The sequence below is a fragment of the Rana temporaria genome, chromosome 1 (genome assembly GCF_905171775.1).
Source record: "Rana temporaria chromosome 1, aRanTem1.1, whole genome shotgun sequence".
Taxonomy (NCBI): Eukaryota; Metazoa; Chordata; class Amphibia; order Anura; family Ranidae; genus Rana; species Rana temporaria.
In genome coordinates this window covers 16029265-16173443 of record NC_053489.1, presented here as the reverse complement: position 1 = coordinate 16173443, position 144179 = coordinate 16029265, and the positions used below count along the sequence as shown (strand labels likewise).

General features: G+C 43.3%; 2 protein-coding genes across 2 annotated transcripts; one reads left to right on the top strand and one right to left on the bottom strand.

Annotated features, from left to right (window-relative positions):
- The first annotated feature begins 71851 nt into the window (after positions 1-71851).
- Positions 71852-74579, top strand: LOC120918760 (vomeronasal type-2 receptor 26-like). Its single transcript, XM_040330930.1, has 4 exons — positions 71852-71914; positions 72353-72421; positions 72526-72649; positions 73616-74579. Exons 1-4 carry the CDS (start codon positions 71852-71854, stop codon positions 74521-74523), a joined length of 1164 nt encoding a protein of 387 aa, XP_040186864.1. The 3' UTR covers positions 74524-74579.
- Positions 74580-104476: 29897 nt separating this feature from the next.
- On the bottom strand, positions 104477-125568 carry LOC120917943 (vomeronasal type-2 receptor 26-like). Its single transcript, XM_040329834.1, has 6 exons — positions 125049-125568; positions 123173-123958; positions 113950-114177; positions 106856-106979; positions 105429-106002; positions 104477-104603 (listed from the first exon to the last, which is right to left on the bottom strand). Exons 1-6 carry the CDS (start codon positions 125142-125144, stop codon positions 104477-104479), a joined length of 1935 nt encoding a protein of 644 aa, XP_040185768.1. The 5' UTR covers positions 125145-125568.
- Between the last annotated feature and the right edge of the window lie 18611 nt (positions 125569-144179).

Genomic DNA, 144179 nt, shown 5'->3' with positions numbered 1-144179 from the left:
AATCCTCAATATTAGCGTGAATGCCCAGGATGTACGGAGATATAAGCAAGAGTTTCCATTTATTTGGAAAGATACCGAGATAAAATATTTGGGAGTTAATATCACATCATCCCCTGAGCTAATTTACCTACAGAATTTTATCCTGTTATTAAATGATATTAAAATAGATTTAAAGAGAATTGCATCTAGACAAAGATCTCTACTAGGGAGAATAAATTGTTTTAAAATGTTTATTCTCCCTAAGATATTATATAAAATTCAAATGTTACCAATTGTACTACCGGGTGCTTACTTTAAAATACTAAAACAGTTATTAAATAGGTTTATATGGCGGAACAAAAAAATGCACATAAGTATGGAGGTATTAATTAGAGATAAGGAACATGGTGGTTTGGGAGTACCTGATATTTACACATAATATATGGCTATTCACATGGCACGGGTGGTTGATTGGGTTACAGATAACAAAGAGAAAAGGTGGGTGAGATTAGAAAGTTGTTCAAATAAGTCACTGTTAGGAAAAGTTTGGATACCGCCACATTTTAGACAACAAAATACGCACATGCGCAAGATCACATTGGCATCCATGTCTATATGGGATACGGCACATAAAAAGCATAGATGGGGCTATAACTCCCCACTAATCCCTTTATTCGACACAAATTTTTTTGCACCAGGGAAAACAGGCCTGTTTGGTAACTGGATTAAAAAACCAGATGCACAATTAAAAGACATATTAAAAGACGGCAAAATTCTTACCTACCAGGAATTAAGTAAAAAAAAAGAATTGTTCGAGCTGAACAGGTGGCGATATATGCAGTTGACGCATTTTGTAGATTCCTTCCCCTCCCCGCCGAGGTCAGATAGATATTTGCTCCCTTTGGAGCGTTTGTGTTTAGCACCAAACGGAAGGGGCGGGATCTCCTCAATTTACAAAATATTGATGGGATTGAAAGATCCCGGTTTCCCTCCTTATATTAATAAATGGGAAGAGGAATTGGAAACGGGTAAAACCGAGTTAGAGGTCAGGAATATATTAAAAAAGACGCATACGACTTCAACTAACTGTGCATTGATCGAAATGAACTTTAAATGTTTAGCACGGTGGTATATAACCCCGGCCATAGCACACCGTTATCGAGATGATACCTCCAAATATTGTTGGAGGGGTTGTCTCGAAGTGGGTACTATGTCACATATATGGTGGACCTGCCCAGAAATTAAAACATACTGGAATAACGTATTATTAGTAATTGAGGAGATAACCGGAATTAAAATACCTCCTGATCCATGGGTCTGTTTGTTCCATGGGACAGAAATGTCAACCAAACAGTACATGAGAACTTTACTTCCCCACGTACTAGATGCAGCAAAGAGTCTGATCCCCAAACAATGGAAGGACCCTATGAGCCCAACAGAGAGGAGCTGGTTTTGCAGAATCAATGATATATATTATGCTGAACAGCTCAGGTTCATGGGAGAGGAAGGAGAAGGAGGATTTAAATTAAAATGGCAGGACTGGGTTAATTTTAAACTTTCACCAAGGTATATAGATAGGGTGATATAGTGTAGGAAGGTTAACGGGCAAAGAGTGATATAATATGAGACTGAATTTCGGAGATAGGGGAGGGTGGGAGGGTGGGGTTAAGGGACGGGGGTGGAATGAGGGTGGGATGAGGGTTTGTTCGGCTAGGGGAAATTAATGTATTTATTCACGTATTTAAGTATTTTTTTTTCTTCTTTTGTATATTTATTGACATATATTTAAATGCATTTTTGCAATAACAAAAAATGTTTCCAACCATGATGCGAACTAAGGATACTGCGAATTGAATGCAAATTGATTAAGTCTCCTGATAGTTCTCTGAGGCGGAATATAAAAAAAAAAAAAATTTGTTTACTTTCTTTGTGACAAACTTTTTTTTTTTCTCGGTTGTTGTAAGTGGTTCACTATGTTCATATATATATATATATATATATATATATATATATATATATATATATATATATATATATATATATATATATATATATATATATATATATATATATATATATATATATATATATATATATATGTGTTTTATGTCGCTAGTGATTAGCTTTAATCTGTGCATGGGGTATGTGTTGTATATATGTGTATATACGTGCGATGTATCTGTACATGTATATTTATGTGTGGGTACACGCGGGTATGTATATATATATATATATATATATATATATATATATATATTGTACAGGACGCCGTGGCTGGGTCCTGGAAGGACGTTATATTTCCCCTCTGTTTGGACTGTGGAGCCTTTAAGGGAATGGAAAGGGTTAATGCACCTGTCTAAGGAAGTAGTTTAAAGCAGACAGGAAGTGCAGGTGATAGTGAAGGAGTGTAGGAGAGTCTATGCATGGTGAATGGTGGACAAGGAAAGCTGTGGAAGCTATGAAAAGCTGTGAAAGGACTTGGCAGTGTGTTGCCTGAAAGCCTGCTACTGAAGGACTTACCTGCAAGGACTGTTTAACTGCGATAGCAGTTCTGAGCTGTACAAGTCGGTGAGACTGTTATTTCTTTTGTTTTTGCTGCTGCTAAGCCTTTTAAGTTTAATAAACCTCAGTTTTGATTTAAAAAGCCTGTGTCCTGCGATCAAGCTGGTCCCCCAAACATTACAATATATATATTTTTTCCTTTTTATATGTGTCATAATTCAGAGGGTATCATAGTAATTTCTAAAAAATCTACCCTTAGCTGCCCTGGACATAGTCATGCCGCTATTAAAAGATCCTCAACATTCCACTAGGTAAGGGCTGCAACAGCAGGTAAGCCTTTTAAAAAAAAAAAAAAAAAGAGACCCATCTCGCAGATCTTTCCAGGACAGAGGATCAAGGAGCCACAGAAGCTCTGGACACTCTCATGCCTCCGGCCATAATTACAGTAGTCACCAGAGTTCTTCCCACCACGCTTCCTCCAGACCTAAAAGGGATGATTGTTGGGTGTGCGGCAGGAAAGCCCTTCCTGGGAAACTAGCCTGTGGCCAGTACTTTCTAGAAGCCACAGCAGAAAGACAAGGTTCCTCTAGTTCCATTCAAGATCTCATCAAGGAGTCTATCAGGGAATTGGCCTCAGTGCAGAACACTCCCGCCTCCCCTCCCGCTGATCAGGAGGTCGCAGGGACATCCACCCCTCATCCTGAGGGGAGCATCTCAGAGGATGAGTCAGTCCTGAATGAGGAGGACCTTTCAACCTTTGACTTTGGCCTAGTGGAGCCCTTTGTGGTAGCAGTCAAGGACGCTATTCAATGGGAAGAGGATCCTGAACCTCCGTCCAAAACAAAAAAAATACTTCCCTCATTTGACTAAAAAAGTTTCAAACTTTCCCCTGATGGAAGAGATTAAGGGAGTTATCCTAGGAGAATGGCAAAGGGTGGATAAAAGGCCAGTCGCCTTTAACCGTCTTCAGAAATTATACCCATTAGCCGAATCGGATGCTAAACTTTTTGACTCTGTCCCGTCTGTAGACGCTTCAGTCATGAGACTAGCCAAGAACACGACCTTGCCTTTAGAAGACGCGGTCTCCTTCAAGGATGCCTTGGATTGAAGGATCGACACAGATCTCAAAAAAGTTTACCAGGCAACCGGAGGGGCCTGCAAGCCGGCAGTAGCCTTATCATCTATTTCTAGAGCTACCAAAGTATGGTCAGATAACATGGAGACAGCCCTCAGGGCTGGCATAGACACCAAAGAAATTATAAAGGCCTTGGACGAGCTGAAGCTGGCCTCAGATTTTATGGCGGAGGCGGCCATAGACGTCCTGAGATGTTCATCTAGAGCCATGCTGTATTCTATCACAGCCAGAAGGGCCCTGTGGCTGAAACCATGGGCGGCAGATGCATCGTCTAAACAATCATGGTGTCGCATCCCATACGACGGGAAGGCGCTGTTCGGGGAGAAAATGGACTCCACAATCACCAGAGTCACAGGAGGTAAGAGTGGTCTGATCCCTCAAGACAGAAGCAGAAGAAAGAGGTTTGCTCCTAAACCAGCGGCCCAGCAGAGGGGAAGGGACTCAAGATTTTACCGCCCGGGTAGAGAATACAGAAGGGGCTGGAAGGGCTCACAAGCTTCCTTCCTTAGGCTGGGAAAGCCAAAACCCGCAACTTCAGTTGGAGATAATCAGAAGTCTTTTTGACTCCCCTACCGCCCAGACCAGCTTAGTGGGAGCAAGACTAAAATCCTATGCGCAGGTCTGGGTGGAAGGCTGCACAGATCCACTATTCTCCAGGGTCATTTTTGGAGATTCAAGACACGCCCTCCACCGTTTTCCTTTCAGAACACCAAGATCCCGGCCTCCAAGGAGAAAAAGGAAGTATTGTTTCAATACATTCAGTTACTCCTGCAGCAGAAGGCAGTTCTACCAGTACCGGAGTCAGAGATAAACTCGGGAATTTTACTCTCCAGTCTTCTTAGTGCCAAGAAGATGGGAGGGTGGAGGACCCGTGTTAGATCTAAAGAGACTAAACAAGTATATTAGTTTAGAACACTTCAAGATGGAATCACTAAACACGGTGATTCTATCAGTCCAGCCGGGGGACTGGATGGCTTCCATAGATCTCCAGGATGCGTACCTCCACATCCCCATCCACAGCCAGTTCCAACGTTTCTTACATTTCAAAGTGGGCAATCTACATCTACAATTCCAATGTCTCCCATTTGGAATCTCGTCAGCACCCAGAACCTTTTCAAAAGTCTTGGGAGCCATCCTGGCCCCCCTCCGGGAAAGGGGGATACGAGTGTTGCACTATCTGGACGATATACTGGTTCTGTCACAACACAAGAGTACCTTGGAAGAGCACACTCAAACAGTGCTAAACACCTTGACCAGGTTCGGTTGGCTGATCAACTTTGCAAAAAGCCAACTAACGCCAACACAAAGGATGGTGTACTTGGGAGCCTTATTCAGCACCCCGGAGAAAGCAGTCTCTCTTCCTCCCGAGAAAATTCCAACTTTAATCCAGAAGGTGAAGAAGGCATTAGGATCCCACAACATTTCAGCATCAGACTGCCTGAGCCTCACTGGCTCCCTCGCGTCGTGCATCCCAATGATAAAATGGGCCAGATGGCACCTCCGGGACTTCCAACTGGGTTTCCTGGCACAGTGGGGGAAAGAACACCTCAGGCAGAGGATAATTGTTACCTCCTCTATGAAGTCCAGCCTCTGGTGGTGGACAAGGCCGTCCAATCTGTTAGTACCTCGGTCCCTCGGGCCGGTTGCCTGGACTGTTCTTACCTCAGATGCCAGTCAGCTCGGTTAGGGGGCTCACTCCCAAAGCAAGTTAGTTCAAGGGAAGTGGCCATTCAGTGCGAAGGGGTGATCTCCAATATCCTGGAGCTAAGGGCCGCTTGGATGGCGTTCCTGCATTTAGCCCCTCTCCTCAGAGGCAAATCGATCCTTCTCCAAATGGACAACAGAGCAGCAGTGGCTTACGTCCAGAATCAAGGGGGCACACACAGCAGATCACTATTCAGCAAAGGGGACCCGAATAATTTCCTGGGCGGAGAAGAATCTATGCGACCTAAGAGCATCCTATATTCCAGGTCCCGAAAACCAACTAGCCGATCGCCTGTCAAGGTCGTTCGTGAGCAACAACGAGTGGTCGCTAGACCAAGAAGTCTTCAATACAGTATGCCGGCAGTGGGGGACTCCCCAAATAGATCTTTTTGCCTCACCCCTCAACGCAAAAAACCCCACGATTCTTCTCGAGGGGTCCATGTCCGACTTCGGCAAGGGTGGACGCCTTGATACAGCCATTGACATTCCTTAATACTACGTTTTCTCCAACGTCTGACGAAGGAGGATGTCATCATTTTAGCGATAATTCCATACTGGCCGAAGAGACCCTGGTTTCCGCTCTTGGTCAGTCTGGCACTAGGCAATCCGCTTCCTCTACCTCACAAGAGCATCCTGCTGTCACAAGGAGCTTTCCTTCACCCACGCCCAGAAATCCTGAGTTTGAGGGCCTGGAGATTGAGCGGAGGAGGCTGGGCAACTTAGGATGTTCTCAGGAGGTGGTTCAAACTCTCCTTCAGGCAAGGAAATCATCCACAAATGCCACTTATTACAGCATTAGGAAAAGGTTTGTAGCCCCTGGCAGATTCCAACCAATTCAACCCTCTAGTTCCCGGAATCCATAATGTGCTGCTATTTCTTCAATCAGGTTTGGACCTAAGTCTGGGCCACAGCACACTAAAGGTCCAGGTGTGTGCCATCTCAGCCTTAACGGATACCAGATGGGCCCATGACCCACTGGTCGATCGTTTTCTGAAGGCGGTCCTAAGATTACGCCCCCCTAGGAAGACGCTATATCCCAAGTGGGATCTCACTGTAGTCTTAGAAGTGTTGGCACGTCCACCCTTCGCTCCTACAGAGGAATGCTCACTGGAGGACATCACTTGGAAGACGGCCTTCCTAATTGCCGTCACGTCGGGACGCAGAATATCGGAGATCCAAGCTCTTGGTGCTCAGGAACCCTATGTCACCTTCTTCCCAGACAGGGTGGTTTTGCAGCCCATTCATCAATTTATTCCCAAGGTCCCTTCGGCCTTTCATCTTAATCAGGAATGGGTCCTTCCAGCATTTGGAGAAGATCAAAACTCCTCGAACCTACACAAGCTAGATGTGGCCAGGTCCTTAAAACACTACCTAAAACTCACACATGGGTTTCTTGGAAGGACCAACGACTCTTTATCATCCCCAGAGGGGCAAGGAAAGGAGAAGCGGCTTCCAAAACAACAGTGGCTAACTGGATTGTGAAACTTATTCAAAACACCTATCGGGCTAGTGGTCTCCCTATTCCCCAAAGCGGTGAACGCCCACTCGACGAGAGGAATCGCATCATCTTGGGCAGCCTTGGCTCGGGTCTCCCCGGAAACAATCTGCAAGGCAGCAAGCTCGTCCTCCTTCAGCACCTTTATGGCTCACTATAGCCTAGATCTGGCAGCTCTCACCTCCCGTGATTTTGGGAGGAAGATGCGAATACTTACCTTTCCGTAATTTTCCTTTCCTGGTGCCTACCCATGGCAGCATACACCCTCCCTTGTTGACTTGCTCTTTGGGTCTGAGGTCTAGTTACTAAGAATGCCTAACCGGGGGGGACTACTCCTTTTATTAGAGAGTTAAGAGGTCCTGTGGGTCGGTCGGGGGCGGAGCCATGACCATTGGTATGCTGCCATGGTTAGGCACCAGGAAAGGAAAATTACGGAAAGGTAAGTATTCAATTTTCCGTTTTCTTAGGGACTGAGCAGACATATCATACTGTAAAGAAAAAAATGTGTCTTTATTCAGAGATTGGCAAGGCAAACATTTTTTAGTTTTGCACCACAGTTATTAAACCTGTATGAACAGTCTGTAATTTCTGATGGAGAGAGCAAGCACATTGCATCTGTACATTAAAAATGTATTTCTTATGAGACTGAACAATAGAAATGGTCCGAACACTCCCATGTTTGTTTCGCAGCAGAACTCTCAAACATTGAAATCTATGGGAGCCAAACAGGAAAAATCAAAAGTGTCCATTTTGAAGGCTTATATTCATCAAGTTATTGACCATGAAAGATGTATATGGGGTCTGGGTACTGCCCTGTGGGGACACCCCACCACAGCATTTCTGAGGGAGAAAGCAAGAAAATTGCATCTAGAAAGGAAAAAAAAATCAGTGCCTATTTGTTTCAAATTTAAAGGAAAACTTGTAAAGATTTGCATCACAACTTTGAAGCTTTTATTGGATAGGCCGCAATTTATGACGGAGAGAGCAAGAAAATTACATGCAGGTTTAAAAAAAAATGAGTGTCTTGCTTTGGGGACTAAAGATGGGAAAATGTTGGAGATTTGCACAATAGATATTCGGGGGAAGGGGAGGTTTCTATTTCAAAGTCACCGGAGAAATTACCGTTTTACATTTGAGTCTATGGAAGGGGTGCCTGGCTTTGAAAAAACGGTGCTCCCCAGCCCTAGGTCCCCCAGACAACAAACTTTGCACACTTGTAAAGAGAGTGGGGCTACATGTGTGCCAGCCAGTAACGGGTTCCCAAAATCCGGGAGATCAGGTGCAAAAATGTGACTTGAGTATAAGCCGAGGGGGGCATTTTCAGCACCAAAAAAATTGCTGAAAAACTCGGCTTATACTCGAGTATATACGGTATGTGAAAATGTTAGATTGACGTTAATATAAAATGATGATTGTGTTCTTGTAGGTCGACACTCTGATTTGTTCTGCAGTTGTCCCCTACATTGTACAGGTGATTATTAGTATCTAACTAATGCTATGATCAGATGAGGCTCTCCATGTTCTAGACCCAAGGTCTCCAAACTGCAGCCGGAGAGCCAGATGCGGATCAGAATGGACATCTTGGCCCAGATTCACAAAGCACTTACGCCGACGTATAACAAGTTACACCGACGTAAGTGCAAATGTGCACCGTCGTATATGTGCGCCAGACCCACAAACAGATATGCGCCTAAAACCAGGCTACACCCCGCCGACGTAGCTTGCTTACACTGGCGTAGAGTGGGCGCACATTTAGGCTGGGTGCATGGTGCCGCTCCCATTGATTAGCCATTTAAACATGAAAATGAGGGAAATACGGCGATTCACGAACCTGCGTGCGCCCGACGCAGGCTACGCAAGGTGCGCGTAAGTTGTACATCCGGCGTTTATTCCCCATAAAGGAGGTGAAACCCAGCATCAGACATGCAAAGGTCTGCACCAGGGAACACAAGCCGGCGTATTTTACGTTGGACGTGTATCTGGCTGGGCGAAGGTTACGTTCACGCCGTACACAGTGATCCGGTGTAGTTTAGGCAGTTGTTCCGATGTGGTTGTGAGCAGGCGCAGGGGGATGCGTCCACGTCACGGCGCATGCGCAGTTCGTGATACGTATCTGTCTGGCACGCGGCCCATCATTTGCATGGGGTCACGCCTCATTTGCATGGGTCACGCCCACTTCCACGTACACCGGCCAGCGCCCTCGAAACCTACGCCACACCGACGCAGCGTTGGGAGCAATAGCTTGCTGAATGCAGCGCTTGCCTCTCCGCGCTGCGTCGGCGTGGCGTACGGCGTTTGCGTTACGGCGGCGTAATGTGCGCCCACCTCTCTGTGAATCTGGGCCCTTACATCTAGAACTAAAAGTTAGGTAATTTTTGTTTTAAATTGATAGCATAAAATTTGCACCACACTTTTCGGGCCTTCATTGGATAAGTAACAAATTATGAGGGAGAGAGTAAACAGATTACATGTGCAATTAAATAAATGGCTTCCTTTTTACAAACTGAATAAAGTAAAATGTGACAGTTTTGCGCATGTAATCCTTTTTGGTCAGGGCCCCTTTTCTCAGGGAGAGAGCAAGTAGACTGCAGCTAGAACTAAGAAATTATATTTAGGGGGCGCATGCGCGGCGCGAATGGAGATGGACGCCTGTTAGACCAGCTCCTGGCGCGGCGGAACTAATTCTTCCTTTCGGGGGCTATAATCTTTCTGCCGATCCTCCAGACTACCACCCTCCGACCCCGGTTACCACGGCGACGAAGAAAAAGAACAAGGGAGCGGCCACAATCCTCTCTCACCCATTATCTTCTCCGTACGGCGGGAGCAGTGCAACATGTCCCAAAATGGCGCTGCGGCTCCGGCCTTGCCTCCTGAGCTGAGCTCCTCTTCACACCCCACCAACTGTGAGTACCCTGGAACACTCTCTAAGGCTGATCTGGACGCAAGCCTTGAGGCCATGTACACTCGACTAGCCTCGAAGTTCAAATCGGAACTTAACAAGACCTCACACACTCTATCTCAGAAGATCTCCTCCCTGGGCTCCCGTACGGACCTGCTCGAGACGAAGCACGATGAGCTCGCCTTAGCATACAGCGACCTAAGCAGGGAACATGAAAGCCTGGCTGCGGCATTTAATCAATTACAATCACAAGTCGAGGATCTCGACAATCGGAATCGCCGCCATAATTTGCGTCTGAGGGGGATCCCTGAAACGGTTATGGAACTGATCTTGGCGGTCATCAGACTCTTTAAATCCCTACTCCCTGACAGGGAGGCCGCAGCTTTTACGTGCGATAGGATCCATAGAGCACTGAGACCTAAACCCCCTGATGACAAGCCTCCTAGGGACATAGTCCTGTGCCTTAAAGACTTTCTGGTTAAAGAAGAAATCCTTAGAGCTGCCAGGAATACTCAGAGGATCACCCTGGATGAGTTCACGGTGCAAATCTTCCCCGACCTGTCCCCCGCCACTCTGGATAGACGACGGGGGATGAAAGAAGTCACGGCTGTCCTGCAAGCTGCGCGGATTCGCTACCGTTGGGGGTTCCCATTTAAATTGTCCATCCCCCACAATGGAACTACGTATGTTGCCACCACGGTATTTGAGGGAAAGGAGATCCTAGTCAAGCTGGGCCTGCTGGATGCTGAAGAGATTCGCCGTCCTCCCTTAACACCTCGCCCTTCTCAGATCTGGCAGACGCCACCTTCTAGACATGACAGGAGGAGGATTCGGTACGGTCAAGGTTCTCCTAGGAACTGATTAGCCCTTGCTCCGGCTCTCGACTCTGACTCTCCCGGCTTTGCTATTAGAGTCCCTCTCGGTTGCTGAAGTTTATGCCCTTTGCTTTGAATTTGCTAAAATGGGCTCCCTGGTAAAAGTGATTTACTGTGTTCTGCTTTTCTTCCTGGCCTATGGCACCCTGACTCAGGATTTATTTTCTCTATATTGTTCCACTCCATGGCGCCAAGGCATGTTTCCCCCCCCCCCCCCTCCGGTGATCCCAGTGACTGCATCTAGATCTGTGGTTGCAGCTCCCTGTTTTTTTTGGACTGAAGGCTGCGATTTCCTGGAGGTGAGACGTGAATGTCTCAGGAGTTCGGTTTTCTTTTGTCAGGAGTTATTCTTTTCCTGATCCATTTTTTGATGACTCTGCTCTCTTTTTTCCAATTTTTATTTTCTTTACATTTTTTTGTGCATTTTTGCTTCTACGGCTGTATAGCCTCTGGTTGTCATGTATTTTATATTATTATGTTTTTTTTATTTTCGCCTTATGTCATTGTCAATGTCAGGTTAATTTGCTCTCATGCCAACATCTTGGTGTCTCTACGTTGATCACCACGATCCTTGGCTTTTACTTTGTACCCCTAATGCAACATACTGGGCTTAGCCTTGAATTTTCGATGCGAAGAGATTTGTTTGATGGGGATGGGGTGCCTGCCTGGAGGGGTTCTAGTTTGGGGCTTCCGAGTCTGGTTGACCTCCGGACCTATCTGGTTGCCTTTCTTTTTATTTATTTTATTTGTTATATTTTTTAACCACTAATTGCTATGGCGATTAAATGTATATCACATAATGTTAAGGGATTCAATTCCCCTCTGAAACGCAAGAAGGCGTTCTCCCAATACAAACAACTCGGAGCGAAAATTATTCTATTGCAGGAGACCCACTTCTCGCAGGCATCCCATCCGAAGTTTTTTAACAGGCATTTCCCCCAGGCTTATTACTCCCTTCACACTACTAAATGCAGTGGTGCGGCTATATTTTTACATTCCTCTCTCCATTTTGATGTTCAACACACGTATAGAGATAAAGACAGTAGATTTGTTATTATTAAGGGCCTTCTCCACAATAGGGAATGTACAATTGCTAGCGTTTATGCCCCTAATGAGGCTCCTGCCTCTTTTTTTTCTTAATTTTTTACAGTCCTGGAAAAGTTTCTGTCCCCCCATATGATTGTTGGTGGGGACTTTAACTTAGTCTCTACTCCCTCCCTGGATAGGAGCCATGTCTCCCCTTTTTCTAAGGCCTTTCCCAAAACTCTTGCTCGCAAACTGACAGATTTACAACTTATTGACACCTGGCGTGCCCTTAACGTAGGGGCTAGGGAATATACATTTTTTTCTCATCCACACCGTAGTTATGCTAGGCTGGATTACATCTTTTCTACCCCAGTTATTCTTGCCAATTCTAGCTCTGCCAGTATACATAATTGTGTATGGTCAGACCATCACATCACCTCCTTCTCTACGGAATTTATTAGGCTCCCTCCCTCTGCATTCACATGGCGGTTGAACGAAGCCCTTCTCTCCGATCCAATGGTCGAATGTGAGGTCACCAAGGCCATTGAGTCCTACTTTTCCATCAATGATATTCCCGAGACTCCAATTCCCACTCTCTGGGTCGCGCATAAGGCGGTGCTCAGGGGGGTCCTAATCAAATTAGCCACGGCTCGTAACAATATGAATAAGCTCCAGATTGTACAACTCTCTTCCGAACTGGATAAATTATATAAAAACCCCACCTCCTTACTATCAGAATCTACAAGGGCCCTGATTGAACAGAAGAGGTTGGAATTGGATGCTCTACTTTCTGCCAAAACTGAAAAGTCCTTACGGTGGTCTAAAGCCAAGTTTTTGCTCCATAGTAATGCGGCGTCCACTATGTTTGCAAGAAAATTGAACCAATCTTATAGGCCCCCCCATAGTTATAAATTATCTTCCCCTTCCGGTGGGATGATTTCCCATCCTCAAGAGGTCTTGGCTATTTTTCAAGATTTTTATTCCTCTTTGCTAGGCCCTCAACACTCTCCCCCTTCAGAACCCTCCCTCTCTTGGTTCAGAGATCTCCCGTTACCCTCTCTTTCCCCTGCACAACTACAGAAGCTTAATGACCCAATATCGATCACTGAGGTCCTCACTGTGATTAGTTCTCTCAAAAATTCTTCCTCTCCAGGCCCCGATGGATTCTCTGCCCCATATTATAAGAAATTTTCAGCCCTCCTCTCCCCCAAACTGGCACGCCTCTTTAATTCAATCTTAAAGGGTGGCTCCTTTCCCGACGAAATGATTTTGGCAAACATGTCCCTGATTCCTAAGCCCAATAGAGACCATACTATGCCCCAAAACTACAGACCTATCTCGGTTATGAATAATGATGTGAAAATTTTCAGCAGAATTATGGCGGATAGATTAGGCTCTATTATTTCTTCTTTGATTTCCCCCTATCAGGCAGGTTTCATTCCCCATAGATTTATCACAAATATTTTACAAGATGCCAACCTCAATTCTAGGAAATTATTCATGCTAGGTCTAGATATAAATTAGGCCTTTGACTGTGTTTCTTGGAACCATGTCTCTCTTTTGCTACAACGTTTCGGCTTCAAAGGGGAATTTCTTAATGTGTTTAGAGCCCTATATTCCAACCCCTGCACTAGAATTAGGATTCCCGGGTGCAATTCCGAATTCTTCCAGCTTGGTAGAGGTACAAGACAGGGTTGTCCACTTTCCCCTTTAATCTTTGCCCTGGCAATTGAGCCATTAGCTGTTGCAATATTGAGTCACCCTTTGATTTCTGGTTACTCCAAGGCAGGTTCGGAATATAAACTCTGTATGTATGCAGATGATGTGCTGCTTTTTTTGACCAACCCTGAAGTAACACTGCCGAACCTTCTGGAGACCCTCTCTATTTTTGCGGGCATCTCAGGTCTTACAGTCAACGTTTCCAAGTCATTGGCCCTCCCAGTGGGTTTCTCCCAGGCAGAATTGACTCCTATTAAACAATCATTCCCTTTCTCTTGGGCCGGTCCTGCCCTCCCCTACCTCGGAATAAAGCTCTCTGGAGATTATAGTGAATTGTTTAACCTTAACTATCCCCCTCTGATTACCTCCCTCAAAAAAGTGTTGAAATCCTGGTCCCTTTATAATATCTCCTTTATGGGTAAAATTACGGCTGTCAAAATGACCATCCTCCCCAAGCTATTATACCTATTCCATGCCCTTCCCTCTCCGGTCCCTAAAAAATGTATCCTTAAGTTTCAATCCTGTATCAACAGATTTATCTGGAGTGACAAACCGGCTAGGTTCTCGAGGGAGGTCCTTTATAGATCTGGTAAACTCGGGGGTTTGGGAGTCCCACAGCTATGGCTTTACTATTTGGCAAGTAGGTTCTCCCAGCAAGCACAATGGTCCATTAGAAGACCTAGAGTCCCTTGGGTCAGGTTCGAACATGACTCTATCCATCCCTTATACTTACCAGGCCTTTTGTGGTTTTCGGGCCCTCGTCCTCCGGAGTTGGCGGATCGCAATCTTTTGGTGGCTCAGGGTTTGAATCTTTGGAGACGGTATTGCTCCTCTCTTTCTTTGGCCTCAGCTGCTCCCCCGGGATCTTCCTTTCTGGGGGACCCCAGACTGCCTTCTGCTTTTTTGAACCCTGGGTCATTTGATTGGTGGATTTCCTCCTGCCTGACAACTCTGGAGGATTTTCAACATAATGATGCATTCATCTCTTTTACTCACCTGCAAGCTACTAAGGGGGCCCCAGTTAGTGAGTTCTATAGGTTTATGCAGATTAGACACTTCTTTTTGACTCATTACTCGCTGACCCTCTCTCCCTCTTGCTCATCCTTTGAGTCGATTTGCAGGTCGGGTCCTAGACAGAGGGGCCTGATCTCCCTACTGTATAATGTTTTATCCGGTGATCGAAACCGGGACAAATTGAAGTATATGACCAAATGGGAATCTGATTTGGGCTTGGAGTATGAGCTGGAGGATTGGGAGAGGAACTGGCTGAATCTTCGTCAAAGTACAGTTTCACTATCATTTAGGGAGACAGCGCTTAAATTCTACACTCGCTGGTATTATACACCCCAACGCCTACACCAGATTTTCCCCCAGACATCCCCAAATTGTTTCAGGGGTTGCCCTACCCTCGGCTCTTTTTTCATATTTTTTGGGAATGTGGGCAAGTCTCCCAGGTCTGGAAGGGGGTCTTTGATCTCATAGACAAGTTGGGGAGCGGTCCGATAGTCTTGTCATATAGACATTGCCTGCTCTTTGAAAAAATCCCAGACATTCCTAGACCTTTTAGACGCCTGATATACACCTTCTGCACGGCAGTCATGGTGGTTGTTTCGTATTCAATCCCAAGTTGCAAATGACCTGCTTTGATTTGTAATAACAATGCTTGACAACTTTTCTTTTGTTTATTATGATTATTATTTATTTTTCTACTGTCACAGCTTATTAGGCTGTGTCTCTTTTATTCTCTCTTCTCTGTTCCTTTCCTTCTTTTCTTTACTTTTTAACCTGTATATCCTGTTCTTTGGGTTTGCATTGCAATTCTCCTCCCAAATTATTTGCTTACATGGATACGGACAGTCTTACGAGCTTGTCCCACTGCATGGTATTGGATTTGTTTTATTTTATTTTTTTTTCCTTTCTTGTTGATGGTTCTACATGTCTCAGGCCCTGTTTGGTCAATTGGTGGTTTATCGAATCTGTATGCCATGCACTATTTATGTACAAGTATGGGTAGTGCTTTGTTCTAGACACAATGTAACCCTCTGTATTTTTCACTATTTTGCAAATAAAAAATTTTGAAAGTAAAAAAAAAGAAATTATATTTAATTTTTTTCCAGCAATGAATCAGGGTGGTTCATGTTATCAGATTTTCACCGCAACTTTTAAGCCTGTTTAGGTAGGATACTATATACTGGCCATAGAATGAGCAGATTGTATCGGGTGAGTTGTCTTCTGAAACAGCAGTCCCCCACAAGTGTTCAGGAGACTATACAAAGGCTTTAGGCAAAATTATGGCATGCAATGTTGTAGCTGGTATGTCTAGAGACAGGATCCACACTGGGGAAGAGATTCTGTAAGCTCTGCAGGGGAAAGCCCGGAGGTGGCACTCCATCTTGTGCCAGGAAAAGTCATGTATGTCAACAGTGCCAGCCTGTTGTCTGCCCTTCAGCAGGGTAGGTTCCCATATGTGCCTCTCTGGACATGTCCCCAACCTGGTGGTGCAGCTATTCCTAGATAGGTACCCTGACTTATAGGATCTTTTGAAGCAGAATAGAAGAGTTTGTAGCCAACTTATGTCATCCTGCATCCTTTCTGTCAGCCAGCCGAGTTACCCAGTGGGTAATGAATGAAATATAACATCTCTATCATGACTTGCTGCACTATGTGTCTGTGGTCAGGTGGACCCTTCTGCTGACCCCATGGTGGAGTGACTTATTAATATTACATTCCACATGATGGTGGGGGCAGGGATGGTCTTACGGGAGAAGAATAGGATGAGCCAACATTTTGGTCTGAACTTAGATTGGGACTGACCTGTGGCTGGTTGGGCAATTGTCCAAATATCTGAACCTTTTCCGATTTAGCCTCCTGTATGGTGAGAGCCGAGCATCACATATAGAAGTGGTACTTCTACCACTAACATACATTTATCCCGAAGTACGGCTTTGAGTTTGGCTACTTTTCTGTCTATGGCTTGCTTCCAAAATAAAAATATTTTTGCAAGGTAATATCAGCAATAAAAGTATTTTTTTTTTTGCTCTAAGAGAAATTATATATGTATTACTTTGTTATATATTTTGTTACTGCATTATTAAGCTCATAGAGAAATGTAAACGTTGCTCTGGTCCATATGTGGGCTACAGGTGTGAGAGAGAAAGTGGTTAAAAAAAATCAAAAGGCGTGGTCCTCAATCCATCCATATAAATTATATATATTTATTCATTAATAATAATTATTATTATTATTATTATTATTATTATTATTATTATTATTATTACTAGTAGTATTTATATATTATTGAACAGTACATTTATCATTTAATAATAATATACATTTTCTTAATATTTTTCATGCTAATAACAATTACATTATATTGTAATCTTGCATCTATATTTTACATTTAATATATACTAAATATCCAGCAAAAGAAACAACTAAACTGTATAACTTTTATTTCTCCACATTGCTGATACTGGAAAGCAGTTCTTCAGTAAAGTATTATTAGAGATCTTCTTCAGGGAAGAGTCGGAGTTTCTTCTATTGGGTGAAAGTTTAGAGTCACATTTAGAATGATGTGACAATATCTCACACATGGCAGCAGATTGTAGAGAATAGTAAAGCCGGTGACTTCATTCTCCATTATTAGAGTGATTGTAAACCTTCTGTGTGCCGTTCTCCCCCGGGACTACTGACACCTGAGCTGAGCGCTCAATAGAGACACCACATGACCGGCACATGATTACAGTGGTGGGGCCGCTCCATTCACAATAGAACAAAAGTCACCAAAGAACAAACAAACCTGATAATTTATTGGATGAAAGTTTCTGCCGCATTCCCCCAGGAAACAGACGCTGAATTTACCGATCACCATCTGCTTTCCAACACAAACTGTCATCATACAAGTCTTACTACGTCTCCTTCACTTTAACTATTCATTCACCCATTTAGTTTAGGTGAATAGCAATAAAATACAAATACAAATACAAATGTTAAATAATAATAATATTAAACAAATAATACATGAAATAAATTACATTTAATATAAAGTAAATTAAATTAATTAAAGTATAGTTACATTTATATAAATTACATTAATTTTTTTTTTTTAAATACCAACATTATTATTACTATTACTATTATATTTATTTATTTTTTGTAACTAGCACTATGCAAATAATTAATAAATTCTACAGGGATGTTTAATGTGTTCATTGCAGCTCTAGTTTGTTATTAATGTTGAAATTCCAATGATGGTTTTGGACATTTTCCCCTATAATATGCAGTACATAATACAGATCAATATATTACTTAAAATTAATTCATCAATACAGAAATTAATGGATTAATAAAATAATGCGAGTGGCTTCTTGTGTAGTAAATGCAGTAAGCTAAATGATATATTAGAAAAAATCCTGTACACTATGATGTCATAGAAACAAACCAAATGTATGCATGTTTATCATACATCATCTAGTATACAGCACACATATACTGTACATGTATTAGAAGTACAACGCACTTCATGTATGGTTTACTAGAGGCATTTTTTGTTACATTTTTTTCCATTCTCCTTCACTAATAGACAGCAGTGCTGGGACAAGGTCATACAGCGCCCAGGGCAAAGATGCCAAACTGTGCCCCCCCCTTTCCCTTAGGGTTAAGGTCAGGGTGCCCCCATCCATGCAATAAACCATTGCACCAGGGGCAGCCGCCCTTCCTGACCACCCCTTGTCCCGGCCCTGATAGACAGGCTTGCATTTGAAAAACTTGTCTGGCAAAAATTACTTATGTTTAATGCACTTAAACCCAATATATAATATTTGCTAAAAATTATAAATGATAAAGGACGGGGTCGCATCGAGTAAACAGATACCAAACATGCCACGCCTTAAAACTGACCACATCTGTGAAAATATGAAGGGCCGTGGTACCCCAAATTGTGTGCACAGAGAGACAGGGTCACTTTTTAATTATTTTACATTTATTTTATTATCTTTTACATTATTTAACATCTTTATTGCTGCCACAAGGAGACTAACAATTCCAAGTGTGATAGTGTGAACAGATGACAGGTTCTCTTTATGGAGACATCAGGGGACTATTAGACCTCCAGGGCCAGATTCTCGTACATCCGCGCAATTCTGTGCGGGCGTAACGTATCTGATTTACGTTACGCCTCCGCAACTTAGACGGGCAAGTGCTGTATTCTCTTACTTGCTCCGTAAGTTGCGGCGGCGTAGCGTAAATCGGCCGGCGTGAGCCCGCCTAATTCTAATTTGGATCAGGGGGGCGTGTTTTATGTAAATCTACTGTGACCCGACGTGATTGACGTTTTTCCCGAACGGCGCATGCGCCGTCCGTGGAATTTCCGAGTGTGCATTGCTCCAAAGTACGCCGCAAGGACATCATTGGTTTCGACGTGAACGTAAATGACGTCCAGCCCCATTCACGAACGACTTACGCAAACGACGTAACTTTTTTAAATTTCGACGCGGGAACGACGGCCATACTTAACATTGGTACGCCGCACTTATGCCACCATATAGCAGGGGCAACTATACGCCGGGAAAAGACTAACGTAAACGTTGTAACTTTACTGCATCGGTCGGACCTACGTTCGTGAATTTGCGTATCTAGCTGATATACATATTTCGATGCGTAAATCAGCTTACACGCCCCTAGCGGTCAGCGGAAAAAATGCAGTTACGATCCGACAGCATAAGAGACTTACGCCTGTCGGATCTAATAGATATCTATGCGTAACTGATTCTAAGAATCAGGCGCATAAATACGACGGGTCGGATTAGGACTTACAACGGCGTACATGGCGCTACGCCGTCGTAAGTCCTTTCAGAATCTGGCCCTAATGTCTCCCCCCCCCCACTGCAGCTAATAAAACAAAGGGCATGCTTGAGTAGCCACTTTACCAGCTATAGAATCCAGGGAATGACAGCTCTGCCCCCTGTGGTGATGAAATCCTCATTTTTTCTGGGCTCACAAAGGAGATTTGGTACAACCTTCAGGAGATTTACCCCCCCTTTATGACCAGGCCATTTTTTTTCTATATGGCACTGCGATACTTTAACTGACAATTGCGTGGTCGTGCGATGTTGTACACAAATAAAATATTTGTCCTTTTCTTTCCACAAATAGAGATTTATTTTGGTGGTATTTGATCACTTTTGTGAAATAAATTTTTTGTGCTATAAACAAAAAAAAGCCGAAATGTTTTGAGAAAAAGTTTACATTCTGCTATAAAACATCCAATAATTTTTTTTAATCTAATTTATTCATGAATTTAGGCCAATTCTGCTACATTTCTTGGTAATAATAAAATCCCAATAAGTGTATATTGATTGGTTTGTGCAAAAGTTATAGAGCCAGATTCACAAAAGAGAAACGACGGTGTATCTCCTGATACGCCTTCGTATCTCTGTGATCCGACCCGTCGTAACTATGTGGCTGATTCATAGAATCAGGTTGACTTACACCGTCAGATCTTAGGATGCAATTCTAGGCTGGCCGCTAGGTGGCGATTCCATTGCGGTCGGCGTAGAATATGCAAATGACTAGTTACGGCGATTCACGAACGTACGCTTTACCCGTCGCTCTAAATTTACATTGTTTCCGTCGAGATACGCCGCGTAAAACTAAGGCTGCCCTCTAGGTGGCCTAGCCAATGTTCAGTATGGCCGTCGTTCCCGCGTTGAAATTTGAAAATTCACGTTGTTTGCGTAAGTCGTTCGTGAATGGCGCTGGACGCCATTTACGTTAACGTCGAAACCAATGAAAAAAAATATGATAAATATAAATAAATAACTAAAAATTAATTAATTGAAAGTAAATATATAATAAATATAAATGAAATGTGTATGATGTTAAGCCTTGGTGGACTAATAATTACCTTGCCAATTAGTAATCATATCTAATTGATATATGTGTATTGTATTCGCTGATCATCTTAGTTGGTGAATACATGGACCCCCCTTGTTTTATTTTGGGTGGAAACTTCACACATTTGTATCAAACTATGACCTTTTGCAAAAATAAAAATCATTTGTAAACCCCAAAAATCTTAATACAATATAAAAAATTACACTTTAAAAATTAGATATAAAACAAGTATTGTCAGTGTTCAGGCCTGAAGTGTAATACACAGAGGGCCAGATTCACGTAGAGCGGCGCATATTTAGACCGGCGTAGCGCATCTCTTACGTTACGCCGGCTCAATTTCGAGATGCAAGTACCGTGTCCACAGAGTATTTGCGCCCAAATTTGCGCCAGCGTAACGTAAATTCCGAGGCGTAAGGCGGGGTAATTGAAAGTGAAAGGAAGTGGGCGTGCTCCATTGAAATGAGCCGTGACCCCATGCAAATGAAGGGCCGGCCGGACTGCGCATGCGCGCATGATTCTGCACCTCACTGTGCATGCTCAGAACTCGGCCCGGCGCAATCAGTGAGATAGGAACTAGGCCTGGCATACTTAGGCCCTGTACACACGACCAAACATGTATGCTGAAAGTGGTCCGCGGGCCTGTTTCAGCATACATGTTCGGTCGTGTGTAGGCGCGAGCGGGCCGAATTCCAGCAAACATTTGCCCGCCGGGCCTTTTCCCAGCGGGCAAATATTCCTGGACGTGTTTTAAAACTGTCCGCTGGAATCCTGCCCGCTCGGACATGTACGGTCGTCAGTACAGACCTACCGTACATGTCCGAGCGCCCGCCGTCCCTCGCATGCGTCGAATGACGTCAAAGCCTTTAAATGGCAGGCCCGCCCACGTCGCCGCGTCATCGCCGCGTCATCGTCGTGGCGACGACGCGGACACGCCCCGCGTAGTGTTTACGCGCGGACTTCTGTACGATGGTTAGTACAACCATCGTACAGAAGCCCTCTGGCAGGCATGTACGGTGAAAACGGTCCGACGGACCGGTTTCACCGTACATGTTTGCTCGTGAGTACCCGGCCTTAGTGAGATACTCCCTGTGCATAAATAGGCCCAGACATACGCCCTTCCATTGCAAAAGTACATCCATGTGTTTCCCTTCCTGAAGCAAGGTGCTTTTGCTCTGTTGTCTGTTGGTGTTTGTTGGTTTGTGTAGGAGTGTTAGAGGAAAGTTTTAGTGGAGAATGTTATAGGAGATTGTATTTGCTGTCTGTTTTTGCTGTGTGTTTTTGTGTGTGTTTTTTGGTGTCTGTATTAGCTGTCTGTTTGTGCTGTCTGTTTTTGGTGTCTGGTTTTTGCTGTCTGTTTTTGTGTCTGTTTGTGCTGTCTTATTTTTGTGTCTGTTTGTGCTGTCTGATTTTTGTGTCTGTTTGTGCTGTCTGATTTTTGTGTCTGTTTGTGCTGAGTGTTTGGTGCTGAGTGTTTGGTGGTGATATGGCACCAAAGAAGAGGAAGCTAAACTTCTCTGTCCGTGAGAAGGAGATCCTTGCCAGGGCCATCACCCTACATGGGCGGTATCTGCATGGTCCTGAGAGCCGGGACATCACCCCGGCCAGGAAGAGGCAGATCCTTCAGGACATTGTTGATGACATCAATGTGTTGGGGGGGGGAGACGAGGACCGTCAGTGGGATCACCAAAAAGATTAATGATCTGAGGAGCGTGGTCCGTAAGAAGCTGGCAAAGCTAACAGCACATGCCATGGGCACTGGAGGGGGACCACCTTGCACCATAAGGCTGACTGCTGAGGAGCGTGCGGTGGCCCAGTGCTTCCACAGGCAGCAAGTGGGGGGCCTGCCTGGCTTTGACTCCGAGGAGGCCGTGAGGACAGGTATGTTTTTTTTCTATCTGGTGTGTAGCATGTGTGGGGGGGAGGGAATATGTGACAAGTGTGTGGATCCTCCAACCTGTGTATGTTTTGTGTCATCCACAGATGGCCAGGAGGGTACGGAGTCATCTGGCCAGTCTGCAACATCCCCCGGACATCAGGCCGCTGAAGACCCCCAGGAAAGCCAGGAGTCCTCAGGGGAGGGGAGTGGCCACAGCTCACCTCATGAGGAGGATGAGGTGGTGAAGGTTGAGGGGGAGGAGGTTGAAGAGGAGGAGGTCACCTCTGGGAATAAGGTACTACTCCATTTGGAGGACGTTCCCCCTGTGGCTGGCAACAGTCAGGCCTCCATCAGGGGTAGCCCCTCCCACTCCTCCCCCAACAGGGCTCCCCCCCAGGGGGCTCCCCTTCTCCCATGCCACAAGCCTCATCTGGAGGCAGGAAGGTCACCCAGAAGACCAGGGGGTGTCAGACTTTCTGCCGGCCAATCTTAGAAGGGACCAGGCCCTTCAGACCCACCATCTGGGTCAGGTCACCCAGACTTTGGCCCAGATGGAGGACAGCCAGGCCTCCATAAAGGACTCAGTGAATGACGTGAGCTGCAACTCCTTGGCATTCATAAACTGTTATAATGAAATGCAGACTGCCACAGCAGGCGTGGGTCAGGAGGTGCATGCCCTGACCCAGGCTGTCCAGGCCAATACGGCAGCCCTGAATGTTGGCCTCAACAGGATAGCCGTGGCCTTGGAGGGCAGGCCGGGCAGGTGGGCAGAGACCAGGGGAGGCTCCTCCTTCCCCTGATTCCCCCCCATGAGTCTCCCCTGAGGGGCCGGGGGCGTGGCCGTAGCCGGCCCAGGCATGAGTCACGCCGACGTTAATTGTTTGTGTATTTTTGTTTTCAGTGCTTTTGTTTTGTTTTGTTTTTACTGTGTTTATGATTTGTTTTATGTTTGTGAATGATGTATGATTGTGGGGGTGACATTCCTGCCGGAAAAGGGGTGTCACCCTCATTTTTGGTGGAGAAGGGATCCCCAGGACCAGGGAGAAGTGATCCCAGGTCCGTGTGAATGGTGTATGAATGTACAGTGAAATAATTGGAGCCTTGGCGTGGCGTTGCTGCTCCCTAGTACCGTGCGGTGTACTTTGGTCTAATCCAATTTGATGAGGATGTGGGGTGTGTGTGCTAGGGACCACAGTGGTGTGTAAGCATGCATTCTCATTGTGCCATGATTAATGTGTGGGTTTAATGTGCAAAGGTGCCTTCTGCGAGGCACCTCCTGACTGCTCTTCCCTCAGAAGACGGGGTAGCCTCGGTCAGGGGGGGATTGTCTGGTTCGGGGGTCAGGTCATCACGTATGTCAATCTCCAGGCCCCTTCTCACGGCGAAGTTGTGCAGCATGCAACATGCACCCATGATCTGGCACACAAAGTTTGGGGAATACAACAGGGTACCCCCAGACTTACCCAGGCATCGGAAACGGGACTTCATGAGGCCAAAGGTGCGTTTCACTACTCCACGGGTACGTGCGTGTGCAGCATTGTATCTTTGCTCTCCTGGGGTTTGGGGATTCCGGAATGGAGTCATGAGATGGGGTCCAAGTGCATATGCAGAGTCACCTGGAAGGGAAAAGACAGGAGGATGTCAGTCCTGCATGTGCCCCTCGTGATGTCTGCTGCATCATGGGGGGGGGAGTCATGCCTGACTCCCATGTCACTCACCAACCAGCCAGCTGCCCCATACACATTCTGTTCAAATTATGTTGGGATGGGGCTCTGATGGTATATGAAGCTGTCATGGCTGGATCCTGGGTGTTTGGCACGGACGTGCCATATGAGGTATTGGGCATCGACTATCACCTGTACGTTGATGGAATGCCACTGCTTAGGATTGCGGTATATGTGCTCTGTCTCACGGGGGGGCTGTAGTGCCATATGTGTGCAATCAATGGCCCCCACGGTGCGTGGGAATTGTGCAATTCTGTAGAAATCACGCAATGTCTTCATCCGCAGGTCCTCCTGGGTGGGTTTGATGATTCGGTTGGCCATGCGTCTGAGGATTGCGGGGATAACCTGGTGCACACATCTGCTAATGGAGGATTGTGACATCCCAGCCACCACTCCACTTGTGCGCTGAAAAGAGCCAGTGGCCAAGAAATGGAGTGTTGCCAGTACCTTGACCAGTGGCTCCACTGCATGTGAGCGGTGTGTTGGGCTGGTGATGTCATCTTTCAGGGTTGTGGTTATTTCCATGATGGCATCAGGGCTGAATCTGAAGATGCGATACACCTCAGAATCAGCCATGCCAAAGACGTCTATGCACGGTCGGTATATCCGCTCCCGTGCCCTCCTCCTCCTCCTCCGTTCCCTCCTCCTTCTGCATGCATCTAAAGCCACTAGTATAGCTATGACCATGGATGCCCCTGGCATGTTGGCATACAGATTGTTGTCCTGCAAGTGTGTGTGCTCAGCTCGTCCCTAACGGTGTTGCTTTAGCTGACCTGCACACGTCTGGTGCAAAGTTAAACCTGCTTTTATAAGGGGTAACTTTAGACCGGACGTACAGCTGATGCGCACAGCGCGTAGCTTGCGCCGCACAAACATACTTTTGTGGATCACCGTATCTCCCTCATTTGCATATTTAACTAGCAAAACAATGGTGCGTCTAGCGTATTTTGCGCCCCAAGATGCGCCGGTGTAATCGTTTTACGTCGGACAGAAAAAACTGACCAGTGGCTGCACTGCATGTGAGCGGTGTGTTGGGCTGGTGATGTCAGGCGTATCTCGTTTTGAGGATATGGCGCATAGATACGCACGGCACATTTTTCAATTACGCCGCACATCTCTACATACGCCGGCGTAAGTGCTTTGTGAATCTGGCCCATAGTTCTGGAATTTACATTCAAAGCTTTGTAGCATATTAGAATCTTCATAGGAAAAGGGCTTGTCTCCAGTCCAGACGGTGTGATACAAGCTTCAAAGAGAGGAGACAGGACATCTTGGCTATAGATTTTATTCTATTCTATTGTATTTGAAATTATGGATTTTAGAAGGTGGCTTTATACTTTCTGTTCCCTTATATTCAACATTTGAAATTCAAATTTCAAACTTTGAATTTCAGAAGAATGCTATATTATTTTTATTTTATTAATTTATATTATTTTCTATTCTATTGTTTTCTGTTCACAACAGGCATTTCAGAAGAGGGCTATATGCTTTCTATATTATTCTGTTCTATTCTTTTTTAAATGTTAAATTCAAATTTCGGAAGACAGCTACATTCTTTCTATTTTATTCTTTTTTCGGAAGACAGCTACATTCTTTCTATTTTATTCTATTCTATTATTTTCTTTTTAAAATACTTTTTTTTTAATTTAAATTAGAATTGTGGAAGACAGATGTTTTTTTTTTCTTCTATTTTTTTCTTCTATTTGAAATGCTAATTTTGGAAGCCATCTACATTCTTTCTATTTTATTCTATTCTATTATATTCTATTCAAAATTTGAATTTCTAAATTCAAATCGTAAAAGTCACCTATATATTTTTATATTTTATTCTATTTGAAATTTAAATTTTGGAAGAAGCTATATTCTTTTGATTCTATTCAAAATCAGATTTCTAAATTAGATTTTTAGAAGGTGGCTATATTTTTCTCTTTTACTCTATTCAATTCAGACTTTGAAATTCAAAATTCTAATTTTGAACAAAGCTATATACTTTCTATTTTATTCTGGTCAATTATTTTCTAAATTTGAAATTCAAATTTCAGAAAATAGCTATAATCTTTCTGTTTTATTCTATTCAAAATTCTAATTTGGGAAGATGGTTATATTCTTTCTATTTTATTCTATTCTGTTAAAAATTCCAATTTGGGAAGACGGTTATATTCTTTCCATCTTGTTCTACCCCATTCTATTTTAATCTATTCAAATTTAAATTTTCGGAAGACGGTTATATTCTTTCTATTTAATTAAATTCTTTTTTTTTTTTTCCATAAAGTTTTATTAAGTGAGTATGGAATCAAACATAATATCGCATATATACATCATATGAATGCATATTAAAACAATAGAAAAACATATCTGAGAATAATGATGACGTAAGTCAGAATCCTATGTTAATACATTCATCACTCAGGGAACATAAACTATGAAGAGAGGTCAACGAATGAGAGAGCATTATATAGTATATATATATGCTTTTTATTTTTTTTATTATACCTATCTCGACCAGGGAGTGTGTTGTTCAATTGTGTATTGCATCTGTGGTCGAGGTATGGGGAGAAGGCGTGGGGGAGGGAGGGGTAAGGGAGGGGACAGAGAGAAAGAGAAAAGAGAGAGGAGAGAAAAAAAAAAAAAAAAAAAAAAAATTGATTTATTTGCTAGACTTAGGATAAATTACTGGAATATTCCATTCAAACTAACGAGATATTCCATAGCCTCGCACAGGGTGATACTGAATATTACTGAATGAGAGTTTTATATGATTGTGAATCTTTGAAAACCGTCCAATCGTACCAAGTCGACGAGAAATTCGTTATCTTTTCCTGTGAAATGCTTATGAGTTCTTCTATTTTTTCTATGTAATTGATCCGCCTGAACCATTCTGTCTTAGAGGGTGTATTATTTGTGAGCCAATGGGCAGGGATGCATTGTCGCGCGGCATTTATCATAAACATTGGTAGCGACTTTAGATAGCGCTTTCTTGGGAGGGAATTGAAGTGGAGGAGGTATTGCGCTGGAGTAAAGTCAAGGTTTTCCGAAGTGACTAAAGAAATGGTGTTATGGACTAATGTCCAAAAGTTCTGTATCAGTGGGCAGGTCCACCATATGTGGAGCATCGAGCCCTCTCCCTGTTTACACCTCCAGCATCTGTCAGAGATAGATGGTGAGAATTTGTGGAGAATAGAGGGTGTCCTGTACCATCTAGTTATAATCTTAAAACTGCATTCTTGTGTGGCAACATTTAATGACCCTTTGTGTGCATACGTATATATTTTTTCCCAGTCTTCATCAATCAGGGAGGTGTTTATATCTTTTTCCCAGTTTTGACATGAGGAGCTGGAGAAATCTGTCCTATCCTCAAACATTGAGTTGTACAATGATGAAATAATATGTCTTTGGGGCGTTACTTTTGTGCAGAGGTCTTCTAACTTCGTAAGGGGTCTCGTCCAGCAGTGAGCTGTGTCGGTCTTAGTCAAATAATGTCTAATTTGGATATAATTCCAAAACGGAATTGAGAAAGGCTTGATGTCTCTGTTCAGGTCTTCTCTAGACAACAGCTTCTTATTTTTGAAGAAGTGTTTGGAAAGGATTCGGTCATGTGGCCAATGAAGGCTTAAAAAATTCCTCTCGAGCCCCGGGGGAAAATCAGGATTATTTTTCAGAGAAGTCAAAGGGCTAAGCCAGGGGGTGGTATTTGAGGATTTAAATGTGCTATGAAAGATTCTTAGAGTAGGGCTTACAAGGGGATGTGCCTTAACAATCTTCAAGTGATATTTAGGGTCTAACCATGGTAGGGTACGAAGTTCTTGGGTGAACTGCGTCTGTTCCAATGTTACCCAATCCTTAACTGATTGATGTATGTTCCAATCTACAATACGTGTCAGAAGAGCCGCCTGGTGGTATTTTTTAAGATCCGGTAGTGCTATTCCACCCCTGTTTTTAGGTAAGTATAATCTGGAAATTTTTATCCTGGGGGATTTGCCTCTCCAGACAAATTTTGAGCACGCTCTGCGAAAGGTAATAAAGAAGGATGAAGGTAGAAAAATGGGAATTGTCTGCATAATGTAAAGGAAACGGGGTAGTGTTGTCATTTTGACTAGGGAGGCTCTACCAAACCAGGAGATATTCAAAGAGTTCCATCTTTTTAGGTCTTCTTGTGTCTCTTTTAAAATAGGCAAAAAGTTTAGTTTATAGAGGTCTTCTAGATTTTTAGGGATTTCTATTCCAAGGTATGTTATGTTATGCTTGGCCCATGTGAACGGGAAATTTGTCTTACATATGTCTACAATTCTTGATGGTAACGTGATGTTTAGGGCATTTGATTTAGAGTGATTGATTTTTAGGTTAGACAATAGGTTAAAATAGTCTAAGTCCTTTAAGAGGTTTGGGATGGAAATGTGGGGTTCAGAGAGGAACAGTAGCATGTCATCAGCGAATGCCGCGATTTTATAAGTATTCTTCTGTATCTCAATCCCTTTAATATTTTGGTTGGCTCTAATTTTATTTAGAAGTGGTTCGAGGGTCAATACGAAAAGTAGAGGGGACAGGGGGCATCCCTGTCTCGTTCCGTTACGAAGCTTGAAGGCGTCCGATAGGTGACCATTGACTCGCACTCTAGCGGTTGGGTTAGTGTAGAGTGCAGTAATGTAAGCCTTCATTTGGGGTAAGATGCCTATGTGATCCAGAACTGCGTCAATGTAGTCCCAGGCCACCCTATCGAACGCCTTTTCGGCATCCAGGGAAAGAAAGAAGCCCTGTTTCTTGTTGGAAGTCAACCAATGGCTAATGTTAAGGGCTTTAATTGTGTTGTCGCGTCCCTCTCTACCTGGGATGAATCCCACCTGATCTAAAGATATAAGGGAGTTAAGTAAGGGCACTAACCTGTTAGCTAGGATTTTTGCGTAGATTTTTACATCAACATTTATTAATGATATGGGCCTGTAATTCGTGACTTGCGTTGTGTCTTTACTTTCTTTAGGAATTACTGTAATATGTGCCTCTAGCAATTTTAAAGGAGGTTGGCGATCTGATGCCAGTGATTGGAAGGTCTTTAAAAATCTTGGTTTTAAGATATCGGTGAACGTCTTATAATATTGTAGGGGCAGGCCATCTGGTCCAGGTGCTTTACCTATTCTCATCTCCTTGATAGCTCTATCGAATTCTGGGCCTGATATAGGGGCTTCTAATTCCTGTGTTTTTTCGCTAGTTAGCTTAGGTGGGCTATATTTCTCTAGGAAATCCCGAATCATTTTTGATCTTTTTTCTGAATTTAGAGGGCTTTTTGGGTTTGACGGGAGGTCATAAAGGGATTGGTAGTATGCTTCGAACTGTTTGGCGATCCCCTCGTTAGTGGAGTGTGATTTCCCTTGGGAGTCTCTAATTTGGTGTACAGTTGAAGATATTTTTTTGCTTTGAACTGCCTTGGCCAGAAGTTTCCCACTTTTATTACCCTGCTCATAATAAACCTTATGCCGCAGCACGTATTGTCTTTTCGTTTTTAAATTAAGTTCCTCTGTCAGGATTGTTCTTTTTTTAGTTAGCTCTTCGAGTGTTGAAACAGCCAAGTTTCTCTTATGCAAAATTTCTAATTTGTGGATCTGTTCTATGAGGAGTTTAATTTTCGATTGGCGCTCTCTTTTTAGCCTGGCTAGTTTTTTAATAAATTCACCTCTGATTACACATTTGTGTGCTTCCCACTGGACTAGAGAAGAAGTCTCGTCATTTTCATTCCTCTCAAAGTAATCTGAAAGCTTGTCCTGTATCTCAAGTACATCTGCTGGATCTTTCAATATCGTAAGGTTAAGTCTCCACATTTTTGTGATTGTTTTTTTTTCAGGGAAGGTCAGCGTAGTAGTTATGGGATGATGGTCAGAAAGTGTCATGGGTTCGATTGTTGAATTCTTTAATAAAGTTAGGTCAGATTGTGAAATAAAGAAGTAATCAATTCTAGAATATTTTTGATGAATGTTGGAAAAGTAAGTGAAGTCTTTGGTTTGAGGAAACAGAGTTCTCCAGGTATCATGTAATGTCAAATCTTTCAGTTGTATCTTAATTTGCCTTAGCGCTCTGTAAGGAAGGCTCGACGCTCCATTAGAGGTGTCTATAAGGGGATTTAAGGGAATATTGAAGTCGCCCCCTAGAACCAAGATGCCTGTAGCGAAAGATGTCAGTAAATCCTTGATTTTTCGGAAAAAAGCAACCTGTCCTGAGTTTGGGGCGTAAACATTAGCAATTGTCATTGGACGGCTCTCAAATCTTCCCTTAATAAATATATATCTACCACTTGGGTCTAGAAGGGTGTCTTGCACTTGGAAGGGAGTCTGATTAGAAATTAGTATAGAGACCCCTTTTGTTTTCCCCTCCGAATTTGAGGCATGATAGGCCACAGGATATCTCTTGTCATGAAATTTTGGGATTCTATCAGTCTTGAAATGAGTCTCTTGGACGCAAACAAAGTTTGCTTTTTGTTTGTGAAACTCATTAAGAAATTTGGACCGTTTCTCTGGCACATTGAGGCCTTTAGCATTTACGGATAGAAATTTAACATTTAGTGGTATGGCCTGCTGAGCGTTCAGATTCATTGTCATGTATCACGCGAGGATGTCTCTGTGCGAGTAATTTGGTAGTGACTGAAAAGTTGTCACAAAATATTAAATGAGAAAAGGAAAGAGGAAGAGACAAAAAAAAAAAAAAAGGAGAGAGGGAGATAAAGAAGAAAAGAAAAAAGAGAGAGAGAAAGAAAGAGAAAAAGAAAAGAAAAAGAGAGTGGAGGGGGGGAGGAGTGAGGGGGGAAGGAAGTGGTCTCCGGGGGTAGACTTAGACCAGCTGGTCAACCCTAATATGTAAACCGGATGGGTCAAGGGACAAAAAGTGAATCTGTCCCTTGTATGGGTTCGTGGCTATGATCAGTATCGAAATGGATTTGTAGTGTTCAAATTTAATTGTTATAGAGAGAATAGAGGAGGTATATCTAACAAAAAGTGGAATAATTTACTTATCCGTAATGTGGTTAAATCGTTCTCACTCTCTTCCAATCTCTCTACTCTGTCCTAAATATCAATAATAGAAGCACTCTGGGACAGCTATATAATGAAAAGAACAACAATATGTCACGGGAGTGTTTGTAGAAAGGCGACCTGAACCATGGACAAAATCTTGGCATCACACCCAATGTGTCAAGTTTTATGGTTAGTCGTAGTACACATATGTTAGTAATTACATATAATCTTGTGGTCAGAGAAAAGGATCTAGTGGTTTAGCAGTTGGAGGGCCTCTAATATATCAGGTTTTTTCAGACCAAAAATGACGTTCTCATTTTCAACCATTAGGTGGCATTGTCGCTTTCGTGCTAATTAGATTCCTTTTCTTACATTTAGAGTTTGAGCAGTTTCCCTTTGCTTGTTAAAACCAGTAAACATAACCCGTGGGATGAATAGTAACCAAGTAAGAAACAAATTAACTTACACAATTATTAAAGTCAAACTAACGTGCAGTAAAACTATTAGTCTTTGAGTAGTACACCGCGGTGATCATTGAATGGGGTGTGGATTAGCTTGTAATCCATGGAATGCGATGGAAATAGAACTAATTGTCTGTTATATTCGGATCCTTTTAGTCTGGGATACTTAGGAAGGCGATTAGTTTAATCGCAAAATCGCGAAATAGGGGCTCAAATGTATAGACTAAGTGGGAGTTGATCACCGCCGTGTTCCAACACTTCGCTTGGGAGCATAAATGCATATACGCTTGGGAGCATAAATGAATATACAGATGTGGCAAACAAAAAGATACAAAAGTGTGACAATTGACTTAAACCTGAATCAAAGCAACACTTTTCCGATCAGTCAATCATGAGCGGCTGGAGATCAATTAAGCATTCTAAAGCCCTTTTGACTGGAAAAACAAATATAACATTGCGCTGAAATATTTATAAGGCAGTTCCCCCCTTGTAGGTAATAGCAATCTACCAATATACCCCTCAAATGTCTCATCATATTCCGGATGGATCTCTGTGCGCCATACCGCTAGGGAGTGGCAGAGATAGTCTATTGAGAAGGCTGCCAGGCGTAGAGCAAAGCATCGGCCGCTAGGGTGACTGGGCTGTGTAGCATAAGGGATGTGCAAATGTCTCATTTCCTTTTTGAACTAGTTGAGAAAGGAGGCAATACTTACAGGCGTGCAGTTCCTTACTAGTTAAGATGTCAAACCTTTTAGCAGAAAGTCTATTCGACTCTTGCTGGCCGTTCGGGTTTCCTCGGAGGGAGGTCGCAAGGTTCTTTGAGCTGAGGGCGCAAGACATCACTGCAAAAGAAAATAAGGACAGGAAAAAGAGAAAAAAAAAAAAAAAAGGGGGGGGAGCAAACAAGAAATAAAAATAAGACGGTCATTGTAGGCTAGGGCCCATGTAGCGCGGGTTCCAGTCTCAGAAACATTTTGAAGGGAGGTGAATGTAGCGAATATGAAGGTTCGGCGATCGGTGTTAAGTGCTCAGGATCCTGAACGTGGTGAGTAGCAGGTTTAGGTCACTGTAAATTGGAGCCGGATCCTCAGGTGTCCATGTGGTCTTGGAAGTCCAGGCGGTCTCTACGTCTAGGTGGTGAGATTGCTGGCTCGCCTTGGACTTCTGCTCTTCCTCCTCTGTTGCGGACAGGAGACGGTGATCTGCGGCGTCGGTCCCTCTGTCTCTGTGCTCTAGGGGTGTGGGTATTGGAAACCGCAATCCAAGGCTCATTAAGCATAAACGAATTGTACCATTCTGGGACTTCCGTTCTGGGGATATTCATGGCATCGCAAAAAGCTCGGAGGTCATCAGGTGTTCTGAGCAACGCTGTGTGTCCCCTCGAAGTGGCTGATAGACAGAAGGGAAACTTCCATCTATACGGTATTCCTTTTGATCTCAGTTGTTCTGTGATCGGGCGTAGAGCCCTGCGTTGCTGCAGAGTAATGTTTGAGAGATCTTGAAAGAGTTTTACTTCTGTACCATTAAAGATGACCCTGTTTTTCTCTCTGGCTTTCTTCAAGATTGCCTCCTTGAGAGGGAAATTTACAAGACAACAGATTATGTCCCTGGGGGGATCATTTTCTCTTCCTCTGGGTCTTAGGGCTCTGTGTACTCTCTCGAATTCAATAGGGGAATCCGGAGGTCTTTCCAAGATGTCGTTGAATATAGTTTCTACAGTACGTTCTACTGGTATTTGGTCTGGCATTTCTGGGACCCCCCTTATCCGTATGTTATGGCGCCTCCCCCTATTCTCGAGGTCCTCTAAATGGCGGTAAAGATCGATAATGTGAGAGAGGTGTGTATCAGCATTTCTTTGTACTTGTTTGATGGCCTCTGAATGACGAGCCGAGGCCTGCTCAATGACCCCAGTCCTTGCTGCTATGCCTTGTATGTCAGCTCTGATGTCGGTTATGGCTGCTGTGAAAGAGGCTTTAATGTCCATAGCCACAGCTTGTAAATTAGCCTGCAGGTCTGCAAGGCTCAGGGACTGTGTCAGCTGAGGTGCCTGCTGTTGTGGGGGTGCCGACGCTGTCTGTGCGCCGATCGCGCCATCTGCGATGGGGCTGGAGCCGCCGAGCGGCATGAGCGGCCTACTCGAGGCCGCGGCTTTGAGGCCTGTGTTTTGCGCTGCCCGGAACATCTCCGGGATAACAGGGGGAGGTTGTGTACCTGGATCCATTGAGTCCTTGGGTGTAACGGAGCTTCGGTCGCCCTTTCCCTTGCTCATTAGAGCTTTCAGTCTCCTCGTGGGCTATGTTAGCTGTCCTCTGGTGCGGGAGGAAGGGGATCAGGCGTCCATCTCGTTCCGACGCTAGGCCACGCCCCCAATTAAATTCAATTTGAATTTTGAAAATAAAATATTGGAAGACAGTTATATTCTTTTATTTTATTCTATTCTATTCTTATCCATTGTCTATTCTACTCTTTTCTATTATAATCTGTTCTTTTTTTCTATTTTTTATTTTATTTTTTATTTTCTATTATATTCTGTTTAATACTATTATTTTGTATTCTATTTGATTCTTTAAATACTTTTTATTTTATTCCATCCTATCTTATCATATTATATTTGATTATATTATTTTCCATTCTATTTGTTTTTTTTTTCTGTTCTATTCTTTTCTATTGTGTACTATTCAATTATTTTATATTGTATTAAATGTTTTTTTATTCTCTTTATTCATTTTATTTTTGTTATATTCTATTATATTTCATTCAGCTTTACACTATTATTTTCTATTCTATAAAGCAGCTCAAGTAGTAATCATCATTGTTTTCTTCTTTTAAACCTTAATCTTATTACATTGGTCTACAAATTTGGGGAAATTATCACCCTCTGAGATAAAATGTGATAATTCTTACATATTTTGATTAGATGAATTAGAAAACAGATGATAAAGGTGCTGGTTGGCTAAAGTTTTCCAGATATTTCACAATAAATATTTATACACAGAGGAGTATATTTCCCTACAAGGGGGGAGGAGTCTGATGGTCATGATGTCTCGTAACTTCTCCACAAAGTATGGAGAACAATGAAAATGGCACCACATGGAAGTATAAATGCATCTTCACTGCGAGACTAAAGATTATTACCTGACTGTATTTTATTCTTCTTTTATTACAAGGTACATTTGTCTTGGTCAGATCTACGCCTCATACAGTTACATCTGGTGACTTGTGAAAGTGTCATTGCCGAACATTTCCAAGGGACAGTTGTGTGATATTTTCCCTCAGAAGACAATTTCGAGAAATGTGTTAATCCGGAAATATCCAAACAAATGAAAACCCATTTAAAAAAAATCAGAATATTGGTAAATATGAATGTTTGAAAAATCCTAAATTCGGAAATTGGTAAATTCGAAAATCAGAAGTTTGAAATTTGAGAATCCGAAAACCCAAAAATGTGAAAATATGAAATAATAACTAACTAATAATAACTCAACTATTACTAACTAATAAATTATAGGTATTGGAATTTCCTTTCAAATTTGGCAGCTAGTGAACGCAACAAATACAAATTTATCTGAAGTTACAAATTATCCGAAACAATGAATGCCGCATCTAAACAAAAGTGACGTGACAAATTAATAAAAATGAAAAACAATAATAATAAAACTTTTTTTTTATTATTATTATTTATTAATTATTTGTTCCGCTCCATTTGTTTAGATGCGGCATTCGTTATTTCTGATAATCCGTAACTTTGGATAAATTGGTAATTTTTAACGTTCACTAACAGCCAAATTTAAAAGGAAATTACAATACCTATAATTTAATAGTTATATATTATTAGTTAGTTAAATAGTTAGAGAGTTAGTTATTCTTTCAAATTTTCCGATTTTCTTTCTTATTTTCAGATTTTGAAATTTTGAAATTTATGAATTTTGAAATTTTTGAATTTACAAACTCTCAAACTTACAAATTATCAAATTTAAAATTCCTGAATTTACCAATTGCGATCATAACATATGATCCGATAAAAAAATTAAACAAAAAGAAAACAAAACATTTTTGGCAGTGCACATGCAATGCTGTATCCTGGCCTAGGCCAACAAGGCCCAGGCCTAGGGCAGCACTTTGCAGGGGGGAAGCATGGAAGGATTCCCACAAGCTGCTTCTAATTTTGACTGTCCTATCAGCCTGGACCACAAACCTTCCTCACTGTGCTATATGTTTGACATGGTTATATCTTCTTAGTCCTTCTATATAAAATTATCTAAAATTTGTGCTTAAAGTAGAAGTATAGGCAATATTTTTTTTTCCATTTTGGATAGAGTAAGGGGGGGTTTATATGTCAGTTTATATTTTTACCATCCCTGTCCCATTGCAGAGATTTCCCTTCACTTCCTGCACCATAACAGGAAGTGAGAGGAAATCTATGCAAATTAAGGGAATCCAATGCCCCCCAGGCTCTAAGAACTAGTATTCCCCACTCAAAAATTTCAGGGTGAACAGAAAGGGGCGTGGCCTTGACAGGAAGTGGTGGGTCATATTTAAATTAGGGGTGCACGAGTACAGTCAGTCGGGCCCCTCATTGTTGTATTATATGTGGAACTTAACATGGTACCCCAATTGTAAAAGGGATCTTAACCACTTGCTTACTGGGCACATATACCCCCTTCCTGCCCATGCAAAATTTCAGCTTTTGGCACTGCGTCATTTTAAATAAAAATTACGTGGTCATGCGACATGGCTCCCAAACAAAATTGGCATCCTTTTTTCCCCACAAATAGAACTTTCTTTTGGTGGTATTTGATCACCTATGCGGTTTTTATTTGTTGCGCTATAAACAAAAAAAGAGCGACAATTTTGAAAAAAAAACACAATATTTTTAACTTTTGCTATAATAAATATCCCATTTTTTTTTTTTAAATATGATTTTTTTCTCAGTTTAGGCCGATATGTATTCTTCTACATATTTTTAGTAAAACATTTTTTTAGCATTAATGGTGGCGATCTGCAATTTTGTCAGGACTGCGATATTATGGCGGACACATCGGACAATTTTTTTGGGACCATTCACATTTATACAGCGAACAGTGCTAAAAATATGCACTGATTACTGTATAAATGTGACTGGCTGGGAAGGGATTAACACTAGGGGGCGAGGAAGGGGTTAAATGTGTACCCTGGGAGTGATTCTTACTGTGGGGGGAGAGGACTGACTGGGGGAGGTGATCAATGCTGTGTCCCTATGTACAAGGGACACAGCATCAGTCTCCTCTCCCTGACAAGACGTGGATCTGTGTTTACACACAGAGATCCATGTCCCTGCTCTGTCACTGACAATCGCAGGTACCTGGCAGACATCGCGGCTGCCAGACACGCACATCGGCACACGTACGCCCCCCAGTGGCCGGAGGACCAGAGGCCGTTAAAAGACAGCCTCCCGGACTTATAGAGCCACCTTGAGGCCGTCTTTTTACTATGGCCCAGGTCAGAAGTAGTTAAAAAAAACATTCCCTCCTCACTGCGTCTTCTACCCCATGGGGGCAGATCCACAAAGCACTTATGCCGGCGTATCTCGAGATGCGCAGCGTAAGTGTAAATATGCACCATCGTATTTATGCGCCGTATCCACAAAACGAGATACGCCTGAAAAATAGGTTTTTCCGTCCGACGTAATTTTTCTGCGCCGGAGCATCGTGGGCGCAAATATACGCTGGACACACCATTGTTTTGCTATTCAAATATGCAAATGAGGGAGATACGGCGATCCACGAACATACGCGCACCCGACGTGGTCTACGCGCGCCGTGCATAAGACATACGTCCGGTCTAACGTTACCCCTCATAAAAGCAGCTTTAACTTTGCACCAGACGTGTGCAGGTCAGCTTCAGCAGCACCGTTAGGGACGAGCTGTGCATCCACACTTGCAGGACAACAATCTGTATGCCAACATGCCAGGGGCATCCATGGTCATAGCTATACGGCCCCGTACACATGACCAAACATGTATGCTGAAACTGGTCCGCGGGCCAGTTTCAGCATACATGTTCGGTCGTGTGTGGGCGCGAGCGGGCCGAATTCCAGCAAACATTTGCCCGCCGGGCCTTTTCCCAGCGGACAAATATTCCTGGACGTGTTTTAAAACCGTCCGCTGGAATCCTGCCCGCTCGGACATGTACGGTCGTCAGTACAGACCTACCGTACATGTCCAGGCGCCCGCCGTCCCTCGCATGCGTCGAATGACTTCGACGCATGCGTGGAAGCATTTTAAAGGCGGGCCGCCCACGTCGCTGCGTCATTGTCGCGGCGACACCGCGTCATCGTACAGAAGCCCTCTGGCAGACATGTATGGTGAAAACGGTCCGACGGACCGCTTTCACCATACATGTTTGTTCGTGTGTACCCGGCCTACTACTGGCTTTAGATGCGCGTATAAGGAGGAGGGCACGGGAGCGAATATACCGACCGCGCATAAACGTCTTTGGCATGGGGGATTCTGAGGTGTATCGCATCTTCAGATTAAGCCCTACTGCCATCCTGGAATTAACCACAACCCTGAAAGATGACATCACCAGCCCAACACACCGCTCACATGCAGTGGAGCCACTGGTCAAGGTACTGGCAACACTCCATTTCCTTGCCAGTGGCTCGTTCCAGCATACAAGTGGAGTTGTGGCTGGCATGGCACAATCCTCCATTAGCAGATGTGTAATGGAGGGCCTGGAGATTAACCTACGTGAGGACCTGACCCCCGAACCAGACATTCCCCCCCTATGCCGGGAGCATCCATGGTCATAGCTATACGGCCCCGTACACACGACCAAACATGTATGCTGAAACTGGTCCGCGGGCCAGTTTCAGCATACATGTTCGGTCGTGTGTGGGCGCGAGCGGGCCGAATTCCAGCAAACATTTGCCCGCCGGGCCTTTTCCCAGCAGACAAATATTCCTGGACGTGTTTTAAAACCGTCCGCTGGAATCCTGCCCGCTCGGACATGTACGGTCGTCAGTACAGACCTACCGTACATGTCCAGGCGCCCGCCGTCCCTCGCATGCGTCGAATGACTTCGACGCATGCGTGGAAGCATTTTAAAGGCGGGCCGCCCACGTCGCTGCGTCATTGTCGCGGCGACACCGCGTCATCGACGCGGCGACACCGCGGACACGCCCCGCGTATTGTTTACGCGCGGACTTCTGTACGATGGTGTGTACAACCATCGTACAGAAGCCCTCTGGCAGACATGTATGGTGAAAACGGTCCGACGGACCGCTTTCACCATACATGTTTGTTCGTGTGTACCCGGCCTACTACTGGCTTTAGATGCGCGTATAAGGAGGAGGGCACGGGAGCGAATATACCGACCGCGCATAAACGTCTTTGGCATGGGGGATTCTGAGGTGTATCGCATCTTCAGATTAAGCCCTACTGCCATCCTGGAATTAACCACAACCCTGAAAGATGACATCACCAGCCCAACACACCGCTCACATGCAGTGGAGCCACTGGTCAAGGTACTGGCAACACTCCATTTCCTTGCCAGTGGCTCGTTCCAGCATACAAGTGGAGTTGTGGCTGGCATGGCACAATCCTCCATTAGCAGATGTGTGCACCAGGTTGTCCCCGCAATCCTCAGACGCATGGCCAACCAAATCATCAGACCCACCCAGGAGCATCTGCGGGTGAAGGCAATGCGTGATTTTGTCAGAATTGCAGGATTCCCACGCACCGTGGGGGCCATTGATTGCACACATGTGGCACTACGGCCCCCCCATGACACATAGCACATATACCGCAATCGGAAGCATTGGCATTCCATCAACGTACAGGTGATAGCCGATGCCCAATGCCTTATATGGCACGTCCATGCCAAACACCCAGGGTCCAGCCACGACAGCTACATATACCGTCAAAGCCCCATCCCAACAGAATTTGAACAGAACATGTATGGGGACAGCTGGCTGGTTGGTGAGTGACATGGGAGTCAGGCATGACTCTCCGCCCCCACGATGCAGACATCACGAGGGGCACATGCACGACTAACATCCTCCTGTCTTTTCCCTTCCAGGTGACTCTGCATATGCACTTGGACCCCATCTCATGACTCCATTCCGGAATCCCCAAACCCCAGGAGAGCAAAGATACAATGATGTACACGCACGTACCTGTGCAGTGGTGGAACGCACCTTTGGCCTTCTGAAGTCCCGTTTCCGATGCCTGGATAAGTCTGGGGGGGCCAGATCATCGGGGCATGTTGCATGCTGCACAACTTCACCATGAGAAAGGGCCTGGAGATTAACCTACGTGAGGACCTGACCCCCGAACCAGACATTCCCCCCCTAACCGAGACTACCCCGTCTTCTGAGGGAACAGCAGTGAGGAGATGCCTCACAGTAGGCATCTTTGCATATTAAACATACACATTCATCATGGCACAAGCAAAATGCACGCATGCACACCACTGTGGTCCCTAGCACACACCCCACATCCTCATCAAATTGGATTAGCCCAAGTCCACCAATCAGGACTTGGGAGCAGCAACGCCATGACAAGGCTCCAATTATGTTGCTGTACATTCATATACCATTCACACAGACCTGGGGATCACTTCTCCCTGGTCCTGGGGATCACTTCTCCCCAACAACCGAGGGTGACACCCCTTTTCCGGCAGGAATGTCACCCCCACATTCATACATCAGTCAAAAAATATAAAACTCATAACCTGAGTATAATAGAAAAATAAACATAAAAAACTCATAACCTGAGTATAATAGAAAAATAAACATAAAAAAATCATAACCTGAGTATAATAGAAAAACAAACATAAAAAACTCATAACCTGGGTATAATTGAAAAATAAACATAAAAAACTCATAACCTGAGTCGAACTTAAAAAAAAAACGTAACGGCGATGCCGTGCCCCACGCCTGCGGCGGCCACGGCCCTGGCCCCGGCTCCTCAGGGGAGACTCATGGGAGGGTAAATCAGGAGGAGAAGCATCCCCTGGTCTCTGCACACCTGGCGGCCTGCCCTCCAATGCCAGGGCGATGCGGGTGAGGACCACATTGGTGTCCTCCTGCAGCCTCACCCCCGCCTGGATGGCTGCCGTGTTGGCCCTGACAGCCTCTGTCAGGGCGTGGACCTCCTCACCCACGCCTGATGTGCCGGTCTGCAGATCAGCCATGCAGGTGACCACAGCTGAAGAATTTCATCCGACATCCTGCACAGATTCTTTTATGGAGGCCATGCTGTCTGCCATGTGCTCCATACTCCTCACAACCTCACCCAGATGGCGGGTCTGGCGGGCCTGGTCCCTCCAGAGGTTTTCAGGCAGAACGTCTGCCACCCCCCTTGTCTTCCTGGTCACCTTCCTGTGTCCGGAAGAGGCTTGGGGCCTAGGAGAAGGGGAGACCCTTGGGGGGAAGCCCTGTTGGGGAGGAGCGGGAGGGGCTACCACTGATGGTGGGTTGACTGGTGCCAGCAACAGGGGAAGACAACTCCAAATGGAGCCTCACCTCATTGCCACTGGTGACCTCCTCCTCCTCAACCACCTCCTGAGGAGAGGTGTGGCCACTCCCTTCCACAGAGGACTCCTGGCTTGCCAGGTGGTCTGACTCAGCCTGATTTCCGGGGGATGGTGTGGACTGGCCAGATGGCCCAGCACCCTCCTGCACATCTGTGGATGACACAAAACATTCACATGTTGGAGGATCCACACACTTGTCACATGTTCCCTTCCACCCCCACACATGCTACACACCAGATAGGAAATAAAACACACTTACCTGTCCTCAAGACCTCCTCAATGGAGTCAAAGCCAGGAACTCCCTCCACTTGATGCCTGTGGAGGCACTGGGCAACCACCCGCTCCTCAGCAGTAAACGTCAAAGTAGCTGCTGGTCCCCCTCCAGTGACCCTGGCATGAGTGGTCATCCTGGCCAGCTTACCTCGGACCACGCGCCGCAGATCGTTGATCTTTTTTAAAATCTTATTGGGGTCATCATCTGCAATCAGCGCCAGGATCTCCCTCCTCCTGGCCTGGGTGGTATTGGCACTCTCTTCCCCATGGAGATACTTATCATATTGGGCCATGGCCCTGATAATGATAGCCCTCTCCTGTGGGGAGAAATTAAGCTTTCTCTTCTTCCGAGCTGCTGACATGGCTCTAAAACAAAAAGCTACAAACCACAGAACAAAAGTACCTTGCTTCAGGGGGGGAAACAAGAGGGTGTACTTTTGCACTGGACGGACGCATGTCTGGGCGTATCTCATGCCCTGGGCCTAGTTTGCATCTCACTGATTACGCCGGGCCAAGTTCTGAGCATGCGCAGAGAGGCGCTGAACATAGTCAGCGTCATTGCGCATGCGCCGTCCGTTCGGCCCTTCATTTGCATGGGGTCACGGCTCATTTCAATGGAACACGCCCACTTCCTTCCTACTTTTAATTACGCCGGCTTACGCCTCAGAATTTAGGTTGCGTTGGCGTATCGTCGGGCACAAATACTCTGAGGATACGGTTCTTGCCTCTCTAAATTGAGCCGGCATAGCGGAAATGAGATGCGCTACGTGGATCTACCCCATGGTGTATAATCGCACATCCCCCTCATAATTTTGAATTATTTCGATGCAATTTTAACCTGAAGTTGTATCTTGGAAACTGGAGCCAATGAATACTCAGGATTTTGTTTTCCTTTATTAGTGACACAATTCTGGTAACATTTTGCTACTTTCATTTCATGTCTACTCTTTGTAGTCCAGTGTTATTGTAATATGTTTCTATTTCAAATTCACATTAATTTTGTTATCATTTTTTTCAGATTAGTTGACATTTGTTACGATTGTGATTTGGAATTTCAGAGACATCCGAATCTCCAATTGATGAAAATGTTGTCTGAATTTTAAAGTGTAAATAAATGAATTGCACATGTCTAGTGTCTACATGGAAGACTCTGCTCAGTGCAAAACACATAAAGGTTCTTGGAGTTCCCAAAACAATCCCCTGAAGAAATCTCAGACTGTGAGGACTGAGATTCTCTCATCTGATGAAACCAAAATGGAAATGTTTGGCCTCAATTCTAAATGTTATGTCCGGAGGAAACAAAGCAGTGCTCATTACACATGTGTGATTTGTTTCGGTGTGAATACAAATTCGGACAAGTTTTTGGTTATTTAGAGATTCGGTTGTATCTGAATCTCTGAAAAAAATTGTAACAAATAGTAACAAATTTTGTTGAAATTCATTAAATTTTATTTTGTAATGAATTCCAAATTTTCATACAAGTCGGAACAGTTGAAAAATTATCGACTGATTTGAATCCTGTGTGAAGAATAGCTGGTTGTTAAGCAGCGGGCCAGTAACCCAGCCACCACGTCTTTAACAACTGATGACTCATCAGCTGTCCATGGGCTTCCCCACTGCCAGCTGAAATGTAAACAACAAAATGCTGAAAAAACAATAATAGCGTGGGGTCCCCAAAAAAATATACCAGGCCCTTACCTGAGCATACAGCCCAGCAGGTCAGGAAAGAGGGTGACGAGCAAGTGGCACACCTCCTGAACCACACCAAACCACATTCCCTTAACATGGGGGGGGGTGCTTTGTGGTGGGGGGCTCTGATTTGTCCCAATATAACCTAGCATCATGGAGCAATTCATTCTTAAATTCCTAATGGAAGCAATGTAGCCATTAATCAGAGCTCAGCACTCTGCTCTCCCCTCTTCCTGTGTACCTGATCTGTGTTTACATTAGAGATTAGAAGTCTGGCAGGTTGTAAAACATGGAAGTTGGATCAGAATGAAACTACTTCTGCTGATGCATTTTACCCATTGAAAATAAAAATAATATTTTTATAAAACAAATATTTTTCATTACTTGTAAGCTGTGTATAAGCCATTTTTAGTATCTTGCTTTTTGTTACAGGCATATGGGCAGAACCTTTTCTAGGATTTTAATGTCCACATGTAGTAGAGAAATTGGGCGATATGATTCGGGTTAGTGAGGTCCTTGCCCAGTTTAGGGATCACAATTTTCAAGGCCTCCCTCATGAAGTCTGGTAGTACAGCCGCTTCAAAGATATATTTGTACAGGGAAAACAATTCGGGGACTAAGACCTCCAAATTGGCAGCATAGAAGTCAAGGGGAAGGCCGTCTCATTTAGAGGCTTTAGCAGGGGCAAGGGTGGCAGTTGTAGTGGCAATTTATTCCGTGGAGAGGGGGACTCAAGGGTAAAGTGTCCAAAGTAGTATCGGTCACTTGTGAGGAGTGTAAGGATTTATAATATAAACAAAATTCTGCAGAAATCAGCGATGGACCAGTAATTTGGGTGCCCTGCATGTCCAACAAAATAACAACCTACAGTCTTGGTGTGCCAATTAATCCAGCAATTTACCAGACCTGTGGAGAAGGGTTGACAGTACAATAAATGAAAATAAAAATACCAAAAGTGGGCACTCAGGATCTCAGGAATAGGACTGGAAGCAGAGCTCAGCACATGTGTACCCTACTCCAAGCCACGCCCCTCACCCACCACCCACTGTGTTTATTGACCCATTTCAATTATTTTGTCTCTCAGTATTTAGACATGTACTGTAACTGAACATGTTTCAAAATATTTAAAAACAAAATTAGTGATGAAGTTTGACTTCACCACTACAATGAATTCTCGGCAATTCCCCGGCATTCACAAAGTTTGCACATTTTAGACATTTGGCTGATAAGTTTGCAGGTTCACCAACAGAAATAAGGGGCAACCTATAATGCAGTGCATACTTATTGCCTCTATAGAGAAATTTTCCCAGTTGGGGTTTTTGGGCAGCTCAGGTAAACAAAAAATGATTCCAATGTAGTAAAATATAGTATTTATTCACATATATAAAAATTCTTTATCAAAAAGTGGGGCAAAAAATTAGTTGCATGATAGAAAATGAGTTGCGGCATAAACAAGGAGACATGGTTTACATGTAATGTATAAACAGTACACAACATTGCATTTATACGGCTAGTGAAATATGTTGCAGTATAAACTGTTCCTAATGTGTTTCGACCCTACTGGTCTTCTTCAGAGGTTTTTGTGTTGTGACTGGAAGGGAACACACAGGGATTAAACATCTCATAATATTTAATTAGTTAAAAAAGTAACCCTTTAGAACAACCCATCATTACATTCGTATAGAAAAACCTTAAAATAAGGGAGAGAGGGGTTGAAAAGGGGGAAGAAAACAATATATACAATATATACAAATCAGAATTGTAATATACATTACTCTGTTGCAGGTCATTTTCCTTTTCTTTGTATTGCTTTCCCCTCTTCCCCCCCATTTGTCGGTCCATTCCACGTGGGTTCCACCCATAGGGGGTGACCCCCTGTTGTGTTAAACGGGGTCCCCGATGCAGACGCCTGCGTATGATATCCACAATCCGGACTACCCCTGGGAGGACTGTCGGATACCCCTGCCCAGCATAGAGCAATCACATCAAGACATTTTCCACCAACGGTAATTTACAAATTTAACTATCTTCTCATATTGTATATATTGTTTTCTTCCCCCTTTTAAACCCCTCTCTCCCTTATTTTAAGGTTTTTCTATACGAATGTAATGATGGGTTGTTCTAAAGGGTTACTTTTTTAACTAATTAAATATTATGAGATGTTTAATCCCTGTGTGTTCCCTTCCAGTCACAACACAAAAACCTCTGAGGAAGACCAGTAGGGTCGAAACGCGTTAGGAACAGTTTATACTGCAACATATTTCACTAGCCGTATAAATGCAATGTTGTGTACTGTTTATACATTACATGTAAACCGTGTCTCCTTGTTTATGCCGCAACTCATTTTCTATCATGCAACTCATTTTTTGCCCCACTTTTTGATAAAGAATTTTTATATATGTGAATAAATACTATATTTTACTACATTGGAATCATTTTGTGTTTACCTGAGCTGCCCAAAAACCCCACCTGGGAAAATTGCTCTATTGCTTTATCGGGGTGAGCAGCAACTTTCTCTCCACTTTACGTGATCTGTCCCTTCTATACTTATTGCCTCTAGCCATCTGAGTCACAAGAGCCAATAATGTAAAGGAATGGATAACCCAAACCTCTTCTTATATAAGGGTGGCCTTACAGCAGCCATATTGTCAGTGTGTGTCGGAATTGTTAGGGACATCTGACAGTTCTGTGTAGGGAGAGATTTTTTATTTTGTCATTGGTACATCTTTTGACCTCTGCATCAGAAAATGTCAGCTTGTAGACCTTGCCTTGTCTCACTACACAATGTGATATCAAATACAAAAACAGGTCTACAATACCTTCTGCTGGATCTCAGATTTATTGTCAAAGTAGAAGTCACAAAAAGTCAGATATCAATATGGCTCGCCTTGGCTCGCCACAGAAAGGTTTTTATCCTGATTTCAAATTTTCAAATTCTCATTATGATACTGAACAGCATACAGTGTAAAATTGTCCAACAGCAAGATAGTTTTAATTGGGGATAATAGGCCTAACTGGTGTATGCCTAACTTTTATCTTATCAGTTGGGATAGGGGGTTTGGTGAATGATGGGTGGTGGATTAGGTGCACACTGTTCTTGCACTTAGTCTTTCAAACAATCCAGAGGCAGTCTTCAAACAAAAGGCAGCTAAAAGAGCAGACTGGCAGTAACATGCTAATATTCTAATTTATGCACTGCCATGGGGGACATGTACCGATTGAAAAAATAAATAAAACAATAATAATAATAATCTCTCTCTACACAGAAGTGTCAGCTGTCCCTAACAACACTGATAATAAAGCTACTGTGACCCCACCCACCCATCAATATGGTACAGTAAGTCATCCATTCCTTGTGTACCGCATTAGAGGATGTTCTCTATGTTGGTGGTGAACCTGCAAACTTTTCAGCCAAAAGTTTGTGATTCACAAGCTTTATGAATCCCAGAGATTCCCCACACATCTATGGTAACTGCTGAACCTTATCCCTACACCTGTATTTATACAGAATAATAATAATAATAATAATAATAATAATAATAATAATAATAATAATAATAATAATAATAATAATAATAATATGAATATGAATATGAATATTAATATTTATAATAAACATGGCAGTCTTGGTCATCAAACTTCTCATTGTTACTGTTTCATGTACAATATATCATAATGGTAATTTTATAACCTTCACTATCTACAGTGCTGACAAAGATGGATTCTGTGTATTTTAGGTTTGGCCTTTTTTTTCCTGCTCTATAAGCAGATTCATATTCCAGTCTATAGTAATAAATAACAGAATTATTCTTTATAAACCTGACACTCTCACAGCCTTCAGCTCATCCATGAAGTCAGTGTCAGGATCCTGGGCTGCTGTCAGTGATGATGAGGTCGGGAGAAGAGGAAGAAGTCATTGGAGTCTATCAGAGACTCGGCCATGTTGTCTTCAGATATCTACTTAGAATATTGTGGTTGATGTCTTTGTGTGTGACCCCCTGCACATCTGACACCCAGAACTCTGCTCACCGCTGTGATATGACTATGAGGAATTATACATTTGAGTACAAGTATTCTCAGGATGGAGACATCATTATAGGAGGGATATTCGCTGTAAATTCTGTAGTGTCACAGTGGGATCAGAAGGGAAGTCTTATAAAAAATCTCATATGTTCAGCGTAAGTGAAATATGAAGTGTAAATCTTCCAATCTGATCTACAGAGCTGTGTCTTTAGGAGAGATGTGCGATAATGTGCAGGACTCATTTAGTCTGTTACACGGCATTTATATAAAATCAAAGTATATCCTTCAATGTGTTCATGAAAACCCACGTATGGCCCATTCTATTGCCGGTTGTTAATGCTCACATTTATTTATTATGAATAGCTGCCAATGTAACACAGTGGATCAAAAAACATGCAGGACCCCTTTTTTAATAAGGCAGAACAGCTTAGAGTTACAATGAATTGGGGGGGCAATTCACAATGAATGACACCGCATTGCACTGCCCATAGAGAAGATGCTTTTCCATGCATTGTTATGTGTTAAAGGAACACTAAAGGTTCATTTTTTATTAGATCAATTGATTGCTGTAAGCTAGAGCATTTAAATATCACTTACCTCGTTTTTCCTTTTGACCTCCAAAATACAGTAATCCAGGTTTGAAAATGCCATTTCCTGTAACTCCTCTTCTTGCTTTCCACCAGCATCTGAGCTGTTTTGCATGGTGGAAAGCAGAATGTGCTCACCCCCTCCCTATGACTACAGCCCTGCGTGAAGATGCTCTCTTATCCCTCACAGGCATGGAGGCTAAGCCTAATGGGAACTGTAGTTCCCATTAGGCCGTGATGTAGCAAGAATGAATGCGCACTGTAAACCAGGAAGTCCGTGAGAATAATGATTCAGGAGTGACAGAGGTGAATAAAACAGCTCGATTTCAACAGGTATCAAACTAGTTATAATGCAAAATATTACTTTTTACTTTATCAGCTACTGTCAGACTTTAATTTAAGAGGAAAATATTGTTGTCTTTACAACCCCTTTAAGGTGTGCATTATTACCACAATACACAAGTGTGAATGGGACCTTGAATGAGTTTGGCCCTTAATGACTCCATATTGTTTTTTTCACTTTTGAATAGCGTTGGGAAGGATAAAGAATCCCTGTCAGGTTTTTACTGCTATCTGGGGCTCCATAAATGAGATTCCCTCACAGAAATACTATATAATGTTATTGTGGTACATTAAAATGCATGCCTCATAAATTGACAACCACGGCTATAACTCATATAAATTCAGGAATGATTGAATTTCATTATATGTTTCATGCAGCAATACACATGGCCACCAATAGATAGATCTTCAGCTGAAATGTGTTATACATTTTGCCATAAAGAATTTCTGCTTAAATCCTTGTCCTGTAGACCAATGAAAAACTCAATTTTCTGCAGGGCTTTGCGGAGAGAATACAGACATCTCCTGGCTTTTATATTTGCTATTGATGAGATAAACCGCAGTCCAGATATTCTTCCCAACATAACTCTGGGATATCATGTGTATGATTCTTGTGGACATGTGAATAAAGCTATAAAAGACGTTCTACAGATATTGTCTGGACATACAAAGGAAGCTCCAAATTATTCCTGTATGGAGCGGGGTGCCCTGGCTGGTTTCATTGGAGATCTCAATTCTGACACCACTCTCCAAATGGCCCAGCTGCTGAATCTATATGGTTACACCCAGGTAAGAAAAGAAGAATTTCCTATATTATGTAATGTCAGGACAGCTAGACGTCTTATGGTGAGGTGGGTCGAAAGGGTACAAATAACCTTGGTGGTAAAGTATAAGGTTGCTCTAAAAAAAGAAGGCAGTGCTGTGTAGGGATGGGCCAATGGTTCAATCCAATCTTTGGCAGTGATGACATTTGAAAAATGCCTGAACTTTTGCCCATTCAGCCCCCTGATGATCATTTATAAAAGTAATATTCCAGGAAGCTAGAAATCACCAAAGTCACCAATATCATTGGCTTACATGACCTATAATCCCTGGCCATGGTAATACTTGGTCAATGGTGTTATTGCTATCCCCATCCCTTTCCTGTCAAGTGTACCGGGTCTGTTGGGTTTTTAGTGTTGACAATTTCTCAGGCGGCAGACATCATAAATAAGGATGCATTTACAATGAGGAGCGTTTCTTGGGTTATTTTTTTTTAAGTAAAAGACTTGTCAAACATTTGTGTGTCTTTATCTATAGGTTACTTGTTTTTGTCAACGAGTAGGAGTGTTATGTCCCTCTTACTCATTCACATATAGGGGCCCCTTTGTTTTTAAAAGCCTCCCGCCTGCAGACCCCCACAACCACCGGGCCAGGGTCGTGGAGAGAAGAACTATCTATTGGTAGATCTTGAATCTCACATATAATTGAAAGCGGACTTTTAACACAAGTTTGTTTTGTTATTGAATTATTGTTTTATTTTATATTCCATTGAACAGTCTGGGAGATTACTGAGCACATGGTGTTGTTATTGATATATTGTAAATGTAGAATCACTGCATAATTCTATCATGTATACTGTATACAGTATATAGAGTATCAAGCCTTGTAGGCCTGAATCTGATGTCGCGTACACACGATCAGTCCATCCGACTGACTGATGGTCTGTCGCGCCTACACACCATTGGTTAAAAAAACGATCGTGTCAGAACGCGGCGACGTAAAACACAACGACATGCTGAAAAAAATTAAGTTAAATGCTTCCAAGCATGCGTTGACTTGATTCTGAGCATGCATGGATTTTTAACCGATGGTTGTGCCTACTAACGATCGGTTTCTTCCCATCGGTTAGGAATCCATCGGTTAAATTTAAAACAAGTTGGCTTTTTTTTAACCGATGGTTAAATAACCGATGGCGCCCACACACGATCGATTTTGACCAATAAAAACGGTCCATCAGACCATTCTCATCGGTTTAACCGATCGCGGCATTATATGTACTGTAGTTGCTGTCAAAGTTGTTTTTGGGGATTGATACAATGTTTGTACACATTGCAAGGAAGGTATTCAGAAGACCGATCAAAGTAGATTGAAGTGTGTTTTTCTTTTTAGTTTTGTCTATAACTTTAATAAAATATTTTTTGCAAGACAGTTTAGCATTTTTAGCTAACAGTTTTTTTTTTTTATACACACACTGTATTAAAAGTATATCACAGATTTGTTATTTGAAAAAATGAGAGTTCTGGTTGAATAGACAGACCCATAGTGGAAATGTAAACATTGATCTGGTCCATAAAGGATATACAGGTTCAGGAGCTGAGCTGGTAATTGTGTTTATACTCGGTTGTTCACCTCCAGCTAAAGCCAAAATCAGTCTTGCAGTGGGAGTGTCTGTCCGGTAAACTGATGATCAGGGGACCCCTAGGTGGGATTACAGGAGGAAGAACTCTTAGAGGGGAATGTTTTTAAACTGGAGCAGCCAGAATCTGGGCAGTTGTGTATGACAACCAATCAGCTTCCATATTTCATCTTCAAAGCTTAACTAAACAAGCTGAAGATAGAGGCTGATTGGTTGCTCCAGATTCTGGCTGCTCCAGTTTTAAAAAAAATCCCCCCTTTAGCCCTGGTTCACATTGATGCTACTTTGAAATCTTGCTACTTCAGTAGCTATTTCAAAGTAGCAAGTTCAGTGTGGTTTCAGGTGCTCCTTGACAGACATCTGTGTGGCTTCATGCACAGAAGTCTATTGAAGTCACACCTGAAATCGGCAAAAGTAGTGCAGTAACTACTTTTGCAAATCGGTGCGGCACCGCAAAATCAGTGTTGCGCCAATTGGAACATTGCCATTGCCTCCAAATGGCTCCAATGTGAACCTAGGCTTAATGCCATATTATCAGCTTTCACTGCAGATTCTAATCATTTATGAAATAATACATTTTCTCTTGTATCTTTATCTGATCAGTCTGGTGAAATAAAAGTACCACTACAATCTGCTTATACATCTATTATAGACAGCTCAGACGACACGTTTGTTGCTCTCTAAAAAAAATCATTTAAACATTTTCTAAGGTTTTATTCTGTACATTTGGATATTAAGAGTCCCACATTATTTATACAGACTGTTTTCTTTCTTTCTAGATTAGTTATGGAGCCAGAGATACTTTGCTGAGTGATAGAAAGATGTATCCAAACTTTTTCCGGACAGTTCCGGATGATGAGATGCAATATGTGGACATAGCAAAGTTACTGGAAAGGTTGAAGTGGAACTGGGTCGGGATCCTTACATCTGATGATGAATACGGAGAGAGGGAGATCCGACAACTCAGCAAACATTTATCTAATCATGGAATTTGTATTGAATTCAAGATTCTGGTGTCTAAAGAGAATTGTGATAAAATTCCTCCAGAGCTGCGGACCTCAACCACGGAAGTTCCTATTATTTGTGGCTCAGCTAGTCTGACTTATTACAAGTTTTTGTATCATAATATCCCTTATCTCATGGAGAAAACATTTATTCTACCAGATTCTTGGTCAATGAGTGAAGTGTTTTTTCTTCTCAGTAACTGCAGCTTGGTGTTTACATTCCCCCATCTCTACATAAAGGGAATGCTGGAATATTTTTATAGTATTTACCCATCCAGACGCCCAAATGACCCCCTGATGGAAGATATTCTCATATCTGAATTTCAATGCTTTTCAAAAAACCAAATGAAAAATTTCCTTATTCCACTCACAACTAGACATTCTCTTAGGGACTGCAGTTTGGGAAAACGTTTACTTGATTTATATTATCCTGATGAGAAAACATCCTATAGAGTGTATATCTCAGTCTACATGTTGGCTCAAGCATTACATGACATTAATTTCTTATTTAAAATAAATAACAAACAATCTGAAATAAATCCACACACACTAAAGTATAAGGTGAGAGCGTCCAATGAAAGTTTACTTGTATCTTTTTATACTCGGTCAGTTCAGTACTGGAACACAATGGGGGTTATTTACGAAAGGCAAATCCACTTTGCACTACAAGTGCAAACTACAGGTGCAAAGTGCACATGAAATTGCAGTGAAAGTGCACTTGGAAGTGCAGTCGCTGTAAATCTGATGCCTAGTACACACGAGAGGATCGATCCGCGGAAACGGGCGCGACGCTGTAATATAAGGACTTCCACGCATGCGTCGAATGATTACGATGCATGCGAGGGATGGATTCGGACGGATTGATCCGGTGAGTCTGTACAGACCATCGGATCAATCCGCTGGACTGGATTCTAGCGGATCGATTTCTTAGCATGTCAAGAAATTTTGATCCGCTGGAAATCCATCGGGCCGAAAAATATCAGCGGAAAAATATCCGCTGGATCGTACACACCAGGGGATCTATCCGCTGAAACCGGTCCGCGAATAAATTCCAGCGGATAGATCCTCTCGTGTGTACGGGGCCTGAGGGGAAGATCTGAAATGAGGGGAAGCTCCAATGATTTTATTATCCAATCATGTGCAAGCTAAAATGCTGTTTTTTTATTATCCTTGCATGTCCCCCTCGGATCTACAGCGACTGCACTTCCAAGTGCAGTTGCAATTTCACCTTGCACTTGTAGTTTACACTTGTAGTGCAAAGTGGATTTGCCGTTAGTAAATAACCTCCAAGGTGTCCACACAAAAATTACACCCAGTTTAGGTTCATGTTTATTTATTTTTTATTATCAAAATTTGTATTTGTTTTTTACATTTCCATTTAACATTATGTCACATATCAAAACAATGAAATGGTACATCCTTATCAATATCCTACATCCCCCTCCCCCTAATAGAAGAAAAAAAAGGGTTCTCTCTATTCCCTTCATCCCCCTCCTCCCTAGAGTTCCCCGTGACTCCCCCCCCGAGAAAAAAAAAGGTTTTCCCCTTTAAAGCCTCGTACACATGACCGAGAAACTCGTTGGAAAAGACACATCGTTTTCCTCGACGAGTTCCTTGTTAGGCTTGTCGAGGAACTCGACAAGCTTGCTTTGCGTACACACTGTCAAGACAAAATCTCCTCATTCTCAAACGCGGTGACGTACAACACATACAATGGCAGGGGAAGTTTGATTCCACTGGCACACCCCTTGGGGCTGCTTTTGCTAATCTCATGTTACTGCGTGTTAAGTAAAAGTTTGGTCGGAGACGATTTGCACTTTTCAGTCTGTTACAGCGTGAAAAATGTGTTATCTCCATTACAAACGCTACTTTTACTCCCGTCTCATACTTTATTCTGAGCATGCAAGGGTTTCTTAGCATACACACGCTCGAGTTTCTCGTCGAAAACCAGCCCGACGAGGAAATTGAGACTCCCATCGAGGAAAAAGGAAACTTGTTCTCTTTTTTTCTCGTCGAGTTCCTCAACAGTTTCCTTGATGAAAAGCGTACACACGACCGTTTTCCTCGGCAAAAAAGCTCTCCCACCAAGTTTTTTGATGGATTCTGTCGAGTTTCTCGGTCGTGCGTACGAGGCTTAAGAGGCTTCTCCTATGCCTTTCCTCCACCATTCATAAAAACAAAAACAAAAAAACATTGTGTATGAGGCTTCTAAAAAGCCATATTACCCCTATATAACCTATCCCTCCCATTTACCCACCTCCCACCTTCCCTTTCCTATTTCCACTTTCCAACTCCGTTTTTAACTTCTTCAGACCCGAATGACGGCTACAGCACGGACCTGAAAATCCAAGGGCGCTCCAGAGCGCGCAACGGGGAAACTCTGTGTTGGCCGTGTCCCTTGGACACAGCCAATTACAGTTCGCCGCGAACGGCCAATCAGAGTGGCTGTTTGCGATGCGATCTGTATGGCCAATGAGAGATGATCTCATATGTAAACATATGAGATCATCTCTCGTTGCCGTTTTACACAGAGACAGCATCCTGTCTCTGGAGAGGAGACCGATCTGTGTCCCTTGTACATAGGGACATAGATCGGTCACCCCCCCCAGTCACCCCCCCTCCACCTACAGTTAGAACACAATGCAGGGAATACATTTAACCCCTTCCTCACCCCCTAGTGTTAACCCCTTCGATGCCAGTCACATTTATGCTGTAATTAGTGCATATTTATAGCACTGATCACAGTATAAATGTGAATGGCGCCAAAAATGTGTCAAAAGTGTCCGATGTGTCCGCCATAACATCGCAGTCCCAATAAAAATTGCAGATCACCGCCATTTCTAGTAAAAAAAAAAAATTATGAAAAATAATAATTCTGTCCCCTATTTTGTAGGCGCTATAACTTTTTCGCAAACCAGTCGCTTATTGCGATTTTTTTTTTACCAAAAATATGTAGAAGAATACGTATCGGCCTAAACTGAGAACAAATATGTGTTTTTTTTTTTTAAATTGGGATATTTATTATAGCAACAAGTAAAAAATATTGTATTTTTTTCAAAATTGACGCACTTTTTTGTTTATAGCGCAAAAAATAAAAACCGCACAGGCGATCAAATACCACCAAAAGAAAGCTCTACTTGTGGGGAAAAAAAGGACGTTAATTTTGTTTGGGAGCCACGTCGCACAACCGCGCAATTGTTAGTTAAAGCGACGCAGTGCCGAAAGCTGAAATTTCACCTGGGCAGGAAGGGGGTATATGTGCCCAGTAAGCAAGTGGTTAACAAGACAAAATCTGCAAAAAAAAAACAAGTGCCTCCTCCTTCACCTCCCATACCTGTATAAGTGGGGGGGGGCTAGGGGAGGAAACACGAGCAGTTGTAAAAGGGGGAAAAAAAGGGAAGTAAAGGGAGAGAGAAAAAGAAAAAAACAGAAAAAAAGGAAGCCCCCTCATTTTTTCCCTCCCCCATGGCCATTTTACCAAAAATTCATGCAGCTCTACTGTATCTATTATTCAATCTCTACTGAGCGTTGTTCCCATTCAGTCCAAATTCCTCTAAACATGTCCTTTATATTATTACCCGTATGTACCCATCCTTCAGCCTCCATTATTAACCACTTCCCGCCGGCCCGACGACTTTTTACGGCCACAATGTGGATCTTAACCTCTTTACCACCGGGCTTGTTTTTCAGATTCAGTCTTTACGAGACTAAAACATTTTTTTTTGCTAGAAAATTACTTAAAACCCCCAAACATTATATACATTTTTTTCTAACACCCTATAGAATAAAATGGCAGTCATTGCAATACTTTTTGTCACACCATATTTGTGCAGCGGTCTTACAAGAGCACTTTTTTTGGAAAAAAATCACTTTTTTTAATAAAAAAATAAGGCAACAATAAATTTTGCCCAATTTTTTATATATTGTGAAAGATAATGTTACGCCGAGTAAAATGATACCCAACATGTCACGCTTAAAAATTGCGCCCGCTCGTGGCATGACGTCAAACTTTTACCCTTAAAAATCTTGATAGGCAACGTTTAAAAAATTCTACAGGTTGCATTTTTTGAGTTACAGAGGAGGTCTAGGGCTAGAATTATTGCTCTCGCTCTAACGATCGTGGCGATGCCTCACTTGTGTGGTTTGATCACAGTTTTCATATGCAGGCGCTACTCACGTATGCGTTCGCTTCTGTGCGCGAGCTCATCGGGACGGGGCGCTTTAAAAAATGTTTTTATTATTTATTTTTATTTAGTTTATAATTTTTTACACTGAAATAAAAAAAAATGATCACTTTTATTCCTATTACAAGGAATGTAAACATCCCTTGCAATAGAAAAAAGCATGACAGGTCCTCTTAAGTATGAGATCTGGGGTCAAAAAGACCTCAGATCTCATATTTAGAATTAAATGCAAAAAAAAAAAAAAAAAAAAAATTGAAACTGTCATTTTTTCAAATGACAAAAAAAAAATGTTTCTTTAAGACGCTGGGCGGGACTGACGTTTTGACGTCACTTCCGCCCAGCAGAGCTATGGGGACGGGTGGGGGCGATTTTTCCCTCACTCGCATCCTCAGTCAGCAGCCGAACGGACACGATAGCCTCCGCCGCTACCGACGGCTCCGGTAAGTGGCGGAGGGCGCAGGAGAGCGGCGGGAGACCGCCGCTATCGTGTACAGGACCTCCCACTGAAGAGATGGATATCTCGGTTGTGGCAGCAGCTGCTGCCGCTACCGAGATATCCATCTTTAAAAAGAGGACGTCTTTTGGACATGGGGCGGTGGTCAAGAGGTTACAGCAATTGACGAGAGGCCGTCTATATACGGCCTCTGGCCTCCAGCCACTGGGGGGCGCACGGGCGCTGCCAGGGGTGCGCAAACCCACCGCATCACTCAGGTGCCGATGCGCATGCCTGGCGGCCGCGATGTCCGCCAAGCACCCACGATCGGCAGTCACAGAGACAGGGACATGGATCTCTGTGTGTAAACACAGAGATCCAAGTCCTGTCAGGGAGAGGAGACCGATGGTGTGTCCCATGTATATAGGGATAACCATCAGTCACCTCCCCCAGTCACTCCCCTCCCCCCACAGTTAGAAACACTATGCAGGGCACGCATTAACCCCTTCCTCACCCCTAGTGTTAACCCCTTCCTTGCCAGTCACATTTATACAGTAATCAGTGCATATTTATAGTACTGGTTGTTTAGGAGATATTAATTTTACCTACTGGTCAGCCTTATTATAGGCTGACCTGTAGGTAAAAATGACCAAGCGGACAATACAACTGCTTACTAGTTACCGACCGCCCACCGTCGTTATACGTCGGCACTTTAAAGATGGATATCTCGGTAACGGCAGCAGCTGCTGCCACAACCGAGATATTCATCTCTTCAGTGGGCGGTCCTGTCAACGATAACGGCGGTCTCCGCAGCGGATACGCCGCGAGATCGCCGTTATCGGTGGCGGGAGAGGGCCGCCCCTTCCGCCGCTCTCCCGCACCCTCCGCCACTTACCTGAGCCGTCGGTAGCGGCGGAGGCGATCGGGTGCGCTCAGCTGCTGACTGGGGATGCGAGTGAGGGAAAAATGTCCTTCACCCATCCCTATAGCTCTGCTGGGCGGAAGTGACGTCAAAACGTCAGTCCCGCCCAGCGTCTTAAAGAAACATTTTTTTTTTGTCATTTGAAAAAAATGACAGTTTCAATTTTTTTTTTTTTTTTGCATTTAAGCCTAAATATGAGATCTCATATTTAAGAGGTCCTGCCATGCTTTTTTCTATTTACATTCCTTGTAATAAGAATAAAAGTTATCATTTATTTTTTATTTTTTATTTCAGTGTTAAAAATTGTAAAATAAATAAAAATAAATCCGAAAGCAAAAAATGTTTTTAAAGCGCCCCGTCCCGATGAGCTCGCGCGCAGAAGCGAACGCATACGCGAGTAGCGCCCGCATATGAAAATGGTGTTCAAACCACACAAGTGAGGTATCGCCGTGATCGTTAGAGTTAGAGCAATAATTCTAGCCCAAGACCTACTCTGTAACTCAAAAAATGCAACCTGTAGAATTTTTTAAACGTCGCCTATCGAGATTTTTAAGGGTAAAAGTTTGACGCCATGCCACGAGCAGGCGCAATTTTTAAGCGTGACATGTTGGATATCATTTTACTCGGCGCAACATTATCTTTCACAATATGTAAAAAAATTGGGCCAAATTTTTTGTTGTCTTATATTTTAATTAAAAAAAGTGATTTTTTTCCAAAAAAAGTGCGCTTCTAATACGGTGTGACAAAAAGTATTGCAACGACTGCCATTTTATTCTCTAGGGTGTTAAAAAAATATATATAATGTTTGGGGGTTTTAAGTAATTTTATAGCAAAAAAAATCTTTTAGTCTCGTAAACACCGAATCTGAAAAACAGGCTCGGGGCTTAAGTGGTTAAGTGTTTCTTCTCCAGAGTAAATAACTGTAATCTATCAGTCCTCATAGCTGAGATCCTCTGTCCTCCTTGTTCATTTTGTTGCCATTTGCTGAACTCTTTCTAATTCATCGACATCTTTCCTGAGGATTGGTGACCAAAACTGAACTGTATATCCAAGATGAGGCTGAGCCAGTGTATTGTAAAGGGGAAGAATTAAGGATTTATCATCGAGAACGTTCACATTCACAAATCAAATTGTATAGAAATAGTCCCAATAAAATGTATCTGATTATAAGTGCTCAGTAAACAGGTCATCTGATCCCGATGACATTCCCTAAATGAGATATACCATATTTATCGGCGTATACCGCGCACTTATTTGCCCTGAAAATCAGGGCAAAATCGTGGGAGCGCGATATACGCCGATACCCACTTTCCCGCGCCGAGTTTGAATACTGCGCCGGCATATACCGAGCGCAGCACACTCGTGTATTTCGGGCAGTCTCGGCTCCTCTCGCGCTGACGTCCTGGACGTACAGGACGTCAGCGCGAGAGTAGCCGAGCCTGCCCGAGTGTACTGCGCTCGGTATATGCCGGCGCAGCATTCAAACTCGGCGCGGGAAAGCGGGAAACGAGCGGGGAGGACGCCGCAGAAGGACGCTGGACCCGACGAAGAGGACACCTGAAGCCGCAGACGGACGCCGGACCCGACGAGGCCGCCGATGGACGCCGCGCAAGACACCAAACTGTAAGTACACAAATCTTTTTTTCCACAGGAATTGGGGGCAACTTTAGGGGTGTGCGCTATACGCGGTAGCGCACTATACCCCAATAAATACGGTAACTAGATGAACAATTTATAGTTAAAAGATTTATAAACTTTCTATATACTTGTTACCTATAATTATTTCTGTCATTATTTAAGCTGTCCCGCTATGTAAAAGAAGTCCAGTACAAGCATCAGAATGGCGTGGTAATGATTTTTAATGATAAAGGAGAACTGCCCAGCCCAATGGAAATTGTAAATTGGATTACAATAATTAAAGATACAAATCTCACTGATTGGATGATTGTGGGTCACTTTGATGGGTTCCTTTCAGAGGGTCAGCAACTTACACTAGAACCAGAGCGAATATCATGGAAAGGAGACAAGGTGAGTTACACTGGGGAAGCTGATCCAGAACTTTAAACAAGAAACATTCTAGTTTTCACCCTAAACCCATCTCCAGGTAAATCCTAACCCCCTCCCCCCATCCTGTTCATAGACGGCCAACATCTGCCCTGACCCATTCCATGGTGATTAGATGAAGGTGTCAGGTCTAGATGTGTGGATATAAATGTTGGGATATGTTCCCATCACTCATTATAACTGAAGAAGTGGATGAACTACAAAACATCTTCTACATTACACAACAAGTCCAGCTGAATGTGACTGACTACTATTACCTCCCCCTCCTCATCACACAGACCGGGACATAGACACTCATAGAAAGAGAGCGAGAGATAGAGAGAGGGGGAGAGAGAGAGGGGGAGGGAGAGAAACAGTGCACCCATGTCCCAGTCTGCAGTCCCTGTCTATGGGGAGTTGTATGTGATGCTTGATATGGCATCTTCCATGCCAGCAGGATTTTTATGATGGCTAGCAGCAGGCAGAGTCCATTCTCGTTCTGGGTGGGGACAGTTCTCTGATCCTTCCAGAGGATATGTTTGCTGTGAGATGAAGTGGTCCATGGCTGCCTGCACCTCCTGTCAATCCACGTTTTCTGGCCCCAGTCAGCCTGTCCTCTGGTCCTGGGAGGTCTTCAGAGCTCTTCTCGCTCCAGGTACATTGGTCCTTGCCGCCCTCGCTGCTCAACTTCCCCACCACATTTCTGGAGCATTTCCTTATTGCTACATATGGTAGAGAGGCCTTCTCGCAAACTTTTGTAGTGACCATACTACCTATTCCAGAGGTGTATCCAAACAAAAACAAAAAACATAACCTTCACAGTATAAAATAGTACGAGAAGTCGTAGACAAGACAAAGCATTAGGCTTAACATCATTGAGTATTGTAAGTTGCTGACCCTAGAATGTCTATTACATGCCTGCCAAACCACCACCACAAAGAATGCCTCCACAGGTCTTTATTGCCAAGATCCTTAACTATAAAGGCTGAGATGCCATCCTTCACTTATCCAGGGAAAAAGGTATTATACCCTTTTATAACACCCAGATTCTGGCATTTTCAGACTTTTCTGCGGAGGTCCATTGACAACGCATCTGCTTCACGGAAGTCAGTCGGCGCCTACGGGTTCACCAAGTTTGCAATTCCTCTACATGGTATGTAGAGACCTTAGAAGGTCCTTTCACTACAGTGTCTTTGCCCCCCCCCCCCTGTTTGTGTTTTTTTTTTTCTCTTTCTTTTTTTTTCTTTTTTTTCTCTTTTCTTTCTCTTTTCCCTTTTTTTTTTTCTTTCTTTAGTATTAGCTAGTAGCGGGTAAATCATGGATAGTGATGTTTTCCCTTGCTTTCTTTGGATATAAGATATACAAATTGCTTATTGTCAGAGTATGTATTGACATGTTTTGATTATGTGTTACTGTGTGGTACTTAGGTACCTTGGCTGTATTTTGTACTCTGATTCTTTCTCTTTTCTTTAATAAAAAAAACAATTAATCGAAGTTTGCAATTCCTCTATGCTGTTGGAGAAGATCAAGTTCACTTTTTCGAGGAACCCGAGACAGCTACTGCATGGTTGGATCGACTAGACCCTACTTGAGCTGTGAGCACTTTGAGGACTTCTACCCCTTTCCTCTCCCTCCCATATGCAGGGAGGCTGCCTATGGTATGCAATTATTCTTCCACTCATTCTCACCTATAAAGAGACATGGTGGTTGTTTTATGTTCCTACACATTTGGATACCTAGCCATAAGGAAATGGTCCTCTTATGAGGGCCTTTGTTGTTTTCATAACCGGTTTTGAAGGTCTTTTTTAGGATGACACTGCTACTATTACTGGAATTACACCTTGTTATACTTATGCTGACGGGGCTGATGCTGTTTGATGCTCAGATTTGTGTCATCTCTACCGAACACTTGCAGCAAGCAGCCTAAGTCGTTCTATATCCACTGCCCTTCATAGGATTTTTGCTCTCCTAGTGGAGTAATAAAGACATAGGGCCAGATTCACGTAGAACGGTGCATATATAGACCGGCGTAGCTCATCTCATTTCCGTTACACCGGCTCAACTTAGAGACGCAAGTACCGTATCCACAGAGTATTTGCATCCAAATATGCGCCAGAGTAACGTAAATTACGAGGCGTAAGGCGGGGTAATTGAAAGTGAGAAGGAAGTGGGCGTGCTCCATTGAAATGAGCCGTGACCCCATGCAAATGAAGGGCCGGCCAGACTGCGCATGCGCGCATGACACTGACTATGTTCTGTGCCTCACTGCGCATGCTCAGAACTCAGCCCGGCGCAATCAGTGAGATAGGAACTAGGCGCGGCGTACTTAGTGAGATACGCCCAGGGCATAAATAAGCTCAGACATACGCCCTTCCATTGCAAAAGTACATCCATGTGTTTCCCTTCTTGAAGAAAGGTGCTTTTGTTCTGTTGTCCGTTGGTGTTTGTTGGTTTGTGTCGGAGTGTTATTGGAAGGTCTTATTGGAGAGTGTTATTGGAGATTGTATTTGCTGTATGTTTTTGGTGTCTGTTTTTGGTGTCTGTTTTTGGTGTCTTTTTGTGCTGTCTGTTTTTGGTGTCTGTTTGTGCTGAGTGTTTGTTGCTGAGATGGCAACAAGGAAGAGGAAGTTGAACTTCTCTGTGCGGGAGAAGGAGATTCTGACCAGGGCCATTACCCTACATGGGCGGTTTTTGCATGGCCCTGAGAGTCGGGACACCACCCCGGCCAGGAGGAGGCAGATCCTGCAGGACATTGTAGATGATATCAATGTGTTGGGGGGTGAGACGAGGACCCTCAGTGGGATAAAAAAAAAGATCAATGATCTGAGGCGCGTGGTCCATGGGAAGATGGCCAAGCTAACAGCACATGCCAGGGGCACTGGAGGGGGACCACCTTGCACCATTAGGCTGACTGCTGAGGAGCGTGCAGTGGCCCAGTGCTTCCACAGGCAGCAAGTGGTGGGCCTGCCTGGCTTTGACTCCGAGGAGGCCGTGAGGACAGGTACGTTTTTTTTTCTATCTGGCGAGTAGCATGTGTGGGGGGGGAAGGGAATATGTGACAAGTGTGTGGATCCTCCAACCTGTGTATGTTTTGTGTCATCCACAGATGAGCAGGAGGGTGCAGGGCCATCTGGCCAGTCCGCACCATCCCCCGGACATCAGGCTGATGAAGACCCCCAGGAAAGCCAGGAGTACTCAGGGGAGGGGAGTGGCCACAGCTCACCTCATGAGGAAGATGAGGATGAGGAGGATGAGGAGGAGGAGGAGGAGGAGGTTGAGGGGGAGGAGGTCACCAGTGCCAATGAGGTACTTCTCCATTTGGAGGACGTTCCCCCTGTGGCTGGCAGCAGTCAGGCCTCCATCAGGGCTAGCCCCTCCCACTCCTCCCACAACAGGGCTTCCCGACCAGGGGTCTCTCCTACTCCCAGGCCACAAGCCTCATCTGGAGGCAGGAAGGTGCCGCGAAAGACCAGGGGGGTGGCATCGTTTCTGCCTGCTGATCTGCGGAGGGACCAGGCCCTTAAGACCCGCCATCTGGGTCAGGTCACCCAGACTTTGGCCCGGATGGAGGAGAGCCTGGCCTTCATAAAGGACTCAGTTCAGGACATGAGCTGTAACTCCCTGGCTTTCATAAACTGCTTTAATGAAATGCAGACTGCCACAGCAGGCCTGGGTCAGGAGGTCTGTGACTCCCTGACCCAGGCAGTCCAGGCCAATACGCCAGCCCTCAATGTTGGCCTCAACAGAATTGCCATGGCCTTGGAGGGCAGGCCGAAAGGTGGGCAGAGACTCCTCCCTCCCCTAATTCCCCCCCATGAGTCTCCCCTGAGGGGCCGTGGCCGTGGCCGGCCCAGGCGTGGGTCACGCCAACGACGTTAATTTTTTGTGTATTTTTGTTTTCAGTGTTTTATTTTATTTTTATTTTTTTTACTGTGATTATGATTTGTTTTATATTTGTGAATGATGTATGAATGTGGGGGTGACATTCCTGCCGGAAAAGGGGTGTCACCCTCAGTTTTGGTGGAGAAGGGATCCCCAGGACCAGGGAGAAGTGATCCCTAGGTCCGTGTAAATGGTGTATGAATGTACAGTGACATAATTGGAGCCTTGGCATGGCATTGCTGCTCCCAAGTCCTGCATGGTGGGCTTGTGCCAATCCAATTCAATGAGGATGTGATATGTCTGTGCTAGGGACCACAGTGGTGTGCATGCATGCATTCTCATTGTGCCATGATTAATGTGTGTGTTTAACGTGCAAAGATGCCTTCTGCGAGGCATCTCCTGACTGCTGCTCCCTCAGAAGATGGGGTATCCTCGGTCAGGGGGGGATTGTGTGGTTCCGGGGTCAGGTCATCACGTATGTCAATCTCCAGGCCCCTTCTCACGGCAAAGTTGTGCAGCATGCAACATGCACCGATGACCTGCACACAAAGTTTGGGGAATACAACAGGGTACCCCCAGACTTATCCAGGCATCGGAAATGGGACTTCAGGAGGCCAAAGGTGCGTTCCACCACTCCACGGGTACATGCGTGTGCTTCATTGTATATTTCCTCTCCTGTGGTTTGGGGATTCCGGAATGGAGTCATGAGATGGGGTCCAAGTGCATATGCAGAGTCACCTGGAAGGCAAAAGACAGGAGGATGTTAGTCGTGCATGTGCCCCTCGTGATGTCTGCATCATGGGGGGGGGCAGTCATGCCTGACATCCATGTCACTCACCAACCAGCCAGCTGTCCCCATACATGTTCTGTTCAAATTTCGTTGGGATGGGGCTCTGACGGTATATGTAGCTGTCATGGCTGGATCCTGGGTGTTTGGCACGGATGTGCCATATAAGGCAGTGGGCATCGACTATCACCTGTACGTTGATGGAATGCCAGTGCTTCCGATTGCGATATATGTGCTCTGTCTCACGGGGGGGCTGTAGTGCCACATGTGTGCAATCAATGGCCCCCACTGTGCGTGGGAATTCTGTAAATTCTGTAGAAATCACGCATTGCCTTCATCCGCAGATCCTCCTGGGTGGCTTTGATGATTTGGTTGGCCATGCATCTGAGGATTGCGGGGATAACCTGGTGCACACATCTGCTAATGGAGGATTGTGACATCCCAGCCACCACTCCACTTGTGCGCTGAAACAAGCCACTGGCAAGGAAATGGAGTGTTGCCAGTACCTTGACCAGTGGCCGCACTGCATGTGAGCGGTGTGTTGGGCTGGTGATGTCATCTTTCAGGGTTGTGGTTAATTCCATGATGGCATCAGGGCTGAATCTGAAGATGCGATACACCTCAGAATCAGCCATGCTAAAGACGTCTATGCGCAGTCGGTATATCCTCTCCCGTGCCCTCCTCCTCCTCCTCTGTTCCCTCCTCCTTCTGCGCGCATCTAAAGCCACTAGTATAGCTATGACTATGGATGCCCCTAGCAAGTTGGCATACAGATTGTTGTCCTGCAAGTGTGTGTGCTCAGCTCGTCCCTAACGGTGTTGCTTTAGCTGACCTGTACACGTCTGGTGCAAAGTTAAAGCTGCTTTTATAAGGGGTAACTTTAGACCGGACATACAGCTGATGCGCACAGGGCGTAGCCTGCGCCGCACAAACGTACTTTTGTGGATCTCCGTATCTCCCTCATTTGCATATTTAACTAGTAAAACAATGGTGCGTCTAGCGTATTTTTGCGCCCCACGATGCGCCGGTGTAATCTTTTTACGTCGGTCGGAAAAAGCTGGTTTTCAGGCGTATCTGGTTTTGGGGATACGGCGCATAGATACGCACGGCGCATATTTACACTTACGCCACGCATCTCGAGATACGCCGGGGTAAGTGCTTTGTGAATCTGGCCCAAAAAGTTTTCCTCTTCTTCAAGTATAATGCCCCAGCTAGTGCTTCGTTGTCATTCCCTACTTCAGACATCATGCTGATGTATGTTTATTGCTGCTTTGACTATAACACAGTTTGGGACTTGTGCTCACAAAAGTCGGGGTGTATGTAGAGCTGGGTGGGTTAGGTTTTTTTTCTTTTTTTACTGGGGTCTTTTGCTTATGTGCAACACAGGCATTTGTGTCATAATGTAATTGCATTGATTTTTACAATCACCTTAGTTACTTATGCTGTTTTATTTTTATTACATGTCTATGTTGGTTATGCCTGGGTATTCCACCTCCACTGATCCCATATACTATTCCCTGTTTTTCCAATGGCCCCCTAATTATTTTTATTTGGAAACGTTCGTGGTCTCAGAGATGAGTAATTTCTAAAATGTCAACGTCATTGTCCTGGTAGAAACACATGTTGTAGGATCCTTGTAGAATTGAAGAAACCCTGGATTGGGTGGGCTTTTCATTCTACCCATACTACCTATTCCAGAGGTGTATCCAAACAAAAAAAACATAACCTTCACAGTTTAAAATAGTACGAGAAGTCGTAGACAAGACAAAGCATTAAGCCTCGTGCACACAACCGAGTTTCTCGGCAAAAAGGCAGAGGAAACCGGTCGTGTTCACACTTTTCGACGAGGAAACTGTCGAGGATCTCATCGAGCCAAAAGGAGAGCATGTTTTATTTTTCCTCGGCGGGAATGGAGAAAATTGGCTCGCCGAGATCCTCGACAGCCTAACAAGGAACTCGATGAGCAAAACGATGTGTTTCGCCCATCGAGTTCCTCGGTCGTGTGTACGAGGCTTAAGGCTTAACATCATTGAGTAGATGTAGAACAACTGATATCATAGTGTCAGGCTTAAGAAAGGTACCTGATGGTGGATTCTACCAAAGGAATGCCCTGATGAGTGGAAGCAGGTATACATTATAACCGGAGAGGGAGATAAAGGTTAGCAAGGTTATAATAATATGTATATTTCAAGTCAAGTAAGGTAGTGATGGAACATATAAACTAGATGGGATGCCCTGGGGGTATCATAGGACTAAGAGCCAGAAGTATCTCGGATCCCAAGTTTTCCCAGGGTGTTGGTTATTTTTGAACGCAGATACCAGTCCATAAAACAGAAGGACATCATGTGAAGGGAGATTTTTTCTGTAATTAAGATTTAAATTTTCCATAAAGCAACGTCATCTGGAAATAAAACATTTTAAGGATTTGACGTTTTGAGTAACAGTGTCCATTTTCTCCATAAAAAATAAAGTTTGAAGTGCTTGTGTCACTGAGGCAATTTGAGGTGGGGTGGGGTGGATCCAAGCCTGCATGAGGATTCTGTGAGCTGTGAGGAGACAGATGTGAATCCATTGAGGGAGAGAGACACTATGATGAGCCAGCAGAGTGTCACAGCTGAAAAGGCATAGCATAGGGTCTTTAGGCAGAGTAAAATGCTGAATCTTGTCAATATAGGTTGGTATCTGATTCTAAAAGGTAGAAGTTGATTGGCAGGTCCACAGCCTATGGAAAAGAGATGGGCAGGGGGCGTTACGTCAGGGGCATAAGTAGAGAGAGGGGTCAACTTTGCTGTGTCAAAAAATATTCATGGTGGGCAATTTTGAATTGAGTTTCCCACCACATTTCACATATTACCAGAGAGCGGTATTTTTGGTATCCTGCCAGGATCTTCTTTGCGACATTCTGGTTGTCAAGAATCAAAGCCTGGTGACTGAACGAGGCGATGCGGTATTTGGTAGCCTGCTGTGTAATAAGGTTAGATTATATTTCTGACTTGGAGTACTAACCCTGGTACACCATGATGTCAATGAACGAGTGCTGGCAGGGGTTTTGATGTGGGTTGATTTGTCCAGCGATGAGATCCATCCATTCAGAGCACAGCTCAGCGAATGACACGCCGATACTGTGACGTTTCTTACTGCTACGTCTGGGTCTGGGCTTTCCCAGTGACGTAGCAGAGTGTGCGTCAGAGCGGGACGGGGTCACATGACGCGTGGCCCGCCTCCCCTATAAAAGAAACGTCACAGCATTGGCGTGTCATTCGCTGAGCTGTGCTCTGAATGGATGGATCTCATTGCTGGACCAATCACCCGTCACTGGAGTTTACACCCGTCGCTGGATACAAGACAACGTTGGAGCGATCGTCTATTTTCACCGCTGGATTTTTATTTGGTTTAATTAATAAAGTAATTTGTTCTACGGTGTGTGTGTTTTTTTTCCTGAAAACTACTATTTACACTTCCTTCGTGAAATGGTAGGGGTACAGTGTACGCCATTACCATTTCACACAGGGGGGTCAGGATCTGGGGGTCCCCTTTGTTAAAGGGGTCTTCCAGATTCTGATAAGCCCCCTGCCCGCATACCCCTACAACCACCGGGCAAGGGTTGTGGGGATGAGACCCTTGTCCCCATCAACATGGGGACAAGGTGCTTTGGGGGGCACCCCAAAGCACCCTCCCAATGTTGAGGGCATGTGGCCTGCTGAGGTTCAGGAGAGGGGGGGGCGCACTCTGTCCCCCCCTCTTTTCTGCGGCCGGCCAGGTCAACGTGCTCAGATAAGGGGTCTGGTGTGGATATTAGGGGGAACACCACGCCATTTTTTTTTTAATTGACGACGGGGTTCCCCTTATTATCCATACCAGACCTAAAGGGTCTGGTTATTGAATTTGGGGGGACCTCCGCGCATTTTTTTCCCCGAACTCCGAACCCGAACTTTTTCCAATTATTCGGGTTCGGGTCCGGGTTTGGGAAAAACCCAAAGTCCATACTGAACCCGAACTTTACAGTTCGGGTTCGCTCAACTCTAGTCTAGACATAACATTTTTTTCAATAGGCAAAGAATTTTTAAACATGGACCTCACCCAGGTAAATTGATAGCTCATCTGGCTCATATAGATTCCAGACACACAGTGGTTATTGCATTAAGATCACCTCCACATGGTATCATTACAGACCCAGAAATGATTACAAGAGCATTTTCCATTTTTTTGGGGATGTTTGTACATTTAAAGTCGATTACCCTGCCCAAAATCGACATGACTTTTTGGATGCTCTTACCTTCTTTAAATTGACAGAGGCACAGGAAGTTATATTGGAGGCTCCTATTTCAGTAGATGATACATAGCTCACTATGGCTCACTTTGCCATGACCAAGGCTCCTGGATAAGATGGCTTGCTTGCCTATTGAGTTCTATACCCTCTTCTCTGACACATTAGTATCTAAATCATTGGCTCTTTATCACGCTATATATGAGGTTTCTACCCTTGATGATTCCATACGTGAAGCTCTTATAGTGCTAATTCCCAAGCCCGGAAAGGACCAGCATCAAGCTGAGTCATATAGGCCTAGCTCCCTATTGCAAATGATATCAAAATACTAGCCAAGATCCTAGCCCTTTGTCTAAACAAGGTGATTTTGGCTTTAATTCATCAGGATCAGACAGGTTTTATGCAGGCCAAAAACACAGCCTTTAACCCCAGATGTCTATTTAAGAATCTTAAGGCCTCTCACAATTAAATTGGCTCCATTGTGGTAGTCACACTTGATGCTGCCAAAGCTTTCGATTCAGAAGAATGGCTTTACTTACTGTATGCCAGTTGAACTCCAGACTATGTCATTTAGGTCCCACCCTGGAATTCAAGGTCTGTGTTCTGGTTCCTTAGTGGAAAAAGTGGGGCTTTATGCTGATTATATGATTTTATATATTTTTTACTCAGGTCCCTCCTTATCATCGGCACTTCATATCATTGAACAATTTTCTAGGTTCTCAGGTCTTAAAATCAACTGGGGTAAATCCCAAATCCTCCCGACTGATGTTTTCCCTCCATCAATGGATCAGGCAACCCTGCCCTCAGTGAGAGTCAATTCCTTTAAATATTTGGGTATCCGGGTCTCTAGGACCATATCAGACTTCATCTATCGAATGTGGAGACCCTAACACTATTTCTTATATGCAAATCTCAGATATGGGCAAAATTGCGATTGGGAGTTATAGGTCGAATAAGCCTTAAAAAATATATCTTACTGCCTAAAATCTTATATGTCCTCTGGCACTCTCCAGTGTATATTCCACTAATATACTTAAAAATGTTGGCTTTTTTGTTACAGTCCTTTATCTGGGGTGCCAGTAGACATAAGCTGTCATGAAAGGTCCTCAAAAACCCAATGTCTCTCGGTGGATTGGCAATCCCTGACTTTGGTTTATATTACCTGGAGGCACAACTCTTCCACTTTTGCCATTTTGATAAATCTGATAACCATAGATACCTCTCTCTGGTCTGTCAAGTCCCTGAGTCACATCTCTTGCATCCGTTCTGTGATTTGCTGAGGCATCTGGATGGCTCCCTTGTTTCTTCAAGCCACTCTGGCCTCCTTTTCCAGCAGAGATGGAACTAGGACCTGACTGTGTCTAAAACGAACTGGTCTTTGTTGCATAACAATACTCCATTGTGGTATATTAAACACCTGGATGAAATTCCACAGATTCCCTACCCAAAGGTCTGGATCTCAAAGGGCATATATATGCGTTCACATGTCTTTCATGATGGTAGACTCAAATCCTTTGACCAACTAAAATCAGTCACGTTTCTGAACCACATGCTGTTTAGGTACCTCCAGCTGCATCATGCATTGCATGTGCAGTTTGGAGGTAATTACCCAATTCTGTCTACTCTAGATGCCTTGGCCATGATAAGCAGTGATGCGCCCCGTAAGTTGATATCAGAATTCTAAGATATACTAATCACCCCATCTTCCTCCCAACTTGCTTACTCCCTCAAGCCTAGATGGGAAGCTGAGGCAGGTGAACTGGATGATGAAGATTCGAGTGAGGTGTTGGAGGATGGTAAATGAATGTCTCCTAAAATGTCAGATAGACTTACTCAAATATACATTTGTCCTAGATCATATCTTACCCCAGAACGTATGGTTAAGTCTTGTCTCTCCCCAAGCCCCAAATGTCTAATCTCCACTGGTACCTTTGATCATTTACTCTGGCATTGTCCTCATATTCTGGGATTTTGGACGCAAGTTGTCCAATTCCTTCATGGTCAGATGGACTCACCAGTGACAATGAATCCTAGACAATGCTTGTTGGGTCTATTCCCGGACTCCAATATGGATAAACACACTCCTGGATTAATGTAATATATAACAATTTACCTTACAACAAGGTTATTTATACCAATAGGGGCTGTCCGGGCAAATAAAACAAAATCTTAATGCTGTGTACACACGATCGCAATTTCCGATGAAAAAAGTTCATCGGTGTTTAGAAATAGAACATGTTTTATTTTTTTCAGATGGAAAATAAAACGATAGGAAATTCCTATCGTCTGTGTGCAACTCTGACGGAGAAAAAAACCCACGCATGCTCAGAATCAAGTCAACGCATGCTCGGAAGCATTGAACTTTTCTCGGCTCGTCATAGTGTTTTACATCATCGCGTTTTGGACGGTCGGAATTTGGTCTGACAGTGTGTATGCAAGACAGCTTGAACGGAATTCCCAAAAAAAGCTAAAACAGTGCAGCGCAAACCAAATATGAACAATACGGCCCCGTACACACGAGAGGATCCATCCGCTGGAATTGATCCACGGACCGGCTCCAGCGGATAGATCCCCTGGTGTGTACAATCTAGCGGATCTGTTTCCACAGATTTTTATCCCCTGGGATGGATTTCCAGCGGATAAAAATTTGAAGACATGCTTTCAAATCTATCCGCTTGAATCCATCCCAACGGATTGATCCGCTGGTCTGTACAGACTCACCGGATCAATCCGTCCGAATGAATCCCCCGCATGCGTCGTAATGATTCGACGCATGCGCGGAATTCCTTATATGACAGCGTCGCGCACGTCGCCGCGTCATCATCGCGGCGACGGCGCGACACGTCATCGCGATGGGATTTCGGCGCGGATTTAGATCTGATGGTGAGTACACTCCATCGCATCAAAATCCTCGCAAATCCTCGAGAGGATTTATCCGCGGAAACGGTCCGGTGGACCGTATCCGCGGATAAATCCTCTTGTGTGTACGGGCTGAGTGTGAATGAATATATATATCTGAAAAAAATATATATATAGGTATATTGAATGTCCAAAGAAAAAGAAAAAACAATATTTCAGTAATCCATTTCTTGACAATCTTCACCACGTGACTAATAGCACACCAAGAATGTGATCCCTCCACCGATTAAGTTGGGTACTCTCACCTCAGCCCACGACCACTGTTTTACCAGATGGTCAGACAAGCTTGTGTATATGTTCCAAAGAAATCAGCAAGCAGCACACTAATGATATGTCTTCCTGTGGGACAGCCAAATAGATACCAAGGGGGCACAGTGAGATTTCAAAATCCTCAGTTCACACCACATTAATGGACCAGAAACATGTAGGAGAAAGAAGGAATAATTTAGCCGATTTAAAACATGCATGGGAGAGCAATCACAGGCATCATGATGGACCGGATGTGTGGGATGAAGGAGAGCGACGTAGACTGAACTACTGACCCCCGATGTTGTTTACCTATTTTTGAACGGAATTCCGGCAAAAAATTCCATCGGATTTTAAGCCATCAGAAATTCCGATCGTGTGTACGGGGCATTAGACAGATGGCTACAGTCTCCATTGACCTGTACTTCATAGTGGTAACTTAGACTCCTACTCCCTCCATTGTATAAATTAACACTTAGGTTGTCCCCAATATATCACTGAGGCTAATTGTGATATTGCTTCTTTAATAATTTATAATGCTCATTATGGCTCTGCCTCTCGCCCGAAAGGCCCCCCTCTGTGTCAATGTTATTCTTTTCTGTTATTTTTCTTTTTGTGTCACATTGTGAATTGGTGCTGCTGCATAAATCAATGTCCTCAATTTGTTCTTTGCTATTTGGTTTTATGTTAATGTCTAGTATGCTACATATACCTATATATTGTATTTTGTGTGGAACTCAATAAAGCTTAGTTTGTTAAAAAAAAATCATGTGGTAGTGATTTAAAATACTGTGGTCCACATTCAGATCATTCCCTTTTTTGTCATATAGAATTATTATTCACAGTTAAAAGGTTTTTATTTCCTGAGTATTTTTATTAAAAGTTCCTTTAGTAACCAAAATTTCCATGGAATGGTCGGGTTGTGGGAATTGATGTCCCACATGTGCTCAGTAATCCTCTTCTTTATGTTCTTTTATTGTGTATATAAAGATTCATTCTTTTTTTGTAACAACTGTCCTGTTTCACCAATGTATGACCCATGCTTGCACGGAATGAAGTACATCCCATTACTGGAGGCCAAGCTGTATGATCCTGTAATACTGAAGGCTCCTTTTGTTTGTGTGACAATGTTTAATACATTTATGTGTCTGCATAGTTTTGCATCATTTGCAGCACTTGTTGTTGGTTTTGTTCCCTTTTTTGATTCCCGGTCCTCAGAATGAAGCTTCCTGCTGATTAATTGATGTCTGAGGTTGGGTGGTTGCCTGAAGGTCAGCACTGGGGGTTGTTGGAATATTCCTTTCAGGGTTCTGTCCTCTGTTATGATGGGTTCCATCTATTTCATTATCTCTCTCATCCCTTCTAGTGCCGGATTGTATGTGATTACTAGAGGTACGCGGCTATTTGTTTTCTTCTCTTTGTATTGTAAGAGATTTTCTCTATGGGTTTCTAAGGCAGCGTTTATACTGTACTGATAGTTTTGTTGCTGTAACTTTTCTAATGAAAGGATTATGCTAGTACTCCTAGATGTCTATTTCTGTCTTCTGGTTCAGAACATATTCTGTGGTATCCAGACTAATGAAGGGCCACCTTTCATTAATGGTCCATGTGTTTCCACCAAGGTATGCATTCTACATCATTGTATACATCAGAAGCTTGGCTTACTTATACTATTATATCTGTAGTTTTGCTCTTGAATAGATCATATCCTTCTATATTATCCCAGGTCCCAAGAGGTCAATGCTCCGAGGAATGTCTTCCAGGGTTCAGAAAATCTGTAAGAGAAGGATATCACCCATGTTGTTATAATTGTGCTCCATGTTCAGAAGGAGACATATCAAACCAATCTGGTAAGATTTATGTTAATTTAAGTAAATTTAAGTATAAATTCTGATATTAAATTAGAAAATAAAAACGTTTAACCACTAGCCGACCAACCGGGGTCATTATACGGCAGCAGGTTGGCTCTCCTGTGCTAATCTTTGTAGCTGTACATTGGCTTGTGCAGGAGCGTGCCCGCGGGTCGGGTGGACTCGATGTCTGAAAGTGACCTGCGATCGCCTAGTACAAAGGCAGATTGGGGATCTGCCTTTGTAAACAGAGCGGATCTCCATTCTGATAGGAGACATGACAGAGATCTACTGTTGACAGTGATGGGGAACAGTGATCTCTGTCATGTCCCTGGAAGTCCACCCCCTACAATTAGAACACAAGAAAAGAATGAAAAATACAGTTAACCCTTTGAGTAACCCCTACTGTTAACCCCTTCCCTGCCAGTGTAATTTTTACATTGATCAGTGCATTTTCATAGCACTGATTAATGTAATACTGTCACTGGTCTTCAAAAAGTATAATTTGGGGACAGATTTGTCCATTGCAATGTTGCAGTCCCGCTAAAAATTGCAGATCATCACCATTACCAGTAAAAACATTTAAAAAATAACGTTTTGCACAAACCAATCAATATACGCTTATTGCATTCTTTTTACCAAAACTATGTAGAAGAATATAAATTGTCCTAAACTGATGAATACATTTTTTTATATATATATATATTTGAATATGTATTATAGCAAAAAGTTTAAAAAAAAAATGTTTTCAAAATTGTCATTCTTTGTTTATAGCGCAAAAAATAAAAACCGCAGAGGTGATCAAATACCACCAAAAGAAAGCTCTATTTGTAGGAAAAAAGGACGTATGATTACTAAAGAGTAATAGTCTGGAAAATGATTACACTGAAGAGGCTAAAACGGTCAAATAGTTGCATTCTCTGTATACCGTGCCTAATGTTATTTTCACTTCTTTTTTCTCTACAGACAGTGAACTCTGCAAGAAGTGTCCTGAAAATGAATGGCCTAACAAAGCTAAAACTATTTGTAGTGACAAGGTCAATGAGTATTTATCATACGAGGAGGACATTCTAGTTTTATTTTTTTCTATAACTTCAATCATATTTGCTACAACATCTCTCCTTATACTTGGACTATTTGTTTGGTTTCGGAGCACTCCCATAGTCAGAGCCAATAACCGGAACCTCAGCTTCATTCTGCTCCTCTCCCTCATACTGGGCTTCCTTTCTGTATTCCTGTTCCTTGGCCGTCCTGTGGATATTACCTGTATGCTGCAACAAGTCACTTTTGGAGTTTCCTTCACCATCTCAGCATCTTCTATCCTCGCCAAAACCATCACGGTCTTCATTGCTTTTAAAGCCACCAGACCTGGAAGTTCTTGTAGAAAATGGGTGGGAGTCAAACTTCCCAATACAGTCATGTTATTCTGCTCATCCATTCAGGTTATGAATTGCATTCTCTGGTTGTCCATCTCTCCACCATTTCAGGAGTATGACATGGACTCCTATGCTGGGAAGATCCTCATTCAGTGTAATGAAGGGTCAGTTATCGGCTTCTACTCTATGTTGGGTTATTTGGGGTTTCTGGCAGCTGTGAGTTTTCTTCTGGCTTTCATGGTGAGGACATTACCGGACAGTTTTAATGAGGCCAAGTACATCACCTTCAGCATGCTGGTGTTCTGCAGTGTCTGGATCGCCATGATCCCGGCCTATCTGAGCACCAGAGGGAAATACATGGTGGCTGTGGAGATATTTGCCATACTGACCTCCAGTGCTGGAATATTATTGTGTATGTTTTCTCCAAAACTCTACATTTTACTTTTCAAACCTGAACTGAACACAAGAGGGACAATGCTGGGGAAGAGAATGATGTAAATGTAACACATTGATTCAATGTATAATGCTGTAGATCAGATTAAACAAATTCAGTCGTATTGTTTCCATCATCATCATTATGAATGACATTATCATCAGAATTATGATTTTTGGGGACATTGACTGCCTTCTGTCTGCCTATTGTACATAAGTGGATGGAAGGTGGATGTCACAGGATTGGATGATATTGTAGAGCTTCATTTGTTTTCTTGCTCTTACACGCCCCCCAGCATGCACAAGCAAAGTACTGTCACTGCATTGTCCATTTGACAGTGCTGATCACAAATAAAATGCTGTGACCAATCAAAGCCTCACACAATGTAACCAACACCTGAAGATAGCAGCTTGCCCCCACTTTGCCCTCACACACTGATTGGACTATAAACAAAGGAGAGAAGGATATGGGAATCCCACCTATTTATCAAATATGTAGTACTCACCGATATTGTCGGGGGGTGCAATCAAAAATGGTATGGTATGTGGATAGATCTTTTTGGATACGATATGTTTCAAATTTATAAAATATTATTTGGACATGTACTATATGGATGCATGGATGCAGTGTGTATGAATGCGTTTTTCCTATTGGGAATAGATTGTATGTGACAGCGCACACCAACATAGGTTTTTTGGCTATGGGTTTCTTTTTAATTGTATATTTACAAATTGATATGTAGAGCACCAGGTAAACCTAATGGTTAAATTAGATAATGGGTTGATTACACCTGATTGACATCTAGGATAATTATGGATAGCTCTGAATTCCCTTTTTATAGGAGGTAAAGATCAATAGCCCCCCAGTTCTGACGAAGTTCCTAGTTCTAAAGGAACGAAACATGTAAACTCTTGGGGTACAGGGACCCCCCGATGCACATTTTGAACCTCAGTGCTTTTCTTTCTTTTGGAGCTCGGTAACATGGTTACCTTGATCCACTAAGCAACTTAAGGAAAAGTATCACATGGAGACATGAACAGTGCAATCTGAACATAACTTGCACGCTCAAATTGGAGAGACTGACCCCATGGAGACCTAATACATTCTTTATTCTCAACTTTGGAGATTGGTATTTGCCCAACATCATTGAAGACACTGTATAATCGCAGTTCTATACTGGACATTACTATATTATTCACCTATCATTACTGCACTGAGGAGGAGTGCTTCAGGCTCTGTGTGCTACACATGGATGGATGGCTCGGCTGCAAATCTCTCTGGCAGCACGTGAGTACAGATTTGATGTGGTAGCTACGACTCTGAGCTACACATAACAGCCCAACAGTGAGTACAACTTCAACCGTTTAGATATAAGGTACTTGGATCTAAGGTCCCCGAACCAAAGAGCCAAGAGGGAGCAAAAAGGGCCAATTAGGACTATTGCGGTACCAATATAAAATTACACATTAGAATAAAAATATATTAAAAATATAAATCTTTATTACACAAAAAGCAAGACAGACAATTGACAAAATTAAAATGGTCACAACCAAACAACACCATGAATAGAAGTCCCCGGTGGGGGAAAACATTGCAATGAGTTGAGGGTTATGGCCAATTAGTCGGAGTTACCGTGTATCTCCGGGTAGTGCGTGATGACGTCACAAGCTAGGCCACTACCCGGAGATACACGGTAACAGAGTGTGAGCAGACGGAGGAAAACACAGAGGAGACGCCACTCCAAAAATCATTCAGTCTACACGCTGTATTTGTGCTCTACTCATTGTAAGTGCGCCTTTTTCATTTCATTAAACCCTGCATAATTTACGGATTTACACTATGTGGCCCTTTATTGTCTTTTATTACATGGGAGCTTGAAGTGATTATAATTGGAGGCATTCACTTATGAGACCTATCCCAGCATCTGAATTAGTCTATTGGGAGGACTTTTAAATATCCCTGGGCCCTATAAAGACCGCTGCAATACCGGTCTTATCATCTGGTAAGGAGACTACATCTTTATACACCGGGTGTCCTATATGGTGGAGGATTTCTACTTTCAACATCACTATTCAATTTATTTCTTTGGACTTTATTTGAACTATTGTTCTTTTTTCACTATTCATTTATTTTTTCACTAAATTTTTTATTAATTTTTTGGTGATCACATATATTTTTAGCGCTGTACTTTTTTTCATATTTTTTGTCTTTTTACTTTGGTTTTAGGTATTTAGTACTGGCAGCTACTCGCTTTTCACGTGTTTCACAATAATGTATATGTTAGCGCAGTGTTTTTTTCTCTACCACTAGTGGTTGAAAAAATCTTTTAGATGTAGGCGATTGCTTTCTTTCAACCTTTTCTGTTCCAGCATGACTGTCCCCATGGACACCAATCAATCCAGCTCCATAAAGACATGGATTGATAAGTTTGGTGTGGAGGAACTCAAATGTCATGAACAGAGTCCTGACCTCAGCCTGATTGTGAGTCAGGTCTTCTCATCCAACATCAGTACCTGACCTCACTAAGATTCTTTTGGTTGAATGGGCAAAAATCCCCACAGATACATTCCAAAATCTTGTGAACAGTCTTCCCAGAGAAGTGGAGACAGTGAGGCCTTGTACAGACGAGCGAACATGTCCGATGAAAATGGTCCGTGGACCGTTTTCATCGGACATGTCCGCTCGGAGATTTTGGTCTGATAGTTGTACACACCATCAAACCAAAATCCCTGCGGACAGACAGCGCGGTGACGTGGCGGTGACGTTGACCCCGCCACGTCCGCAAACCTGGAAGTTCAATGCTTCCACGCATGCGTCGAATCACTTTGATGCCATGCGCGGGTTCTCGGGCCAGCGGACATGTCCGATGAGTCGTACTGACCATCGGACATGACTCCCCCCAAAAAATAGAGCTTTCTTTTGGTGATATTTGATCACCTCTGTAGTTTTTATGTTTTGTGCAAAAAACGATAATTTTGAAAAAATATATATATTTTTACATTCTGCTATAAAACACATCCAATAAAAAAATTAATTATAAAATCAAATTTCTTCTTCAATTTGGGCCAACATGTATTCTGTTTTTGGTAAAAAATCCCAATAACCATATATTGATTGGTTTGCACAAACTTTATAGCATCTACAAACTATGGGATGGATTTATGCAATCTTTTTTTTTCCACTAGTAATGGTGGCAATCAGCGATTATTAGCGGGACTGCGACATTGCGGCAGAAAAAAATTGACATTAAGTGACACTTTTTGGAGACCAGTGACACCAATACAGTGATCAGGGCTAAAACAAGGGGCGATCAAAGGGTTAAATGTGTTCCCTGGTAGTGTTTTATTACTGTGTGGCGGATGGTTTAACCGTACAAAGACAGAGATCTGTGTCTCTCACAAAATCTATGTCTTCCTTACTAGCAGAACAGCAGTCTGCCTTGTTTACATAGGAAGACTGCTGTTCTGCTTCTCTGTGGAGTAATTATTCTTCAATGTTTCAAGCAGAAGTAGTTTCATTCTGATCCACCTTCCATGTATGACAGCCTGCCAGACTTCTGATCTCTAATGTAAACACAGATCAGGTACACAGGAGGAGGGGAGAGCAGAGTGCTGAGCCCTGATTAATGGCTACATTGCTTCTATTAGGAAATTAAGAATGAATTACTCCATGATGTTAAATTATACCCCAAAGCACCCCCCATATTGAGGGCATGTGGTCTGGTATGGTTCAGGAGGTGTGGCACTTGCTCTTTCCTGACCTGCTGGTCTGCATGCTCGGATAAGGGCCTGGTATGTTTTTTTGGGGACCCCACGCCATTTATTTTAAAACGTTTTTGTTTTTCTGGCATTTTGTTGTTTACATTTCAGCTGTCATGGGGCAGCCCGCTGACAGCTGATGAGTCATCGGTTGTTAAAGCGGGGGTTCACCCTTAGAGGGCACTTTTCCCCCTTAGATTTCTGCTCGTTATTACTAGGGGAATCGGCTATTTATTTTAAAATATGTGCAGTACTTACCCGTTTACGAGACGCATCCTCTCCGTCGCTTCCGGGTATGGGCTTCGGGAATGGGCGTTCCTTCTTGATTGACAGGTTTCCGAGAGGCTTCCGACGGTCGCATCCATCGCGTCACGATTTTCCGAAAGAAGCCGAACGTCGGTGCGCAGGCGCAGTATAGAGCCGCGCCGACGTTCGGCTTCTTTCGGCTACGAGTGACGCGATGGATGCGACCGTCGGAAGCCTCTCGGAAGGCTGTCACTCAAGAAGGAATGCCGGCTCCCGAAGACCCATACCCGGAAGCGACGGAAGAAGATGCAGCTCGAAAACGGGTAAGTACTGCACATATTTTAATATAAATAGCCGATTCCCCTAGACCGAACGAGCAGGAAGCTAAGGGGAGATTTTTTTTTTTTTTTTAAATGGGTGAACTCCCGTTTAAGGACGAGGTGGCCGGCTTCCCGTGCCCGCTGCTTAACAACCAGCTATTCTTCACCCAGAATTAGAATCGGTCGATCATTTTTCCACTGTTCCGACTTGTATGAAAATTTGGAATTCATTACAAAATGAAAAAACTAAATAAAATGTAATGAATTTCAACAAAATTTGTTACTATTTGTTACAATTTTATTCAGAGATTCAGATACAACCGAATCTCCGAATAACCAAAATCTTGTCAGAATTTGTATTCACACCGAAACAAATCACACATGTGTAATGAGCACGGCTTGGTTTCCTCCAGACATAACATTTAGAATTGAGGCCAAACATTTCCATTTGGGTTTCATCAGATGAGAGAATCTCGGTCCTCACAGTCTGAGATTTCTTCAGAGGATTGTTTTGTGAACTCCAAGAGAACCTTTATGTGTTTTGCACTGAGGAGAGTCTTCCATGTAGACACTAGACATGTGCAATTCATTTATTTACACATCAAGATTCAGACAACATTTTCATCAATTGGAGATTCGGATGTCTCTGAATTTCCAAATCACAATCATAACAAATGTCAACTAATAAATTATAACAAAATGAATTATACAAATTATCAAATGAATATGAATTTGAAATAGAAACATATTACAATAACACTGGACTACAAAGAGTAGAAAGGAAATGAAATGAAAGTAGCAAAATGTTACCAGATTTGTGTCACTAATAAAGGAAAACGAAGTCCTGAGTATTCATTGGCTCCAGTTTCCAAGATACAACTTCAGGTCAAAATTGCATCAAAATAATTCTAAATGATGAGGGGGATGTGCGATTATACACCATGGGGTAAAAGACGCAGTGCGGAGGGAATGTTTGGATATTATTTATTAAGATCAATTGGGGGAACCATGAAAAAATATCAGTCACTACTATGATTGGTGGGTTCCTCCACACCATTGGGACTGGGAAAGACATGGAATTGTTCTTCTTGTTTAGCCAATGACTCAGATAAGTTGTACATGTAATGCAACAGCAATGAGGGGCCCGACTCTTGTCCTGATCCCCTATTTTGCATCCAAAGAAAAGGTGTTATGTCGGGTGTATGGGCGGGGTCTAGCTGAGTGGCCATGCCGAGCTAGAGCTCCGCTCCGTGAGGGAGAAAGACCGCGGATAACCGGCGCATAACGGAGACAAAAATGAGCAGGACTGAGAGATTATAGCTCCAGAAGTTGAGGGGTACGACTCAGTACAAAAATGGTGTTGGGGGGTGCCAGAAGCAAGCCCAAATCGAACCCCTGCAGCGCAGCCCAGCAAACTAAGGGCACAGCTAAAAAGGCGCTAGTCACCTCAGCCACCTCAGAGGCTCTCCTCACAGGGAAGGAGAAGAAGCGCACATTAAAGCACATGAAACCTGTCATCTCTCAGGGGACATTAAGCTCAGATAGTGAAAATGAGGAGTTATCTGACACCTCACAAACGAATATACAGAGTGCAGCTGTCCCCTCAGAGCTATTGCACCAGTTTGAGAGAATGCTGAATAAAGCACTGAAGCGCACCTCAGACACAATCACCTCAAACCTCACTAAGGAAATAAGGGATTTGGGTAGCCGCACTGAGACCTTAGAATTAAAAGTAGAAGAGATAGAAATTACCACACAAGATTGCCAGTCTGAAATAGACACTCTTAAGGAGGAAAACCTATCTCTTCAAAACAGACTGGAAGATTTTGAAAATCGCGCCAGGAGGTCAAATTTAAGGTTCAGGGGAATACCAGAGACTGTCCTAGATCTTCCAGGAACTACACTAGCAATATGCCAGGAATTATTGCCGGGATTGCCTATAGAACGGTTAGAATTTGACAGAGTCCACAGGGCTCTTGCCCCAAAGAAAGCGGAGGGACCCCCCAGGGACATTATCGCCAAATTCCACTACTACAAGACAAAAGAACAGATTCTGGAAGCATCCAGAGAAAAAGCAGCCTATCATTCCAAGGACACAGCTACCAGATATTTGCTGACATATCGCAGCTGACTATTACCAAACGGCGAGCAATGAAGCCTCTCTTAATGGAACTTCAGCACCATCATATCAAGTACCAATGGGGATTCCCCTTTTCCCTACGGTTCACTTATCAGGGCACAAAAATTGTTTTCAGGTCGCCTGACCAGTTACATCAAGCCCTTTTGGATCTCAAGCTTATCGAGAGTTCTACAACTGCCAGCACATCTCGCAGAAGAACAGCTTCCACATCCTCCCACAACAACCCCGTTCGACCTGAGAAGAACAATGGCATACAACACACCAACAAGCGGGGCAGATTTGCACCCCAATCCCAAGATCAAGAAGACACTATGGACTGACTAATTTCCAGAAGAACCACTATTGTTCACCACATCCTATCCACAAGTGTAACCCAGGAGAATAATCCCACATCCTAAATGGACTGATAACCTTTTTTCTTCAGATTTGTATCTGTTTTTATACTTATTTTTATTTTTAATATTAACTTTTTATTATTTTACTTTTCCTCTCCCCTCTCCTTTCCCCCCCCTCTTCGCCTTCGGGCGGGGGGGGGGGGGGGGGTATCTCAAATCTGTTATCCACCCCTCTGGGTTTTCCTAATTCAATTCCCGCCCTGCAATCCATGGACTCTTCCAATACCCTGTCCCTTTCCTCTGTGTATACTCTATGCCTAAATCCAGTCTGCCCTAACCTAATGATTCTTGTATCCCCTGCACTATAGGGAACCTGGTCTATACCATCCCCTCAGGTGCAAAGTCTACCCCTATATTACACTTGCTTTAAGTAGGTTTACTTAGAACTTAGTTACATTTTCCCCCTTTTACCATCCCAAGAACGCTGGCACAATGCAGACATGTATCATTGATTTGCCAATTCGCAACCACCCTAAAAATCCAAATAAATATTAGGTATTAGACTGTATTCTACATTATATCGCAACAAAATAGGCATGCCCCCATCCAAACCCAAATTCATGTCATCAGTTGGCCTCAATATGAATCCCCGTAGTCCACATTGCTACAAAGATATTTCCTCAGATCCTAAATACTACTCAACACCCTGGCACAACATTACTGTCAGGCATGAATTAAGGCAGAGACACTCGGCAAATTTGCCAGGCTCATCATCGTAGCAATCATCCCCCCCTCCCCTTCGCATGCACTGTGTAGTGCATGGTACTAGTCACAGTATGCTCGAAATCTAGCTACAACTAGTCACAAGACAAGCACCACTCTAGGTGCTTAACGGAGTACTTAAAAAGCGGTTCTCCAGCGCACGGAAACAACATGCGCCTCTCTAAGATCTCCTCGGGTCCCCACGCTATTATGTGGAGACCTGACGGGATCCCTCTTTCCCCTGGCGGGAGATATTCTCCCCCGTCACGGGCAAACCGAATGTATCTTTTTTGCTCACTGTTGATTGCATATACACTAACATGTTCTGTTTTTCACTTCCCTTTTAAGGTTGTTTTTTCCGGACCCCCACTCCCCTATTTTTCCCTAGATCTGCAGGGAGCGGGCTGACCAGTCACCTCAAAGAACATTATGGTAAGACTGGTGGGGAGGCTAAGCTGCCATGGCACCACTGAACTTATTGTCTCTAAATGTGCAGGGCCTCAATGTACCGCAGAAAAGAACTAAAGCTTTCAGAGCATTTCAGGCCAAGAAAGCCCATATTGTCTGCCTTCAGGAGACCCATTTTACCAGTAGCACAACCCCTAAATTTTACAACCCCTCATACCCACAAGTTTTCACAGCTTCTGCCAATGTTAAAAAAAGGGGAACCCTAATAGCATTTCACCGCACTACACCCTTTACACTGACATCTGAAATCAAGGATCCAGAGGGCAGATATCTTATCTTAACTGGCCAAATTCTAGACTCTGCGATCACTGTAGTGTCCTATTATGCCCCCAACGTCAATCCTTTACCCTTTCTATCACACCTCTTCCAAACGGTTATGGCCCACAAAATAGGCACTCTTCTCATATGCGGAGACTCCAACCAGGTACTCCTTCCATTTTTGGACAAAACCCCATACGCCCCACCTAAGCATTTAGCTAAATGGACCCTTCCCAACCTTTTATCTAAACATAACCTGATAGACTCCTGGAGAGAATCCAATCCTACAAAACGAAATTACACATATTTTTCAAACGCACACCAATTGTTTAGCCGAATCGACCATATATTTGTGACTATCGGTATGGCACCGGAAATACTAAATTCAAGCATTATACCCATCCCCTGGTCAGACCACAATGCGGTTTGTACCATGATAGCATCTGCAATTCCTAAAAAGCACGATCCTACTTGGTACCTTCCTGAGATTTTACTTAAGCACCCAGCTCACAGCCTGATAATTGAACAAGCCCTAAAGGAATACCTAGATCATAACATAAGCCCAGAAATATCTTCCCTCACGTTATGGGAGGCACACAAACCAGTTCTCAGAGGAACATTTCAACGGCAACTTGGGATCCTCAAAAGGGAGAGATTACAGATGGCAAGGAAACTAGAAGCAGAATACAATTTAGCCTTTTTGGCCCTACAAGACATTCAAACGCCCACTAACAGAAAACGTTTAGATAAAGCACGCCTAGAATATGATTTGTTCTTAACAGACTCAGCTAATAGGATATGTAATAGAACTAGACATGCTTTTTATAAACAGGCGAATAAACCGGGGTCATACATGGCTAGAGCACTAAACTCACTCAACAAGACCTTTAAACCCATAAAACTAAAATTAGCCAATAATGTTCTCTCCAGCAATCCACTCAAAATAGTTCAGAAATTTAGTTCACATCTAAAATCACTTTACTCAGAAAATAGCACATTCGATGAGATGGAAGCAAACTCCTTCTTTTCGCAAATTAATCTCCCACATTTGAGTCAGTCACAAAAAACACAACTAGAAGAGCTCATTACTCAGGAAGATGTAGCCTTTGCCATTCAGGAACTTAAACTTAATAAAAGGCCGGGACCAGATGGGTTCTCTGCACGATATTTCAAAAAATTCAACGAATTACTCTCTCCAAGATTGGCAGACGCATTTAACAATCTATTAGAACATAAGACTTTTAGGACAGAATCACTATTAGCAACGATATGTATGATCCCCAAACCACGAACAGATGATACACTCAGCACCAACTGCCGGCCCATATCTATGTTAAATACTGGCATAAAATTATTAGGCAAAATATTAGCCACCCGTCTCAATAAAATCATAGGCAGTCTGATCCACCGAGACCAAGTAGGCTTTATGCCCTCCCGACAAGCAGGCGATAATGTACGAAGAGCTTGCCTTTTAGCTCACATTGCAAGAAAGAGGGGCATTCCAGCGTGTTTCCTCTCTATGTATATTAAACAGGCTTTCGACTCTGTCTCCTGGTCGTATCTAAATTTCACCCTCCAGAAATGGGGTTTTGGCCCAAATTTCACTAAATGGGTCATGGAACTTTATAATAATCCGAAGGCTTACGTGAAATACGCAGGTTATAAGTCAGAGACTTTTGATATCAGGAGAGGAACACGTCAGGGATGCCCATTGTCCCCACTATTATTCGCCCTACTAATTGAACCGCTTGCCCAAAAAATTAGATCAGACCCCACTATTTTAGGCATTGAACTAGGTGGATATAAGCACAAGCTATGTTTATTTGCGGACGACATTCTTTTATTTCTTTCTTCCCCACAAGTTACAGGCCCAAATCTCATCCCAATCCTAAATCGATTCGCATCATTTTCAGGTCTAGTCATCAACCCTAAAAAATGCTTAGCTTTAAATATATCCCTCTCCAAGATAGAACTAAGTGCGGCCAAAATAGGTCTTCCATTTGTATGGCCGGAAAAAAGCATTCCATACTTAGGAACACATCTCACAGCGGACACTTCTGACTTATTCTCACATAATTATCCACACCTCTTAAAACAAATAACAAACCTCTTAAAATCCTGGACCCAACTCCCATTGTCGTGGATAGGAAGAATTAATGCAATAAAGATGACCGTACTCCCAAAATTATTATACCTTTTCAGAGTACTGCCTATCCTGGTACCTACTTATTTCTTAAGAGTAGTACAGAAGAGGGCATCGGAGTTTGTCTGGGGTTCATCCAGACCTAGAATTAAGGCGCAAACACTACATCTCCCCAAAACACATGGAGGGCTAGGATACCCAAACTTCGCAAACTACTATAGAGCAGCACAAATATCAACCCTAGCCAAATATCACGCGAGTAAGGAATCACCTCTATGGGTAGTGATAGAAGCATCTGAGTGCGACTCCATCCCACCCGCTAATTTGATTTGGATCCCCCCTAAGCTACGAAGAAACATAAATAACCCCATTATTAAGCACACGCTCTCTCTGTGGGACAGATTCAAAACTAAATATTTCTTGATATCCTCTCATAATCCTATGCTCTCATTCTACAAAAACCCAGCATTCTACCCAGCTGGGGTCTTCCCTAACACGTTTAAGGAATGGGTAAAAAAGGATTGTCTATATGTCTATAAATTTTTAGAACCAACTGGTATCATGTCTTTCTCATCAATATGCAAAAAATATGGTATCCCACAAACAGAACTTTTTAGATATTTCCAAATAAAAAACTTCATAGACTCACAGGTGACCTCTACATTCCCACAATCACAAATGTCCCCTTTTGAATATATATGTAAAGACAATCCACATGCAAGAGGTACGATATCTGTTCTCTACTCCCATTCACTTACTAAAACCTGTATGTCAAAGTTATCGTATGTACAGAAATGGGAAGAAGATTTCAATCTTGAACTTAACACCTCTGACTGGAACCAAATTTGGCAAAATACTAAAGCAGCCTCCTCCAACGTTACGGCTTCGGAAACAAACTATAAAGTGCTATCGAGATGGTATCTTGTGCCTGGTAAGATTGCCAAATACGTTCCAAACTACTCTGGACATTGTTATAGGGGATGTCTAACCATGGGTACATTTTTTCACACTTGGTGGTCGTGTCCTATAGCTCAGGTATTCTGGGAAAAGATCTTTGATGTAGCAAACATTCTGACCAAAACAAAAATCCCCCTGGATCCTAAAATAGCCCTATTGAATCAAAATCCCATTAATTTACCGCGCACGCAATTCAAACTGCTATTGCAACTCTTCACGGCGGCCAAGCAGGCCCTTGCAAAGGCTTGGAAAACCCCGAACCTTTCAGTGGAAGAAGTAAAAAATAGAATGAATAGCGCAATGACGCATGCCAAAATGGAGGCGTTGGAATCCGACACGATCACTAATTTTGAAAAATTATGGAACCCGTGGATATTGTACACTGTACCTGTAAACTTTAATGATGGGGTGTTGATGCCATGGTAGCTTGCCCAATGTGCACGATCATTGTACATTCTATTTAATGACAATGGACCTGGTCCCATCCCTGCAGACCTTATGATTTACCCCTCTTAACCTCTTCCCACCCAATATTTCCCCTCCCCATACCAGTTTATGTGCACGATTTTTTCCTTATACTTTTTGCAATTAGCACAGAAAAGGTAGCATATCTTAGTATCCTTTATCTTAAATCTGAAAATAAGAAAGGAAATCTCAAAATTTGAAAGAATAACTGTGGGGCAGATTCACGTAGAATCGCCTTACTCTGCGGCGGCGTAACGTAATACACCGCCGAAAGTTTTACAGGCAAGTGCTTGATTCACAAAGCACTTGCCTGTAAAGTTGCGGCGGCGTAGCGTAAATCCGCCCGGTGCAAGCCAGCCTAATTAAAATGGGGCGGGGACCATTTAAATTAGGTGCGTTCCTGCGCCGAACGTACTGCGCATGCTCCGTCCCTCAAATTTCCCGACGTGCATTGCGCTAAATGACATCACAAGGACGTCATTGGTTTCGACGTTAACGTAAATAGTTTCCAGCGCCATTCACGGACGACTTATGCAAATTGAGTGAAATTTCAAATTTCGACCTGGGAACGACGGCCATACTTAACATTGGCTAGACCACCTAGAGGGCAGGTTTAGTTTTACACCGCGTATATCTCTACGGAAACAACGTAAATTTACAGCGACGGGCAAAGCGTACGTTCGTGAATTGGCGTAACTAGTCATTTGCATATTCTACGCGACCGCAATGGAATCGCCACCTACCGGCATGCCTAGATTTGCATTCTAAGATCCGATGGTGTAAGTCACTTACACCTGTTGGATCTTAGGGAGATCTATGCGTAACTGATTCTATGAATCAGGCGCATAGATACGACAATCGTATCTCAGAGATACGACGGCGTATCAGGAGATACGCCGTCGTATCTCTTTTGTGAATCTGCCCCTAACTATCTAACTAATAATATCTAACTATTAAATTACAGGTATTGGAATTTCCTTTCAAATTTGTCTGTTAGTCAACGCAACGAATACGAATTTATCCGAAGTTATGAATTAACCAACCGAAATCTAAACAAATGGAACGGAACAAATAATTAATAAATAATAATAATAATATTATTATCATTGTTATTTATTATTATTTATTTGTCACATTACTTTTGTTTAGATGCTGCATTCATTGTTTCGGATAATTTGTAACTTCAGATAAATTAGTATTTGTTACATTCACTAACAGCCAAATTTGAAAGGAAATTCCAATACCTATAATTTAATAGTAAGTAATAGTTAAGTTATTATTAATTTGTTATTATTTTTTCATTTAATATTTTCGGGTTTTCTGATTTTTAAATTTCAAACTTCCGAACTCTTTAAATTGACCCATTTATGAATTTTCGAAATATAGTAATTTAGGAATTTTCAAACATTCAAATTTATGAATATTCCGAAAAAAATGTAAATGTGTTTTCATTCTTTTGAATATTTCCGGATTAACAAATTTCAAAAAATTTGTTGAAAAACAAATTTTGATCAAAACGAATTGCACATGTCTAATTTTGTCTTCTGAGGGAAAATATCACACAACTGTCCCTTGGAAATGTTCGGCAATGACACTTTCACAAGTCACCAGATGTAACTGTATGAGGCGTAGATCTGACCAAGACAATTATTAATATTACCTTGTAATAAAAGAAGAATAAATTACAGTCAGGTAATAATCTTTAGTGTCACAGTGAAGATACATTTATACTTCCATGTGGTGCCATTTTCATTGTTCTCCGTACTTTGTGGAGAAGTTACGAGACATCATGACCATCAGACTCCTCCCCCCCTTGTAGGGAAATATACTCCTCTGTGTATAAATATTTATTGTGAAATATCTGGAAAACTTTATCCAACCAGCACCTTTATCATCTGTTTTCTAATTCATCTAATCACAATATGTAAGAATTATCACATTTAATCTCAGAGGGTGATAATTTCCCAAAATTTGTAGACCAATGTAATAAAATTAAGGTTTGAAAGAATCGAATAGAATAGAATAGAAAATAATAGGGTAAATCTAAATAAAATATAATATATTATGATAGAATAGAATAAAATAAAACTGGATAAAATAGAATAGAATAGAAAAGAACAGAATAGAACAGAATAAAAAAGAATAAAGCTGAATAGAATGGAAAATAACACAATAGAATAGTATAGAATAAAATAGTATGGAATAGAATAAAAAGTATTTAAAGAATCAAATAGAATATAAAAGAATAGCATAAAATAGAATATAATAGAAAATAAAAGAATAAAACATAATAGAAAAAAGAACAGATTAGAATAGAAAATAATAGAGTAGATCAGCCCTCAAAATTTACACTCGCAGCTTGTATTTTGCGAGTAAATTTTGAGGGCTGGCGAGTGTCTGGCTGGCTGCTTGGGAGCAGGGGGGCAAGCGAGGAGAGGAGAGCATAGCAGAGCCGCAGCATTCAAACCACGGGGAACATTACAGCTTTCAATTCAATAGCTGTGTTCCCCGCAGCGCACTTCTTATACAGCCCTTCCCCTCCGGGAAACTTTGATAGGCAGATCACCCATCCCAGGATTGGATGGGTGATCTGTCTATCAAAGTTTCCTGGACAAGAGGGGAGGGGCTGTATAAGACGCGCGCTGCGGGGAACACAGCTATTGAATTGAAAGCTGTAATGTTCCCCGCGGTTTGAACCATTCGGCGGCGGCTCCTCCTCTCCTACCCAGCACAGGTAGGATGTGGGGGGGGACTCTGGCTAATATGTGTGTGGGGGGAGAACTCTGGCTAATATGTGTGTGGGGGGGGAGAACCCTGTCTAATATGTGTGTGGGGGAGAACCCTGTCTAATATGTGTGAGGGGGGGAGAACCCTGTCTAATATGTGTGTGGGGGAGAACTCTGGCTAATATGTGTGTGGGGGAGAACTCTGGCTAATATGTGTGTGGGGCGGGGAGAACCCTGTCTAATATGTGTGTGTGGGGGAGAACCCTGTCTAATATGTGTGTGTGGGGGGAGAACCCTGTCTAATATGTGTGTGTGGGGGGAGAACCCTGTCTAATATGTGTGTGGGGGAGAACTCTGGCTAATATGTGTGTGGGGGGAGAACTCTGGCTAATATGTGTGTGGGGCGGGGAGAACCCTGTCTAATATGTGTGTGGGGAGAACCCTGTCTAATATGTGTGGGGGGCAGAACTCTGGCTAATATGTGTGGGGGGGGGGGGGAGAACTCTGGCTAATATGTGTGGGGGGGAGAAATCTGGCTAATATGTGTGGGGGGAGAACTCTTGCTAATATGTGTGGGGGGGAAGAACTCTGGCTAATATGTGTGGGGGGACTCTGGCTAATATGTGGGGGGGCTCTGGCTAATATGTGTGGGGGGAGAACTCTGGCTAATAAGTGTTGGGGGAGAACTCTGGCTAATATGTATGTGTGGGGGGGAACTCTGGCTAATATGTGTGTGTGGGGGGAGAACTCTGGCTAATATGTGTGTGTGGGGGGAGAACTCTGGCTAATATGTGTGTGTGGGGGGATAACTCTGGCTAATATGTGTGTGGGGGGAGAGCTCTGGCTAATATGTGTGTGTGGGGGGATAACTCTGGCTAATATGTGTGTGTGGGGGGATAACTCTGGCTAATATGTGTGTGGGGGGGAGAACTCTGGCTAATATGTGTGTGTGGGGGAGAACTCTGGCTAATATGTGTGGGGGGGAGAACTCTGGCTAATATGTGTGTGTGGGGGGAGAACTCTGGCTAATATGTGGGGGGGAACTCTGGCTAATATGTGTGTGTGGGGAGAGAACTCTGGCTAATATGTGTGTGTGGGGGGGGAGAACTATGGCTAATATGTGTGGGGGGGAGAACTCTGGCTAATATGTGTGTGTGGGGGGAGAACTCTGGCTAATATGTGTGTGTGGGGGGAGAACTCTGGCTAATATGTGTGTGTGGGGGAGAACTCTGGCTAATATGTGTGGGGGGAGAACTCTGGCTAATATGTGTGGGGGGGGAGAACTCTGGCTAATATGTGTGTGTGGGGGGGAGAACTCTGGCTAATATATGTGTGGGGGGAGAACTCTGGCTAATATGTGTGGGGGGGGAACTCGGGCTAATATGTGTGTGTGGGGGGAGATCTCTTGCTAATATGTGTGTGTGGGGGGAGAACTCTGGCTAATATGTGTGGGGGGGACTCTGGCTAATATGTGGGGGGGGACTCTGGCTAATATGTGTGGGGGGACTCTGGCTAATATGTGTGGGGGGGACTCTGGCTAATATGTGGGGGGGACTCTGGCTAATATGTGTGGGGGGGACTCTGGCTAATATGTGTGGGTGAGGGGACTCTGGCTAATATGTGTGGGGGGGGAAGAACTATGGCTAATATGTGTGGGGGGGACTCTGGCTAATATGTGGGGGGGACTCTGGATAATATGTGTGGAGGGGACTCTGGCTAATATGTGTGGGTGAGGGGACTCTGGCTAATATGTGTGGGGGGACTCTGGCTGCAATATGTGTGGGTGAGGGACTCTGGCTGCAATGTGGGTGAGGGGACTCTGGCTGCAATATGTGTGGGTGAGGGACTCTGGCTGCAATTGTGGGTGCACTCTGGTTGGAAAATGGGGACATTTTGCTGCATTGGTAGACATGGGCAGGCTGCATTTTTGGGCACGGATTAAGTTGTTAATATTTATTACTTAATTCTACATAAAACATTTAAGTGTAATTTCATGAGATTTATGAGGGCGTGTCTAGGGGCGGGATTAGTGGCGGGACATGGTAGGGGTTGGGCGGGGCAACTGGTGGGGAGTATGCCTTGAGGCCTGGCTAGTAGCTCAGGACTTGAAATTTTGAGCCCTGGAATAGACAATAGATAAGAATAGAATAAAATAAAATAATATAACTGTCTTCCAAAATTTGAATTTCAATTTAATTATATAGAAAGAATATAGACATATTTCGAAAATCTAAATTTGATTAGATTAAAATGTAATGGAGTAGAACAAAATAGAAAGAATATAGCCGTCTTCCCAAAGTAGAATTTTGAATAAGATAGAAAGAACATTTTCTGAAATTTATATTTCAATTATAAAATAAACAATACAAACTGTCTTCAAAAATTCACATTTTGAAATAGGAATTTTGAATAGAAAATAATATAATTGAATAAAATAGAAAAAAATATAACCATCTTCCGAATTTTGAATTTCAAATGTAAAAAATAATTGACCAGAAGAAAATATAAATAATATAGCTTTCGTTCAAAAATTTTATTTTGAATTTTAAAGTTTGGATTTTGAATTGAATAGAATAGAGTAAAAAAGAAAAAATTGAGCCACCTTACAAAAATCTAATTTATAAAAACAGATTTCGAATAGAATCAAAAGAATACAGCATTCTTCCAAAATTCAAATTTCAAATAGAATAGAATAAAATATAAAAATATATAGGTGACTTTAATGATTTGAATTTAGAAATTCAAATTTTGAATTTTGAATACAATAGAAAAAATAGAAAGAATGTAGAAGGTAATTTAAATTAGCATTTCAAATAGAATAAGAAAAAAATAGAAAAAAACATCTGTCTTCCAAAATTTAAATTTCAAATTTTTTAAAAAGAAAATAATAAAAATGGAATAAAATAGAAGGAATGTAGCTGCCTTCTGAAATATGAATTAAAAATTTTAAATAAAATAGAACAGAATAAAATAGAAAGCATATAACTATTTTCTGAAATAATTTTGAACAGAAACAAAAATAATAGAAAAGAATACCATTTAATAAAATAAAAAGAATATAGCATTCTTCTGAAATTCAAAGCTTGAGACATTAATTTCAAATGTTGAATACAATGGAATAGAAAGTCACCTTCTAAAATCCATAATTTCAAATACAATAGAATAGAATAAGATCTTTAGCCAAATTCTAAAATTTGAATTTCAAAATTTGTATTTTACATTTTGAATAGAATAGAATAGAAAGAATATAGCTGTCATTCAAAATCCTATTTGAAATATTAAAATTCAAATTTTGAAAAATGTACTAAAATAGAAAGAATATGGCTGTCTTCTAAAAATCAATAGTTGACTAGATTAAAACAGAATAGAGTTGAATAAAACAGAAATGATATAGCCATCTTCCCAAATTTGAAATTTGAAAACAATAGAATAAAATAAGATATAAAGAATATAGCCAAAATTTGTATTTCAAATACAATAAAATAAAATATAAAAATATATATCTATGTTTGGATTTTTTTTAAATATGTATTTTGAATAGAAACAAATAGAATAATATAGAAATAATGTAGCCATCTTCCAAAAATTTTAATTTAAAACTTAGGATAGAATAGAATAAAATATAGCTTTCATTCAAAATTTTTATTTTGAATTTCAAAATTTGAATTAAATAGAACAAAGTAAAATAGAAAGAAAATAGCCATCATCTTAAATCCAAATTTTAAATTGAATACAATAAAACAGAAAAATACATAACTAACTTTCAAAATTTGAATTTGGAATTTAACATTTTGAATAGAAAAGAAAAAAGTAGAAATAATGTAGCCGGTTTCCAAAATTTGTATTTCAAATAGAATAAAAAAAGGAAAAAATATATCTGTCTTTTAACATTCAAAATTTAAATTTCAGAATTAGAATTTTGAATACAAAAGAATGGAATAGAATATATGTTGTCTATATGTTTTTTCTATTCTATTCATGTGAAATTATAATTTTGGAAAACTGCTCTATTTGTTCTCTTTTATTCTATTCTATTATAATAAAATTCAAAAATCTTATTTCAAAATTACATTTTGGAAGTCAGCTGTATATGTTTTCTGTTTTATTCTATTCTACTTGAAATCTGAATTTCGGAAGATGTCTATATTCTTTCCATTCTATTCCATTCTCTTACGTTTTGAATTTAAAATGTAAATTTCTAACTTTTAATTTTAATTTTGAAGGACAGATATATGATTTCTTTTTAGTCTATTTTATTCAAATTAGAAATTTCTATTTTATTATTTTTTAAACTTTTTTATGCAAAATAAAAAATTGAAGTTTTGAAATTTCTATTCTATTCTATCTTGTTTGAAATTATGGATTTTAGAAGATGACTGTATAGTTTTTATTCTATTGTATTGAAAATTTGAAAATCAATTTTCAACATTTTAATTTCAAATGGTTGCTATAGTCTTTTTTTATTCTATTATATTCTATTATTTTCTATCCCAAATTAAAAATGTTAAAAGATGGCTGTATTTCTTTCAAAATTTTAATTTCTGAAGACAGCTATATTCTATCTATTTAACTTTGTTTTATTATATTCAAAATGTGACGATTACATTTCAAAAGATGTCTTTCTATTATATCATATTCCATTCTTTTGTATTCAAAATGCAAATTCTGAAATTAAGATTGTGGTGTTTAGCAGCTATTGTTATTTTCTTGTATTTGGCGCAATTTTTTCTATATATTACTAACTAATAAATTATAGGAATTGGAATTTCCTTTCAAATTTGGCTGTTAGTGAACGCAACAAATACAAATTTATCTGAAGTTACAAATGATCCAAAACAATGAATGCCGCATCTAAACAAAAGTGACAGGCCAAATTAACCACTTCCAGACCTTAGGTGTTTTTCAGATTCGGTGTTTACGAGACTAAAACATTTTTTTCTGCTAGAACATTACTTAAAACCCCCAAACATTATATATATTTTTTTCTAACACCCTAGAGAATAAAATAGTGGTCATTGCAATACTTTTTGTCACACCATATTTGCGCAGCGGTCTTACAAGCGCACTTTTTTTGGAAAAAATTTACTTTTTTTAATTAAAAAATAAGACAACAATAAATTTGGCCCAATTTTTTTATATATTGTGAAAGATAATGTTACGCCGAGTAAAATGATACCCAACATGTCACGCTTAAAAATTGCGCCCGCTCGTGGCATGACGTCAAACTTTTACCTTTAAAAATCTCGATAGGCGACGTTTAAAAAATTCTATAGGTTGCATTTTTTGAGCTACAGAGTAGGTCTAGGGCTAGAATTATTGCTCTCACTCCAACGATCGCGGTGATACCTCACTTGTGTGATTTGAACACCGTTTTCATATGCGGGCGCTACTCGCGTATGCGTTCGCTTCTGCGCGTGAGCTAGTCGGGACGGGGCGCTTTAATTTTTTTTTTTGTTTTCTTATTTATTTTTATTTATTTTATTACTTTTTACACTGAAAAAAAATATATAAATTTGATCACTTTTATTCCTATTTTAAGGAATGTAAACATCCCTTGTAATAGAAAAAAGCATGACAGGTCCTCTTAAATATGAGATCTGGGGTCAAAAAGACCTCAGATCTCATAATTAGACTAAAATGCAAGAAAAAAAAATGTAAACTGTAATTTTTTCAAATGACAAAAAAAAATGTTTCTTTAAGAGGCTGGGCAGGACTGACGTTTTGACGTCACTTCCGCCCAGCAGAGCTATGGGGACGGGCAAAGGAGATTTTTCCTTTAGTCTCATTCCCAGTCAGCAGCCGAACGCACCCGATCTCCTCCGCCGCTACCGACGGCTCCGGTAAGCGGCGGAGGGCGCGGGAGAGCGGCGGAGGGCGCGGGAGAGCGGCGGGAGGGGGGGCCCTCTCCCGCCACTGATAACGGCGATCTTGCGATGAATCCGCCGCAAAGACCGCCGTTATCATGTACAGGACCGCGCACACTAAAGATGGATACCTTGGTTGTGGCAGCAGCTGCTGCCGTTACCGAGATATCCATCGTTAAAAAGAGGACGTACATCGTCGTGCGCAGGTCTGGAAGTGGTTAGTAATAATAAATAACAATGATAATAATATAATTCTTATTTATTAATTATTTGTTCCATTTGTTTAGATTTTGGTTGGTTAATTCATAACTTCGGATAAATTTGTATTCGCCCCGTTCACTAACAGCCAAATTTGAAAGGAAATTCCAATACCTATAATTTAATAGTTAGATATTATGGGCCAGATCCAGAAAGAAATACATTGGCGCAGTGTATCAGAGATACGCTACGCCACCGTACATTACCTGGCGCATTTTCTAATCCTCAGCGAGTTTGCACCGTAAGTTACGGCGGCGTAGTGTATTTCTGGCGGTGTATTTCAAATTGGGTGGGTTGGGGGCGGGTTTCATTTCAATGAAGCGTGTCCCCGCGCCGAATGAAATGCACATGCATCGTTCCTAAATTTCCTGCCGCGCATTGCGCTAAATGACGTCGCAATGACGTAATTTTTTGAACTTAGACGTGAGTTACGTCCATCCCTATTCACGGACGACTTACGCAAAAGAAAAAAAAATTCTAATTTCGACGCGGGAACGACGGCCATACTTAACATGGCAATTCTATGTATACGCCGAAAAACACCAGCTTTAACTATACGCCGGAAAAAGCCAACTACAGACGACGTTAGAAAATGCAACGGCCACGTGTACGTTCGTGGATCGTCGTAAATCGCTAATTTGCATACCCAACGCAGAAAACGCCACCCAGCGGACGCCGAAGTATTGCATCTTAGATCCGAAGGTGTACGAAGACGTACACCTGTCGGATCTAACCCAGAAGCCATCGTATCTTGTTTTGAGGATTCAAAACAACGATACGACGTGGGAAATTTGAAAGTACGCCGGCGTTTTAGTAGATACGCCGGCGTACTTCGTCTGTCGATCTGATTCTATTACTTAGTTAGATGTTATTAGTTAGTTAGGCCCAGATTCACAGCGGAGATACTCCGTCGTATCTCTCAGAGTATCTATGCGACTGATTCATAGAATCAGTTACGCATAGATATCCCTAAGATCCGACAGGTGTAATTGTTTTACACTGTCGGATCTTAGGATGCAGTACCGCGGCCGCCGCTGGGGGGAGTTTGCGACGTAAACCAGCGTCGGGTATGCAAATTAGGATTTACGGCGATCCACGACGGATTTTCGCCTTCGCTACGTCGACGCTAGTCTAGTTTCCCGTCGCAAAGTTAGTCATCGTTTTTGGTGCCTTAACTTTACACAGCAATCGTATTGCTGTATAAAGTATGGCCATCGTTCCCGCGTCGAAATGTAAAAATTCACGTCGTTTGCATAAGCCGTCTGGGAATACGGAATTACGCTACGCGCGTTGCCGCTCGAAAAAATTACGTCACTGCGTGCAAAGCACGGCGGGAATTCCGAAACGGAGCATGTGCATTAGGTCCGGCGCGGGAGGGCGCCTAATTTAAATGGCACACGCCCATTTAAATTACGCGGGCTTACGCCGGAGGTCGCCGGCGTAGTTTTCATTGCAAGTGCTTTGTGAATCAGGCACTTGCGATGAAAACTTGCGGCGGTGTAACGTATCTACGATACGTTACGCCGCCGCACTTCTACCTGAATCTGGCCCTTAGTTATTCTTTCAAATTTTTGGATTTCCTTTCTTATTTTCAGCTTATCAAATTTTTTAATGTATGAATTTTCAAACTTACAAATGTTCGAACTTACAAATTTATGAATTTTCAAATAACGATTGACCCAGAAATAAAAATGTTTAAAATGATTTTTTTTTTTTTGCCAGTGCACATGTCTAGACAAGATGCCTCCAAACAGTGTAAACAACACAGATAACTTCTGATACATTTGTGACAATGTTACATTTGCACCCCAAAAGTGACAGGACAAGAGTCGGGCCCCTCATTGTTGTTGCATTACATGTGCAACTTATCTGAGTCATTGGCTAAAAGTAAAAAAGGAAAAAATTCCATGTCTTTCCCAGTCCCAATGGTGTGGAGGAACCCACCAATCATAGTAGTGGTAGGGCAGCACAGTGGTGTAGTAGTTATCACTTTCACCTAGCAGCAAAAGGGTCGCTGGTTCGACTCCCAACCACGACACCATCTGCTTGGAGTTTGCATGTTCTCCCTGTGTCTTCGTGGGTTTCCTCCGGGTACTCCGGTTTCCTCCCACACTCCAAAGACATGCTGGAAGGTTAATTGGATCCTGGCCAAATTGGCCCAGTATATATGTGTGTACGACTGTGTGTCCCAAGCGTGTTCATTCAGTAGTGACTGATATTTTTTCATGGTCCCCCCAATTGTAAAAGGGATCTAAAAAAGAATATCCAAACATTCCCTCCGCACTGCGGGCCAGATTCACGTAGATCGGCGCATATATAGACTGGCGTAGTGTATCTCATTTCCGTTACGCCGGCTCAACTTAGAGACGCAAGTACCGTATCCACAGAGTATTTGCGTCCAAATATGCGCCAGCGTAACGTAAATTACGAGGTGTAAGGCGGGGTAATTGAAAGTGGGAAGGAAGTGGGCGTGCTCCATTGAAATGAGCCGTGACCCCATGCAAATGAAGGGCCGACCGGACTGCGCATGCGCGCATGATGCTGACTATGTTCTGCGCCTCACTGCGCATGCTCAGAACTCGGCCCGGCGCAATCAGTGAGATAGGAACTAGGCCCGGCGTACTTAGTGAGATACGCCCAGGGCATAAATAGGCCCAGACATACGCCCTTCCATTGCAAAAGTACATCCATGTGTTTCCCTTCCTGAAGCAAGGTGCTTTTGCTCTGTTGTCCGTTGGTGTTTGTTGGTTTGTGTCGGAGTGTTATTGTAAAGTCTTATTGGAGAGTGTTATTGGAGATTGTATTTGCTGTTTGTTTTTGGTGTCTGTTTTTGCTGTCTGTTTTTGCTGTCTGTTTTTGGTGTCTGTTTGTGCTGTCTGTTTTTGGTGTCTGTTTGTGCTGAGTGTTTGTTGCAGAGATGGCAACAAGGAAGAGGAAGTTGAACTTCTCTCTGCGGGAGAAGGGGATTCTTACCAGGGCCATCACCCTATATGGGTGGTTTTTGCATGGCCCTGAGAGTCGGGACACCACCTCGGCCAGGAGGAAGCAGATCCTGCAGGACATTGTAGATGATATCAATGCGTTGGGGGGGGAGACGAGGAGCCTCAGTGGGATAAAAAAAAGATCAACGATCTGAGGCGCATGGTCCGTGGGAAGATGGCCAAGCTAACAGCACATGCCAGGGGCACTGGAGGGGGACCACCTTGCAATATTAGGCTGACTGCTGAGGAGCGTGCAGTGGCCCAATGCTTCCACAGGCAGCAAGTGGTGGGCCTGCCTGGCTTTGACTCCGAGGAGGCCGTGAGGACAGGTACGTTTTTTTTTCTATCTGGCGAGTAGCATGTGTGGGGGGAAGGGAATATGTGACAAGTGTGTGGATCCTCCAACCTGTGTATGTTTTGTGTCATCCACATATGTGCAGGAGGGTGTGGGGCCATCTGGCCAGTCTGCACCATCCCCCAGACATCAGGCTGGTGAAGACCCCCAGGAAAGCCAGGAGTCCTCAGGGGAGGGGAGTGGCCACAGCTCACCTCATGAGGAAGATGAGAAGGACGAGGAGGATGAGGAGGAGGAGGTTGAGGGGGAGGAGGTCACCAATGCCAATGAGGTACTTCTCCATTTGGAGGAGGCTCCCCCTGTGGCTGGCAGCAGTCAGGCCTCCATCAGGGCTAGCCCCTCCCACTCCTCCCCCAACAGGGCTTCCCCCCCAGGGGTCTCTCCTACTCCCAGGCCACAAGCCTCATCTGGAGGCAGGAAGGCGACCCACAAGACCAGGGGAGTGGCAGACTTTCTGCCTGCAAATCTGCGGAGGGACCAGGCCCTTCAGACCCACCATCTGGGTCAGGTCACCCAGACTTTGGCCCGGGTGGAGGAGAGCCCGGCCTCCATAAAGGACTCTGTTCAGGAAATGAGCTGTAACTCCCTGGCTCTCATAAACTGCTTTAATGAAATGCAGACTGCCACAGCAGGCGTGGGTCAGGAGGTGTGTGCCCTGACCCAGGCAGTCCAGGCCAATACGGCAGCCCTCAATGTGGGCCTCAACAGAATTGCCATGGCCTTGGAGGGCAGGCCGGCAGGTGGGCAGAGACCAGGGGAGGCTCCTACTTCCCCTGATTCCCCCCCATGAGTATCCTCTGAGGGGCCGGGGCCGTGGCCGGCCCAGGCATGGGTAACGCCAACGACGTTAATTTTTTGTGTATTTTTGTTTTCAGTGTTTTATTATTATTATTATTTGTTTACTGTGATTATGATTTGTTTTAGGTTTGTGAATGATGTATGAATGTGGGGGGGTGACATTCCTGCCGGAAAATAAGTGATCTCCAGGTCCGTGTGAATGGTGTATGAATGTACAGTGACATAATTGGAGCCTTGGCTTGGTGTTTCTGCTCCCTAGTACCGTGCGGTGTACTTTGGTCTAATCCAATTAGATGAGGATGTGATGTGTCTGTGCTAGGGACCACAGTGGTGTGCATGCGTGCATTCTCATTGTGCCATGATTAATGTGTGGGTTTAACGTGCAAAGATGCGTTCTGCAAGGCATCTCCTGACTGCTGCTCCCTCAGAAGATGGGGTACCCTCGGTCAGGGGGGGATTGTCTGGTTCGGGGGTCAGGTCATCACGTATGTCAATCTGCAGGCCCTTTCTCATGGCGAAGTTGTGCAGCATGCAACATGCACCGATGATCTGGCACACAAAGTTTGGGGAATACAACAGGGTACCCCCAGACTTATCCAGGCATCGGAAACGGGACTTCAGGAGGCCAAAGGTGCGTTCCACAACTCCACGGGTACGTGCGTGTGCTTCATTGTATCTTTCCTCTACTGGGGTTTGGGGGTTCCGAAATGGAGTCATGAGATGGGGTCCAAGTGCATATGCAGAGTCACCTGGAAGGGAAAAGACAGGAGGATGTTAGTCATGCATGTTCCCCTCGTGATGTCTGCATCATGGGTGGGGACAGTCATGCCTGACTCCCATGTCACTCACCGACCAGTCAGCTGTCCCCATACACGTTCTGTTCAAATTCTGTTGGGATGTGGCTCTGACTGTATATGTAGCTGTCGTGGCGGGATCCTGGGTGTTTGGCACGGATGTGCCATATGAGGCATTGGGCATCGACTATCACCTGTACGTTGATGGAATGCCAATGCTTCCGATTGCAGTATATGTGCTCTGTGTCACGGGGGGCTGTAGTGCCACATGTGTTCAATCAATGGCCCCCACGGTGCGTGGGAATTCTGCAATTCTGTAGAAATCACGCATTGCCTTCATCCGCAGGTCCTCCTGGGTGGGTTTGATGATTTGGTTGGCCATGCATCTGAGGATTGCGGGGACAACCTGCTGCACACATCTGCTAATGGAGGATTGTGACATCCCAGTCACAACTCCACTTGTGCGCTGAAAAGAGCCACTGGCGAGGAAATGGAGTGTTGCCAGTACCTTGACCAGTGGCTGCACTGCATGTGAGCGGTGTGTTGGGCTGGTGATGTCATCTTTCAGGGTTGTGGTTAATTCCATGATGGCATCAGGGCTGAATCTGAAGATGCGAACCACCTCAGAATCACCCATGCCAAAGACGTCTATGCGCAGTCGGTAGATCCTCTCCCGTGCCCTCCTCCTCCTCCGTTCCCTCCTCCTTCTGCGCGCATCTAAAGCCACTAGTATAGCTATGACCATGGATGCCCCTGGCATGTTGGCATACAGATTGTTGTCCTGCAAGTGTGTGTGCTCAGCTCGTCCCTAACGGTGTTGCTTTAGCTGACCTGCACACGTCTGGTGCAAAGTTAAACCTGCTTTTATAAGGGGTAACTTTAGATCGGACGTACAGCTGATGCGCACAGGGCGTAGCCTGCGCCGCACAAACGTGCTTTTGTGGATCGCCATATCTCCCTCATTTGCATATTTGACTAGCAAAACAATGGTGTGTCTAGCGTATTTTTGCGCCCACGATGCGCCGGTGTAATCTTTTTACGTCGGTCGGAAAAAGCTGGTTTTCAGGCGTATCTGGTTTTGGGGATACGGCGCATAGATCTGCAGCGCATATTTACACTTACGCCGCGCATCTCGAGATACGCCAGCGTAAGTGCTCTGTGAATCTGGCCCTGCGTCTTTTACCCCATGGTGTAGAATCGCACATCCCCCTCATAATTTTGAATTATTTTGATGCAATTTTGACCTGAAGTTGTATCTTGGAAACAACTTTGTTTTCCTTTATTAGTGACACAATTCTGGTAACATTTTGCTACTTTCATTTCATTTCTACTCTTTGTAGTCCAGTGTTATTGTAATATGTTTATATTTTTAATTCAAATTAATTTGCAAATTTGTATAATTCATTTTGTTATAATTTATTAGCTGACATTTGTTATGATTGTGATCTGGAAATTCAGAGACATCCGAATCTCCAACTAATGAAAATGTTGTCTGAATTTTAAAGTGTAAATAAATGAATTGCACATGTCTAGTGTCTACATGGAAGACTCTCCTCAGTGCAAAACACATATAGGTTCTCTTGGAGTTCACAAAACAATCCTCTGAAGAAATCTCAGACTGTGAGGACCGAGATTCTCTCATCTGATGAAACCAAAATGGAAATGTTTGGCCTCAATTCTAAATGTTATATCCGGAGGAAACCAAGCCGTGCTCATTACACATGTGAGATTTGTTTCGGTGTGAATACAAATTCTGACAAGTTTTTGGTTATTTGGAGATTCGGTGGTATCTGAATCTCTGAATAAAATTGTAACAAATAGTAACAAATTTAGTTGAAATTCACAAAATGTAATTGTGTTTATTCATTTTGTAATGAATTTCAAATTTTCAAAACAATTACAATTCTGAACAGTGGAAAAATGATCGACCGATTCAAATTCTGTGTGAAGAATAGCTGGTTGTTAAGCAGTGGGCACGGAAAGCCGGCCACCATCTTTAACAACCGATGACTCATCAGCTGTCAGCAGGCTTCCCCACCGACAGCTGAAATGTAAACAACAAAATGCCGGAAAAACAAAAACGTTTTAAAATCAATGGCGTGGGGTCCCCCAAAAAAAACATACCAGGCCCTTATCCGAGCATGCAGCCCAGCAGGTCAGGAAAGAGCAAGTGCCACACCTCCTGAACCATACCAGACCACATGCCCTCAATATGGGTGGTGCTTTGGGGTGGGGGGCTCTGTTTTTGTCCCAATATAATCTAACATCATGGAGCAATTCATCCTTAATTTCCTAATAGAAGCAATGTAGCCATTAATCAGGGCTCAGCACTCTGCTCTCCCCTCCTCCTGTGTGCCTGATCTGTGTTTACATTAGAGGTTAGAAGTCTGGCAGGCTGTCAAGCATGGAAGGTGGGTCAGAATGAAACTACTTCTGCTGGAAACATTGAAGATTAATTACTCAACAGTGTCTGCACCTACAGAGATGACTAGGAACTTATCTGAACATCCTGAGCCCATTCACTAGAATTAAGTGGGTATGGGCCACCCGACATACTGATCAACACTGAAAAAATATGAATGTTACTTTGTGAAAGAGACAAGGAAGGAATCCAGCAGCACAATGAGATATAACTAGACATTTTTACAGAAATAATATTCAGAAATGCAAATTCATCAGGAAATTACATTCAGTGGGAGCCAATCAGCGGGTCCGGCATTAATTCCAAGAGAGGCAGAACAGCAGTCTGCCTATGTAAACAGGGGAGACTGTCGTTCTGCTAGTAAGGAAGACATAGATTTTGTGAGAGACACAGATCTCTGTCTTTCTAAAGTCAAACCATCCTCCACACAGTAAAAAAACACTCCCAGGGAACACATTTAACCCTTTGATCGCCCCTGATGTTAACTCCTTCCCTGCCAGTGTTATTAGTACAGTGACCGTGCATTTTTTTTAGCCCTGATCACTGTACTGGTGTCACTGGTCTCCAAAAAGTGTCAATTAATGCCAGATTTTTTCTGCCGCAATGTCACAGTCCCGCTAATAATCGCTGATTGCCACCATTACTAGTGAAAAAAAAAAAAAAAGATTGCATAAATCTATCCCATAGTTTGTAGATGCTATAAAGATTGTGCTAACCAATCAATATATGGTTATTGGGATTTTTTACCAAAAACAGAATACATGTTGGCCTAAATTGATGAAGAAATTAGATTTTATAATTTATTGTTTATTGGATGTGTTTTATAGCAGAATGTAAAAATATATATTTTTTAAAAAATTATGATTTTTTTTGCGCAAAAAAACTAGAGAGATGATCGAATATCACCAAAAGAAAGCTTTATTTGTGGGGGGGAGGGAAAATAATGTTATTTGGGTACAGTGTCGCACGACCGCGCAAATGTCAGCTAAAGCAACACAGTGCAGTATTGCAAAAAATGGCCTGGTCAGGAAGGGGGGGTGAATCTTTTGCAGTTGAAGGGGTTAATGGCCAAATATGTGTAGTCACCTGACCTTCACACCTATATGGGCTGATTGGGCATCCCATTTCAAAATGGTGGTCATTAATATGGAGTCACCCCCCCACCTCTGTCTCCACTTCTCTGGGAAGACTGTTCACAGGATTTTGGAATGCATCTGTGGGGATTTTTGGCCATTCAACCAAGAGAACCATAGAGAGGTCAGGTACTGATGTTGGATAAGAAGACCTGACTCACAATCAGGCTGAGGTCAGGACAGTGTTCATGACATTTGAGTTCCTCCACACCAAACTTATCAATCCATGTCTTTATGGAGCTGGATTGATTGGTGCCCAGGGGGACAGTCATGCTGGAAGAGAAAAGTTTGAAAGAAAACAATCACCTACATATACTGTAGAGCAGGGATGTCAAACTCAATTTCATTGTGGGCCGCATCAGCAGTATGGTTGCCTTTAGAGGACCAGTTGTATCTGGGGTGTGCTATGTACAGAGTTCAGGGGTAAAGAGTGTGTTATATAGGGAATGCAGAGTTCAGGATTACACTATGTACAGAGTGTAGAATTCAGGAGTGCACTATGTACAGAGCGCAGGGTTCAAGAGTGCACTATGTACAGAGCGTAGAATTCAGGAGTGCACTATGTACAGAGCGCAGGGTTCAGGGGAACACTATGCACAGTGTGCAACCTCACCCCCTCTCCAAAGCTTCCTCACATCTCTCTCTCCTACCTGGCCTGACTCTAGTACCTCCCTGTGTAGGTGGCTCTGCCTCACCTGCAGGGAGATTGTTTTCTCTCTCAGATTCTGGAGATCTGTCCCCGCTGGGCCACGCTGTGACTGTGTACAGGGATCTGTTATTTCCAGGAACCACTGAGAGCAAAGATGTCCCTTGTAAACATAGAAGGCTTCTGTGTTTACAAGTGACAGTGAGGAGTGGAGGGTGAGAACTCCACATTCCGGCTACAAAACTGGGTTGGAGGATCACTTCTCAAGGCCCGGTGAGCCGCATTCAGCCCGTGGGCCTTGTGTTTGATATCTGTGCTGTAGAGGGATGAATGATAATAGAAGGAAGACTGAAGCTGTTTCTGGTACTGCTGGTACTGGATTGCACTTGTACTGGCTGGTGATCTGGAATCTTTATTTTCTATCACTCTCCAATCAGTGTGTGAGGGCAAAGTGGGGGCAAGCTGCTATCTTCAGGTGTTGGTTACATTTTGTGAGGCTTTGATTGGTCACATGATTTTATTTGTGATCAGCACTGTCCAATGGACAATGCAGTGACAATAGTTTGCTTGTGCATGCTGGGCGGGGGTGTAAGAGCAAGAAAACAAATGAAGCTCTAAAATATCATCCAATCCTGTGACATCCACCTTCCATCCACTTATGTACACTAGGCAGACAGAAGGCAGTCAATGTCCCCAAAAATCATAAATCTGATGATAATGTCATTCATAATGATGATGATGGAAACAATACGACTGAATAAGTTTAATCTGATCTACAGCATTATACATTGAATCAATGTGTTACATTTACATCATTCTCTTCCCCAGCATTGTCCCTCTTGTGTTCAGTTCAGGTTTGAAAAGTAAAATGTAGAGTTTTGGAGAAAACATACACAATAATATTCCAGCACTGGAGGTCAGTATGGCGAATATCTCCACAGCCACCATGTATTTCCCTCTGGTGCTCAGATAGGCCGGGATCATGGCAATCCAGACACTGCAGAACACCAGCATGCTGAAGGTGATGTACTTGGCCTCATTAAAACTGTCCGGTAATGTCCTCACCATGAAAGCCAGAAGAAAACTCACAGCTGCCAGAAACCCCATATAACCCAACATAGAGTAGAAGCCGATAACTGACCCTTCATTACACTGAATGATGATCTTCCCAGGATAGGAGTCCATGTCATACTCCTGAAATGGTGGTGAGATGGACAACCAGAGAATGCAATTCATAACCTGAATGGATGAGCAGAATAACATGACTGTATTGGGAAGTTTGACTCCCACCCATTTTCTACAAGAGCTTCCAGGTCTGGTGGCTTTAAAAGCAATGAAGACCATGATGGTTTTGGCGAGGATAGAAGATGCTGAGATGGTGAAGGGAACTCCAAAAGTGACTTGTTGCAGCATACAGGTAATATCCACAGGACGGCCAAGGAACAGGAATACAGAAAGGAAGCTCAGTATGAGGGAGAGGAGCAGAATGAAGCTGAGGTTCCGGTTATTGGCTCTGACTATGGGAGTGCTCCGAAACCAAACAAATAGTCCAAGTATAAGGAGAGATGTTGTAGCAAATATGACTGAAGTTATAGAAAAAAATAAAACTAGAATGTCCTCCTTGTATGATAAATACTCATTGACCTTGTCACTACAAATAGTTTTAGCTTTGTTAGGCCATTCATTATCAGGACACTTCTTGCAGAGTTCACTGTCTGTAGAGTAAAAATAAGTGAACATAACATTAGGCATGGTAGCTATTTGACAGTATTAAATATGTTTTTCTGTATTTTCCTTAACCACTTGACCTCCAGAAGATTTATCCCCCTTCATGACCAGGCCATTTTTTGATTACCTCTGCGTTTTGTGTGCTATAAACAAAAAGACCAACACTCTTGAAAATATAAAATAATAATGTACTTTCTGCTATAAAACACATTCAATAAAAAAAAATTGCATCCCTTCATAAATTGTATTCTGCTTCATGTCTTTGGTAAAAAAAAAAAATATATATATATATATATATATATATATATATATATATATATATATATATATATATATATATATATATATATATATATATATATATATATATCCCAATAAGAGTATATTGATTGGTTTATGTAAACTGTGGTATATATGTATGACTTTTTTTTTTATACTAGTCATGGCGGGACTGTGATTGTGGTGGACAATCTCACACTATCTGACACTTTCGACACTTTGCGAGAACCAGTGACACTAATACAGTAATCTGTACTAAAAATATGCACTGTCACTGTACTAATGACACTGGCTAGGAAGGGGTTAAACATCAGAGACATTAAAAGCGTTATCTGTGTGCCTAGCCAGTATTTTTGTGTACTGTGTGTGTTGGTTTTACTAAGGTCAGAGGTAGAAGAAAAGTGCAGAAAGGCCTCATCAGTAATCATTAATTTCATACAATTTAGGGAGATGTTCGGCCTGCAAAGTGTAAAGTGTGTACAGAATCACTTTAAAGGACTTTAAATGTTTTATTTTCTAATTCAATATCAGAATTTATACTTATAGAAACATAAAACTTACCAGATTGGTTTGATATTTCTCCTTCTGAACACGGAGCACAATTATAACAACATGGGTGATATCCTTCTCTTACAGATTTTCTGAACCCTGGAAGACATTCCTCGGAGCATTGACCTCTTGGGACCTGAGATAATATAGAGCTATATGATCTATTCAAGAGTAAAAGTACAGATATAATAGTGTAGGGAAGCCGAGCTTCTGATGTTTACAATGATGCAGCATGTACAGTATAACTTGGTGGAAACACATGGACCATTCCAGAAGGTGGCCCTTCATTAGTCTGGATACCACAGAATATGTTCTGATCCAGAAGACAGAAATAGACATCTAGGAGTACTAGCAGAATCCTTTCATTAGAAAAGTTACAGCAACAAAACTATCAGTACGAACATAAACACTCAAAAATGTGTATATGTGCTAAACATATAGGGCCAGATCCACAAAGCACGTACGCCGGCGTATCTCAAGATGCGCGGCGTAAGTGTAAATATGCGCCGGCCTATCTATGCGCCGTATCCCCAAAACGAGATACGCCTGAAAACCAGATTTTTCCGACCGACGTAATCTTTATACACCGGCGCATCGTGGGCGCAAAAATACGCTAGACGCACCATTGTTTTGCTATGCAAATATGCAAATGAGGGAGATACGGCGATCCACAAAAGTACGTTTGTCCGGCGCAGGCTACGTGCTTTGCGCATCAGCTGTACGTCCGGTCTAAAGTTACCCCTCATAAAAGCAGCTTTAACTTTGCACCAGACGTGTGCAGGTCAGCTAAAGCTACACCGTTAGGGACGAGCTGAGCACACACACTTGCAGGACAACAATCTGTATGCCAACATGCCAGGGGCATCCATGGTCAAAGCTATACTACTGGCTTTAGATGTGCGCAGAAGGAGGAGGGAACGGAGGAGGAGGAGGGCACTGGAGAGGATATACCGACCGCGCATAAACGTCTTTGGCATGTGTGATTCTGAGGTTTATCGCATCTTCAGATTCACCCCTACTGCCATCATGGAATTAACCACAACCCTCAAAGATGACATCACCAGCCAGACACACCGCTCACATGCAGTGGAGCCACTGGTCAAGATACTGGCAACACTCCATTTCCTTGCCAGTGGCTCTTTTCAGTGGACAAGTGGAGTGGTGGCTGGGATGGCACAATCCTCCATTAGCAGATGTGTGCACCAGGTTATCCCCGCAATCCTCAGATGCATGGCCAACCAAATCAACAGACCCACCCAGGAGGACCTGTGGGTGAAGGCAATGCGTGATTTCTACAGAATTGACAGATTCCCACGCATTGTGGGGGCCATTGATTGCACACATGTGGCACTACAGCCCCTTGTGACATGGAGCACATATACCGCAATCGTAAGCATTGGCATTCCATCAACGTACAGGTGATAGCCGATGCCCAATGCCTCATATGGCACGTCTCTGCCAAACACCCAGGGTCCAGCCATGACAGCTACATATACCGTCAAAGCCCCATCCCAACATAATTTGAACAGAACATGTATAGAGACAGCTGGCTGGTTGGTGAGTGACATGGGTGTCAGGCATGTCTGTCCCCCCCCATGATGCAGACATCACAAGGGGAACATGCATGACTAACATCCTCCTGTCTTTTCCTTTACAGGTGACTCTGCATATGCACTTGGGCCCCATCTCATGACTTCATACCGGAATCCCCAAACCCCAGGAGAGCAAAGATAAAATGAAGCACACGCACATACTCGTGGAGTGGTGGAACGCACCGTTGGCATCCTGAAGTTCAGTTTCCAATGCCTGGATAAGTCTGGGGGTACCCTGTTGTATTCCCCAAACTTTGTGTGCCAGATCATCGGGGCATGTTGCATGCTGCACAACTTCGCTGTGAGAAGGGGCCTGGAGATTGACATACGTGATGACCTGAACCCCGAACCAGACAATCCCCCCCTGACCGAGGCTACCCCGTCTTCTGAGGGAAGAGCAGTCAGGAGACACCTCGCAGTAGGCATCTTTGCACGTTAAACACACACATTAATCATGGCACAATGAGAATGCATGCATGCACACCACTGTGGTCCCTAGCACAGACACATCACATCCTCATCAAATTGGATTAGCACAAGCCCACCATGCAGGACTTGGGAGCAGCAACGCCACACCAAGGCTCCAATTATGTCACTGTACATTCATACACCATTCACACGGACCTGGGGATCACTTCTCCCTGGTCCTGGGGTTCCCTTCTACACCACAACTGAGGGTGACACCCCTTTTCCGGCAGGAATGTCACCCCCACAATCATACATCATTCACAAACATAAAACAAATCATAATCACATTAACAAATAACAAATAAACATCAAACACTGAAAAAAAAAGACAAAAATTTAACACCACTGGCGTGACCCACGCCTGGGCCGGCCACGGCCCCGGCTCCTCAGGGGAGACTTATGGGGGGAGGGAATCAGGGGAAGGAGGAGCATCCCCTGGTCTCTGCCCACCTGGCGGCCTGCCCTCCAAGGCCATGGCGATTCTGGTGAGGCCCACATTGAGGGCTGCCGTGTTGGCCTGGACAGCCTGGGTCAGGGCACACACCTCCTGACCCACGCCTGCTGTGGCAGTCTGCAGGTCGTTACAGCAGTTAATCATTGCCAGTGAGTTGCAAGACATGTCCTACACTGACTCCTTGATGGAGGCCAGACTCTCCTCCATCCGGGCCCAAAGCCTGGGTGACCTGACCCAGATGGCGGGTCTGATGGGCCTGGTCCCTTCTTAGGTTTTCCATCAGAACCTCTTCCACCCCCCTGGTCTTGTGGGTCGCCTTCCTGCCTCCAGATGAGGAATGTGGCCTGGGAGTAGGGGAGACCCCTGGGGGGGGAAGCCCTGTTGGGGGAGGAGTGGGAGGGGCTACCCCTGATGGAGGCCTGACTGCTGCCAGCCCTAGGGGAAGACTCCTCCAAATGGAGTGTGATATCATTCCCCGACATCACCTCCTCCCAGTCCCCTCCTCAGAGGACTCCGGGCTTGCCTGGGGGTCTTCCTCAGACTCATGTCCGGTGGAGGCTGCGGACTGACCAGATGGCCCAGCACCCTCCTGCACATCTGTGGATGTCCACACACTTGTCACATATTCCCTTCCCCCCACACATGCTACTCACCAGATATATAAAAAAAACACTTACCTGTCCTCACGGCCTCCTCAATGGAGTCAAAGCCAGGCAGCCCCTCCACTTGCTGCCTGTGGAAGCACTGGGCCACCGCACGCTCCTCAGCATTCAGCCTAATAATACATGCAGGTCCCCCTCCAGTGACCCTGGCATGTGCTGCAATCTTTGCCAGCTTCCCACGGACCACACGCCTGAGATCATCGATCTTTTTTTGGATCCCATTGCGGGTCCTGGTCTCACCACCCAACGCATTGACATCGTCTGTGATGTCTTGCAGTATCTGCCTCCTCCTGGCCGGGGTGGTGTTGGCACTCTCAGGGCCATGCAAAAAACGACCATATCGGGTAATGGCCCTCACAATGATCTCCTTCTCCCGCAAGGAGTAGTTTAACTTCCTCTTCCTCTTAGTAATCTTTACAAAACACTCTCCAAAACACTCTCCAAAAACCACACCGACAGGACACAAACCAACAAACAGCAACAGACAATGGAACAAAAGCACCTTGCTTAAGGGGTGGAAACAAATGGATGTACTTTTGCAATGGAAGGGCGTATGTCTGGGCCTATTCATGCCCTGGGCGTATCTCACTAAGTACGCCGGGCTTAGTTCCTATCTCACTGATTGCGCCTGGCCGAGTTCTGAGCATGCGCAGAGAGGCTCTGACCATAGTCAGCGTCATGCGCAGTCCAGCGGCCCTTCATTTGCATGGGATCAGGGCTCATTTCAATGGAACACGCCCACGTCCTTCCCACTTTCAATTACGCCGGCTTACGCCTCGGAATTTACGTCGCGCCGGCGCAAATTTGGGCGCAAAAACTATGAAGATATGGTACTTGCCTCTCTAAGTTGAGCCGGCGTAACGTAAATGAGATGCGCTACGCCGGTCTATATATGCGCCGATGTACATGGATCTGGCCCACAGTTCCCGCACCTCGATTACTAAAAATAGCTAAATTATAAATGTTAAACTAATAGTAGTGCGATCAGTGATATCTACAAGAAACTAAGGCCGCGTACACACGGTTGAACATGTCCGCTGAAACTGGTCCGCGGACCAGTTTCCGCGGACATGTCCGACCGTGTGTACGGCCTAGCGGACAGGTTTCCAGCGGACAAAAGTTTCTTAGCAAGGACATGTCCGATGGTTAGTACACCTAATCGGACATGTCCGCTGGTTATGACGTGTAACCAGCATCCCGAAATCCCGTGCATGCGTCAAATTGATTCGACGCATGCGTGGAAGCATTGCACTTCCGTGTTTGAGAACGTCGGTGTCTTCTACGTCACCGCGTTCTGTCAGCGGGGATTTTGGTCTGATGGTGTGTACACACATCAGACCAAAAGCTCCCAGGAGACATGTCCGATGAAAACGGTCCGCGGACCGTTTTCATCGGACATGTCTCCTCGTGTGTACGGGGTCCTAAGAGGCAGATCCACATACATTTAGATAGGCGCAGCGTATGTGAGATACGCTACGCCGCTGTAACTTACTTTTGAATTCCTCGAATCCACAAAGAATTTGCGCCTTAAGTTACGGCGGCATAGTGTATCTCTCGGTGCGTAATTCAAATCGGCAAGTAGGGGGCGTGTTTCATTTAAATGAAGCGTGTCCCTGTGCCGAATGAACTGCGCATGCGCCGTCCCTAAATTTTCCTGTCATGCATTGCGCGAAATGACGTCACAACAACATCATTTTTTTAACTTAGACGTGACTTACGTCCATCCCTATTCATGGACGACTTACGCAAAAAAAATAATAATTCAAATTTCGACACGGGAACGACGGCCATACTTAACAAGGCAGATCTAACTATACGCCGCAAACTAGCAGCTTTAACTATACGCCGGAAAAAGCCGACTAGAGACGACGTAAGAGAATGCGACGGCCGCACGTACATCCGTGTATCGTCGGAAAAAGCAAATTTGCATATCCGACGCGGAAAACGACGCGAACTCCACCCAGCGGACGCCAAAGTATTGCATCTATGATTCGAAGGCGTACGAAGCCGTATGCCTGTCGGATCGAACCCAGATGCCGTCGTATCTTGGTTTGAGGATTCAAACTAAAGATACAACGCGGGAAATTTGAAAGTACGCCGGCGTATCAGAAGATACGCCGGCGTACTCTCTCTCTGGATCTGCCCCTAAATATATATGAAGTGACAAATTATTAGTGGTTACGTGAAATCACTGTGAAAACAATGTTAAAAGTAGGGATGAGCTTCGAGTTTGAGTCAAACTCATGTTCAACTTGAACATTTTGCCTGTTTGCCTGTTCGGCGAACAGCAAACAATTTGGGGTGTTTGTGGCAAATTCGAAGAGCCGTGGAACACCCTGTAAAAGTCTATGGGATAAATCTAAAGCGCTAATTTTAAAGGCTAATATGCAAGTTATTGTCCTAAAGTCCTGCCCCAGGGGACATGTATCAATGCAAAAAAAGTTTTAAAAACTGCAATTTTTTCGGGAGCAGGGTGAGCAACCACCGGTAAAGGGCATATGGCCTGGTACGGTTCAGAAGGGGGGGTTTCTCATCCCCCCTCTTTTCCTTTTCCAGGTTACGTGCTTGGATAAGGGGTCTGGTGTGGATTTTTGGGGGAACTCCATGCCATTTTTTTTTTGAGGTGGAATACCCCTAAAAATCCATACCAGACCTGAAGGGCTTGAATTTGGGGGGACCCCCGTGTTTTTTTTTTTTTTTATGAATGACTTTTCTCTGTATTGCCGGGAGCCAACAATTCATTATAGCCGTGAGTGATTTTAAATTACTTTTTTTTCTTTCAGAAATGACACTTTGTGCAGGGACAGTTCTAAGCAAGGGAAACATGCGCTGCTTTACAGGCATACTATACACCCCCCCCCCAGCTACGAAATTTAAAGGAATATTTCACTTTTTTTTGTTTCACTTTAAGCATTATTAAGTTCACTGCTCCCGAAAAAATTGCAATTTTTAAAACTTTTTTTTGCATTGATACATGTCCTCTGGGACAGGATTCGGGTCCCTAGACACTTTTTAGGACAATAACTTGCATATTAGCCTTTAAAATTAGCACTTTAGATTTCAAACGTTCGAGTCCCATAGACTTTAACAGGGTTCTAAAGTTCACACAAACGTTTGGTCTGTTCGCAGGTTCTAGTGCGAACCAATCGGGTGGTGTTCGCCTCATTCCTAGTTAAAAGGCAATATCCCGATTACTCTGCATTTTACCTGTGGAAATAAATGTGCCAGGCGGTCTGTGATCACTGAGGGTTGCATGAAATCAAAGCCTCACAGTCGCAATTCTTGGATGGGAACGCGATTTGTATTTATGTTGGACATTTAGATTTGAGTTCACATTGAGAATTTGGATGTTGAAACTATTGTTTCCACCACATGAAGTTTGTTATCCAATTGCCCTTCAACATTGTTTTCTCAGTGATTTCACGTAATCTCTAATAATTTGTCCCAAGTACAAACGCTGCTTTAAGAATCCAAAGAGAAAATCAACCGCATTTGACCGCATTTTAGGAGTCACTCGTACAGAAATCCAGGTAGCTCCATGTTTTTTAGTTTTTTTTATGTATATACAGTAACTGCAAATTTCTGATTGGGGGAATTACTACTCTGAACTGTTTTTTTTGTTCTGTTTACAGCCTAATGAATTCAGAAGGTCTGGGTAGAATCTGGCCATGGATAATACTGGTGGTCATTCCACTTCAAAGTCTAGAAGATGTTTTGTAGTTCATCCACTTCTTCAGGTATAATGAGTGATGGGAACATATCCCGGCATTTATATCCACACATCTAGACCTGACACCTTCATCTAATCACCATGGAATGGGTCAGGGAAGATGTTGGTGGTCTATGAACAGGATAGGGGAAGGGGGTTAGGTTTTGTCTGGAGATGAGTTTAGGGACACAACTAGAATGTTTCTTGTATAAGTAACTCACCTTGTCTCCTTTCCATGATATTTGCTCTGGTTCTAGTGTAAGTTGCTGACCCTCTGAAAGGGACCCATCAAAGTGACCCACAATCATCCAATCAGTGATATTTCTACCTTTAATTCTTGTAATCCAATTTCCAATTTCCAGTGGGCAGGGCAGTTCTCCTTTATCATTAAAAATCACGACCTCGTCATTTGGATTCTTGTACTGGACTTCTTTTACATAGTGGGACAGCTTAAATAATGACAGAAATTATTATAGGTAACAAGTATATAGAATGTTTAATCATTTTTTGACTATAGATTTTTTATCTAGTTATGTCTCAATTAGGGAGGAGCTTTATGTTTGAGTCAAACATGAGTTCAACTCGAACATTGGCTGTTTGCCCGTTCGGCGAACAGCAAACAATTTGGGGTGTTCGCGGCAAATTCGAAAGCCGCAGAACACCATTTAAAAGTCTATGGGAGAAATCAAAAGTGTTAATTTCAACGGTTAATATGCAAGTTATTGTCATAAAAAGTGTTTGGGGACCCGGGTCCTGCCCCAGGGGACATGTATCAATGCAACAAAAGTTCTAAAAACTGCAGTTTTTTCAGGCGCAGTGATTTTAATAATGCTTAAACTGAAACAATAAAAGTGAAATATTCCTTAACATTTTGTACCTGGGGGGTGTGTATAGTATGCCTGTAAAGTAGCGCATGTTTCCCGTGTTTAGAACTGTCCCTGCACAAAATGACATTTCTAAAGGAAAAAAGTCATTTAAAACTACTTGCGGCTATAAATAAAAGGTCGGTCCCTGCAATACAGATCAAAGTCATTGAAAAAACATCATCAAAATAAAAAATTAACCACTTAACGCCCGCTGCACGACTACTTACGTCTGCAAAATGGCACGGACAGGCAGATGGGCGTATATACACGCCCTTGCCTTTCCGCGGGTCGGGGGTCCGATCGGGACCCCCCCGCTGCGTGCGGCGGGCGGCTTACCTCGGGGAGCGATCCGGGACCACGACGCGGCTATTCGTTTATAGCCACTTCGTCGCGATCGCTCCCCCATGCTTCCCCGTGCTTCACTGTGGCGGCGTATCGATCGTGTGATCCCCTTTATAGGGGAGACACAATCGATGACATCAGACCTACAGCCACACCCCCTACTGTTGTAAACACACACTAGGTGAAGCCTAACACGTTCAGCGCCCCCTGTGGTTAACTCCCAAACTGCAACTGTCATTTTCACAATAAAGAATGCAATTTAAATGCATTTTTTGCTGTGAAAATGACAATGGTCCCAAAAATGTGTCAAAATTGTCCGAAGTGTCCGCCATAATGTCGCAGTCATGAAAAAAATCGCTGATCGCCGCCATTAGTAGTAAAAAAAAAAAATTATAAAAATGCAATAAAAATATCCCCTATTTTGTAAACGCTATAAATTTTGCGCAAACCAATCGATAAACGCTTATTGCGATTTGTTTTACCAAAAATAGGTAGAAGAATACGTATCGGCCTAAACTGAGGGAAAAAAAAATGATATATGTTTTTGGGGGGATATTTATTACAGCAAAAAGTAAAAAATATTGCATTTTTTCAAAATTGTCGCTCTATTTTTGTTTATAGTGCAAAAAATAAAGGTGATAAATGATCAAATACCACCAAAAGAAAGCTCTATTTGTGGGGAAAAAAGGACGCCAATTTTGTTTGGGAGCCGCGTCGCACGACCGCGCAATTGTCTGTTAAAACGACGCAGTGCCGAATCGCAAAACCTGGCCTGGGCATTTAGCTGCCTAAAGGTCCGGGGCTTAAGTGGTTAATGGCGTGGGGTCCGCCCAACAATCCATACCAGACCCTTATCCGAGCACACAACCTGGCAGGCCACAGGAAAAGAGGGGGGATGAGAGAGCGCCCCCCTCCTGAACCGTTCCAGGCCACGTGCCCTCAACATGGGGAGGTTGTTCCCATGTTGAGGGGGACAAGGGCCTCATCACCACAGGGACAGTTCTAAGCATAGGAAACATGTGCTTCTTTACAGGCATACTATACACACCCCCAGGTATAAAATTTAAGGGAATAATTCACTTTTAACTTCTCCCAAAAAAAACAGCTGTTTTTAAAACTTTTTTTTGCATTGATACACGTCCCCTGTGAATGAATGAAGAATTTATATAGCGTGGCACATGCAAACTAAATCGCCCCTTTGGCAGGACCCGGGTCCCCAAACACTTTTTATGACAATAACTTGCATATTAAACTTATTTAACATATTAAAATGAGCACTTTTGATTTTTCATGTTCATGTTCTATTGATTTTAATGATCATGTGTTAGAACAAACATTTTTTGCCTGTTCGCATGTTCTGGAGCGAACCGGCTCATCCCTAATCTCACTCAGAGAATGTCATCGGGATCAAATGACCTATTTGATGAGCATTTATGATCAGATACATTTTATTGGGTCTATTTATAAACAATTTGCTCTGTGAATGTGAACGCTCCAGAGATTAATCAATAATTATTCCCCTTTACAATACACTGGCTCAGCCTCATCTTGGATATACAGTTCAGTTTTGGTCACCAATCCTCAGGAAAGATGTTGATGAATTAGAAAGAGTTCAGTAAAGGGCAACACAATTAAAACGGAGGACAGAGGATCTCAGCTATGAGGACTGATAGATTACAGGTATATACTCTGGAGAAGAGCCACTTAACCCTTTTGCCGCCGGGTCCATACTTTGTATGGACCTGACAGTGGGAGGTATTGCACACAATCCGGTGACTGCAGTCACTGGGATTGTATGTGAAACTGACAGACAGCCTCCTGACTGTCAGGTCAAACATTCGGGCGGCGCTACTGCCACATGATTGGTCTCACACCCCCTGGTACAGGGATTCCCATGCCACTGCACCCCACAATGCTTACTGGGCTCCACTAGCCTATCTGTGGGCCCAGGAGCTGCATGTCTGGTACTGGTGGCCAGAGGGGAAGGAGAAGAGCGGACACACATCCCCCTGAAAAAAAATGGGAAAAACAACAAAGAAAAAGCGCCTCTTGGTGCAAATATTTAATAGCTGCAGCAACATGTAATTCCACATAAGCAATGGCTGACATGCGCCCAGAGGGTGAGGAATCTGGAATCTCCTGAGTCCGTCACTCGGCCGGTTCCTGGCAGGCAGATGTGATGGAGGCCACTGGTTGGATCGGCCGCGGTGTCCGGTGGACGGGGAACCAAGAGTCAAACTCGGCGTACGGGAAAAGGTGGCGAGACTCCGTGCTGAGATGGGATCAGCTGGCGTATGACGTAACCCAAGGTGAGAGAGAGAAACACAATGCATTTCAGAGCATTACTTAGAACATTACTTAGTTGGGTGATGAAGAAAGTCAAGTACATTGTATGTAAAAAAGTCCATTCAATGTTGAATGGAAAAAGTTTGGTACATTCGACGTTAAGTGGGAAACGTTAGGTATATATGAGTACCTGTCTATACATATATATAGGGGGATAGATTATAACCAAAGGTACTTCATTGGGCCATCATGTGTATAGTGCTAGAGGGAGTAAAGTATATTGGTAGTCAAGTTAGTTTGGTTAGTATGCTTTGGTTATAATCTATCCCCCATATATACTGTACATATGAACAGGTTCTCATAAATATATTATATATATAAATATATTATATATATATATATATATATATATATATATATATATATATATATATATATATATATATATATACATTGTGAGGGGGTTAGCTCAGCAGCGGGTGCGTGTGACCCCTGGACGGGTTGATTAGACGGGTTCGCCACACAAAATTAGGCACAGCAGACAGAGTTGTAGGTGAAAAAACAAAAGGTGTGGTTTATTTAAACTATATACAGTGAAAAATATAGCAGAAAAACAAAAAAACAAACATGAAAAAAATCCTGGTCAGCTTGACCGCTTACTACACATGTAGTTTCCCTAACTAACAACTAGGTACAGCCTTGTGCTGCCCCAGCCCCTATCTTCCTGTTTTAGAAGTTTTAGCCACACAGGCTTGGTCTCACTTCACAGAAAGCACACTCCCCAGTCTACACAACACAGAACTGATCCAGGTTGGAGCATCTCCCTTAGCATGCTGGGAGTTTTTGTAGAGGTCTTAATGAGCTCACTTACTTCAGCTGGGCTCATTAACTCTTCCCCTGCAGGACTCCCAGCACTCCCCCTAGTGGTATAAATTGGCATAAAGCCTGAATCTGGGACATATATATATATTCCACCCTGGATGCAACCAGGTGATTTTACCTGCCTACTGTCACAATATATATACATATGCACACACCTCGATCTCATTATGCTGTTAAATTTTACCGATCATGCTCTAACCCTCTCTGTCCCTTCCAGGACAATTAAAGTGGTTGTTTTTTTAAAGTTAAAATTTTTAAGTTTTTTTTAAATAAAAAACATGTCATATTACCTCCACTGTGAAGTTTGTTTTGCACAGAGTGGCCCCCGGTCCTCCTGTTCTGGGGTACCGCGGCGGCTCCTCTCCGCAATAGCTAACCCCCTCTGGGAAGCTCTCTCCCGAGGGGAGTTACCTTGCGGGCGTGCTCCCGTGTCATACACTCGGCGTTCAGGAGCCAATGGTGTCGCTGCTATCAATCTATCTAATCAATGCCGAGACATGAAGAAGAGGATGCCGGGGACGTGCAGAACAGGTGAAGTGGCTCAGGTAAGTAAAATGTCTGGGCTGGGGGGCCTGTGATTGTCAGGTGTTTTTTCACCTTAATGCATAGGATGCATTAAGGTGAAAAAACATGAACCTTTACAACCCCTTTAAGACCAGACACACTAAATCTAATGTGCTTAATATGTCATATGTCCAGTCACATGACTATGTCCCTGTATGGAACCAACATCCATCAATTTAAACATAATACTCCCATGTTCAGCATGCTGCAGTTTATGATTAATACTATATTCCATGAACACTGGCTCATATATATTATTCACCACCTTCCAATGCCCTGGAGCTGCACCCAGACTTGTATCACCAATCTCTCTCATTTCCACAATGTGATCTCTATGTATAAGCCCTTGACAGACTACATCCCGATCGAGTCTCGGGCTAGATATCCCTGGATCCAGATCCATCCCATCCACTGGTCTACACTCCTCCTCTCTTTCCCCCAGCCTATCAGCAGACACCAGCCCCTCCCCTCTCCTCCCCCCTCCCCTCTCATACGCCCACCAGGCAAGCATGGATGCAGGTCTGACAAAGGAGCCATGCATGCTCTGAAACGCGTTACCGCCCACGAGGCAATTTTTCTGAACTGTGGTCATTACTACATGGCATAAATTATCAAATCCTAGAAACATTGAACACTGAAGAAAAATGGCAATGCTTCAGGAGCATATTAACCACTTCCCGCAAAACAATGTACCCGTACGTTGGTATTTTTTTTACGCTAAATACCGGGGTTATGCCAACAGCTAGCTGAGATAACCCTGGTATTTTCGGGGATGCTGTGCATTTCTTTTTAAGATAAAAATAATCTCCATGGCAGATTCGCCGTGAGATCACTTTTATCGGTTGTGGGAGAGGTGCCCACACTACAAGGAATGCTATAAAACTTGTAAGAACGCAATTAGGGTGGTTAAAAAAAGACCACAAGAGAAACATAGTGGAGCAGAGTAAAAAAACTCCAAATATTTTTTTATATATTAATATATATTAACAGTAAAAATGTGAGATAAGAGCACATTGCCAACATAAAAGATGATGATGGGAGGATGGTTACGGATGACACAGAGAAAGCAACTGTACAACATTCCTTCTTCTCCTCAGCTTTTATGCAGGAAAAGAAGAGGTATATTGTGACATTGCTGTTAGTAACACATCACAGGACACACCCTTGTGGCTAACAGAGGCCGGAGTGAATGGAAGACTTAATATACTTAATACAAATAAATCCCCAGGACCAGATGGCTTGTACAAGAGAGTCCTTAGATAACTCAGTCAGGTTATAGCCAGACCATTGCTCCTAATCTTTACTGACAGGAATTGTCCCAACTGATTGGAGAAAAGCCAATATGGTACCAATATTCAAAAAAAGGGCAGAGACAAATCCCTGTAAACTACAGGCCAGTCAGCCTAACATCAATAGTAGGTAAATTATTGGAGGAGATGATAAGGGACTGTATCTAAAAATGTACTGGAGAAAAAATATCATTAGTAGTAATCAGCATGGGTTTACGAAAGGTCATTCCTGCCAGACCAATCTGCTACCATTCTATGATGAAGTGAGCTGCCATCTACACAGAGGAAGGACTGTGAAGCATTTGATACAGTCCCCCATAAGTGCTTAATCTACAAGCTGAGGTCTGTAGGCATGGAACATAAGGTTTGTTCTTGGGTAAAAAAATTGTTACAGGGGCGTGTCCAAGGGGTGGTGATAAATAATGTGTATTCAGAGTGGTAAGTGGAGTACACCAAGGTTCTGTCTTGGGACCAATAATATTCAATTTATTCATAAATGATATAGAGGATGGGATAAAGATAGCTCAATCTCAGTTTTTGCGGACAACACAAAAATAAGCAGGGCAATAACTTCACATCAGAATATAGACATTTTTTTAACGTTTTTAAACTACTCACTAGGGGGAGAACCTCTGGGGGGAATCAAGGAGCAATAGCCTGCAATGTCAAGCTGCAGCTACCAAAGTCGGCAGGATATTAACATGCATAAGAAAAGGGATATACTCCAGAGATAAAACTATAATCCTACCACTTTATAAATCTTTGGTTAGACCACATCTGTAGTATTCTGTCCAGTTCTGGTCACCAGTCCTCAGAAGGGATGTTCTGGAACTGGAGAAAGTCCAAAGAAGGGCAACAAAACTAATAAGGTGACTGGATGCCCTCAAATATAAGAAACACCTACAAGCACTACATTTATTCTCGCTGGAGAGGAGATATGATAGCGATTTATAAATACCTTAATGGTGATCCCAGCATAGAAAAAAAACTATTCAGTCTCATGCAGTGTAAGAGGACACAGGGCCACACAATGAGATTGGTGGAGAAGTGGTTTAACCTTAAACTCCCCAGGGGGTATTTTCACTGTCAGAACAATAAGCATGTGGAACTCTCTTCTTCCACAATTGGTGGTGTCAGTGTGGAGTATGTATACTTTTAAAAGCTGTCCGGCGGACATGTCCGCTGGTTAGTACGTCTAACCAGCAGACAGAAATTCTGCGCATGCGTCAAATTGATTCGACGCATGCGTGGAAGCATTGAACTTGCGCGATAGAGAATGTCGATGTCGTCTACGTCACCGCGTTCTTTGTCCGCGCGGATTTCGGTTTGATGGTGTGTACAGCCATCAGACCGAAATCTCCCAGCGGACATGTCCGATGAAACCGGTCCGGCGGACCGTTTTCATCGGACTGTCCGCTCGTCTGTACGGGGCCTTAGATGTGCATCTTAACCACTTAGGCCCCGGACCATTTCGCTGGCCAAAGACCAGAGCACTTTTTGCGATTTGGCACTGCGTTCCTTTAACTGACAATTGCACGGTCGTGCGTCGTGGCTCCCAAACAAAATTGACATCCTTTTTTCCCCACAAATAGAGCTTTCTTTTGGTGGTATTTGATCACCTCTGTGGTTTTTATTTTTTGTGCTATAAACAAAAATAGAGCGACAATTTTGAAAAAAAATCTATATATTTTACTTTTTGCTATAATAAATATCCACAAAAAATATTTAAAAAAACATTTTGTTCCTCAGTTTAGGCCTATACGTATTTGTCTACATATTTTTGGTAAAATAATAAGTGTTTGTTGATCCGTTTGCTCAAAAGTTACAGTGTCTACAAAATAGGGGATAGAAAGGGCAGTTTTTTTTTTTTTTTTTTACTAGTAATAGCGGTGAACTGCGACTTTATGGCGGACACATCGGCCACTTTTGACACATTTTTGGGGCCATTGTATTTTTTCTGGCGATCAGTGCTATAAAAACACACTGATTACTGTGAAAATGACACTGGCAGTGAAGGGGTTAACCACTAGGTGGCGCTGAAGGGGTTAAGTGTGCCCTAGAGAGTTCTTCTAACTGTAGGGGGTATGGGCTGTGTGTGACACAACAGTGATCACCGCTTCCGATTACAGGAACCTGTGGGACGGAGTCATGGAGCTCGCGGCAGGAGCATGCCACCGTCGGCACACGCGCATCCACAATGCTGCTTCTTAAGGGGGATGTATATATACGTCCTTTTGTGCAGCCGTGCCATTCTCTCGACGTATATCGTCGTGCGGCGGTTTGCAAGCAGGTAAAGAACACAACATACAGGCATATGAGAAAAAAATATAGACAATGACACACACACACCTACACAGGTTGAACTGGATGGACTATTGTCTTTATTAAACTTTAATGTAACTATGAGTGCACTGGTCGGCACAACCATTGTCCATTGATACTACAATTCTGTCTTCCACGATGGAAGACAGGACATGTAGTTTATTCATTCACAGATTCTTGTAACACAGTCGTGTGGGCGGACCCATGCTGTTTTTAAATGCGGCTGCGGTTTTGGGGGAGAGGAACCCCTACCCACTGGCATGGGGGTGAGGGAACAGGTGCTGGAATATGTTACACCCTAAATACTGATGTGCCATGTAACATGTTCCAAAAAGTGAACTTAGCCTTAAAAGCATTACCTATGGAAAAGTGAAGGTACTAAAGTTTGTCATCATTTCAGAGGTCCCGGTCATTGTTTGGCTTGACATACTGGCTATCTATTTATTCAGTGCAACCTCATCTTTTATATTTTACCAAATAAGTGGGTAATATATTACAATCTTCCTTCTATTCATTTCCAGCACCATCCTGGGGTGACAATGACTGACAATGTCATAGCAGCCCAAGCATGCTGGGATTTGTAGTCCTGGGAGCTCTTCTCTTCACACTGTGAACTGCTGTAACCTATCCGTGTTGATATGCTTTATTTTGCCCGTTAACATGCGCTGCGTGATGTCACTGTATACATGGGCAGGCCAAAGGGGGTGGAGTCAGGAGTGAAGCCAAGGTGGGGAGCTGCAAAATGTAGATTTGCCTAGGGTGTCAAAAATCCTTGCACCAGCACCGAACTTGAACCTAAACTGGGTGTAATTTTTGTCTGGGCACATTGTGTTCCAGTACTGAACTGACCGAGTATAAAAAGATACAAGTAAACTTTCATTGGACGCTCTCACCTTATACTTTAGTGTGTGTGGATTTATTTCAGATTTTTTGTTATTTATTTTTAAAGAGAAATCCATGTCATGTAATGCTTGAGCCAAAATGTAGACTGAGATATACACTCTATAGGATGTTTTCTCATCAGGATAATATAAATCAAGTGGAAGTGTCACCACACCACAGTCCCTAAGAGGGTGTCTAAATGTGAGTGGAATGAGGACATTTTTCATTTGTTTTTTTGAAAAGCATCCACATTCAGTTATTTGAATATCCTCCATCAGGGGGTCATTTGGGCGGCTGGATGGATAAATACTATAAAAATATTCCAACATTCCCTTTATGCGGAGATTGGGGAATGTAAACACCAAGCTGCAGTTACTGAGATCAAAAAATATTTCACTCATTGACCAAGAATCTGGTATAATAAATGTTTTCTCCGTGTAATAAGGGGCATTATGATATAAAAACTTGTAATAAGTCCGACTAACTGAGCCACAAATAATAAGAACTTCCGTGGTTGAGCTCCGCAGCTCTGGAGGAATTTTATTACAATTCTCTTTAGACACCAGAATCTTGAATTCAATACAAATTCCATGATTAGATAAATGTTTGCTGAGATGTCGGAATTCCCTCTCTCCGTATTCATCATCAGATGTAAGGATCCCGACCCAGTTCCACTTCAACCTTTCCAGTAACTTTGCTATGGCCACATATTGCATCTCATCATCCGGAACTGTCCGGAAAAAGTTTGGATACATCTTTCTATCACTCAGCAAAGTATCTCTGGCTCCATAACTAATCTAGAAAGGAAGAAAACTGTATGTATAAATAATGTGAAACTCTTAATATCCAAATGGAAAGAACAAAATCTTAACAGTTTCAACTCTTCTGGGAAGGCTGTCATCAAGATTTAGGAGTGTGTCCAAGGAGAATGTTTGACAATTCTTCCGGAAGCACATTTGAGACGTCAGGCACCGGTTTTGGATGAAAAGGCCTGACTCACAGTCTCATCTCTAATTTATCCTAAAGGTGTTCTTTCGGGTTGAGGTCAGTCAAGTTCCTCCACCCCAAACACCCTCATCCATGTCTTTATGGACCTTGCTTTGTGCACAGGTCAAAATCATTTGGTGGAGGACGATTATGGTGCAGGGTGGTGTTTCAGGGGTTGGGCCTTAGTTTCAGTGAAGGGAACTCTTAAGATGTCAGCATACCAAGACATTTTGGACAATTCAATTCTCCCAACAGTTTGGGGATGGCCCCTTCCTGTTTCAACATGACTGCGCACCAGTGTGCAAAGCAAGGTCCATAAATACATGGATATGCAAATTTGGGGTGGGGAAACTTGGCTAACCTGCACAGAGTCTTGACCTAAACCCGATAGAATACCTTTGGGAAGAATTAGAGTGCAGACTGTGAGCCAGGACTTCTAGTCCAACATCTGTGCCTGACCTCACAAATGTGCTTCCTAAAGATTGGTCAAACATTCCCATAGATGCCCTCCTAAACCTTGTTGACAGCCTTCCCAAAAGAGTTCAAGCTGTTATAGCTGCAAAGGGCGGGGCCAACTCAATATTGAACCCTACAGACTAAGACTGGGATGCCATTAAAGTTGATGCGTGTGTAAAGGCAGGTGTCCCCAATACTTTTGGTAATATAGGGTATAATCATCAGAGGACTGAATGGGCAAAAGTTCAGGCATTTGTCCAAATTCCATAACAGCCAAATATTGGACTGAACCATTGGCCCATCCCTACACAGCACTGCCTTCTTTATTTAGAACAATGTTATACTTTATGACACAAGGATTATCTGTACCCTTTTGACCCACCTCACCATAAGACGACTCGCTGTCCTAACGTTACATAATATAGGAAGTTCTTCTTTTCTTACCTGGGTGTAACCATATAGATTCAGCAGCTGGGCCATTTGGAGAGTGGTGTCAGAATGGAGATCTCCAATGAAACCAGCCAGGGTACCCCGCTCCATACAGGAATAATTTGGAGCTTCCTTTGTATGTCCAGACAATATCTGTAGAACGTCTTTTATAGCTTTATTCACATGTCCACAAGAATCATACACATGATATCCCAGAGTTATGTTGGGAAGAATATCTGGACTGCGGTTTATCTCATCAATAGCAAATATAAAAGCCAGGAGATGTCTGTATTCTCTCGTGTAAACCCTGCAGAAAATGGAGAGTTTTTCATTGGTCTACAGGACAAGGATTCAAGCCGAATTTCTTTATGGCAAAATGTAGAACACATTTCAACTGCAGACCTATGGTGGGATTGGTGGCCGTGTGTATTGCTCCATAGGACCAGCAACTTGAAAAAATGTAAACATGCTTATTATCATCAGAACATGACATGGCACATAGCAATTGATACATAACTAGATAGTAAAACATTCACATATATATATACACATCACAAAATGACATAACAACAATTCATATATGTACACACGGGTCATATGGTGGCACATAAATGTAGTTCTAGTGTAATCAAGTGATAAAGGCAATCTTCATGAATACAGACAGATTCTGTATTCCGTCACCTCTGATGAAGCCACGTGATTGGCGTAACATGTAAGGGACGGACGTATCAGGAACAGCACACGGAAGTATTGTGAGAACCGTACATATTCATTTCACCGCTTGTAAGCAGAATTTTTATTCTTTATTAAAAATTTTAAAAACGTACTTCACCATGAGAAGCTTCTTTCATTTATTCTACTAATGATCGAGGAACACAATGAAGATTTGGCCTTTATAACTGGACATCAGGAGGAGACTCGGTTTGGCATGTGGGAGACATCCATCCATCCCCTGCCATTGTAAACAGAGAGCTGCACATTCAAGGAGTCATTTTCTTTACAAGAAGGTAAGCGCTCTGTGAGCTCATTCCTTGAAGAACTGTTCAGAAGATTTTTGGAAGAACCTGTCTGTAATCATGAAGATTGCCTTTATCACTTGATTTATAGGACTTTATATTACTTACATTTTTTATAGCCATATAGTATATATTATCCGCACTATATGATCCGCATCATATTTAGCACTTGTTGTATTTATTGCGCTTATCACTTTGTTCTTATATTTTGCTAATGCAGGATTGGGTTTTTATTTTGATAAGCGCAGCCAACACTTTTCAGTTGTGGGGACACAATATTTTGGTTGTTCGGCTGTCACACAAATATATTTTGACAATGAAGGAGACAGTGCGGGATAACACATACTGTTATTCTTTAGTAGTGTTGCTCAAGAATATTCGCATTGCGAATATTCGTTACGAATATGGCATATTCGAGTATTCGCGAATAACTCTAATATCGCGGCCAAAATTTGCTATTACGAATATTCATATTTTTTCAAATTTATTTTTAAAACAGATCACATCCTAGTGATCTCCATCGACGTCTAAAAGCATTGCTGGTATTATTAGAGACCCTGGGCCGAGTAGCTAAGCTGAGGCGATCCTTTTATGTTGACGAATATTCGCGAATACTTTCTCCGCCCTTCTTTTGCATCAGAGCCAATCAGAGTTCTCCTACCACAGTTGTCAGAGGTTAGCAACCTCCATAGCAACCAATAGGAACCTGCCTGCACGACCAGTATATAAGATCACTCCCAGCAGTATTTCAGTGCAGATTCACAAGGTGGCTAGAGAGAGTGGAGTGTTTCTGTGCGATCTTAGAGCTTAGAGCATTGTGCTTCCTACTGTATAGTGCTTTCAGTTCTGAGTTTCCTGCTTCTAAACTGCTTTTTTCAAAGCAAAAGACCCAACAGCTTTTCTAAAAGCTCAGATTTGTGTTGTTTTGTCCAGGTTAGTGTAGCTTAGTGTTAGATAGATTTCTGTGCAGTTAGTGTAAGTGTACATTTCTTTAAGGTAGCTTAGTTTAGTGTGTGTTTAGTCTCTGTGTTTTGTGTATAAAAAAAAAAAAAAATAGCTTTAGTTTAGTCATATAAGTTTGTGTAAGTAGAGTTAGTGTTTAGTGCATATTAGTTTAGTATTTGTAGTCCTCGTCCTTGTCTGCGTCCTTCAGTCAAAAAAAACAAAAAAAACAAAAAAAAAAAGTTTTAGGTGTAGTAGTTTTATTCTAGTTTAGTAGCTGTCTACGTCTTTGTCTGCGTGCCTGTCTTGCTAAAAAAACAAACACTCCTTTCTCACATTTCCCCCCCAATAAAGTTTACCCCCCCCCACATCAGCAAGTATGAGCAGCATACGTGGCCGTGGCAGCAGGGGTAGGGGAGTTACTCCCAGTGCTGGGTCGCTGCCAGCACGGGGTACATCTCGCGCCCCTACTAGTAGTAGTGGATCAGGTGGAAGGGGAGTCCGCCTCATCCGCAAGTTTTTTCCCTCGGGCAGCCGCCCGATATTGCCTTCTCAGGCTCCAGTAGTGTTGCAGTATATGGGGCACAGCAGTGCCACTGAGTTGTCAGTCCCGACTCCCAGTAGCACCACCAGTACACCGGTGCTTTTAGGACCCACCCCCAGCCCCCAAGAGTCCAGCCTCTTACTGTTTGACAGCGACAGTGAGAAGGATATCTTGGGGGAGGCCCTGCATCAGGCAGACATCCAGTTCTGTCCTGATGGTCAGGACCTTTTTGAAGGGATGATGGAGGAGGAGGATGGGGTACCTGCTGTCAGTATCCCAGAGACATCCCTTCCAAGTGGTGCTGGTGTTTTGGGGCAGGAAACACCCACACCTAGTCAGACCCAGGCGTCGGTGAGGGGACAGCGGAGCCAGGCTAGCGGCTCCATGTCAGCTGTTTCCCTCAGACCACCACATTTCAGCCCTGGGTCTGACATATCTGGGGGCGAAGAGGAGGGTGACCCAACATGGGTGCCACCTGCCTTGTCGGTTCACAGCAGCAGTGACGACGAGGAAGGTAGGCACCCTGGGGAAACGATGCGCCAGGTCACCAGGGAGACCAGTGTCAGGGTCTCCACTGGTGATGGCATCAGGAGGTGTCAGCAGCAGAAGCAGCAGCAGCAGCAGGCAGCTCCACCTGTGCGCACCGAGTCCCAGCAGGTGCAAGTCAGCCTACCCCATCTGACAGGAGGGCAGCGCTGAAGTCACCTGTCTGGGCCTACTTCACCCTGGTAGCAGATAACCAGACCATAGCCATCTGCCATATCTGTCGTGCCAGGGTGAAGAGAGGGAAGTGCTTGTCTCGGGTGGGTACCACAGCTCTGAACCAGCATCTGCGAATCAACCACTGGCGGAAGTATGACCAGATGAAGCGTGGTGGTCGTAGCAGCGCCACCACCACAAGTGTGCAGGGTACAGCAGCCCCTGCCACAGCTTCATCTGTTCCCAGCAGGTCATGCCCCCCCACTCCCTCTAGTAGAGGTACTGGTACCGGCAGCCAGACCTCTACTTCCATAGCACCCTCCTCTTCTGTGTCCTGCACTGCCGTCCGGCGCCAGGCGTCGCTTTCCGACGCCTTTGAACGCACCACTCCCCTCCCCCCTGGAGACCGACGTGTGCGTTCCCTCAATGGGCTCCTGGCAAGGGTTATTGCCCAACATCTGCTTCCCTACAACATTGTTGACTGCAACCCCTTCAGGCAGATGTTGGAGCAGGCCCAACCCCAAGGGCGTGTCCCCAGCCGCCATTTCTTTGCCAGGACTGGTGTCCCTGCCCTACACCAGCACATTGTGCAGAATGTAACCCTGTCGCTGGATCACGCTGTCAGCAACAGGGTGCATCTCACAATGGATGGCTGGACCAGCAGGCATGGGCAGGGCCGGTACATCAGCTTCACGGCCCATTGGCTTTCCCTCCGAGGCGCCGGGGAGGGATCAGCGGCATCAGATTTTGTGGTGCCGCCCCGGGGTGTCCAGGGGAGAACTGCTGGTCTCCCTCAAGCCACTGTCTCCGCAGCTGCTGAGCCTCCCAGCAAGCGCCCCCGTAGCTACTCAAGTGTGGGGCACGTGCACTGTCAGGCCGTGCTCCAGCTTGTTAGTTTAGGGGACCGGAGACACACTGGAAAAGAAGTGCTGACCGCACTTCAGGCTCAGGTCCAGAAGTGGCTGACACCCCGAAGGCTCCAGGCAGGTATGGCTGTCTGGCACATGTCCTCAACCTTGTGGTGCAGAAGTTCCTGCGCACCTATCCCGGGTTAAGTGACATTGTGCTAAGGGTACGTAGGATTGCCAGCCACTTCAGGCGCTCCCCAACTGCTACCGCGTCCCTGTCCAAGTTGCAGCGGGACAACAGCCTGCCCCTTCACAGGCTGATTGTGGACAGTGTGACGCGGTGGAACTCCACCCTCCACATGCTGGAGAGGTTGTGGGAGCAGCGAAGGGCGGTGAAGGAATACCTGCTGGAGCAAGGCACTGCCGGGCCATCACAAACACTCCCGTTCATCACCAGTGTGGAGTGGGGGCAGATACACCAGGTCTGCCATGTGTTGGCCCCTTTCGAGCAGGCGACCAAGATGGTCAGCAGGGAGCATGTCGGCCTCAATGACGTGCTCCCTATAGTGTTCCTGCTGGACAGGGCACTAGATCGCCTGCTCGAAGCTGGGGAGAGTGCCTTGGTGGAGCAGGAGGAGGCAACACTGCTCCACCAAGACCAGGCCCAGGACGAGGAGGAGGAGGATGATGATGATGAGGAGGTTACTGGTGACGTCCTGGAGTCAGGGCCTGGTCAGGAGGGAGAGCCGGTGTTGGGGGCACCGATAGTCCGGGGGTTGGGCATCTCTGAGCGCAAGCAGCAGCTCCTCCAGCATGAAGAGTCAGACGTCATGGACCCGGGCAGCCATGAGGAGTCACAGCGGGCTGTGCTCTTCCCCATGGCTGCCCACATGCTGAGATGCCTCAGGAGGGACCCCCGGGTTAAGACTATCAAGGAGAGGGATGAATTTTGGATGGCCACCCTTTTAGATCCAAGATGCAAGGGGAAACTGGAGCAGTTCCTCCCAGCCAGCCGGAGGCAGCACCGGATGGAGGAACTGCAGGCACACATAGTCAGCCGGTTGGAGAAGGCAACTCCACGGCCTCCAGTTGTCCCCCCTCATCTCACCCAGCAGGTGGCTGCACCCAGCAGCAGCAGGATGTTCTTCCAATCTGAGCGACCCAGTACCAGCAGCAGCAGCAGCAGCAGCAGCAGTCACCACCAGCGGCTGGCCCGCATGGTGGCAGACTACATGGGGTCTGTCGGTGCTTCTGACAGTATGAGCACCGACGACCCCATGGAGTACTGGGTTGCCAGATTGGACACCTGCTGCGAGCTCGCTCAGTATGCGCTGGAGTTATTGTCTTGCCCCCCCTCCGGCATACTATCTGAGCGGACATTCAGCGTGGCAGGTGGGGTGGTCATGGACAAGAGAACCCGTCTGTCCACAGACTCCGTGGACAGACTCACATTCATCAAGATGAATGAGTCCTGGATCGGCTGTGACTTTCTGGCACCCGCCGTCGGTTCAGGGCGCTGAAGGGTCCCTTGTCATTCATTCCCTGATGTATTTATACCTTTGAAACTCATAGTGGGCAGGTAGTGTTAAGGGCATAAATATTTCCATGCTGTGTCATTAAGCCACTATATGGAGTCCTGATGCTGCTGCCACATTATTTTGAAAAGTAATTGCTCATCATGAATTTAAAAAATCACGGATGGCATAGAAATGACGTTAATCAAACTTTTAAATTATGAGGCACTATGGTATAGTCAGGCTACAGCTACTTAAGGCCTGTGTCATTCTGCTTTTCAAATTTTATCACCATGTTACTGCAACTTCAAGCTTTTGTAATTTTGCCACGATATGGGCTTCTACTGCTAATGCCAAAAGGCTGAGTGATTATGTACCGATATATTACTCATACTGCTGCTGTCACCTTTTGTCCGAGAGATTTGCCACTTTCTATTACTACTGCTGCTGCTGATGGCACCTCTTGCCCGAGCTATTTGCCATTTTTATTACTCTTACCACTGCTGCTGCTGCTGCTGCTGATGGCACCTCTTGCCCGAGTGATTTGCCATTTTTATTACTCTTACCGCTGCTGCTGCTGTTCATGGCACCTCTTGCCCGAGTGATTTGACACTATATTGTCTACTATTACTACTACTGCTGCTGCTCACGACACCTATGTCACGAGTTATTTGCCACTATATACTATTATTACCACTGCTGCTGCTGCTGTTCATGGCACCTCTTGCCTGAGTGATTTGACACTATATTGTCTACTATTACTACTACTGCTGCTGCTTACGACACCTATGTCACAAGTTATTTGCCACTATATACTACTATTACCACTGCTGCTGCTGCTGTTCATGGCACCTCTTGCCCGAGTGATTTGACACTATATTATCTACTATTACTACTACTGCTGCTGCTCACGACACCTATGTCACGAGTTATTTGCCACTATATACTACTATTACCACTGCTGCTGCTGCTGTTCATGGCACCTCTTGCCCGAGTGATTTGACACTATATTATCTACTATTACTACTACTGCTGCTGCTCACGACACCTATGTCACAAGTTATTTGCCACTATATACTACTATTACCACTGCTGCTGCTGCTGTTCATGGCACCTCTTGCCCGAGTGATTTGACACTATATTGTCTACTATTACTACTACTGCTGCTGCTCACGACACCTATGTCACGAGTTATTTGCCACTCTATACTACTATTACCACTGCTGCTGCTACTGTTCATCATGGTACCTCTTGCCCGAGTGAATTGACACTATATTGTCTACTATTACTACTACTGCTGCTGCTCACAACACCTATGTCACGAGTTATTTTTCCACTATATACTACTATTACCTCTACTGCTGCTGTCAAGTCTTGCCCAAGTGTTTAGATGCTATCTAGTACTATTACCACTACTGCTTGTAAATGTTGCCTGTGTGAAAATTACATTATATTTTAATACTACTGCTGCTGCCTTCATGCTGAGTAATGCTTAATGACCTCTCTGGCACAGCGGATCCACCAACAGCCTCCGCTACAAGCTACCAGACCGTATCGTAACAGCAAGTGTGACTAAAACACTGAACTTTATGTTAAACCCTGGTTTGTGGCCTTTATACTGCAACCATTAGCCTGTCTGCAAGAGCAAATCAGCACTCTCTCTCTCTTTCTTGCTCTCTCTCTCTATATCTATATATATATTGTAGCTTTTGTTATAGTAATTTTTCAACAGTTTAGTTTGTGTTAGTAGTGTATGTGTCCGTGTATTTTAGTTTGTCTTAGGTTTGTGTTAAATAAAATAATAGTATAAAATGTTTTTGGTTATTATGAAGTTAGATGTGTTGATGTTGATGTTGATGTGTTAGATGTGAAGTTAGATGTGTTGAAAAACCTAACAATCTCAATAAGAAAGGAAACATTTTAAAAGAATAACATTTTTTATAACAAGAAAAAAAAAATTACATATATTTTTGCATGAGCTTGTGAAGCTCAGCCATCGCGTCCAAATTCTTCCTCTGCTGTTGCTCCAGCTGTTGGTTTTGGAGGTCTAATATCCGCATTTTCCGGCGATTTGAGCAGATTTTGTCATTGGTCCTCTGGATGAGACTGTGGTTTTCTTCCATCTTTTTTAAAACTGTTAGGATATAAGAAAAAAAATTAGGATTAAATGCTGTCCATTTTTATATCTACATCTTATTGTTGAAATGTTATTAATCTTTGTGCACATATTTACCCTCCTGCCTGGGGCTCACAGGAACCGTCTCATCCTCCTGCTCCTCTTCTCCATCACCCGATTCACCAGGAGTTTGGGGGGACCTGATTCACCAGCAGTTTGGGGGGGGGTTGCAGCTCCTCCTCTTGCTCCTCAACAGGAGCTGGGGGTGGTAAACACTGGGAGGGCCCTGGCTGCTCCTCATCCCTCTCCTCCTGTGCATCCTCCTCCTGCTCCTCCTGTGCATCCTCCTCCTGCTCCTCCTCTTCATCCTTCTCCTCCTCTGCGGCCTGTCGCCTTGTGCGCTGGGGGCGCACAGATGGTAGAGGAGCTCCTATAATAACACAATGTTCATATATGTAAAAATGATTTCTAATAACGTATGCAAATTCTGTGTACTCTGCTGTATTGTATATGAATACAAATTTATTTATATAGACAGTTAACCAATGGGATAATGTTATATTAAAGGGTCTTGCTGGCACTACAGGGGACTGAGTGTGAGCTGGGCTGCCACCATGGTAAAATTAGCTGTTTGTGTTTCCTTTGTATTATTCTGACGATCTCATGTTAAAAAAAGGGCCTGATGGAGTACACGGGATTACTATGATAACCCCACGCCTAGCACAGGAATTTAGTGGTAATTGAGTTATAAAATACCACCCCTTCCCCTTTAACCCACCACACCACCTCTTTAATTCCATGGTTTAACTTGATGGAATAATGTATTTTTTCAACAGTACTATGAATACCTTGGGTGGTGATATATGTTACCACAACATGGCGTCTGGGTTAACAACATCTGCCCTAAGGTTAATTACATATGACCTTACATAACTGTCACCAATAACTTACCTGGATGAAATTCATCTCGGATCTGTCTGACCCAGGCCATGTGGCGCCTCTTTAGGTCAGACCACTTTTTTAGGATGGCCATGTGGTCATGTGTGCGGCCATGAACTTTACGTAACTCCCGCAATAGGGAGCGGACTATTTTTTTTTGTTCTGCTGGCTCCGGGTTTGATCATATCCCTGTTGCAGGAACCTCTGCAAGATGAAGAACAAAGTATATTATAATATAAAGAAGTGAAAAAATGCGCGTACCAAAATAAACTTAATATATAAGCAGCAAACTCAAGATGTTATACAACATAAAGACAAATGATAAAAAGAAGGAGTTGCGCTATAAGCCTTATGGGTATAATAACCATAAGGTCAGTGATATGTGTAGTACCACAGTGATGTGAACACACCAAAATCAGTGAAATTAAAAAATGTCAGGGAAGGCTGCTAAAGAACTGGAAAATCCCATCTCAGGCCCAGAATTCGACAGAGCTATCAAAGAAATGAAGATAGGCAAGGCCCCAGGCCCGGACGGCCTACCCCTACAATACTTTCACCGAAATACTGAAACCAAGGTTCTTGAAGACGTTCCAGTCCCTTCACTCAGAACAACACCCCCCCAAACAACTTTTAGAAGCCCATATTACGGTGATACCCAAAGAGGGTAAAGACGCGACCCAGGTTACCAATTACAGGCCGATCTCCTTAATAAACGTAGACGTGAAAATCTACGCTAAAATCCTTGCAAATAGGATCCTCCCCTTATTAACTTCTTTGGTTTCCCTAGATCAAGTGGGATTTATCCCGGGTAGGGAGGGGCACAATACAATAAAAGCTCTTAACATAAACCATTGGCTAACCTCTAAGCGGAAACAAGGCTTCTTCTTGTCCCTAGACGCCGAAAAGGCGTTCGATAGAGTGGCCTGGGACTTTACCGATGCAGTACTACAACATATAGGCTTTTTGCCCCAAATGAGATCATATATTAAGGCCCTGTATTCAAATCCAACAGCAAGAGTCAGAGTTAATGGTCACCTATCGAACGCCTTCAACCTTCGAAATGGAACCAGACAGGGTTGTCCCCTATCCCCGCTATTATTTGTTCTGACACTTGAACCCCTGCTCAATAAAATTAGATCAAATAGAGACATTGTGGGAATCGAGATTCATGACAAAACATATAAAATAGCAGCCTTCGCTGACGATATGCTTCTTTTTCTCTCGAATCCTCATATTTCCATACCCAACCTTCTAAAAGATCTAGACCACTTCCATTTACTGTCAAATTTCAAAATCAATCACTCCAAATCCAACGCCCTCAACATCTCCTTACCCAATGATAAGGTAGAACTATGCAAGAAAAACTTCCCATTTAGATGGGCCAACCACAGTATCACATACTTAGGAATTGAAATCTCATCAAACCTGAAAGACCTCTTCCGTCTCAATTTCGAACCCGTTCTGAGAGAAACACAGGAAGATTTGAAGAGATGGAACGCCCTAAATGTATCCTGGTTCGGTCGAGCCTCCCTGATTAAAATGACCATCCTACCACGGTTTCTCTATATTATGCAGACAATCCCAATCAAAATCCCCTTATCATTTTTCGCTGCTTTCAGAAAAGCTTGCTCCTCATTCATCTGGAGGGGTAAACCCCCTAGAATCAAATTCTTGCGACTAATTTTACCCAAGAGCAAAGGTGGAATAGCCCTTCCCGACCTTAGGAAGTACCATCAAGCTGCCCTACTGACGAGAATTGTAGACTGGAATATACATCACACAGTGAAAGACTGGGTCTCCCTAGAACAAGCGCAATACCCTCATGAGCTAAAAACTCTACCATGGATCAATCCTAAATATCACCCAAACTTCATAAAAACACATCCCCTTATAGGACCTACACTCGAAAGCTTCCGTAATACCTTTAAAGTCAAAAATCAGTCTCCATGGCTCAGCCCTCTTACACCGCTACGACACAACCCTGACTTCCCCCCAGGCATGGAAAAATCGTTTCCAACACATCAGTGGCCACACAAAGAGATCCTGGCAAAACACTTTATTAAAAATGGGAAACTCCTCTCTAGAGAGGACATCCTAAAAGAAATCAAACCGTGCCTCCTATCTCAATGGAACTATATTCAAATTAGACACTTTTTAACCAATAACGATAACGTCCTCCACTGGAAAAGGCCCCTCACTTCGCTAGAAAATCTCTGCACTAAAACATCCCCACACAGACATATTATTTCGACTGTATACAACTCGCTATTTGAAGACGACAATGATTTCTCCAGCTCATCCTGTAAAGCATGGGAAAGAGATCTAGACATAGAATTGACTGAAGATGACTGGGAGACAATTTATCTTTACGCACACAAGGGTTCACTAAATGTGGCCACACAAGAAAGTGGCTTCAAGATCATCACCAGATGGTATAGAACCCCTACAATTCTTCATAAAATTTCACCCCTGATGTCTGACAGATGTTGGAGATGTAAAAGAGAGGAGGGCTCTATGTTACACGTTTGGTGGTCTTGTCCTCTAATTCAGTCCTTCTGGGTATCGGTACATGAAACAGTTAAATTAGTTACATCGTTAAACCTAAGCTTTACCCCTGCCCAGTATCTATTACATTTCAGTTCTTTGCCTAAAAATCAGTATTTGAAATCACTCCCCATGTTCATGATTAATGCAGCACGACACTGTATCCCTTCTCACTGGCGGTCTTCTAATACTCCAACGAAGGCTGAGTGGTTTAGGAGAATAAATAGCATGGAAAAAGTTGAGGAACTCATTAGTATTTCCCAAGAAAGAATTACTAAATTCTATGCGACCTGGTCTAGCTGGTCAACATTCAAAGACTCTCATCACTACAAATCTATTATAAAATAAAGGTATAGATAGGAGCTGATATTGACATATTTCAGGACTGATAATTTTTTTTTTCTCTCTTTCCCTCCCCCCCTCCCCCTCCTGTCCCCATCCCCCCCCCCCCCTTCACAACTTTGCTTGACCAAGCAATAATATTCTCTCATCTTAGTTCTAAAATGAAGGCACTTTTGCTACATGCCTATATGAAACTGATTATTTGCAACCTCTTTATGATTGTTCATTTTTTTGATGTATACAATCCTTCACATTTATTGTGCTTCTGTAAATGTACAATGTATTATGCTTTATTATTCACCCAATAAAGACTTTTTGTGAAAAAAATTGAAGTTCAAGCTGACCCTTACCAGAAGTGTAGATCCAGAAGGATCAAGCCGGGCAAAAGGTAGTAACCAATGAGTGGTCCAAACCAGATATACTTCAGCCAAGAAGCTCCAACGTCATTTAGTCACAGCGTAACATGAGAGAAAGAGGAAAAAGCAAATAGTGCAAAATCATATGGCAAAGGACATAAACACTCTTACTTTTACCCGTGATGTGAAGTGAGATATGGAGACCACCACCATAGAAGCACACTGACCCTTACCAGAACTTAACGACCCTCAAGGGATCACTTAATCATGGAAGCAGTGTGATGCAGCTGTCAACAGTGTGGCGTTCCAAGCACGTTTTCCAAAACAGGGGTCAGATGGCCAAGTACCAATACAAGATAAACGGGCTCACATAGTGAAATACCATCAGGAATTTATTATAAAAAGTAAGTAGAACACTTACACTTAGATGTATTTAAAAATCAATAAGATCAGGCAGCCGGCCGGCAAACAAACGAGGTACGTCCTCGAACGCGGTGACGTCAGCACGTCAGCCTCCCAATGTTTCGTCTTCAGGAAGACTTGGTCACGGGGATGAGGGTGCGTACCGCGTCACCGCGTTAAGTACACAAGAGGAGGGCGGAGGGGTGTGTCAAATCTAAATCCTGGACGAATGCAAGCCCGCCATCTTACACCAGGGAAGCCGTAAGGGCAAAAGCACCCACTCATTGAATCGAATGCTGCTGCAAATACAGGCTAATAAGAAATGCACTAAAAGCGCGGACGACACAGAAAAAACTTTAATGCATATAATTTAAGGTGAACGCAGGAAAAAGTGTAATACAAGGCTAAGGCTCTAATCAAAATGCTTAAAAAGCGCGGATAGCTTAGAGCGCAATATGGGCCATAAAGTTTAAAAAACATCAAAGGGGACTCAAATTAAAAAGCCCGGGGATGTATATTTAAAGGCAGGCTTGCCGTCGCCAGAAAACAACGACACAATAAAAATTATAACAATTACATGTAAAAATTATGACACATGCCCATTGATTAAGCTTAGTGAGTGACATGACTTAAACTTAATAATTAATATTAAAGCATAAAGATAAGCACCTATAAAAATATCATACATAGGCATAGGATGATGCCGATGATCGGCGTCATCCTTTCCACTGGGACAGGCGTGGACTTGTGTGCTAATTGTCCAGGGCTCCATTAGATTAGATTTCCCCTCACTTCCTGCCCTGCAGATAACATTAATGTTTTTGGTTATTATGAAGTTAGATGAATACCTGCAGCATCATCCTTTCCACTGGGGACAGGCGTGGACTCGTGTGCTAATTGAGCTGCAGGATCTTGTCTTGGTAGTCTTATACTACAGTATATCCTCTACCTTATGGAATGAGGATCTACAGACTGCCTCACTAGATTTACCTATTCCCTTACCTGCAACCAGCCCAGTATTTTCAGCACTGAACTACCACGCATGCACACCCCTGGATTTGAATTCTCATTGCTTACCAGCAATTGACTGTCCGAACACCATTATTTTTATAATTCCGTGTTTATTATAATACCCCCACGTTAGACTGGATTGATACATTCTGTGTATACCCAGCCACTGTGGGGTTAATACACGATTGTCGCTTGTCTATTCCCAATGCGGCCTATTTATGCAATATCTTATGCTCCTGAGAAAGCGCTAAGCGCGTAACATGTAGAGCAAGCCCTCCATTAACCTCCGGAATACTACATGGGATATACAACTCAACACTGTACCTGTAACTGTGCTTTGTAAACAAAGCTTGTGCATAATAAGATTGTATATTTGTTGCTATTACCCTTGTAGTACTAGTTACTGACCTAATTTCTATATTTTGATTTTATGTCTGTTTGATCTTATGATATTTCATATTAATACATTTCTAGTTTTCTATACAAATTGTACTGTGTGCCCTCAAAGCTCAATTCAATAGTTTCTTGCTCAAATTTTGATACACCATGTAGCTCACCGTCACCAGCTGTACCACAATTATACTTTAACTCCCAGCATGCCTGGACAGTCAATGGCTGTCCGGTAATACTGGGGAGTTGTTTTGCAACAGCTGTAGGCTCCGTTTAGGAAACAGTGCCGTACCAGACGTTTTTCTTTTTTAATGTGGAGGGGAGGGGGGCTATGTAGGGGTATGTGTATATGTTGTGTTTTTTAATTTTTATATAGTGTGGTGTAGTGTTTTTAGGGTACAGTCAGAGGGGCGTGGGGTTCACAGTAGTTTCCCGCTGAGGGTTTGAGCTGCAGCGCCAAATTTGCTTCAGCTAGAAGCACACTGTAAGCCCCAGCCCATGTGAATGTACCCTGCACATTCACATTGGGGGAGAGGGGGGGGGGGTTATTGCAGCCAGTTGCATGCAGGGAGTTGTAGTTTTGCAACAGCTGGAGACACACTGTTTGGGAAATGCTAATATCTGATCTTATATCCTAACTTTTAAACTAGTCTAAAATGCAGTTAAAGATAATGAAATAACAGTGGTGAAATTACTTACACTAATCAGCAGTTTTTCCTCACTGGATGAAAAGTTACTCCCCACCATCTTCGCTTCGCTGGGCAGCACAAAATAGCGATCCGAAAATCGACTGGCAAAGATCCAGGAAATGATCTCCGTTTTCGCGTGTTCTTCGCGTGCATGCGTGGACGAGAATTTCGCAATCAATTTCGCATTCGCATTAGCGAAATTTCGCAAATTTTATTTTTATAAAATATCACGAATATTTGATTTTATCGAATATTTCACGAATATTCGTCTATATATTCGTGAAATATCGCAAAATCGAATATGGCGTATTCCGCTCAACACTATTCTTTAGTTTAACGAAAGAAACTTGGCAGGACTGACACCATTCCTTGTTATTTCATTTAACAAATAGAAGGGTATTGTCAGTCCACAACAAGAACAGATCGATGGGAATTGTTCTGTGACTGCGTTGTCTTTAACCCTTTCACTCCCAGAGCAGCTTTTGTATGAAATATTAAAATGCCTGACACTTAGTTAAATCCCCCAAACATTATATATTTTCTGAAAACAAAGACCCTGCAGAATACAATGGTGGTAGTTTAAAATTGTTGCTGCTTATCAAATACATATTTTCTGAAAAAAAAATACAATAAAAGTAATGTTATTGCACACAAATGAGATGCATTACTCAACTTTTTGGTAAAATATAAAATATGAAGTTGTTTCAGAGTAAATAGAAACCCAACATGTAAAACCTTAAATTTGTTCATGCCGGTGAAAAGGGAAATGCAATTCCGGAAACAGAAATACTATATAATGTTTTTGTGGTGCCTTAAAATGTATGTCCTACCAAAACCTTTCTTTTTTTTTGGACAGACACTGTCCAGGGCTCCATTAGAGAGATTTCCCCTCACTTCCTGCCCTGCAGATAACATTCTACCAGACAGGAAGAGAGGAAAAATCTGCAATAGGGACAGAAATACAAGACTGGCAGGGATTTCAGACTTCCAGGACTTTACTAAAAATTGTGTTTATTTCTGTGCTCCTATTGGAGAGATTCCCTCACTTTCTATAGTAGAAAGTTATCTGCAGGACAGGAAGTGAGGGGAAATCTGTTTTTGGAGTGGAGCCCCAGATAGCAGTAAAAACCTGACAAAAGACATGGAGTCATTAAGGGCCAAACACATTGAAGGTCCCATTCACACTTGTACATTGTGGTAACACATACAAATGCATGGCAAAGCCCCTTCTCTATGGGCAGTGCAATGTGGTGTCATTCATTGTGAATTTCCCCCCAATGCATTGTACAGTAGATCCCAACACACAACACACCTCTAGGCTCCATAATACACATACCATGCTCTGTGGTGTGCTGCCTTATTAACAAACAGGTATTGTGTGTTTTTTTTATCCATTGTGGTACATTGGCAGCTATTCATAATGAATGAATGTGACCATTAACACCCGGCAATGGAACACCTAAATGTGAAGCTAACATATTCAATTATATACTTTGATTTTATATGAATGCCGTGTAACATACTGAATGAGTCCTGCACATTATCACACATCTCTCTCTTGGAAGATTTGCACTTCATATTTCACTTACGCTGAACACATGAGATTATAAATAAGACTTCCCTTCTCATTCCACTGTGTCACTGCAGAATGTACAGCGAATATCCCTCCTATAATGATGTCTCCATCCTGAGAATACTTGTACTCAAATGTATAATTCCTCATAGTCATATCACAGCGGTGAGCAGAGTTCTGGGTGTCAGATGTGCAGGGGGTCACACACAAAGACAACAACCACAATATTCTAAGTAGATATCTGAAGACAACATGGCCGAGTCTCTGATAGACTCCAATGAATTCTTCCTCTTCTCCCGACCTCATCATCACTGACAGCAGCCCAGGATCCTGACACTGACTTCATGAATCAGCTCAAGGCTGTGAAAGTGTCAGGTTTATAAAGAATAATTCTGTTATTTATTACTGATAGACTGGAATATGAATCTGCTTATAGAGCAGAAAAAAAAGGCCAAACATAAAATACACAGAATCCATCTTTGTCAGCACTGTAGAAAGTGAAGGTTATAAAATTACCATTATGACATATTGTACATGAAACAGTAAAAATTTGAAGTTTGATGGCCAAGACTGTCATGTTTATTATTATTATTATTATTATTATTATTATTATTATTATTATTATTATTATTATCACACTGTGTGAATACAGGTGCAGGGATAAGGTTCAGCAGTTACCATAGATTTGGGATGAATCTCTGGGATTTGTAAAGTTTGTGACTTTTGGCTGAAAAGTTTGCAGGTTCACCACCAAAATACAGAACAACCTCTAATGCAATGCACAAGGAATGGATGAAGGAATGGATGACCTATCGCATCGATGGATGGGTGGGGTCACAGCAGCTTTATTATCAGTGTTGTTAGGGACAGCTGACACTTCTTTGTAGAGAGAGATTATTATTATTATTATTATTATTATTATTATTATTATATTATTATTATTATTATTATTTTTTTTTTTTTCATCTGTACATGTCCCCCATGGCAGTGAATATTTCAGAACATTAGGGTGTTACTGCCAACCTGCTCTTTAAGCTGCTTTTTGTTTGAAGACTGCCACTGGATCATTTGAATGACTAAGTGCAAGAACAGTGTGCACCTAATCCACCACCTTCCATTCACCAAACCCCCTATCCCAACTGATAAGATAAAAGTTAGGCATATACCGGTTAGGCCTATTATCCCCTATTAAAATTATCCTCCTGCTGGACAATTTTACATTGCTGTGTGCTGCTTAGTATCCTAATTCCTAAAGAGAATTTGAAATCAGTATAGAAAACTTTCCATGTAAGGCGAGCCAAGGTCTCTATATTGATGTCTGACTTGTGTTACTTCTATTTTGACAATAAATCTGTGATCCAGCAGAAGGTATTGTAGACATGTTTTTTTATTTGATATCACATTGTGTAGTGGGAAGAGGCAAGGACTACAAGCTGAAATTTTCTGTTGCAGAGGTCAAAGGATGTACCAATGACAAAATAAAAAAACTCTCCCTACAGAGGCGCACTGCAACGGCTGCATAGATCTTCCTCTCTACCAGCATGGGGAAAATTTCACCCAGTACACCCACCATGGCCGCAATTCACAGACAAAGAATGGCAGCCCAGCTCCCGGAGACAATGCAGGACATGACAGGGAAGAAAGCTCACCAGCCAAAGCCTTGCAAGCTCACTGAATTCTCTAACAGCTCCGGGTGCACAGACAGGCAAAATAGTGCCAGGCTCACCTCACAGAGTGGCGCCTGCAGCCTAACAGTGCATCTCTCATAGAGCAGCAACAGAGGATATGGACTGCTCCGCTCCAAAGAAAAACAGACCCAGAGACAGCACCAAGAGTGTAGCATCTTCTCCACACTCCTCACCATCTCACCAGGGCCCAATAATCAAAAAATACCTCACTTTTCAGCAGGCATCAGATGATGATGAGGACCCTGACTGTGGCCAAGATCAAACAGCCACCCTTTCTGCCTTGCCAACCACTAATAACCCTGTTTCTGAAAACATGCTAAAACATATGCTCCTCTCCATACAAAAAGATCTCAGAAAAGATCTTAGAAAATATATCAATAAATCCATCTCTCACTTACAATCTCAAATTTATGGACTAGGGGAATGCACAGATACCCTTGAACACCAATTGAATAAATATGCCACTGCATACAATGAATTGGTTGATACTCACCAACATCAAGCTGAAGAGCTACAACACATCACTACAAAAAAAGGCAGATTTAGAGGATCGCTCTCGCAGTAACAATCTCAAAATTAGAGGCATCCCAAGATGGCTGCCGGCTTCTAGAGCTCCGCTCCACCACGGCCCTGTAACAGCCACCAGAGCTCTCAGGATGCCCCAGCACCCTCACCGGGATAATTGAGTGGGGGAAACCCCCGGGAATGTGCGGATGTCAATGGCGCCGGCCCAGAGGGACTTTTCGCGTCAGATGGCGGCATCTCCCAGCCCCCTCAGCTATGCCAAAATGGCGGCAGTGCAGAGAGGCCTGCATTCGGCACAAGACACGGAGGATTCCATCGCTGACCAGGACCTGGTTCCTCCACCATCCCCAGGTACTGATTACCCTCCCTGCCCCAGGCCACATCATCAGCGTCCACGGAATCCCTGCTGTGAAGACTGGGCTCTGGCCCCCCCCTCTACCCCCATGCTGGATCCACATACAGGCCTACTGCTGGAGGTCAGTGATGCTGCTGAATCTACTCCCATCCCCACTGACTTTCCATCCATGATGGAAGCTTTTGCACAAATGCTCTCCAAAACCCTAGTCCTTAATGCAGCTCAGATTACTTCATCCATCCATGCGGATCTGCAGCAAATTGAGATGAGAATGGACACAACTGAGAAAAAGGCTGATCAATCAGTGGCTCAAATTAATCAAAACACAGCCAGGCTGCAAGATGTTCAGGATAAATTAGAAACTGCCTTTGCAAAGATCGATGACCTCGAGAACCAATCAAGACGCTATAACCTTAGGATCAGGGGGCTCCCCGAATCGGAGAAGGAGGTGCAGGCAGCTGTGAAATCTTTCAAAAAAAGCCTTATCCCAGATATTGTTGAACACCGCCTGGAGCTAGACAGAGCTCACAGAGCCCTGCAACCCCCCGCTCAGATGGCTTCCCCAGAGACATCATAGTGAAACCTCACTATTATTCAGTAAAGGAGGAAGTGATGAGGAAATCTAGGAACTTGGATAACCTAACTCTGCACGG

Bases quoted from the DNA above. Each gene is read 5' to 3' on its own strand.
- LOC120918760 (XM_040330930.1), top strand. From the start codon at position 71,852: ATGAAGTACATCCCATTACTGGAGGCCAAGCTGTATGATCCTGTAATA. The intron at 71,915-72,352 runs GTTTGTGTGACA...CTTCTGGTTCAG, and splicing joins TAATACTGAAGGCTCCTTTT to AACATATTCTGTGGTATCCA. The intron at 72,422-72,525 runs GTATGCATTCTA...ATATTATCCCAG, and splicing joins GTCCATGTGTTTCCACCAAG to GTCCCAAGAGGTCAATGCTC.
- LOC120917943 (XM_040329834.1), bottom strand. From the start codon at position 125,144: ATGGAGCGGGGTACCCTGGCTGGTTTCATTGGAGATCTCCATTCTGAC. The intron at 114,178-123,172 runs GTGAGAGCGTCC...TCATTATTTAAG, and splicing joins CACACACACTAAAGTATAAG to CTGTCCCACTATGTAAAAGA. The intron at 106,980-113,949 runs GTGAGTTACTTA...ATATTATCTCAG, and splicing joins TATCATGGAAAGGAGACAAG to GTCCCAAGAGGTCAATGCTC.